We start from the raw sequence: 142411 nt of genomic DNA on the forward strand, positions 1-142411 counted from the left end.
AGAGTGTGTGTGTATGTGTGCGTGTGTGTGTGTGTGTGTGTACAATATGTGTGTGTTGTGGCATTCTCAAATGACAAAAGGATACCAGTTGTGCAGTTCAGGTGGGACGACACATGGAGGTGGTATGGAGACTCACCTGAGGGAGAGTCTGGGCTGCTGGGACCGGGGCTGTAATGGAGACCCAAAGTTGTGTATAGGGGCCGCAGGAGGCCACTGTGCCGTGGAGAAGGTTTGGGGGCTGGAGGAGAGGGGGCTGCTGTTGTGCAGTCTCCCCAGCGTGATGCATCTACCTTCAGGGTGGCAGCAGGCGTGGAGTGGGGTGCGATGGAGCGAACACGGGCTCAGTGGCGCGGTCACCTAGGGACGCTGAAGCTGCTGTAGCAGGACTGATAGTTATTCCTTGGGAGAATTGCAAGATGAGCCCCATTGTATTAGCAACCCCTCTTCTACTAGAATTGTATCAATGTTCTCAAACCTTTGAAGAATGAAGTCAGGGTGCAAAATATCTGACACTTAACGTTTTTTTCCGTTCACCAAAAGAAAACTTAATTCTTGGACAAACAAACAAAAAAAAAAATGTAGGACGCAGTAAACAGTTTCCCTCACAATCGGAGCCGTTTCATTGTGTATCAGAATGACTGCTGTCAGAGTTAAACTTCAGTAAATTCCTTTGGCAATGAGAAGCCGGTAAATTATTCCATACTGATTTGAAATTCTCACACATTAAGCTTTTTAATTTCCAAGCAGTACTTTTGTGTTGCAACAGTTTGAGTCGTATCTTTTAGAAATTCTCTGTGTCTAATATGGTCAGCACTCCCAATTATTCACTCCACTGACAAGTGAAACAAATGGGACCAACCAGTGCATTCTGTATTATCTACACCCCTTGGATTCCCTGACAATAATTAATACAATGGCAAGCTGCTGTTACCAGCCTTGACGACATGAGCTCAACAACATAAGCTCTCCCTTTCCAAGAGCTCTTGAAAAGAAATTACATCCAGCGGTGAGGTCATATATATATATCGTGGACACAAGCAGCCGGGAGGTTATGTCATGTTACTGTCTGGGACCCTAGATCAGATGGTACTGTTAACATCAGCAGGTCATTATTCACACCATTACACCATGAATGTAAGGTGCGTGGAATATGTCAGGAATATATGAATGTAGCCCTGAACATAGAGATATACACAGCCTTTAATAGCAAAGACTGTCCCATATGTCAGCGAAGTTCATTAACATGCCACATGATCTTACTGAGGCAGCAGTGCTGACCATCTCACTGGTGTGGTCACACACCATTATGTAGAGTTACTTCATTTGCTCATAATGCGGATAAACATGAGAAAAAAAAGCTCCTTAATATATACACAGCATAGAGTGAATCTAAGTAGTGTTAAGCAAACTGGTTCCATGATTTAAATGAAACCAAATAAAAGCAGATACAGTTTTGTTTTCTGTAATAGCCAACTGACCAATGTGTCCTTTTAAAGAGGTGTCATGCAATCATACTAACCCCTCTTATTTTAGCCTACGAGGATATTAACAGGTTTTTTAATTATAGAGGAGCACTTTGCCTCAACATCCATTAAAGGAATGCCGTGCTAATTTTAAATCCTCGCAGCAGGCATTTGCATCAACAGAAGAAAAGTGGATGAGTTTCTCTTTAACAGCTGTAATTTGTGTTTTCCAATCACCATGCTGATTTCTGCTCATTATACTCCGGTTTCACACCGGTAAGTGAGCAAAGTTTGGATTGATTGACTCTAATTAACTAAAAAATGTTCCAAGCCATGGATTTATTATCATGCTAGCTAGCCACAAATGTCAGAGACTTTCACAAATTATTATCCTCTTAAGATAAATATCTTTGAAATCAAATGAGTGTGGAAACGCGAGGAACATGTATTGTTATACTGATGAATTTGTTTGTCATGTTTTTCTGCTGAGCTCCACATTAAAGACTCACCTGGGCAATCACACTGTTCCAGTGTATTGTTAAGCGGTACTGTATGACTGAATGACAGATGCTGTAGTTACCTAAACTTTAAAGGAACACACACTCAAGACAGATGAATAAAAATCAGACAATTATATAGTAATATAAAAGAAAATCTTCCCAGATTACAGTTTTATCAGCACTGACCACATAAGGTGTGCCAGGGTGCACTTTCATGTTATACTACTGAAAACCTATTTCCTCTCGTGTGCTCCAAAACTTGGCAGCATCTCCCTCATTGATATTTTAGACACAGTAGCACCTTTCTCAACTCACATTCTTTCCTCGACTCCATCGGCTCCATGGCTCAACTCTCCACTTTCTCATGAACAAAGAGAGGACGGTTTGAGAGGACGCCTCAGTTTTCCTGGTTTTAAAAAGATCTCAGAGCAGAATTTTGGTTAGCTTAAGAAGACAGAACGTTGCTCTGATTCACTCGGCTTCACTCCAGTGATCAGAAGTGATTACTGAAGTGAATCCAAATGAAACGGGCCCATCGTCTGCACGGTGGCGCCAGGCAGAAATTGAGAATCATGCTGCCTGTAAATCAGATTTTCTCAACATGTCTCTTGCAAAATATGCCTTGATACAAAAGTACAAAAAATCTTCCAAACCAGCTTTGAGGTATCAGAGTATGCAACAGCACAGCGAGGCATGTGCTGTATGTTTTATCCTCATCATACTGAAACAAGCATGTAATGTCCCTCAGCTGTCAAGTACACCCCCCCATTAGTATTTCCACAGTCCATCCTCTTTAGAGTAGCAGCATTAAGGTGTGTGCACTTTGAGGCACGCCCGCAGATAGATGTGATGACATCTAGTTGTGGCTCACTTTCATTTATTTAAGGGATTGATTAGACGCAAGGAGAGCAGATAAATGTGCTGGAGAGGCACCTTCATTTGAGAAATTGCCGTATAGTCAGTACAGAATATGAGACGGACTGAACATTTTTCTCCTCAAGATGCTTTTAGGGAGCTAGTGGCGTCGTGGCTTTGCGAGCAGTCGACCAAGTTAGTGTCATGCTGAATGTTTGTTCTATAGTATACAGTTGGTCCAAAAACCTATGTAAAGAAACTTTACCAAATATCTGAAAAATCTTTTTTTTTCCCCACACAAGAGATAATGTGTCAGTTTGATTTAAATATATAATTTTTTCATTGTTTTATTTTGTTTTTTTCAAGCCGACTTAGTTTGAGATGTTATGTTTAGTGTTATAACATGATACTGAGCCATGTTTCAGTCAGTTATTTGCTAAGGTTGTTGTGTCCATACTGCCCCCTTCTGTCTCCTCTAGTATGGAAGGCATCTGGTGTTATCAACAAAACAACAGCATCTCTATCAACTCAGAAGGAAAGGGTAACATATTTTCCAAGGAGTAGTCTAACAGCATTAACCTTGACGCTACTAAAATTCTAATGAGCATAAACATAATTTGTACAATTTAGATTAATATATAAACAGTTTGGTTTTTTTCACCTCTTTTCATTCTCGTGGAAATTATAAATATCTACAGATTTCGCACTTTTTGCACTTTAGCTTTTATACAGAGCAGACTTTGTGTTGTTTACCACTAGTATGACATTGTTTAAACATGATGAAAGAAAAATCAATTTTCTACAAGTACTAAATGTGATTCAGTTAAGATTCCAAATTGAAAACAGTGTTTCCCCAGGGTTCTTTAGAAAGCCAGTGGATAGTGCACACACAACATCCTTTTGTGCACACTATTTACCCCTGGATTGCTCCAGGCTAATGTCTCAATAATTTTCACTCCTTTCTCAGGTCCTTCCCACAAAGGACTTAACTAATGATCCATGGACAAAATGAAGCATTTAAATTTATTCATTAATCATTCATCTCCAGCTCATTGAAAATGCTAAACTTCCACAAAATTAAGATTGAATATTGAAAAGTGATTGAGGGAGACAGCTTTCAGTGAGTGAAGAGAGCAGAAGAGTGTGGGCTGCAATAACAAAAAAACAGGTTCTTAGGAGAGACGACGGGCTTCGCATGGGCATGGTCAAGGTGGCCAAGGTGTACTAAGTGCTAGTTAAGGTCATGGGGTTTCACTAGTTGTAATTAGATCTTGGAATCTGGAGAAGCGTAGAATTTCTGTCAACACTGCCTGTAATTATTCTCTTTTCCAATTAATGGTGACATAGATTAATTATCTGATGAGGCAAAGCCAATTGCAATCATTCACCCAGCTAAAATTAGATCAGTCCTGACAGCAGCATGAAAGTCACCTGTTTCATTGTTATGGATTTGCTGCAAGTAAAGAGGGGGGAATAGTGAAGCGTGCTAGGGTAAGTAAGTTGTCTGGTACAGGTGAATGTCCAATTACACTGCTATTTGAACTGAAGGCATCTACTCAATGGATCCAGCGGCATCTGGATTGGCTTGTTTGTTCACCCCGTAGCATCATCAGTGGTAGTAGAGTCATCTGTCAAGGATTGTAGGAAGGCTGAGATAAGTTCACTTTCCTCTGACATCCCCTCCTGTTGAAATCAGGCACAAACAGAATAAATGAAAACAGGCTAATTAGGAAAATGCTGCTTTTGCAGAAAGGCACCAATAAAGCATCTTTGTTTCATGTGTCTCCTGCGCACACAGTTGACGTGTCTGCAGCTACGAGAGTAAAGTTACCGTCTTGTTCTTATTTTTCGTCAGGAAGGAGAACAAGAGGCTCCTGGTGAACCGCGTCCAGGTTCAGTGCTCTTCTGTTTTAAAAACCTCAGCATCCAGTTTTTCTATTAAACTGCCTGGCACTGTCAACCAGCTTGGGAATCTGAACCAGCCTAGCCATGCAGAAATTCTCTGACTAACAATTATATCAGAAACAGGATCTTGGATTACTGTCCCCTGGGACTGGGGCAGTGGGCGTCTGCTCCAATCATTACTGGCCATTCAACAAGGCTCTGCACTGCTCTCCGCTGTTAGCCATTGTCAATTATGCCATCCCCAGTGTAAACTCGCAGAACACAAAGCTGAACTGCCAGTTCTGGCAGGAGTGTAACAGGATGACAGCCCGCCACCCCACCCTCCCTACTCCTACAACACCCCCCTCCCCCACCCACTCCTACCCACCCACCCTAGGGTTCCTTGGCCTCCCTTCCCTCAAGCTACTTTTGAACAAACTGCCATTTGGCTTCTTATTCCAGCACTATAACTGTGAAAGCATTAACCTGACCTCTCTTATGTTCTGCTCGTGGGGTTAAGTGGACATGATGGATTAGCACAGGCCTCATCCAGGATTCAGCCTGGTTTCACTGCAGTTACAACCAGTGTCAGTTTTATTGATTCCTTTATTTCGATTAAACTGCCAGTTGATATTGATAAACTTTGACCTTGTCAGAAATACTAATTGTGTTATAGGAATTGTGAAGGCTTTAATATTTGGATAGGTGAAGTGATTATGCCTGCCCGTAATCTCATAAAGCATTTAAAGTTGAGCTCAAAAGGGCTTTTTTTTTGTTGTTTTGTTCCATGTGTACTTTTTGGAGGATAGAGCCTGAGCTGGACTCTTCATCAGGAGCCTGTTTAAAGTGAGTGCTGCCTGCTCTGATGGACCCTGTGCTGAGCTGTGACGGGTGACGGTGTGGTGCGCTTGAATACACCAGCTCTTTTGTCCTTCACACTCTGCAGCTCTCTGATAGCTCCTCCCCCTGTGCCCCACTCCTCCCTGCCTTGAGCTGTGATCTGCTGGGGCCTTTTGAGGCTGGGCCGCTGAGACATGGCTGCTTCCTGTAATGTCTGGACCAGAACCCATCGAAAAGAAAAAAAAATATGTCAAGCAGTCAGAGGAGGAGAAACTGAGAAGGAAACCACCTGATAGCACTTTACTAGGTACCCTCCTGGAAAGCCTCCAATCAAAATCAGAGCGTATTTTGCCTCCAGCGTGTCTGCTAAATTTGTTGTTGGATCAAATTAAGCAACAAAAACAAAATAAGAATTTTACACAAAAACAACAGCTTGCAACTGCCAAACGTGGCTGTCGAGGGATTTAGGATATCCTATCGCCTAGGTAAAAAGGAAGTGAAAAAGTGGAAGTAGTTCATACTATGGTTGCATGCCACCTGGCTCTGCAGTAATACTGGACAGGACATTTCATAAAGATTCATCACTGTCCCTCTGTCCGCTTTGACCTCATCGCACATCACAGCACAGATTAGACACCGATTATCCTCTAATTGAAGATCCTTACTTTTCAACCTTGCAGAATATGCTCCAACTCTTCTGCGAGACAGACAGAAGGTTATACTATTCACAAAAAAAGCTGTAAGGCATGGACATCTTCCATGTGTTGTAATGAACTCTGAATTAGATGCAAAGTGTAAAAAAAGAAAAAGAAAGAAAAACCAAAAACGGGCTCGAATCTTAATGCAATGTGACAACACATGTATACAGACAAAAAAGAGAGGCAGAGCTAGCCTTAGACACAGGGTCACCCAGAAGGCACCGTAGCACACGCACATCATCCATCACATCAGTCTGTGATCTGATAAGTAAATGTACAGACTGCATTGTAAGAGTGGTGTCTTAAACTCCACCATAGCAGTGACGCACAAAGCCTTGGTGGATGTTTGCCTGGCTGCTCTTGCTTGGCAAAGAAGACACAAGGCAACTGACTAGCCGGATGAGGCTCAAACAATGCCAAGCATAACATGGAGTTACTGTAGTATGCAAAAGAATATGCTGCCATCCGGTAGAATACCTAGACCGGGATGAAAGTTGAATAAAAGGATTTGCCATTTAAATGAATGGTGACAGTCGGTGCAGTTTTCCAGCCTGTTTTACATGTATATGTACAAATACCTGGGCTGTTTTTATTTTCCAGTCGGTCTCTTGAGAAAGAGCCTGGCACCGGTCCAGTTCAGCCTGGCTGTAGAGGCTGCGTTGTTTGAAGTATTTCACCAAAGCTTTGTGCATCCTCTTCTGCAACAAAGAGAGCTAGGGGGAGAGAAGGCAGAGAAAAGGAATTGGTAAGGCAGGAGAGGAAATTAATGGCAGTGTTCAAGAAGAATGATGGAGGGGAATAGAGAAAGCAGTCAATAGCCCATTCTGCAGTACACGGGCCTGACAGGAATTTCACAGTCTCTTGGTTTCTCTGCCCACTCGTGTGCACTCATCAGAATCCAGTCACATCTGGCTGCCAGGATGGGGGGTTAATTTTCTCTAAATGCTTCAGCAGTTTTGTTCTAGCCGAGGCAAACTCTGTGACTGCAAAGCTGATGAGTAAAATATTTCTACTTCACCCAGTTTAACTTTATACCAATCCCCTCAAGACATATTTTACACATACACACAGAGTCATGAACCCCCCACTGAAACCAGAAATTATTCCTAGTCTCTTGGAAAGACATGCTGCTTGCTTTATTATTTGAACACAGTTTCAAGCAAAGAGGTTTAAATTCTGATAGATGCCATTGCTTTTCTTCCCCCTCCATCTCTCTACTCTTCCTACAAAGCTTATCATTGCTTGGCAATGTGTTCCCCAGTGCATTGAAAACTAAAGCGAATTAGCTCAGTCATCAGCTCCTGAAGAAAAGACAATAACAAGAATGCTCTTTATGGTGTACCCTGTTAAAACCCAGGAGCTGAAAGCCTCTACATAAACAACGCTGTGCTTACATGTACAGTAGATTCAAAAGGATATTGATAAGAGATGCTGGCACATGCTATCAGATGTTAATTAATCATGTATGTTTTAATATACAAATGCAAATCAGGAATACTTGAATGTCTTCACACTTTTTCATGAGCATTCTAATGTAAATACATTTGACATGACGAAATTTCTGTCTTTAAAAGAAAAACTACCAACTAATATTAGATTAATTAAATGAGTCTTCATTAGTCAGTTAATAAATATAATTCACTTTTCATACCACATATGTGCTTTATTTTGTGTTGTGAGACTGACTGTAACTGTTAAAGTCTAGAATATTTGTGCATCTTACTGGTGTTAAAGCAATATGATTATTTAGCTCAGAAAGTTACACATTTATATGCCTAATAATTTCTCCAATTTAGGCTTTAACCTGTCTTGACTGGCAATGGTAATAAATTTGATGAATACAGACTCTTTTATTATTGTTATATTATTAATTCAATAATAAAAAAGAAAGAATCAACATTAAACTAAAAGAATGATGATCATTTAGTTAAGGAAAACAAATTCAATCCATAATTCATTACAAACAAAGGTCATGTATATCTCTTAAAAGTGCTCATCTAGGTAATGGCCCTGTAGTATTAAACAACTATAAATTATTAAGAATATATATATACATTTATACATATATATATATATAAAGTAGAATAAAATGGAATAGTAACTTATATTCTACTGTTGACTACTATTAAAGGCAGGTAGTTGTTACCATTTCATTCTATATACAGAAATAAGATTAACACTAAGTGCTCTGTCCAGTGAAATATAGTAAAAAACAGTTTATGAGCTTAATAATGGTTATAAACCTGCATTTTACCATGTTACTGTGGAGGGGGGAAAGTCAAAATTACAATATTTTGCATATTTTGCAACTTTCTTTGTTTTAGCTGTTTTTACATGTATGGCTTTGGATGGACAATGTCGTGGGGAATAACTTCATATTAGTGGTAATCGTTTATATTTGTCCGCATATCTCAGTATATTAAGACATTTTCTGCTATGTAGCAGCTGTCCTGAACACCAAGTGAAGATTGTTTTAGGTTTGCCACTTGAACTACATCAAATGATGCCTGCTGTCAGCATTATATTGCTAGATCCCAAAATGTTTGGATAGTGGCACAATTTTCACTATTTTGCCCAAATACACCACATCAGTAGACTAAAAATGACACAATAAAGCACAGACTCTAAGCTTTAATTCAAGTTCTACCTAAAAGCTGAGAAATGTCCTTTTTTTTATATAGTCCCATATTTTAAGGGCTTAATGTAATTTAACAAATCAACATAAATACATTTTGGTTTCAATAATTTTTATAACATTTATCTCCTTTGGTAGGAATTAACTGCCTGAACTCTGACTTTTTTCTTTTCTTTTTTTTTTTTTGCCAGGCTTCAACTTTTTACTTTGTTTTCAGGGAGTCACATGCAGCTCCACAAAGTAGAGGTTAGGTGAGTTACCTTCAGAAGATGCCGGGCTGCTTTCTTAGTATACTTTGGATCACTGTCTGTCTCTACTGTGAAGCACTGTAAAGCCAGCTCTGCAGTACTTGGCTAAATCTGAGGGGGATTTAGCTCTATCCACTTTAGAATGAATCCACATCCTTTTACTTTCAGTGACGTCATCAGTAAACACTGGTGACCCAGTGCTACTGGAAATCATGCATGCACATATGTCACACTGCCTCCAGTGATATTTTATGACTGGATCACAAACTATCCCAAGCCTTCCATTACAATATTCTGGTACAGGTTAATCTTGGTTTCATCTGTCCAGTGAATGTTGCTGCAGAACTGCTCTGGCTTTTATTTATTTATTTTGGCTAAGTATAATATGGCCTTTGTATTCTTGAGGCTGATTAATAGCTTTCACCTTGTGGTGAACAGTCTGTATTTGCCCTTGCCCTTCTCTTTATGGTAGACTTGGATAACTATATAACTACCTCCTGATGAATGTTCTTCTGTTGTTTTTCTTCGTTCATTCTTTCCTCAACGGTATTTTCTTTTCCTCAGAATTTACCAAACCGGTTTATCTGGCCAATCTCAGTGTTCTCAGTATCACTGTGATCAATTTATTTTGCAGCCTAAGAGTGGGCTGTTTTACTTGTACTCAGAGACAAAGAGACCTTTGACTGCATATTGTTGCTTCACAGGCTACCCAAAACCTTTACCTGCTTAATTTGTGAAGAAATAACAAAAGAATATTGCACATCTATTTAATTACTTTAAAAGTACTGAAAGCAGAAGCTTGGTATATAAAATACCTCCATGACAGTTAAAGTAGTATTTATGCTTAGGGTTAGGGTTTGAAGATGGTGAAAACTGTGTCACTGCCCACAGTTTCCATACCTAACTATATTTCAGTGATACCTTAGAGATGAGTTTCACTGTGCCCCTCAGTTAAATTTAATAAAAGAGATTATGGACTCTGCAAAACTCAAATGACTGGCATCTCACACACTTGCACTAATGTACTGATCTCTCAAATGATCCTGACAATGTTAAATGCATTTACCTTGTTGCCTCCAGTTATAAACAAATCAATTAAGAGCACTCACATTGTGTAACATATGTACTAACTGGGACACAATATGCAAGCATTATAAGGATAATTGGAAATTTAAAACAGGAAGGAAATGCATTTGAATGTGTCTGTATAAATCAGATTAAATGATTAAATGTGATAGGCTGACATCTACATTTCAGAAACATCGCTGATTATGAGCTTGTTATACCAAAATAAGAAAAACAACTAAATTTAGCCATAAAACACTAGCCGTGAGGCTGCTGTTGTACAAGTGTGGAGTTGAAACAAACAAAAATGGTGAAAGCTGAATCCGGAGTAAAAGAAAATCAGGCTTTGATCATGAGCGTGGAAAATCCTGTCCACAGGATTTTATTTTTGCATGCATTTTTCACTTGATAACATTCATGCAGTTAGATGAGGAATTGCTCAAGTAAAGGTATTAGTCATTTTTGGAACAAATAATATGTATTTTTCATTGCAGGAACAGTGTGGCTTCTTCCTGGTGTTATGCTTGTCATGTGTAATTCTATTCTAGTTAAATAGTGTCAAAATCTATAAAGATTAAACAGTAAAATGCTGCTGAGTTGTCTCCCTCAACTAGTCAGACCTCTAGTGCTATTTTAGCACTGTCTGATCCTGACCCGTGTTTGCTGCTGATCCCTCACCAATTACTGCGGTGAGCAGGGCAAATCTGTAACACGACGATGATAAGATTTTTCACCTCTGGCCACCTTACAAAACTATAATCAGGGAAATGTTGAAGTTATAGTATTTACATGTACCATCAACCTCTTGCTTTACTCCCCTTGGTGGAAAAACTACATAGCTATCATTACATTATGTCACATCCATCATCCTCCTCCACTCGAGTTATCTCATTATTAGACTGCTGCAGTAACCTCCTTACTGGTTGCCAAACTAAAACCTTCTTAAAATTACTGCCTATATGCAAAGAAGTGGTGTCTGGTGCAAAGTAGGATACCACCAAATAAAAAGGTCTTAGGTCATGAAACAACAATAACAGAAGGAGGGGAACAGATAGCAAATTCAACTCTAGGTTATATAAAATGTACCTGTGTGTAGTAATGAAAAGATTTATGTGCGCTGTTTTTCTCACTCAGTGCAGACACAGACTCCTGTTTGGCCTCCATGAGAATCTTCCTAAGGTCTTCATACTGGCTTGCCAGGTGTTTGTTCTTCTTTAGCGCAATTTTAAGTGCTTCCTGAAAGAGCATGAGCAAAAAAGTTCAGGATCAAATAGTAAGTGTTTACTGTAGCTATGAAATAGTTCCCCCCAAAATTAACATACAGTATACTGCAGACCTGTATTATAACTACTGTGACATACCTGCACTACATCGTCAACATTTTGCCATCTAAAACACTGATTCAGATGGAGTGTGTCAGTACTGGATACTTGCCCAATACTAGTTTCTTTGTTTGTTTGTTTTCTTTTCAAAGTAAATTAAGTCTGCATACCTTACTCCAGTGGGAGTCAGGAATTATTTGGATGTAACAACTTAACCACAGATTATAGTGAAACTAACCAATAAAACTTTAGCAGTGGGCGATACTTATACTGACTCATAAGGGTGGTATCAATACCGACACCAATATGGTGTTTCACCCCCAGCTGTTGACAGTAATTTACAAAAATCCAAAGAACATATATATATATATAGGTAGGGCTAATTCATCAGATTGCTTGTTGGAGAACTGGCAGCATCATTACATATACAAAATAGATACTGAATAATTACACTGATTCTTGTTTAAGAGACTCTACCAGCTCTACAGAAAAAAAGATTATATATAGATATAGTGAAACAAGATACGCAATATACAGCACTTTGAGTGCTGTACAGTAAGCCCCTACTGACCATTTAGAAGCTGCACCACTGACCTGCTTCGTGTGTGTGTGTTTATAGTACGATACGCAGTTTGTAATTGTGTTGTTAAATAAGGCGACATAAACAGTGGCCATACAGCGCCGTACGCTTTTCTGGGAAATCAAGCAAATAAATCACAGTGAGGATGCGTCTCTCTGCATGTCCCTTTTTCATTTGAACAATGTTTCCTGAGTACTGGATAAGGGTGTGAATATCTCAACTCTACCTGCAGACATAATGAAGTGTGTCTCTGCAGTAAAACAGAACAGCACTAAAGTGATGAGTTTAACCCAGCAGAAAGAGGGGCTGTAAACATGACAAATGCCTGCTATTGATTTCAGGTTTAATTACTCCATGCAGCACTGACAAAGCCCATCTGATGCTGTTGTGAAGTGTAAATGGAACAAATTACACTTCATTGCCCATAAGAAACTGATAGCGTCGGCAGTTTGCATTGTTTACTTTGTCCTCGACAGACGACAAGCCCTGATCAAATCAAAAAAATAGGTGCCTTCCATGTGTGTGCAGTGTGCTTTGAATAGAGATCACCACAGATTTCTAACCAGTTAACCTATTTCAGGTTGATGTACCCTGTGTGTGCAACAACCACATACTCAAAAACGACCACATATGCTTCCAGCAGCTTTTAGTTATACTAACCTGCATCGGTTTCTAAAGAACAGGGGGGATGGGGTCACATATTAAAAAAAAAAAAATCTCATTTATAAAGGTTTCTATCATTCTGCTTCATGCACTGTGATTTCTGAATGCACACGCTCCCCGTGATGTTTTGCCACTGTACACATTATGCGTGTTTCATATTGGTCCCAATGATTAGTGACCAATTTCCTTAGAACCTCAGTCTTGTCTCTGATCTTTTTATTTAGTGAGAAGTATTGTTGTTATATCATCTTATTTTGTCAAGTGAAAAAGACTAAACCCTTTTTTGCATGACTAACTTTTATCTGGCTAATGGGAGTTGTGTCTATGAGGAAGACTTCTAATTCTTAAATTGTCTCACGCCAACAACTTCTTTAAAGTTGCTGCACTTGGATGCATGGCGGCTTAAGCTCCATTGCCTTTTCTTGTTTTGAACTAATGCATTCTTGATCACCGTTTAATGAAACTATATACCACATGGCGATTTCACATTAGATAAGCCATGTGAAACCCCCATCAGCAAAGAGGCTCTGGCTGGGGCTGATAATCCTGCAGATGAAAACCTTACAATAAATAGGGGTTTCTCTTACAAAGGAGTGTTCAAATGCTTGCCATTTTGTGCACAGCAGAGTCACATTTTTACAAGGGGCTATTTTCAGACATAAATATAGCAAGGGCCAGATTATATGCTTATTTGATGTAGTGAACTGCGGGCTTACATTCAAACTGCTCTTGAAAATGTTGGCCAACAGGTAACAAAAAAGAACACCGCATCTCACCACGACATGCATCATCAAATTCGTCCAGACAAAAGACTATAACAACAGTGAGTTGTCATTTGCGGAAAAAGCACTTAAACGAGATTGACCGTGGCTTGTAATTTTAATTGCACACAGCTCTTTTCTCTGTATCTTAAGGGAAGTATTGTGACAAGCAATGTGCTGACACTAATCCATAAACAAATAAGCAATGAGATGTTTTCTACAGCTTGTCTCTGATTTCACAGTATTTGACACAAAAGTCATGTATTAACAGAGAGTTATTGAGAAAAACATTTTTCTTTTTTTTTTTACCTTGGTGTCTTCCATTTGCTTTTTTCTTGCTGTAACATGAGCGGTGTGTGTCTGCATGGATCGCTGTGTTCGTTGTTGGCAGTTATTAATGTCAGACTGCAAGGTGCTCATAATGAGAGCAGCTGATTTGTTTCTGAACTCCAGCACATCAAAAACACTCCTGGAAGGAGAAATCAAACACATCAAATCACATAAAGCTAAATAATTGCAATAATTATGATTTGTTTTTTTTAAAGGTTGCACAATTTTCGAACATTCAAGTCAAAGTACTAAAGAGGTTTTATATTAGCCTTTTTTCTTCCTTTCCTCACTCTAAGCTATTACACCTAGCACAACTTACTGAAGTTCTGCTATGACTTCTGGGATGTTTGCAGCTATTTTTTCCATTTTATCTGAAGCATCCCGGTATTCCTCACTTTTATTCATAAGGTCACTGATCCTTCCCACAGTGTCGTCGTATTTCTGTATAGCAGCGCTGTGTAAATCCTGTAAACAAAGAGGTGCATGAATTTACAAAAGTCTAAACCCTATCTCCAAAAGTTGAATCTGTTCATCTGGACGTAGCGTTTTGTGGGAGAAACGTTTCGTCACTCATCCAAGTGACTTCTTCAGTCTCAGCTGACTGCAGGTTTCCCCAAACCTTAAACGTTTCTCCCACAAAACGCTACGTCCAGATGAACAGATTCAACTTTTGGAGATTTACTTTCCTGGATGATTGAGAATGCATCAAGACGTCTAAACCCTATTTTGTTCAAAGAAAGAGATTATTTTGATAAATAGCCATGACTAGCTTTGGCCTCAATGAGCTTTACAGCGTAAACCTGACTTAGCAACCTGCTTCATGCACCCTTGTCCTTCTTACCTGAGCAGCTTTCAGATGATCGCACTGGAGGTCCTTCTCATTCTTAAGGTTGATTAATGTCTTCCTGTGTTCACATGAAATCCTTTCCAAAGTGTCTATCATTTTTTTAATTTCCTATTTTAAAAAAAGAATAGTTAGAAATGTAAGTGTCTTAAACTTTTGAAATGTTCCTCAACTATTATAAAGCTGTTCTGCTACCTCCATTTTTGTCTCCAGGGCTTTTGTCACTGAGGATGCATCTTCAAATTCTTTCTGAAGTTGCTGATTCGTCAACATTGATTTCCTTTGCTGTTGTTTAAGTTGTTCATTGAGATCTGCACACTGAGTCTGATGGAATAGAAACATGAAAGCCAGAATGTCATCACACTGACCTCAACAGGTGTAAACAACACCAGGAAATGGGAATACACAAAGTCGATCAAAGTGACTAAAGTTTACTTCTGAAACACCTCATAAATATACCTTAAGTTGTTCCAGGGTAGTCCTCTGTCCTGTCAGGTCTTTCCTCAGGTTTTCAATCGCTGTCTGTACAGCACAGAAAGAGCATACAAAGAGGATGGGCTCTCACATTTTACACTGTAACCCATGAGCATTATACATATGTTGCCACTGACCCTGGCCCTCTCTTTCTCCGTGAAGGTTAGCTGCTCTTGTACTTCGAGCTCAGCCTGAATGACACTGTGCCGGGATACAACTTGGGTCACTTCTTCCTCGGCCCTTTCCCACTTCTCGTCATTGTCACTGATTTTCTGGAGCATCTGTTTCCTCTCCTCACACATCTGCTTCACTGCTTTCTCGCTAACAAAAATCACCCAGTGAAGTAACGTCATACACACACGAGGACCACTGTACACAGTAATGAGATTTATGAAAAGGTGATGCATGTTCTGGCTTTTCCATGGTACCTCTCCAAAATGTTTGTCTTGTAGTTTTCCACACTCTGTTCATACTGCATGTTTTCTTTATGGAGAGCTGCAAAAGTTTTGCGTTTTGATTCGAGCTGTTTTTCTATGCGGGAGACTTCTGCTTCCCCATTCAGTTTCTGTGGATAACATGGAAAGACGAACTTCATGGACGAGTGTTAACACAAACTTATTTTATACTCATGTGTTTAAGTGAAATGTTCATGATATTTGTTTCAATTTCAGAGAAAAAAAGGAGCACACTACTCATTTTTAATGGCAGAGTACAAAGTGACAAAGATTCTGGAAGAGTTTGTCTGAATGTGTTAAAGGAAACTGCTTTTCCTGCTTTTCTACTGGGAATATATAAGACGTATCACTCTGTAACACTCATTGCTCATTGCACTGTCCATTTTCTTCCACTTGCACTGATTTCAGTTTTTAGATTCATTTTTATGCTAGGGTTTGGGGACAACGCAGATAATTCTGTGGCTAACACTGCATACAGTCTTACCATTGTGACAAACATAGGTAGCAATAGGGCCTCTTAAATGATGAGGAGATGTGCAGAGTATTTGTGACTTTGTAACATTTTTGTGGTTCTACTTACAGTTTTCGCAATATCTTCTTGCAGGGAAATTAGTTTTTCTTGTAACTTCTTATTCTTATGTATTTCACCCTCAATTTGAACATTTAACTGTGCAATCTATAAAAAAGGTTCAACAAACAACAGGGGGAAAAACATTAATATCATTACTCCTAAGTGCTAATAATTAGTATAAATATGGACTGTGTGACTTACTGTGTCGGTTTCAGTTTTCTCTAGCTCCATCATCTCAGGGATACGCTGAGTTATAAGTGCACACTTCTCTTCTGCAAGAGCAATGGTCTTTTCAGCATCCTTTATTTCATCATGTAGACCATCATCCATCATCTTCAACTGATTTAAACTTTCCCTGGAAAAAAATAAGACACAATTTTGTCTAGAAATATGCCCTCATTCAAAAAAATCTGTTATATGTTATTCTATATATTTGCATAAGTATTATAAAATTATTTTAGTGTATCAGGACATCTGAATCAATATTATTTTCCCATGAAAAGAATTTATATATGTACAAGACAAAGATGAACCTAGAATAACCACAAGGTTCAAAATATGTTTAGCTGTATGACATTAAGGCAAATGAAAAGAATATATCTGGATATGAAAAAATGTTTTAAACATGGCTAAAAATGAATGCATGAATAATATGTATGTCGTACCTGAAGAGTTTAAACTCAGTGTAAAGATATTTTAGCCTCAAACCGAAGGTATTTTTTAAATATTTATATATTATTTATAGTCATTTAAATATTTAGCTGGAAAGTTTGGTATCATCAGCAAATAGCCCTGGGAGAAAACATTTAGGACCAAACGGAACCCTGGGGTATCCCACATATTCTCAACTTCTCAGACAGACGCCCATAACAAACATACTTTGGTGACTTTGAAATGAAGACTTTTAATTGAAGATCTATTCTAATGTGTTTCTAGTGTGTTTCAGTGGATACTCACAGTTTTTTTGCCAGAGTATTCTTCAGTGCCAGTAGCTCTTGGTCTGCTGATATCTTCTCTTTTTTAGCAGCCAGCTCCATGTTTTTAAACCTATTCTGGGCTAACAGGAGATCACGCTGTATTTTTGAGCAAGCGTCATTAGCCTAAAGAAGAGGGTGAGTCATGGGATTAGTATTTTTCAGAAATATTTTTCATGATGAATTTCACACATTTATATACAATAAAAGAAAACATGAAACTGTTATGAAATCATACTGAGAGTCTTTTACCTACAGGATCCACTGCTAAAAGACTGACTGCACACTTAGAAGAGCTTTTACATATTGAAACTTTTTGTCATCCAATCATTTCATTTCTGCACAAAGTAAAAACACATCTGCACATAAGCACTAGGCTTTAAGCACAGATTAGGTTGAATTTGGTCGCACTGTTTAATTCGGTCATAAACTATAGAAAGTGGCAAGTGGAAAATGTAAATGAACACGATTCACTCTTTGAGGATCATGAATATCACTAACAAATTAAAAATTCATTTTATATAGAAAGTGGATAAATACATCAACAAGCATGCAACCCAGAGCGTTTCCCTATTTGTGAATCACAAATAGAAATACAGAAGAACTCACAGGCGACTGAAAGTGAGCTACAAAAGCTAGAAAAAAAAAATCATGGTGCAACTTTTTAGATTTTACATGAACACCCAGAATATGACAAGCGCTCTTATACTGTAGTAGTCAAAATGAATCAAAAAAAACTTTACCCTTCCACACCTGTAAACTACAGTTGCAAACCCAAGTTCCAGTGACTAAACATGATCAATAAAATCACCCAAAATGCAATTGAGTTGTTATTTTTCATTCTGAAGTGTAACATAAAAGAACATTAATCTTGCCTGGATTTTGTGCTTTCACATATTTGTGCTGTGTTAACAACACATTTGTAGAATTCTTGGGAAAATAACTACACGAATCTTAATCTTCCACCAATAATGCATATTGAAAAAGTGCAGATGTTTGTTTGAAAGTACAAATAAATCCTATTACAGCCTACCTCCACTTGTTTAGCGTTGATCTGGTTTACGAGGTCTTTCTGGAGGTCGATTTTGTCATTCACAATTGGAACTTGTTTTTTGGCAAAACTGATGTCCTTGTGTAGGCGCTGATTCAACCCCTCGGTGTGTGACAGTTTCTCTCGGGCTTGGTCAAGTTTCTCTCTTTCCACTTTCAGCTGCCACTTTAATTCAGTGATATCTCTAATGCAAGCCTCGTGTTCTAAAAGTGTAATAGTCAAAAATTAATTAAAAAGCTTACTCAGTGAGTTTAAGAAGAAAAAAAATCACAAGAAGCAGCAAGCAGTTCTATGAGGATGTGACACCTCATGGTCACTGACCTTTCTGCACAACATAAGCATGCTCTTTTTGCCTCCACAGTGAAATACTGTCCACTTTGCTCTCCAAAAACCTCTTCCTTTTTTTCTCTTTAAGCAGGGCTTCCTCTGCATGCTGCCGATCAGCCTCCAGCCGCTCAATCAGATACACAACCTCGCTGAGGACATCATTTATTTTCTTCAGTAGTGGAGATAATGGACAACTTTCTATGGGATAGAAAACTTATATTTCAACTCCATAAACAATACAACAATAAATATGTAAAGTCAGTTTTCCAAAGCTATCTCATCTACAGTATGATTTTATGTTATCTGCAAACAAAACACGTTCACCTCTTGCACAAATTGCAAAGCCTTCAACATACAAATCTGTAGACATCACGGAGTCAGAATCTGAGTCTCTGGATTGAAATCTGACAAAACAAGTTGACCTCATGTCATATTTCATAATGAACAAAACAAAATAAAGCAGGAAATCAAAATAATGAAATACTTTACCTTAAAGTTTTGCTGTATTTATGGTTATTCTGATCAGCCTGTGATTGATATCTTCCAGACTGACACACAATGAAAGGGAAAATGCATCTTTCAGTTTCTTTTAACACCTATCAGGATATTTGTGTTATAATCTCCCACCTGTCGGACCACTTGATGCCATTATTTTACCTGCTGACATCTGTTTTCCACTGTCATCTTCATCTCTTGGATATGGTAGATAATACTGTTAACCCATGGTGAAGGACTGTTGAGCAAAGCACAGGTGCGACGTCTACCAGAGCAAACAGCTTGAAGATCCACTTGATCTTGAGACAGATAAAACAGCATACGGTCAGTAAAAAACCAACCACACATACAATCCATACACTATAAATTAAATATTACATAGCTATAACACAGTTTATCTCTTTTTCTTTATGAATAGAGTCTGTTTATTTGAAGCAAACACTCGCTCAAATGAATTAATTAATTTTGGAAAAGCAATTAATAAAATGTATTTGGCTGTGAAAGCTGTTGTGTGCTTCTTTACTTGCACTTTGATTCTAGTTTTACAGACAGCAAAATACTGGGAGCATCAGTGAGAGAACAGAGAAGTCCTTTCAGTGTCTCAACACAAACCAAAGGGTGCAAATCTTGGTGGTGAAAGGACGCCATCTGGCTGTCACAAAGCGGTGCGGTTTACAAACCTGCACAAATATTAAAGACAGACTTTTGATAAGCTAGTTCAGATGAATAAAGACTAAAGTGATGCTGCCTCTGAACATACAGCATTACTACAAATTCATTGCAAATATACAGTAAATTCACTTGACTATACTATATGTAAAAATGTATCCTGGTGTCTGTTACAACAGCACAGTGATCTCTCAGGTAGCTTGAAGGCCAAAAGTTATATTGAAATGTTTCTGTGACGCTAGGACTTAGTTTTAATTAGGGATTAATTAGCGGTCACAGAAAAAGTTACACATTCATTCATTTTGTTATACTGTGCATAAGCGCAGCTAAGATTGAGTTGTATATGTTTATATTCTTATTTATATCTTATTTTCTCCTAGCTGAGTTCAGTGTATCAGCAGAAGGAATTAGAAGACCAAAGAGTCAGTAAGAAGCCAAACTTTAACATTATCAAGTTAGTCTAGGATTATATGAAGAGACAAAAGACAACAAGATGCCCTAAACTCAAAGAACTGTGGCACCGGCTCATCCCATTTTTAAAACAATATAACTGAAATAAAACAGTGACTGTGATGTCTGCTGCCTTGGTTTTCTGCACAGCCTTTTCCCTTTACTTTTGCTTTACATCTCCACAGAAGTCCAAATTCACTTCCAATTCCAGATTGTGGCAGTTTAGTTCACAATTATTTACTTATTTTTAAGCTGAAAAACATTTCAAAGAAATCTGCTTAAATAAAAGTGAACGTTTCTTTTCTTTTTTAAGCCTATGGAATCCACTATTCTTTCAGAGTCTGTGAGTATTTGTATTAAATAATCTTGATCTCAGTAAAGGCCAACTGTGTGCAACCTGTGTGTTGTATTAAAGGCAGTCATCCTATTTACTGCACTTTGAAGTGAAAAGTATTCATGGCATTTTTTGAAAGCACGCTCTCTTTGCTTTTAAAACCTAAAGCATTTTCTCAGTACAAAACATTTTTCATGACCACAACAACTGATTTACTGCCCAAGGCTCTTTGACTCTGTAATTATGCAACAATGAGCACATGTTATTCAGTCCAACTTTATTTATATAGCGCCAGTAAGAACTCACTTTTAACAGGATGAGACTTCAAGGATAACCATTCTCAGGAAGATGCTGTGACCAGCCAGTGAGTAAAGAGTGGAAAGAGAAGAGGGAAAAAAGGAGAGTACAGTGATGCCATGGACAAAAACTTACAGTGTCCCACTTTTGGGGAAGGAGTTAAAATCTCCACTGGTTGGTCTCATTCATTAGTTTGTATCACTTAGATCAAGTCTGAGCAGACCAAGACTGTTTCTGAGCTCTCCTTGATCTGAGAGAACCTGTTAGATCTTTTCTTCTTAGCCTTTAATTTTTTTAATGTTAGTAAAGATCAGACAGGAAAGTTGGGTTGAGAGCAAGGGGGAGTGGTGCAGGGCAGACTTAAACCCAGGCCCCTGCAGGCTTTCAGCATGTGGGTCACCCAGTCAAACAGGTGAGCTATAGCAGACCTTTTCTTGTTAACCTTTGGGGCACACAAGCACCAATGTAGACTGAAAATCATAGCTGAATTGTGGTTTCAGTCCTTTAGATGTGATAAACAGGTGAAGCCCATATGCAACAACAACTGCCCCCAGGGTTTTTCCTAAGTATAAAGACAAAATTGGCTCCAGTCAGTTGAATGGTGTAGAGAAGACATAAAAAGCATGATGTAAGACCCAGTGAAAAGGCAAACCTTCAATAGTAATCAAAAATAATGATAATAACAATAATAATAATAATAACCATGAGGAGTGAGGGGGAAAACAATAGAACAGAGAGCGAATAAACACATTACAAAAACAAGGGTCTAATCAAAACAGGAACCAAAATCTCAATAAATACTAAACAAGAATCCAAAGCTCAACAAAGCCAGGACCCTGACAGTATTAGCCATCCACCAGAGGAAATATATTTTTAATTGGGGTTTAATTTACTCAAGCATAAAATACATTTTTGTTATTAAAAGCCAAAAACAGCAAGAAAATCCAGACATCTATTAAGTAAGGTAACACGGACACTGACCAACCTTACCTATGCTTCACAGGAGAAAGTGTGTGCCCTTGAGGAGTTTGCAAACTCGTCTCAACAACAAAAAGACCGAGACAGTGACATCTGCAACCTTTTCCACGTGACTGAGACCAGTTATCTTATCATGATGCTTCCAGAACAGCTTCTGAGTGAAGTAGCTCAGACTAAGTAAAGAGACTGGGGGAAAAAAGGGAAAAACTAAAAGGAAGACCATCTGCTGCTGAACAGCTGAGATGAATAATACACTCTGAAGTTGGGTAGGAAGGTGCTAAGGCAATATGTCAGTGGTGGGCTGAATTAGCTCTAAATCATACTGGCAGGGTGTATTATAGCCACAGAGGAGGCCCATGTGAACCTCACTTGCAGTGCCATTTTTGCCAATGATGTTAGATAGTGACATTTCTTCAACATCATTAAATATCATTACATTTACTCAGCATTTTAATAGCTCTGTGTGGTGCAGATGCTTAAGCACTGCCTGGAAGCCTAACACATAACAAGCCTCTACATTTAAACAGGGTGTTAGCCTAAAAAAAAACATCCCTAAGGTTATTAATTTAGACTGCTTGTTGTAAAGTGTGTAGAGTTAAAGTGGATTTATTTGCAGGTGCATCGCTTCTCTTCTCACCTTGCTGACTTGGTCGTCCTTCCCTGGATGGGAATCTGAGGGGTTCAACGTCCGGCATTGCTGCAACTTCCCCAAAATGTATTAAAAAGAACACATCGCTGAATATAGAGCAACTTTTCAGCGCACTGTAAAAGCGGGAGAGACATCAGTTAACCTTCATTGTCTAAGCTCAACCTGGATCTTTAGCTCCAAAAAACAGAAAAATATAATTGGTAGCTAAATATTTCTGTCACTCGGGTTATAATAGATTTAATTCCTGTCGTTGAACTTTGGGTCAAAGTTGCGCTAACTGCAAGTTGATACCTTCACTCATCTCCGGATGCCGCTCTTTTAGCTAACGTTAAGTTAACGTTTAATTAACTGAGCTAATGACAAATTAATGAGCTGGGGGAGGTCGTTGTCATGGCACAAAGTGAAAGCGGAAAAATGAATGGCTATCAACTTACTTGTATTAATACGCTTCTGGCTGGCAGCCATCAGAGAACTGTCTTAAACTGTGATACTGCTCTTCTGAATTAAATACCTCACAGCTGACCAGCAACAAATACAAGTTGCCCCTTCTTTAAAGTTTTCTTCGAATGAATCAACTGAAGTTGCTGTCAATCTTCTTCGAAGGTTGCTTAGCAACAAGGGGGCCCTGTACGCTCGGGAAGGGCGAGTTACGTTCAAGAGCAGCAGCTGTTTTGCTGCACGGGGAGGTCTCCTACAGTCATGTGAAATTAGCTACTTTTTTATTTTTTAAAAACACATTATTTATCACAAAGGTGGGATTAATGTCAAATTCAACTTTTATTTTTTATATTTTTAGGCGATTATAGGTACAGCAATTCTACTTCAGTAACCTATTGTCCAAGAATCCCACAGAAAGCGTTAGTTTTAAACACCACTCAGCAGCCATCTTGGAACGCACTTTGGAGATTTATTTTGAAGTTTCATATAAAATATGTGACCATTAAAACATAAACCACTGAATTTATAAACTAACAGGCAAATCTAAAAGAAAGAAGATGATATCAAATCTGATAACGTTTGTTATGCCTGTGAAGCCATGTGAATGTCTGTATGTAATATTGTACTATATATAAAAGTAAAACTGAAACGCACTGAATTAGCATCACTGCTGCTATGCTGTTGCCATATCATCTCTCTCTTACAATGTGTTTGGTTATTTTAACGATGAATAAACATTTTAGGACTTTCTAAAACTCTACACTTATGTACAAAAATTTAATCTTAAACAGTGTAATATTTTATTGTTGTTTTTTTATCGTTTTTTTTTTTTTTTTAATTTTGTGTGTGTGTGTGTGTGTGTGTGTGTGTGGTAATGGCAGGGTAGTGTCTTTATTTAGGTTTGGTCCCGGGTTTTCCTTTTGTTAATATTTTTGTTTTGTTTGTTTTTTTGTTTAATGATGTTTTCGTTATGATTCACATAAGCTCTGCCCTGAATAGCTCACAATCTTCTTCCAGTTACATTTAAAGACGTAAATACAAATTTAACATAAAGAAACATTACATATAAACATGAAAAACTAGAGTGCGAGACTATCAGCACAATCGGAACTGAAAAGATAAACGCTAAAGTAAACAAGAAACAAATGATGAAAAGAGCGCATGTTACAAAACCACATTAAAAATAATAGTCAAAAAGTAATCAATGGTAGTCTACCTACAGATATATTATTGCACTTCGGTCACCATTAACGCAACTATTTGTCCACTCTTGTTTTTATTAGGTTTGCACTTGTTTCATCTGCATGACGTCATCTTCTTTAAGCCACATGATGCCGAAAAGCCGCAACTTGCAAACGACCTCATGTATGCGTGTATATAAGACCACGTTAATATGCGCCATAATCTGCTCCTTTATGTTTTTAGCATCTTTTTAAAATATTTTGTTGTATCAAACTTTAACATTTTTGCTGCCACGCTGACGCAAGTGAAGAGATTCCGCATTACGTCATCGCGGAGGCCACATATTGGAGGCAGAAGCTGCCTTGTTCCGATCAGCCAGTGTGCGCTGCCTGAAAAACATTTTCTTCCACAACACAAGCTTTTTTTTCGGAGGTGCCGGAGAGCGGCTCGGGCACGGCCGCTTACGTGCAGCGATGCAGCAGCCTACACCAAAGAAACCGTGATCGCGCCCCGGGACACGACGACGAATTCGCGGATGGAAAAACAGTGATGTTGCATGGCATGCCTCGAAATAAATTCTGGTAAGTGTTGTGCAAAGTGCTGCTGCTGCAGTCGCGGGAGGAGGGAGGCTGACGGGCAACGAGAGGAGCGAGCTTAACCCACTTTGCCCCTCCGGGTGAAATGAGTTTGGCAAGTTTTGGGTGATTTAAAACGGGAGATGTGCAGGTAGTGAAACGCGGATAATGGGAAGGAAGGGGTGGGGGTAGATGTTCCTACAATAGTGAGACCTTTTGTCTCATGTCCACACAGGTGTCTCGAGTATGACAGGTGATGCATGAGGGCTGAGCGTGTACCACAGGGTGCCTGTTGCCACCCCACCCCCCAATGTCCTGCTACCTTTCTTAGGATTTTAGTAATGCTGCCCTAACCTCCACAGGGCAACATCACTGAGTCCATACCCAGAGGTGCATCTCTCTTCAGTGCAAATCTGTGTTTCCATGTTGGCTTTCACATTGCATAGTTAGACAGGCAACCATGCAAACTTAATCCCCTTGTTTGTTTTCTTGTGACATTACAGAATTCAAGCTTCTTAATTCATGCAAAGAACTCACTGGGACACTTGCTACCCATAAATCAGTGTCTGCACTCTCTTTTAACGTCAGGGTCCCAAAGTTCTTCCCCTTTTTGCAGCTGAAACCATGGTGATCATCAGCAGGTGACAGAGAGCCCTCCCGGCAGACATCACCGGCTGGTACCAGGCATGAGGAGAACACCGTCTGACTACCTTTACTACACCACAGCAGAACAGTTGATTAACCTTTAGTCAGCAGTGCAGCTTTTCCCTCTTGGTTTTTTTTTTTTTTTTTTAAATTCCTGTCTGGAGATGGGATTTGGATGCCAGTGTAGTTCAGTCTCGTGATATAAAAATAACTCTGGCCAATCAGTGGTAACAGCTGCGATGTACTGTCCCAAGCCAGCGGCACAGATTGGACTGTAACTCTAGTAAGTGCTTGTGTTTGGAATTGTTGCATGTCAGCCTGGTCCAAGTACACGGAGGAGGACATAAATTAACAGCGCTCTCCTCAGGTTTTTTTTTTTTTTTTCTTAATCGCGCCGCTGCAGAAATAGAATCAAAATGTAAATAACTGACTAATAAGGCTTGTTTTGGTCTGATATTTGTCCAGCAGAAATGCTGTGCAGCGTAAAAAAGGAAAAGGGGGGGTGTGTGGGATAGAGAGTGGCAGGGCTAAACACGGCCAAGAGTCTTGCAGGAATGAGTCACGCTAACTCTCTCTCTGGACTGTTAGTGGTAAAAGATGATTTGCTCTTTTAAGGGCAGTTATTTTCTAATACTTCCAGTGTGGCAGTGCCACAGAGAGTGAGTAATGTTTGCCAGGGCCAGATGTCAGGCACGATGTTTTGTGGGGGTCTGCAACTAGAGAGCCGGCAAAGCTGTAGAAGAATGTGGCACCTTCTCATTTGTAGTTAAAGATAGTGACAGCACATGCTGTATCCTGGCTCACAGTTTCTAGTTTCAGATGTGTTCGGTTTGGCCCGTCCGCACGGGCCCGTTTTGTTTGAAAAGAGTTTGTGTCATGGACGGTTGTTTTAGGAGAAAGGTCGACCTGGCTTTGTAATAACTCTGCTCAGGAAAGGGGGGAAAGGAATACGAACATGGTGCTTTATGAAAGGTAAGGTTGATCATGTCGTTCCCTTCCCCGCACTGGTTTAATATCAGCTCTGGCAATAGATTGTATCAATCTCAGTTATTTCCAAGAATGAAAACAGACCGCAGAAGGTCACGTAGCTGGCACTCTGGATGTGTTTGCCTGTGATGTGGCAAAGGGTATCACTTTTAATCTAGACAATGCTGTATATTTGTACACTTTTATATTTGCTTAGTCTGGAAGTGATAAATGGGATTGAATATCCATTGCTTTCATGATGACATTGGACTTGTGGCTGCTGGCAGTGGCCTGACATTACATTGCATCTAAAAGCGCTGTGGTTGTATTCATCATTCCCTTTAAATTGATGGGATTTATTATTTGCGATATTAGAGGGCAGCGTTTGAATTCTTCTGTGGCCGTTTTGATCTGTGCTCTATTGTGAAGTAATTTACTGAAATACTGCACTTTATCCTATAATTCCAAGTTAACTTATTAGCTTAATCTCTCCCCTCTTGAAGTGGATTTCAAACATTCCTAGTGCTCCATAACGGACTGCCTGCACTGGCAAGAATCAGAGGAAGGCAAGCAGGAGGTGGGCCAGAAAACTGTGGTGTTGTTTGCATTTTAACACTAGGTGAATTCTAATTTCTGCACCACGCATCTCTGCAGCATAATATTTGGGTCTACCAATTACTGTCAGAGTAATTTGAAAAAGCATGCCTGAATGACTGTCTCACAGAAAAAGCGTTTTCAAGCCACTCGCCCAAGAAGTGTCACTGTGCGCTCAAGTATCAGCCCGCCGACCGTTATCTCATAAAAGATATTTACTGGTGAAAAACTTTTCTCTACAAACTTTGCTCGTCTGCAGTGGGAGGTGTTGTGTGTGTGTGTGTGTGTGTGTGTGTGTGTGTGTGTGTGTGTGTGTGTGTGTGTGTGTGTGTGTGTGTTTTAACGAGTGAAGCGGCTAGGATCTTTGCTGCCATAGCAACAAAACCACATGACTAGGTGTATTAGATTGCCTCGGACAGTGTGCAGCGAGGCATGGTGTGAGCATTCTCTCTCTGCAGCTCTGCCCCTTTCAAACTCCTCTCCTTGTCCAACTTAAACATATTCCGATAACCACCGCACTACGCTGCATTCAAGTTGCAGTTTACAAAATATGAATACTCTCAAATTTGGAGTATAGCATGATGTTATCACGGCCGGATTGTCCTGCAGTGGGATGATGGGGCACAATGAGCCGTGGGCCCCTTTTGGCTCCCTTTGATGTTTTTTGTTTTTTTTAAGAAGTTTACACACTGACAGCTCTTGTGATCATTTTTATCTGTTAATTTCTCTTTATGTAAGGAAATTAAAGAGCAGTGACCTTTTATTAGCCTTTCTGAACACAAAAAATGAGAGAACTGTGATAAAGTAGTTGAAGTAGTGTTGCTGGAGTTCCTGCATTGGGAACTGTGATAAATACATTAAACACTCTGTTACTGTTGGCATCTAAAGTGAATAACTGGCTAACCACGTTAATTTGATGAGTTAAAACTTCACCAGACTAAATATTAATAATATTAATATCCTCTACCAAATTTGGATGTTATCAACCTGTTGATGAGCTCCTGTCAGTTGCTTGATATACCAAAACAAAGTAGCCATCTTAATGCTGTTATTATCTGTGGCTCATTATATAGTACGCAGGAGGCACTTAGCAGTTTTATGGTGAAGTGCACGAGAAATCTTCTGCTGTAAATGTCATAGTAAGTTAGCAAACTCAGAATTATAACATGTGCTTAACCTTCATGTCACAGATGGAAGTTTAATTGTGTTACATCTCTGCCATCCTTCCAGCAATCTAAAGCAGACTTTTTGGGCTATTTTAAGCTAAAAAAAAAACACCTGACAGGATTGCATTTAAGAGGCAGAAACACTGATTTTTGCTACTGACCTTGGTGCATATGCATTTCTGGGAGCTTCTTTCACATGGTGCAAAATATCAGGAGGATAATGTTAAAATTGGGTGTGCAAACATTTATTAACATTTGGGACAGTTTTTTGCTAATTGCACTGATATTTAATGCTGAAACAAGTGCAAAAAATAAGACATGCTTGTTATCAAAATTAATGATATCAAGCAATCGCTTGCAATGAATTGCGCTCATGTGCTCATTTAGTAAGTCTGTCCCCTTGTCTGGAATAAGTCAGGTGAAAGGCTTTTAGCCAACTTTCAGCTGAATTATCAGGATATCCACAACTGATTAAACTTTAGATAACCAGAACAGAGAAGCTGCGTTTGTACCAAGTTTAGGAGTCATTGCTTTAAAAGTCAAGAGTTTAATCTACTGCCATTATCACTGAGTCATAACGATGTGTGTCTAATGTTGATGTTAAGCTTGAGGAAGAGCACCCTGAGGTTGCGACTGCTAATGCTGAGGCACTCGGGTTCTGACGCTGTTTTCTCTCCTCTTGATCAGAATGATTGAAGACTGCGGGCAGAGCGTTGACACCATGGCAGATAGAAGGCAACTGTTGGTGGAGATGAGTAAGTGCTCAGGGCCACAGCTCACTGTGATCTATGCTGGACTGTTTAACTCAATGACCGTAAAACTGGCAATTTCTTTCTCTCTCTCTCTCTCTCTCTCTCTCTTTCTCTCTCTGTAAGTTTCATGTACAGCAAATATCATAAAGATCAAGTGTCAACCACATTGATTTTTAAACACACAGGCCTGCAGTATGACCTCATGCTGTCTGTTCGCACAGTGTGAAGGCGCTAATTTAAATTTATTGGAATACAGCTTATTAATATAACACTGTTTCATATATAATATTTTCACAAAAAACATTTATTGTTCTAGTTTTTGATTAGTTCCATCCTTTCATGCGGTAAGTATTCCCATTCGTCGTGTTTAGAGCTGCTTTGTGGACACTGGATGAATGGTGGGGTTTATCTTGTCCTTAAAAGTGAAACTATCCACATTCGCAGCTCAAACCAGTTTAGAGTTGCCATTTAAACCCAGAACTTTCTCACTGTGAGACACACCGGACATAATAAAAAATAATCTGGCTCTTAGGTCTTGAAACTAGGTAAATGCAACATGAGATAAACTACATGATATATTACACAGTGTCATTATTTATTTAGCAAAAACGAAGCCAAAATGCAGAAGCAGAAAAACATCTTTACTGCTTTCATAGGAATTAAGAGGGTTGTAGAATTAAGTAGGAGCCAGGTGCTGCTAATCAAATGCGTTTGATTAATTGATCATCAGCAAATGTGAGCACCTCTATTAATCATAGGTTTTGGCAGTTTGTTGCGCTGGAGCATTCAGGTGTGTGTTACACAATGGCAAGGAGGGAAGACATCAGCAATGATGATATACAAGCAAATGTTGGTGCCCATCATTCGGGGAAGGGTTATAAGGCCTTTTCCAACCAGCTTTCAATCATTTCTACATTTTGAAATATTATTCAGAAGTGGAAAATATTCAAGACGGTGAACATCCTAACAAATTCACCCCCAAGGTCAGACAGCAGAGAATGCAAAGAACCCAAGAGCTACATCTCAACTCTGCAGGCCTCAGCATGTTAAATGCAATTAGAAAAAGCCAAGACCAAAGTGGGAATGTGTGGCCAGAATGCACAGAATCATATTTGGTAGAAACCAAACACAGCATACTAGCACAAACACCTCATACCTGCTGTCAGGTACGGTGTTGGAGGGGTGATTTGGGCTTGTTTTACACCCACAGGACACCTTGTAGTCACTGAGTCGACCATGAACTCCTCTGTATAAAGAGTCAAATGTAAGGCATCCGTCTTTGCCTAGACACCAAAATTCCTTCATAGCGATGTGAGAGACTGATAAAGCCATGCAGAAAACGATTGCTTCATGTTATTGCTGCTAAAGGTGGTTCATTTATACTTAAAATTAAGCTTTTAAGGACTACATCAATTTTATGATATCCTGATTGACAGAGAGTACTTTCCTTTTAGTCATATCTTGTTTTCTCAATGGCATATTTAAATATATTATTTAAATATATAATATTTAACCCTTTGTACTCCATTTTCAGTATTAACTCTCAAGTGACCAAGCTGTTTTAACAACTAAAATGACTGAACAAGCTTTCCTGTTCTTTTTCCCAGTTATAATTTATACAGGAATACTTTTTTAATGGCTCTGTTTGTGTCTATCATGCATGTACTCTTTCTTTTATTGATAAAATGTTCGAAGGTAATTATGGTGTTCAGTCATTTTCATGTAAAAAGGAGTTACCCTGACTCATCTCTATAACTTGAGCTGTTTTCATAGTCATTTTAGGCACTAAGTATCTAAGCTACGGTTCACTGCAGAATTTTAAAATGCAGTGATAAGAAGTGGGAAATTACAATAAAGCCTAAACCTGTAATGTAGTAAAAAAAAAAAAAATCTATATTTTGTTAGAAAACACTCTCACTATCACTTGTATCAGTGGCACATATTTGGTCATTTGAGGGCTAAAGAGTGATTTTCCTACAGGGGCTCAGGATTTGGATTCTATACGACTGTCGACGTACAGAACTGCCTGCAAACTCAGATTTGTGCAGAAGAAATGCAACTGTGCGTATGAATTTTTATTTATTTATTTATTTAGTCTGAAATGTTGCACATGGCCAAGCCAAAAAGGCTTATGTTGACGTCTTCCTGTTTTCAGTGCATTTGGTCGACATTTGGAACGTCATCGAGGCTTTCCGGGAGAACGGCCTCAACGCCATGGACCTCAACGCTGAGCTCTCCGTGGCTCGTCTAGAAGTGGTACTGTCCACTATCTTCTACCAGCTGAACAAGCGCATGCCCACCACGCACCAGATAAACGTGGAACAGTCCATCAGCCTGCTGCTTAACTTCCTGCTGGCAGCCTATGACCCGTGAGTAAACGCGTCACGTGACAAGCCGGCTGCTGGTTCTGTACTTTCACCTCGGAGGTTTTGACGTGAGCTGATGCGGTGTGAAATGTGACCGTGAAAATCCAGACTCTTTACCCTTCTAATGTCACAACACGCAGACGTAGAGCGGATAAGTTTGTAGGCTGACTCATGCTTTTTACAAACACAGCTGATTTCATGCGATTATAGCAGGAACACTACGCAGCCTACGTCTTCACAGCTCCTTTTAAAAGAATACATGAGTTTAATGTTTTCTTTTTTCTTTTTTTATTGTCTTTTAGGGAAGGCCACGGCAAGACATCTATCTTTGTTGTGAAAATGGCCCTCGCAACCATCTGTGGTGGGAAAATTCTGGATAAATTAAGATGTAAGAAACACAACAAATCTTTCTTACTTTTAATCGTGAAAAATGAAATTATAATTGCCTATGTTGCCAGTAATAAATCAGCGAATTCTTCCTATTCTAAGTAATGTAAAATTATTAGGAGCTGTTTTTTCTGCGTCTCCGTGTCTGCTCTGGTTTTAAAACAAGTAGCAGCAGCAGCACTAGCACTGCCCTGGCTCTTCATGGCCAGGAGCAGTCATTATTCATTACTGTATGTGAAGGATAGGGTTTATTACACAATGTACAAATCTGTGGGGGCAGCAGCTTGTAAAAAGAGGGGGGATAAAAAGGAGGGTTGGTGTATAGTTAGAATGGATCTGTATAACTGCTGTACTTTGATTTGTTTTCACAAATAAGTGGGATAATTGTATTGTGTAATGCTATAATTAGCCGACTGTGGTGGCAGCCAACAATTAGTTTGATTAATTTGTGTAATGCCTCTCTGCGTTGTTTCCAGATATTTTTTCACTCATATCAGATTCTGCTGGAATAATGGTGCACTCGCAGTTTGACCAGTTTCTGAGGGAGGTTCTTAAATTGCCCATGGCGGTTTTCGAGGGACCCTCGTTTGGTTACACCGAGCAAGCTGCGAGAACGTGCTTTGCGCAGCAGGTGAGGGTTTGACGCCCGCAGCATTTTGATGTCAGTAAGTGTGCGATTGCTTTAGCATTGACGGTGTGGGTGAATCTCACTCTTCTCTGCGCCGCACGTCAATAGAAAAAGGTCTCCCTCAACACATTCCTCGATACGTTGATGTCAGACCCGCCCCCTCAGTGTCTGGTGTGGCTGCCGCTCATGCATCGCCTCGCCAACGTGGAGAACGGTAAGGCGCGCTGGGGATGGGGAGGATGTAAAGTTCAGCTTTGCATCATGGTCTTTTAGTCACCGCGCACACCATCGCAGACACACCTCCAGTAAAGATGACCCACTGGGACCTTACACCCTGTGTATGAGTGTGCATATCTGTGATGCACTCATCATCACAAGCAGAAGAAAGACTAATATATGTGCACATATAGAGCTCGATGCTGTGCTGCTTTGTGTTTATTTGCTCAAAATGTGGGGGGGCAAGATATCCCAGCACATCTGTCCTTAAATTAATGAAAATTTATTATCAGCTCTCTACAATGTGCAAAATATCTGGATTTACAGTCACATCTGTTGGGGTGTGTGTGTGTGTGTGTGTGTGTGTGTGTGTGTGTGTGTGTGTGTGTGTGTGTGTGTGTGTGTGTGTGTGTGTGTGTGTGTGCTTATGCATCTGCCTTCGTGTGTGTGTGTCTGTGTCTGGCCCCTCCTCTCCTCCCTGCAGTGTTTCACCCGGTCGAGTGCTCCTACTGCCATACTGAGAGTATGATGGGCTTCCGCTACCGCTGCCAGCAATGTCATAATTACCAGCTCTGTCAGGACTGCTTCTGGAGGGGGCATGCCAGCGGTTCCCATAGCAACCAGCACCAAATGAAGGAGTATACGTCATGGGTAAGGAAGGGAGGAAAAGAGGGAGGAGGCAAGGGGTGGGCTAGGGGAGGTGTGTCTGCACCGGACCAGTCATTGTGGCTATTTTTGTTCTGCTTCGCTACAACATGAGGAATCTGAAGATTCAGTGCAGGTGACAGTGTTACCGTGGTGATTTACCGTGTGCTTTGAAAAAGAAATGAGCATCCTTGCGTCCTTACAACCGTCACCTTGCTTCTGTGTATCCCCCAGAAATCCCCCGCTAAGAAGTTATCCCACGCCCTCAGTAAGTCATTGAGCTGTGCATCCAGCAGAGAGCCTCTTCACCCCTTGTTTCCTGAAATGCCAGATAAACCTCTCAACCTAGCTCATATTGTGTAAGTTCATCTGCTCTCTCCCTCTCTCTCTTTTTCCTTTATAGCACTGAAACTGAGGATTTGTGCATTCAGTGCATTCAGTGCCAGTTTGAAACCTTGAAATGTTTTAAATTTATCCCTCAGCTGGTAATGATCCTGTAGCTGCTTCCTTGGTCTGAAGTGATTCCAGTCAATCTCTTAGGTCAACTGATCAATCAGGCTTAATTACAGCCTTGGGATTGTCTGTAATCTGCAGCGCTGCTGCTACTTTTTCCTTGATGTTTAGTGTTGTCGTGTAAATAATGAAACAAATATCAGGCATGAAAGCATAGACTTTTAAGCACTTTGCTGCTGCCTATTAGAGCCCATATTACAGACATAAAGTCACTTCTGGTGCTGAGAGCTAAACTACACACTGATTATTCCATTTTTATGATTCCTGCAATTAAAGTTAATTGTTATGTTAATTGTCCCAGTTTTATAGCCCGCAAATGACCCAAAATTTTCAGAATGATGCCGCCAACATATTTACAGAAAATCAGATGGGTAATAGATTTCAATGCTAGTTTAAGAGGTAAAGATAACATGAGACCCGAAAGTTTGGTTATTAATATATTTTAGAATTTAAAAAATAAATTCTTCCTGTCCCTTCCTTTCACAGTAAAAGCCTCCAAGATATACAGTGCGACTGCCATAAGGCGTTTAATCAACAGATTCTAGGATTAAAATATAATTTGATCTTTGATTTTGCTCGATATTAAATGGAAGATCATGTTTTTCTTTAGAAAAAACTGTTTTTTAATAGTTTTAGTTAGGAATATCTAATATAGCAAACTAGGTAATAGAAAATTGCATTTAACTTATCAGTCAAACTGTAATTTGGTAATAAATGTCGACCAAAAAAAGTTCATTACCGTCGTTTTAATGGTGCACATAAGTCACATCATGTCTAAAGAGACAATAGTTAATAATAGAGTACAGTTTTAATTCAGGCTCAGAAAAAGAAGGAAAAAAAGAAATCTACTTTAAGAGATCAGAGAAAATCTTTTTGATTTTACAACACTAATAATGACGTTAACATAAGGTGTGGGGGGGGGGGTTTGGTTTTTGGGTTTGTTTGTTTTGGTTTTTTTAATTTGTAGAGGTGACAGGAAGTGTACAGATTTTCGTGCATGCATAAAACAAAATGGGATTCTGTACATGGATGCAATTTCATGAGGCTAACCTGTAATCTAATCTACAAACCAGCAGGTTTATATGCATGCTGTACGTTGGCAGCACTACTTTCAGTTCTTTAAAAACTCACTTTTTCTTCACTTTCTTCACTTTACTGAATTATGCTATAAACTCAGTAGATTTGGGGCACTTTCTTTTGTGGCTGCCCAATTTTGTTTTCATTATTATTTTTTTCATTGTTTTTGATGTATTATAGTCTCTTCCTGTGCTTCTGTAATGTAATCAAGTATTTATCCCTTTCTTTGTTCTTTACATTCCTCAATAGAGATACGTGGTGAGTTTGCTTTGATTAATATGAATCATACATCATTGTTACTGTTACTGTAGATTGAATCCTTTGTATTGTGCTAATCGTGTACAGTCAGACTCATCCACTCACATTCCCCACTTGTGACGTGTCCCAAACACTGTTTTGTTTTGTTAATTCCCAGATTCATTCATTCATTCATTCTTGCATGTTCTCCTACATGATATCATACTTTGTTGTCTTAATTAGACACATGTATAAACCACTCAAGTGGAAATTCAGAGATTATAGAGTTGAATAAAATCCTCAAGACTGAAAGAATGAAAGACTAACTGGCGTTTTCTGTCTCTTTAGCTTTTCTCTCAGATCAAATTAAAAACTAATACGTGTTTCCTGTCCAGGCCACCAAGACCGGTGAACATCACCAATGACTACTCATTCTCCCACTCCATGCCTACATCAGGGAACCCTTACTCCACCAAAAAGTGAGTACATCCCCGCTGACAACGGGCGCCCTGGATTTCACAACAGATCTTTTCAATCTGTCGTGCTCCCCAAAGACCCCGTGCCCCGTGAACTCCATGACCCACGCTGTCTTTATTTTCCTTCCCTTTATTTTCTCAGTCTTTGTGTTGGTGTGGGTGCATGTGTGAAGATTTGTGCATCACCATTTAATGTGTTTTCTCGAGCTGAATGTAAATGGCTTGCCTTACAGCAAGAATAATGTTGTTGGGCAGAGAAAGCCCCTGACTGGGGCTGCTCCACATCTGCTGAAAGGGAGAGGGTAAGTGGCATAGGTGTGCATATGAGAATGCCTTTGTAGCGCGAATGCATGCGCGAACTAATATAGATAATAATCATACGCATTAACTAGAGTGCTTATCATCCTGAGGAAACTATTAGCAAGCCGGGTTTCTTATAGAAGGCTGTACACTGTTATTCTCTAGGGGCTGTTTCAAAGACGCTAGATGAAGCATGCATCATGAAGATCATTGGCGCTTCGTTTAGAGTGCCTATTATAATCTCTTCATTCACACAGATATGGGAAACACTAACTGCCATTTTCTTTGAATGTTACCATCAGTCAGCTCATATGCTATGCTATAAATTCCCAGGTTCATTGTTTACGGTGTATGTGAGCAGGTATATTCGTTTTAGACAAAGTGGGATTAAGGCGCTTCCTCGGTCGGTAATAATGTTGTTTTAGAAGAAGTAGTTTAGTTGATTTTTCTTGTGAGAGGAATTTGTGCACTTCTGCACCTGCACTTGAGAAACGAAAGCATTCCTCTTGGGCACACTGCTCCCTTTCATAACTGAGGCTTATAGAAAAACATACAGATGATGTGATGAGTGATTAGCATCGCTCGCGTTATTCTTCTTGTGCATCGCAGACTATCTGACATTGAAGTTGCCGTTGAACAGGGCCTGTTTAGAAGTTTGGTAGCTGACTACAACTAAAGACAGCAAGGATTATTGTTAATAAATTTATGACTTTAAAGTTTTAGAAGCATGGACAGTATACAGTAAAAGATCATAATAAATAATTCACTAGCAGGGACCACATCCTGAGGTAGATTTGACGATGGGAGATGTTGGGAGAAGAACAGATCTGAGACTGCGGTTGAGGACTGGCAGCGTCGGGCAGACCCCCATGTGTTAATGAGGGACGTGAGAAATTAGAAGGGGGGAGGGCACAAAAATGAGAACGATGCACCGGTAGTTCAGGGAGGCGTGTATATCGTTAAAGAGCAGGGAGGGGAGTGTATGAGGTGTCTCATTTCTGATCTCCAAAAAGGTTTTTTTGTTGCAGTACCATGCATGGCCACTGGGAACAATTGCCACCGAGGGTTGTGCTAATAAATTCTTAATATATCCATGCATATATCTGCAACTTCACTGGAGTGTTGTTGTATCTCATGGTTTTCTTTCTTTTGATACTTCACTAATTAACTATAAATTCCCCAATAAAGGCAATTTAAAAAATAAAATGATTTTATTTTTAACAATAAATTAATGGTGTTTCATTTAGATCATGACAGGTCTCCTAAACATTAACAGCTGATTTCCAGCACATACAGTATATCGTACGTCTGAGCTCGGTCGGGTCAGTATGTAGTACTGGCTAGTGAACATCCATGATAATTATGTGGTAGCCTTTGGTCTTGTTTTGTTTTGTTTTTTCATTTCAAGGGTGTCTGGGCTCTCTCTTAGCGATGGGGTGAAAGGCTCAATCATTCAGGAGGGACTCACAGTAGAGTCCATATTCCTCCACATTGAAAGGAGCCAGCTGTGGAGGTTCGGCAATATAAATAGGATGCCTTCTGGGTGCCTCCTAGGTGAGATGTGTCCTTAGAGGAGGAGGCTCCAGGGTAGACCCACTTGAGAGTTTACATCTCTCTGCTGGTTTTTGATGAGCTGAAGGAGAGGCTGGGCATTCCTGCTTACAATGCTGCCCTTGTAATCACTGCTTTCTTCTGACATTGTAACTTACATGTACGTGTAAATGCTAATAAAAGAAGCTGCTATTGAAAATATTGTTTGAGCCGCATGGTCGCTACATTCGAGGTGTTTGCAATCCTGGTGGATGGCCTCTATAAAGGGGCCATGTACACCTGACTTATCGTGAATGTTTAAGCAATAAATAGATGTTCGATAGTTTTACTATGATGACTAAGTGCCTGTAGAGTATTTATCTAATAGTTTTGTTTTGTTTTGTTTTTTTGTTTTTTGCTTGGCATGTCCTCAGTCTGCTCTTAGCCTTCATCGGCAGTGTCTCTCCCAAACATAATATGGCCTTGTTTCGCTCTAGTCACCCATGAATGGCTGCTTTTCAGCTGTTCTCCTCTTTTCTTTTGTTGTGTCCTCTCCCTGCCTCCCTCGCTCTTTTCCGTCCCCACTCAACCCCGTTGTCACCTGTGTAACGTAATGTCTTGTGTTTTGTGAAACCCTGCACTGTTCCAGGTTGAACTACAACCTCGATGTTGCCGATAGACTTGCTGACGAACATGTACTCATTGGCCTCTATGTGAACCTACTCCAAAACAACCCCAAAACATGGTTAGTGGGTGTGCCGCTGTGTTTGCCAAACACTAGTGGAAACTATGTGCTCCGCTGAACTGCTGCCTTTCCCCCTAACCTAGTCTGAGTGTGTTACAGTCCTAACGATGCATGCTGTCAGACTGTTTTAGAGGCTGGTTGCTTTGACCTTTGACCCTTTCTGCATTCTCCGGCAGTGTTTCTGACCGAGTTGTATCCAAAGTGGGTATCAGGGTCTATTCCTTCAAACATTATGACTCTATAACTCAAAGTTTAATACTTGTCTCAGCCATGCAGCGTACATGTGTTGTCTTTGAGTGAAATGTATCAAGTTAAAAGTGGCAGCTTTTTAATTTTGTGTAACTTCCAATACAGATTAGTTTAGTTAACTGGTATCAAATTGTTTATTAGTCTTTTGTTTGTTTGATCCTGTAAATCTTGTGACTTTTAATAATTTTTTTTACTGCAGGTGATTTGACATATTTTCTATTATTGTTGTGTGGCCTATGATAAAATGCCTATATGTGTGTTTTATTGGAGAGTGACTTCCAGATAACATGTTGTGTTATTGTAGCAGCTTTTGACCCTACTTGTACGCATGCGTGTGCATAAATGCGTAAATACAGGGCTGTATGGTTTCTTTGCTTTTTGTTTTTACTGTATTTGTAATTAGATAAGCTTTCAAATACAAAGCAATCGATTGCTTTGTATCTCCACTTTTTTACTTAACCCCTCTTAATTTATGCTTTTCGTTTCACGCGAATAGCTTAGCGTTACTTCCTGTCGAAGCTTTCATGTCATGAAAAGTGAAAGTTATTTGCTTTTTTAAAATTTCTAGTGCTCATGTTGCGTCCACATACATGTTTTATTTTTAATTGTGCCGTGTATTGTTTCTCTCTCTGTTTTCCTCTTGATCAGTTTGCTGGAGAGCAGTAACCATCAAGATGACGAGCACAGTCTCATTGCTCGCTATGCTGCTAGACTGGCTGCTGATGCTGCGGTGAGATAAAAGACATTCATTTCACACAAACATCTTTCATCGCTGTCCAGTTAAAAAAACAACATAAAAAAACTCGATTTGACATTAACTGCTACTCTACGTTAGAGGGTTTCATTCTTCTTTTTTTTATAGTCAAGAAGGTGATCATTCTCTGTTATCATTCTTAACAAGCATTCTTAACCAGTACAGGAGGGAAGTATACATTTCTACTAGAAATTTATACTCCGTACATTTTCCGAAAAGGCTCTTTACTTTAGGAATTTGAATTTGAAGAGAGTTATATATCATTTACAGCGCTATAGTCATGGGTTAAAGTTGGTCAGAATGATCCAGAACAGGTTTTTGGTGCTGTGCTTTGAACAGATCTATCCAAGATGGACTGCTGGAACATTGAAGTATGCTAATTTTGTGTTATGCAGAGTTTAGTGCTAAAGTGAGTACTCTGCTGTGGCAAAGTTTAGAGTAATGAACTGTGTTGGACTATTGTGGAGCAGCTGTGGCGTTCATGGTCAGTGTACCAGGGCAACAAACAATTTAAGTTTGAGCCAATGATGCTGATTAGATTCACTCACTGAATTCCACCTTTACACTGTCTAAGGGTTAGAAATCAGCTGTGATAGTTTATGTAACATCTGCTTATATCTAGTTAACTTCAGCTGGCTAAATCCACAAAGAGCAGCAGCACAGGTCAGGTGTTCGCAGCATGCGCACAAAATCTACTGGAGCTCACAGTAGAAATTATTGTGACTAATTTCTAAGTGATTCTCTTCTCTACACTCCACCACTACAACTGATCTGTTCCCACAGCAGCCAAACCCCACCGTAACCCCTGACTGGGCTCATTTTCCTGTTTAGATGTGGAGGCAGAGTCACCCATCTACAGCGTGGGCAACAGACGTTCAAGCTGAAAACTTTTATTAGAATTAGAAGTTAGGTTGAAATAGTTTGATTTCTCATGTACTCATTTTATTTTATTATTGTATTAACACGACAAGAATCAGTTAGTTTTGCACCAGTTATTATTGTGTTGTATTTTCTAATTACCTTTTGTTTTTATTTAATTTTGACATTTTAGTTTTTTAATTCAGTTTCATTTAGTTTCTTTTTCAGTTTAGTTTTTATTGTTGTAAAGTGATTTATTTAATTTTGATTTTAGACTTTTTAATTATTATTGTATGTAGGTCATTACCAAGAGTTAGGAAGGGCAATACAGCTATTACAATGAAAACATATAAGGCTCAGAGTCTTTTAGAGTCTCAAAAAAACATCCCCAGTTATAATAACTGGTTTTACCAGATTAACAAGTATTAAAACTACAGATATTACCTGTGTATGTTTATTGTATTTTATTCACAAACTTATTTCAGCTTTACTATTTTTCAGAAGTCTATTTTTTTTATTTTAGTTAACAACAATGGTTTTTAACATCTGGTTTTGTTTTTGTTAACTATAATAACCTTGCTTTGCACACACATAGCTGATGGAAATCTCCTGCTATGAGTACATTTCACAACCTGTACTTTTTCACTTTACTTGAGTAAATTGATCAAATCAGTATTTCAGCTTTTACCACAGTATTTTTAAACACTTTTTTTTTAAAATCTGTATTTCTACTAAAGAGAAGAATGTCTGTACGTTTGCCACCTGCGCTAACCAGAGCCGTGTGCCTGCTCATGCTCTTATCGGAGGTCTTGATGGATGGCTGGTGACTTAACTGCTTTGTTCCCTCCTGTGAGATATGTGATAAGCTGGTGGATGACATCACCTAGAGGTGAAGCCAGTTCACGTGATGTCTCTCGCTTGGTTTCACCAACAGGCTCAACAGCAGAGGGTCCCCACAGACCTCCCCTGCTCTCTGGATGCCAACAAACAGCAGAGACAGCTCATTGCCGAGCTCGAGAGCAAAAACAGGTTAGGCATGGCTGCATCGGAGAAACTGCTCGCCTCCTTTCTTTTGAAATTCACCTTTCAGAATGAAGGCATCTCTGAGCAGACCTCAAAAAGCATTCACTACTCCAGGCTGCCATTAAATACTAACTTAAATACTGCAACTGAAAGTCATTATTTAAGGAAATAAAACCTATTTAACCTCAGTTATATTATTCTTTTGAAGTGGTTTAAAATTGCAAATAAAAAGACATAAAATATGATTCTACAAAGAAGTAGCTGTGAAAAATTAATATTTATTAAAATTAGGGAAATTTATTTTGAGGTGGAGGCAAAGGTGAGTAAAAAATGTGAACCAGAAGGCTGTAATCAATAATTTTAGCTTGACCTTGGATCATATGACCTCAGAATTATTCTCCTTTTTCCCTGAGCTGATGTGTCTGCACCAAAGACATTTGGACTTATCAGCTTAAAAAAAAAAAAAAATATTAATGACTCTATTTATCTTCCTCCTATGGAAGCTTGTTTGAAGTTGGGGATTTAAAATTTATTTCAACCTGTGTAGTAATATTATATTTTTATTGTATTTATATGATTAGTTAGTTAGTTGAGTAAAATGTAACTAAACTAGGAAGCTCTAATCAGTATTTTTGATCTATGACTTCTTTTCTTGTTTCCACCACTGAAAAAAAATTACATTTTGCCATCCATATGTCAAAATTTCAGGGTTATTATCTCAAAATTTCAACTTTTTTTTTTTCTCAAAACTGAGAAAATAACTTGAAAATGAAGAAAGAACTTAAAATTTTGATTTCTTAAGTCAACATTTTGAGATAATTACCTGAACTTTTGACTAATGGATGACAAAAACTGTATTTTACATTGGTGGAAACAAGCTTCTGTATTCCTAAGTGTTAGGGTCCTGCAGGACTGGGTTAATGTGATAACGTAACACCTGTGCTCTTCCTAATCTGACAAGTCAGAAATCCTCCCTTGTTCTACGTTTACCACTTTCATACTGTGATATTTGGTTGCAGCAGAGAGCAGTTTGTATAATTTAAATTTTTTTAAAAACAAAACGCTAAAAACATAGTGCAAGTCACCGATACTCGACTTATGGCCCACTATAGGAAATCAACCAGCCTGTCAATCACTTCCTAATCAACAACAACTTCACTCAAGGATTTCCAGCTGTGTTTAATGTTGTATAAATTCTTTCAAATGTAATCAAAGCTTTTGCAGTTTCTTCTACTGAATGCAGGTCAAATCTAGTGTCAATCATTGGAAGTTAATGTCATTAATATAAACAAAAATTATTTTAAAAAAAAATGAATTATGAGCCTTAAACTGTTTATTCATTTTTTTCTAATAAATATTTATGTGTACTATTAACAGGATACTGGCCTGTGGACACTACAGTGGTGTATCAGTGTACCAGTATCTGTGCTGCACTTTACCTCTAGAGTACCAAAAGGTAGAGGGGTTTCGTATTGGAGCATTTAGCTGCCGAAGAGCCAGGTGTTTCCCATAGGAGTTGAAACCAAACAGCTGAGAGAAGGCGATAGGTGAACTGACATTACTGAGATAGTCACAAAATTATATTGTTCTGTGTCTGCTGGATGCTATAAATAACTGAGCTGATGAACAGCTTGTTTCTGCTGCCTCATAGTGGCCAGAAATGCCAGTTACTGCAGGTTTAGAACATCATGTTGACTTCCTGTCAGAAACACAGTTTGACGTGGCACTTGCACATGTTTGTACTCATCGCAGAGAAATCCTCCAGGAAATCCAGCGACTGCGCCTTCAGCATGAGGAAGCTTCCCAGCCGCCACCAGACAGGGGCCAGCAAAACCCCACCCTGCTCGCTGAGCTACGACTCCTCAGGTAGCTCCGCCTACTTCGAGTTACCAAATGCAAATGAGTTATAACAGACAGCTTTGCTTAGGCTGCTAAAGAACATGCGTAATGAATATTATGTTTTTCAGTCTGCAGATGTTCATTATGTTGTGGGGGGGGGGTTTAGCCACTGACGTGACATTATGGCTTCATTATGCTATGCAACTTGTTTCTTCTGTTAGGCAACGCAAAGATGAGCTTGAACAAAGAATGTCTACTCTGCAGGAGAGTCGCAGGGAACTCATGGTGCAGCTGGAGCAACTAATGATGCTTCTCAAGGTACTACAGATGTGCCTTTCATCTCTGAGCGCAGTGCAGTCAGATAGTGAATAGTTTAGTTTTATTCCTTCTGATCACTGAAGGAGCAGACGCTATGTTTCCTTTTTCCAGAGTTACTTGGACTGAATCATATCTGTCGCAGACTGTTTACATAGAAAACATGGACATGTGGGCTATAGTGAGCTATATATACATAATAATAATTATTATTACTATTTTACAGCAGGTGGTGACCAATATGCTCCGATAAGGGATTTTTCCTTGTGTTACTATTTCTCTTAGCTGTGAGGACTCATCATAGCTCAAGAATGTCAAACTGGCTCTTTCCCACAGTGTGTCTTTTATTCTGTCTCCCTCCCCTCACCCCTCACCAGTAATGGCAGATGGCCTACCTTCCCTGAGCCTGGTTCTGCAGAAGGTTTCTTCCTGTTAAAAGGGAGTTTTTCCTTCCCCCAGTTGCCAGTTTTTAGCTCAAAGGGAATTGTTTGATTGTTGGGGTTTTCTCTTTATTACTCTAGGGTCCTATAATATAAAGCACGTTAGATGACTGTTATTGTGATTTGGCGCTTTAAATAAATAAAAGTGAATTCAACTGCTGTAAAAGAGAACAGTGATAAAGGGGGGTCTTTATCACTAGGAAAAGCTGTAAAACTTATGAAAATACAGTTTAAAATCCAAAGTTTATGCCCTCCTTCATATTTTCCAATGCCATTCAGTGGTGCCGGATTGCAGACTTACATGGGATCTTAATTCAGAGGATGCTTTAGAAGACATGTCTGCCACCCTCTACTATGGGGGGTGAGTTTGATCTACAGTTGACATAATGCAAGTTTCTCAAAGCCTGCACAGCCTGCCTGCAGTACTGCCTTAAGTGGGGAAGATATTAATCTAATTAGCCCAATAGGATCAATGTTAATCCACTAAACTTGCACGAGGAAGCCGCGTGCTGACCAGGTCTTTGCGGAAGTCCGATTCGATTTTACAGACGTGGCTGCTGTTTCATGAGCCGTCAGACATTCTTTTTTCTTTTTCTTTTCTTTTTCTTTTTTTTTTTTTTAGCGGGAGGAGGAGCGGAAACAAGCTGTAAGTGTGAAAGAGAGGAAAAAGAGACCAGGATGCATGTTTGAAATGAAACCTTTGCTGTGGGTGTGTGGCATCTGCAAGAAATAAATACATTTGAGACCAGTGAGATGTCCCTTTTGGAAAAGTGTGTGTTTTTGTTGTAAATGCATTGTGTGTATATCTTTAGAACAACATGTCTTATACTCACAATAATGTGACCACAGTATCAGATGCAAACACTATACTGCCAAAAGTATTTGCTCATCTGACTTCACAGGCATATGAACTTGAGTGACATCCCATTCTTAATGCATAGGGTTTAATATGATGTCGGCCCACCCTTTGCAGCTATAATAGCTCGAACTCTTTTTCAAAGACCTTCCAACGCCAGTGTTTATGGGAATTTTGGACTATTTTTGAGGTCAGACATTGATGTTGGATGAGAAGGCCCAGCTCACGGTCTTCACTCAGATAAATCCCAAAGGTGTTCTGTCAGGTTGGGACTCAGGAATCAGGAATTCACTGAACTCCTAGGAGCGACCCATTCTTTCTTAAATGTTTGTTGAAGCAGTCTGCATGCCTAGGTGCTTGATTTTATACATCTTTGGTCACGGAAGTGATTGGAACACCTGAAGTCAATGATTTGGATGAGTGAGTGAATACTTCTGGCAATATAATGTATGACTGGTCACCATATATAAAACATAATTGTTTACTAATGGACATTTTTAATTTCTTTACATGCATTACAATGATGTTCTGGATTATTGAAACTTTGATAAATATTAATTCAGCATCTTGTGGTTTGTTCTCTGCAAATACTTGAAGTGGCTTTTAAGAACATGAATCTATTTGTAGCAGCATGTTACATTATACTGCATGGGAGTCGTTCAGATTTTCTTCTTACACAAAAATGTGTACGTCCTTTAGACTCAGGGTCCCGGCTCGCCGCGCTCTTCACCCAGCCACACCATCAACCGGCCAATTCCCACACCAATCCACTCGGATTCTGCCAGCACGACCCCGACTCACACACCTCAGGACTCCCTTATGGGCGTGGGCGGGGACGTTCAGGAGGCCTTCGCTCAGGGTAACACAGCGGCCTGAGTACTTGTTATTGGAAACTTTACAGGATCACACTTTAAAACTGTTTTTGTTTTTTTGCTTTTTTTTGTTGTTCCACCCCCCAAAGGTCCAAGGAGAAATCTGAGAAATGACCTGCTCATTGCTGCTGACTCCATCACTAATACAATGTCATCACTGGTTAAGGAGCTCAATTCAGGTAAAGACGAATGGAGGGAAAACAGTTGTAACAATCAGACTTATTATACATGAACTGTTTTTATTATCTTTCCTTTTTTTTTAAATAAACAGAGGGCGGAAGTGAAACGGAGAGCACTGTAGATTCGGATTTTGGACGTGAACTACTGGCCACAAACTCCTCAGATCCTTTCTACGCTTACAAACCAAGGTACCTTTAAGATACATAGAGCAGTGAAAGTCATGTTTAGACCCTGTACTCAAGCAAAAGCAGCCATATTATTAATAAAAGTATACACAAAGTCTTTTTTGTCAAGCCATACCATGAAGATATGAGAAAGAGATGTTGACGCTAGGTTAATAAGAGAGGTGACGAGCACTGAGCAGGAGTCATGCTGAGAAAGAGCACCACAGATGTGATGTTTGCTTTGAGAGTGTCGATGGAGAAGTATTGAGAAGGTCATAAGACGCTTCACTGCGTCTTTGCGGATCTAGAGAACACATATGATAGGGTGGTGAGAGAGAAACTGTGGTACTGCATGAGGAATTCACGAGTGAAAGTATGTAAAGGTGGTGCAGGACATGCAGGGCAGTGAGACACAGGCGGGATGTGCACCTGCAGTGACAGATGGGTTCAGGTGAGGGTGGGACTACATCAGGAATTGGCTCTGAGCGCCTTCCTGTTTGTCATGGTGATGGATTCGCTGACTGATGAGGTCAGACACGAGTCTCTGTGCATTATGATGTTACACACAACATTGTGATCTGTAGTGAGAGTAGGGAGCAGGTGGAGAAGAGTCTGGAGAGGTGGAGGGTTAAAGTCTGGTTAATTTTAGGCCCGTACAAACAGTTAGAAATTTCAGCTCAGTTGAAAAGATAAACAAGAAAGATTTTTTCAATCTTCTTTCTTCTATTAGTTTATTTCTGAACATTTTTGGGGGGCTTCAAGCCCTTCAGATTAAAGTATCTAAGAATTTTAAAGGACTCACACAGAGGTGTCTTCTGGCTTCTGGCGCCTCTGGGCTGCGACCGTGTGCATCGGGGCACAGTGGACGGTTTATCACGACCGTTTTTTTTTTTGTTTGTTTTTTTTGTGCCGTGGTCACAAACCTGTCACGAGCCGACTTAACCCACTCATGCAAAGAGTAAAGTTTGATCACACAATAGCAAAGGCAGCTTATAAATAGACCGTATGAACTTTTTTGTTTTGCCATGTTAAATTACTACTTTGGACATTATTTACATTTATAATATGTACCCATGCAAAAGCAGTATATACATGTGAGGGACTTAAACGTTGGGGGATTATCCCACCGAAAACAGATTTTCTTCTGTCTGTTTGGGGGAAAAAAAGTCATTGCTCAAGTTGTTCCAGACAGCTTTGATTGAACAGCGATAAGTGACAGCCTCTTCAGGCATCTTTATGTCATCCTAATCCTAAACAGTCCTTTGCAAAAATAGCCGTTCACCACGGCAGGTGCAGACGGGAAGGGTCAGATAGCCTTAGCTGTGGGAAAATGATGATTGAAATCCACAACAAGCACCTTTATCCTCCACAGGAGATGTCAGAGGGTGCAGCTAATATCTGTCTGAGCCTACTCTGGTAGCGCCGGCACTGCTGCTCCAACACTATCACCCAATGTCAAAGCTGCAGTTCTCCTGTGAGCTTCAGCTAGCAGCGTCACATGACCTGCCCCCCCCACCACACAGGAGGCAGAACTGAAGCACTCACACAGCTGCTGCTGACAGTTTATGCTTTGCTGACCTGCTGAGTGCGCCTTTCTCCCATAAACTGTTTATGCTTTCCTCACGTTAATGGATAGTTGATATTTAACCTACAGCTACAGCCTACGCCATTATGACATGATTTAATCTGATAATATATTAAACGTTCAAACACTTTCATACTATACTACTGTTTTTTGGGGGTTTTTTTTAAATCCTATTACTGCAGTTTTCATAATAATGATGCATGGATTGGAAAAAAAGCTTAAGACCCAGTGATAGCACTGGTTCCAGGGCTTGGGCGTGCACACCCTTTGCATCGCTCAGCTGTCTGTGGGACTGAGTACAGTTAGGGCAATGAGATTGTTTTACTTATTGAGAGGAAGCCCATGCAACTTCTTGTTATTTGTGATCATCTTGAACAAATGGCCTGTTATGCTTGAGTACAGGTTATAAAAATGTGGAATTCTGTCATGAATGCTGCTGATTTTCTCTTTGATTTGGCTAAAATGTCAGTGGAGTGGGCGCAAATTCAAGAACTTTAACAGCAAGTTGTATTTCGTGAAGCGTTCAGGCAGTTCACCGTTTTGCGTACACCAAGCACTTTATACGTAGGTCATATCTTAGACTTTTATAGAGAACCGTTCAGTCGCATCCATCCCTTTTTTTTCCCCGTTTTAAACTGCTTTGTTTTTTCATGACAGGCCTGCGAGCGCTGCCGATGAGGAGTGCTTTGAGAAGGATCTGGAGCGGCAGCTGGAGGATGAGCTCCAGTTGGATGAACTGAAAAAGCACAGGCAGGAAGCGGACAAAACGTGCATGGTGAGTTATAGCTTTCCAAGACTGAAATAGCAGGAGAAGGTGGCATATTGTGTGTTCTGAATTATTAAATTGCCCCTTGTCAGTACCTGCTCTGACCTGCTGTGCTGGTTTTAATTATGTGGCGCAGGTGACTCTGCAGCAGTGACCACGTAGGTCCAGGTGACTGGTAAGTTATTTCTACCTGTCAGCTGTGGATTTTTTTTTTGGATCTCTAGTTTCTAGTGCACATCATCATACCAATGTAAAATTCACCTAAGCATCTGGAGAAATGTCACGTAGCAACTGTTTATATTCTCTCTATTGGTCATTACACACATGCAACCAACAGCTAGTGTATCTTGTGCCTAGCTTGTGCCTTCTCCATGGTTGTACCAGCAGAGCAAGCTTCACTCACCGCAGGTGTGCAACACTAAGTACACGCATCATTTTCTGTAGCCTCTAGGGGCAATGGCGAGTCCATTGTTTCTCTAGCCATTAAGGGTATCACCAATCAGGATGTATAAGGCTCTGTGATAACAAAAGATGTTGTGGGTACAATAAATTAAAATTCATAATAAAATATGCAACAAAAGGGAAAAATACACTGAGGCCACCGCAAAAGGAAATTTACAGTGTCGCTAGTAATCAACGACAACATCGCGGGTTAATTCTGGTCAATTGCGAAAACAGTAACCGTAATTTATAACCATAATATTGCCTATAAAAATATGAGAAGTCTAAGTGAGACTAGGGTAACTGATGGCCTTAGGGCAGCAGTGGACAGGTAATTTCCCCCAGGGGCCACATGAGAAACTGAGACTGTTGTGCAGGTTCACCCCAATAGGCTGAACTCAGTTCTGTTCAATATTAATGCTGTCTCTGTATTGTTGGTGTGGCCCTCCACAACAGTCTCAGTTTCTCATGTGGCCTCTGGGGGAAATTAACTGCCTCTCTTTGACACCTTTGATTTTATCCTCACCCAATCAAGAGTAACAGTTTGAATACCTGACACTCTCAGGGTTGAATTACTTCCATGATGTTCTTCAGTGTAGTGCTTGGCCACAGGATAATTCAACAATGAATTGCATACCTACATAAAGTAGGTGTGCAATAGCCTGTCAGACGACTGTGTACTTCCTGGATGATGTCCTTAAGGGCTTACCATTGCCCCTAGAGGCAAAAGAAAATGATGCAAGTACTTGGTGCTGCACAGGTGTGGTGTCTGAGGCTTGCTCTGTTGATATCTTTGTATCTCTAAGCCCTAAAAAAGGCACAAGCCAGTATACACTGGTACATTTTTAAATCTCAAAATACCTACCAGTAAAATACAGGCATTTTATTACTTTTCTGAGCTGACCTTAAGTGCCAGGACTTGGATGTTTTATGATATGTTTTAGTTACAATCTTACCATTTTACTTGTTTCTTTGTTTCCTTTTTAATTTATAATCATCCAAGTACTGGACAGCTAGACTAAATGGACGTGAGTTTTAGCATTTAAGAAATGCGTTTGATCTGCAGAAAAGTGAAGGCAAAATTAAAAAAAGGTGTTTCTGTCGATCCTGAAATCCATGAAGCAGGTTGTCCAGGAGTTTTTTAGCAATCACAGAGCAGAGACTCATGCTGGGCTTGTGAATAACATGCTCGGTGACTGAAGGTGCACTTTTTACATTCTCGTCTTGACATTTTCCCCACCACATCAGGAACAATTTCAACAATTGCCTCAAACTCTTCTGAGCACGCTGACTTTGTTCTATTTTGAGGTAAACTGACAAAAATGTGCGTCTCTGGTTTTGTCTCCCAGTTTTCAGAATAAACGCTTTAAAACAATTTTGGTGGGAAATAGTTAAAATCGATATGAAGTGTCAAAACGTCGGTAATTTGTATCTCAAAAATAAAAACAGCATTTTCCTGTTTAGCCAAGTTGGATTTAGATGGACGAAGAACCGTTTCAGCTTCATAGCAACCTGTTAAATAAGCATTATAACTTAAATGTGGACTTGGGGCCCAAACCTCTCTCCATCTATGTAAAGTTTAAGGTCTTAAAGCAGCAGATTACGATGATACTGTGCTTTTACTCCCATAAAATTTAAATAAATCCACCTTAGTTTGAAAACTGTGTGTATGATTTAGGGAGCAAAACTTTGTCCTTTTCGATAAAGAGCTGGTCTGAAGTTCTTTTTTTCTACTTTTCTACAGATGTTGGTGTAATCATTGTGAATTCTTTTCACCAGTCATGTAGTGAAGCAGATGTTATATCAGGCTTATTTTAAGATATTTAAGTTGATCTCTAACATGAAATTTATGAATCGCTTACCCACATGGCAGACGTGCGTCAGAAACGTGGATGAAGCACAAACATGCTACAGTATTGATGTTACTATGGGAGTACCCAAACAGCCAGTCATCCTTCCATCAATCCAATTTGTTTAGCGCTTATCCAGCACACTTGTCAGAGCTGGGATTTGTCTGAATAATGCGCTCACACGCCTTCTAACGTTGTCCTTATTCTTCACAGGCGAGCAATATGAAAAGCAAAAACAGCTGAAGACACTGGACGAGACAACGTTGGGCCGACAGTATAGAGCACTGAGGACATGAATTTAAGTTACGCTAAATCCAACCATAAAATACATTTATGTAAAGATATATATTTTTAACCAAGCACATATTTAAGGTAATACTGTGAGCTTATGTAAAGAGATTAATTCCTGAGCTGTCTCTTATACCACAGGTGCCATAAGGAACAAAACAAAAAAAGGAAAGAACACAATTTTGGGAAATTATTTCTTAATTTTTGTTTTGGTTTTTTTCTATATATCAGTTGTTTAGCAAATGTACAACTGCACTGTTAGGACAGGGTGGACACCGTGATTCTTTGAAATCAAATTGTTGTCATCTTCTTTATAATTTGTGATAATGAGCCTGGGATTATGTTGGCGCTGATGATGATGATGATGATGTAAATGATCAAAGCTGAAGTCTTTTGTAAGCGTGTTGCCCTGGCCGGGTTACCATGAACAAATGTTAGTATATTTCTTACAGCTGCTGTTGAGATGCTTTGGCTTTTTCTTTTTCTTTTTTTTTTTTGAGCTGGCCAATCAGATGCATTTCTTTTATTTGATACATTAGTGTTAATAATAACTCACACTGCCTTAGCTGATTGGATGACCTCTCAATGGAGTTTGTTCAACCTGTCAGTGCAGCATGTAGCTTACAACAAAACCTGCAGCAATGCTGGAAGTCTTCACTGGACATGATAATACTGATACTAGTAGGGTTTGTTTGTCTGCAGAGGGAACTGGTCTGCAATCATGTATGCTGTCTATTAAATGTCAATTAAATATAAGATATAGATGACTGGTTCTGATGTCTGGAACTGTTTTTTTTGTTTTTTAAAGTGGAAGAAGAGATGACACAAATGGATCCAAATCACTCAAACGTAAAGATTTACAACCATGAGGGCATTGAAGAAACTGCATTTACTATCAGTGGTTTATGAATTAAGGTTAAATCATAGATAATCTGCCATTGTTCCCTTTGCTAGTCACACAAATCTTTGTGACTTGCATACAAACACACATATACACACACACTCGATGTATTTTCTGAGTGTGCACCAAACTTTACCCAGTCACTTTGGGAAAAGTGGCAAGCCAATCTAAAATCATAAATGTGTGAAATATCTAGTTTGATTTTTGAGCAAGTTCATAGCAGTGATTTTGCATGGTGGTGGTGCATAATAAAGTGTTGACACAATATCAAAATTTTCGCCTATGAACTCCTTTCTCTTTCTTTTTCCATTCCAGAACGGCACACTTCAATTGGCTTGGTTTGGCAGTGCACATTTATTATCTGTCATAAATGCACTGTTGACTGCCCTCAACCTATTGTCTATAATTCATCACAGAGACCCACCATCTGAGGTAACATAAAAGCAGCCATCCGGCACTGAATCTCATAGTCATGTGCATATTAGGAGGGAAATTTTTGCTCTTGGCTCAGGCGCCATCAAAAGCATATGAATTAACTGATTTTTAGGCTTTATTATTGTAATATGGGTTTGAGGTTTGTTTGTTTATTTGTTTTTTAAAACGCACAAACGAAGGCCAATCATTTCATCGTTTGAAGACCGCTTAAATAGATACACACTGAACATTCATCTCCAACTCTTTACAAACTACTAACCACTTTATGACAGCACAATATAGAGAATATATTCTGCCTTCATCTGCTCCATGATGTGTATACTCGGGTAAAATAGGTAACAAAAACTAACAATACAACAAAGAATATAGTCCTAGGCACTTTTGTCCATTCTCAAAAGTGCATCACTGCACCCTGGTGGTAAAAGAGGGAACTGCAGCTTCAACAGTGAATAAGAAACATTCACTTTTTGTGCCTCTGGTGAAAAACTAAAGATGCATTAGGGTCCATACGTTTTTGGACAATGATTTTTATTTTTTGTATTTTTGCTTCTGGACACCACCACAGTGGATTTTAATTCAATCAATGAAGATTTTATTTATAGAATAACCTGACAACAGCAGTCGCCGAAAGGTGTTTTATACAGAGAAAACTCCAACAATCAGGCAACCTCCCATGAGCAAGCACTTGGCAACAACGGGAAGGAAAATGTCCCATTTAACAGGTAGAAGCCTCTGGCAGAACCAGTCTTGGGAAGGGTTGGCCATCCGGGTTTGCCAACCGGTTGGGGGTGAGTGGAGGAAGACACTGAAGTGCAAAAGTTTCGCATGAACTGTTAAGGAATTACAGATGTTTTTATACAGAGTCATACATTTTCAGAAGTAATGGGACAAAATAACAATTTTAAATATAAGGATTGTTTTTAACACCTGGATGCAAATCCTTTGCAGTCAGTGACTGCCTGAAGATTAGAACCCATGGACATCACCAAATGCTGTGAGATGCTCTGCTAGGCCTTGACTGCAGCCGCCTTCAGTTGCTGCTCATTTGCTTTCCTGCATTCAGTAAGTGAAAAGCGTGCTCTGCTGGGTGGAGCTCAGGTGACTGACTTGTCCATTGAAGACTATGCCTTTTATTTACTTTTACTCTTGGGTTGCTTTTATAGTATGCTTTGGGCCATTATCCATCTGTGCTGTTAAGCTCAGTGTAATTGGTTTTGCAGCATTTGATTGAATCAGACCAGGAAGTACAGCCCTGTTAACCTTACAATTCATCCTACTACTTCTATCATCAGTAAATGCTGGTGACCCTGTTCCACTGGCAGCTATACATGCCCATACCATAACACTGCAACCACCATATTTGATAGATGATGTGGTATGCTCAAGATAATGAACTGTTTTTCAGCTTTAGGCTCTTTTAGATCTTCTATGATAAGTTCTTGAGTGTAACCAGTGGTTTGCACATTGCTGTAAATCATTTGTATTTCCATACTTGAGTGCATCCATTCATTGTGGTCATGCACAATACACCTGCCTCCACCGAGTGTGTTCTTGTCTTGCTTAGGTGTCGTGAAGCTGTTTTTCATGGAAATAATTCTGCCATCATCCCTTTTGGTTCTCTTTGTGTTTTTTGGTACATTTTGGTGTTACTGACAGTCAGTCAGTGCATTCCTTTTTTTAAGACATGTATCACATTTAGCCATTGCTACAGTTTTTGCCAACTGTGTGAAAGGTTTATTTGAATTCTTCACACAGATAAGGCCCCACCTGGTCATGAAACTGCTTGCTAGTCAGTTGCCTGCAAAATGTTTGTTAAGTACCTCAAATTAAAGCTGAAAGTCTGCACTTTAATCACATTCTGGGTCTTTTAATACACTAGTGTGTACAAGAGAAAAAAAATCTAACTGTATGTTTAACCTAATCTATGAATTATATATATGAATACTAGATAAGAGGCAATAATATGATTCAGTATTCATATAACATTATTTTCATTATGACAATATGATTACAAGATTATATTGTCACAAGATGATTATATTTATTAATCATTCCATATATGGAATTTAAAAATAATGGGCATAAATACAAAAAATGGCTTCAAATGTCTAACTTGCAACCTTTTTCAATAATATCATTTTAATTTTGAACAACAGCTCAGAATATGCAGATACTCAGTTTAAATAATTCAGCCAGTCTTCACATTCAACAGACAATATATGGAAATTTTGCTTGATTAAACCCCTGTAGTTATTATTTGGAAATTAGTTAATCAACCAAATGCATCCACTCTCTCATAACAGCAGCAACACCATTTTTTGTATTGCAAAAAAAAAAAAAGAAGAAGAAGAAGAGGAAAGAACCCCCTCCATCATTGTATCATTCAGTATGCCTGACTATATACACAAGTTTTTCAAGATTTAGACATAGACATAGACTTTATTAATCCCACACTAGGGACATTAATTTATTACAAGGGTCAGGAAGAAAAATAAATTAGAGTTATATTAGAAAAATAAAAATCGAAAAATAAATAACAAGAATAGTGTACATAGACGCCAAAACACTATGTCATATACAAATTGTCATTATACACAGTAAAACAACAACAACAAAAACACCGAGACGTATGTACCTAGAGTGCAGTAGGTGTGGTAATGTATACAGATAAATACATCTGTCAGCCAGTATTTATCCTGTGTGGGTGTTCATTCGTATTATTTGACATATTTGACATATTTATTTTATAAACGATGGTGTTCAGCTGAGTGCATCTTCAGATGGACGCTTTGCATTTTCCTGGAGTAAAAGTGAAGTGACACGAGGCGACAGGACAGAAAGCTGTCTGATTGTTCTGAACGATCAACGCATCACAACGCGATTGGTCAATATCATGACAGAGGTCGGCGACGCACCAATCAGCTGAAAGAGCGATGAGACTCTGTCCATTCAGCTCTCCGCTCGCAGTTCACCGTCTTACGAGAATGGGCGTTTGAGGGTGGGGTGACTCAGCCGGAAAACAGCCTTTTTTTTAACACCTTGTAACCTGCGGATCGGAGTTCACTGGTGAGTGAGATTTGCTTTTACTGAAAATTTTCACTGTGGAATTTGAATTGAAACGTGCAACGGCGAAAATCAATGCAGAAATATGAACGTATTTAAGCGGCATTTAAGCGGCGGTCGCTGTTTTGTACCGTGATGTTGCCCGGGGTCAGGACATACGTCGGCTGTCACAGCACTGTCAAAGTAATGGCAGGAGGAAATATTAGCCAACTGTAACTTGACGGTTAGCCGGAGAAGATGTAATACTGTATTTATGAGTCACGTCTACCTTCGTAAAAGTCTGTTTAATAGCATTAGCTTGCTTTTCCAGGCAGTCTGTCATTTCTAATACAAAGTTGAGTTAGCTTCATTTATGAGACTTAGTGCAGCAGCTAGCTGCTCGGTGGCGGTGGAGGCGCTTAAAAAAATCTCGGAAAAGAGGAGCACTGTTTGGTGTTTTCCCTCCTCAGCAACCACAGCTAAAAGAAGGGCAGACGAAAGGAAGAAGGGGTCACCATAGACGAGTGTCGCCTTTTGTCTTGGGTGCAGATAATGCCCTTTCTAAATGCCAAATGAAAACTTTCTTTCTAAAGTAGTGGGTTAACAGTCCCTCAGGTTTAAGGAAAAGACTGCTCGCAGTCTAACAGGGTTTTTCTCCCTTAAATATCATCCTAACCCGTTTTTCTGGACATCATAACCTCTAACCTCTACAACCTGCAGCTCGTATTAACGGGGGTGCATTTGGGATCCTCTACTAAAGGTTGGTTAGCTCTTAATGGGGAAAGGGCAAGCACAGCTCTGCCTGATACTTCACAGCCCAGTGTTGACTCATTGCAGGCTAACGTATAACAACACTTACTGTAAGAGCATCATCTTCCAGATGTGGGCTGAGATGCTACCCCACCCTTAGAAAACCCTCAGCAAGCAGGATTCACAGAAAAAACAGCTCTCAACTGGAATACTGCTCCCATACACTTAAAGACTTCTTATGTTTAAAAAACAAAACAAAACCATAACGTATTATTCACTTATTGCTCTAAATATGACATACTGAGTAGGAATGTGGGGAAACACAAGGCGAATAGTCTTTTTACTACTAAAAAAAAAGGCCATATGGATGGTAACAAACTATATCACTCATCAGTAAATCCATTATTTATTCAATTAAATACACAGAAATTCAGAGATTTAGTAGACTATAACATATTTTAAATGATGTACAAAGCATGCAATCCACAATTACAGCTTAATATCCAGAAGCTGTTTAAAATGAGGGATAACAAATAGAAATGACGATGTATTATGATGATTATCCAGTTTAGTGTGAAGATGCTTTAACTACTGAGAGTTCATCTGTAGCTGGATTTGACATGAGCGATTTATTTCTTTTTCTTATTTAGTTCTGATTCTTTTTAAAATGTTCCTTTTTTGCTGATTTTAGGTGTTCCAAAAGTGTTACCGTAAACCTATACCCTTTTGGATTTCTCGTTAATTTCTTGTCATATAAATGAACTGAATAAAGATAAGGAATTTGCAGCCTAAATGCATTTTTACTCATAGTCTTACTCAAGTCTGACTCAACTAACATATTATTAGTTTAGTAAAACTTACGAGTTAACTTATAGTTGTACTCATAAAATTACAATTACAATGAATGTTAAATGGTAACCATATTTCCACTCTCAGTATTCCTTGTCTTACCCCATTTAAAACTATATCAAGGGATTATATAAGATTGCTGTTTCTCAAGATTATGTTACATAACATGTAATTTGATTGATGTATATCCTTTCGTTTTAGTGTTAGGGTACATCCATACTAAAAACTATGCTTTAGTTTTTAAAACATGTAATTTTCCTAATCTGTCTTGCATCCACACAGCTTAAAGAGGCACTTTTGAAAAAAAGCTTCTGACACACTTTTAATTGGAAAACTCCAGCAATGGATATTTTAGTCCAAACATGCTGATGCTTTTTGTAAAGGGATAACTATGTTCACCCCGTGATTGGGATTTTTAAAATTAAGCCAAAAAAAATCTAGCAAAGCTCACAAACCTTTTATTTCTACCGTCCCTTTGCCATGACTTAATCAAGCAATGTCGCTGTTACTTATCCACAGTTTTGGTCAGTTTACATACACTCATCATGGGCATAAATATAATGGCAATTTGTCGCTTTTAATGATTTCTTTGAACTGTTCTTTTTCCAAGGTGGAATTATTGTACACCATACATCCTAATGACTTAAAAAAAAATAGGTGCACAAGTTTGAATTTATTTTAGATTTACTCTAATCCACACAGCCTCAAACATATATATGTACACCCACACTAATGATTTGTTTAAATGTCTCTTAGCAAGTTACATCTAAACCAGATGCTTTTGGTAACCATCAACAACCTTCTGGCATATTTCTAGGTGGATATTTGACCAATCGTCTTGGTAGAATTAGTAGAAATAAATTGGTTGGTTTGTAGAGCCTCCAGTACCACTTGCGAAAAGATTTGAGTGAGTGAATATTTGTGAGCCTGTATATATACTTTTGATCCTGTGTGAATTAGAGAAAATGTGGACTTTACTCTTCCCCGTTCCTGCTCCTTTTTTATTTTTATAACCTACCATACAGCGTTTTAGGCGTTCATGTTAATGGATCTACTCTACGCTTTATTTCAGTCAATAACTATAAGTGTGTTGTTATTTTTGTTTTTTTAATGTAGTGGTAAGCATCAGCTGCCTGCGTCAGATTGCGATGATACTGTACATTTCAAAATGTTGCTCAAATGGCACTCAGACATTTTGTGCTCTGCTGTTTCACTCTTTAAAAGAATTTCTGTTCTTTATTTCAATTTCTTTTTGTCAAGTGCAGCATGGAGGAGCATCCCTCTGCAGTTGAAGTACTGTAAGCAGTAATAGACCCGGAGGATGTGTGTGTTTATATTTCACTCTTAGGCCTTTGCAGCCTGACCATATATTTAGAAAAAGCTATGCATGCTCCACCTCTTCAGGCCCTTCAGATTGGGAAGTGATAAATTTATTCCTGTGACAGCCTAGAGTTAACATTAACCCACCCACCTTGCAGTGACACGGTATGGTGGGGATACAGTTTCTGGCCACAGGGATGAGCGCAGAATTTCCTGTTTTCATGCCTTCCCTGAAGTTTGACCATGACATGCTTTCACTGTGTGCTGCTGTCAGACACAAAGCAGGCCTCTGTGCTTGTGTTGTGCCCAGTGTGCTACGGTATGGCTGTCACTTGTCAGTCTGAAAGGGCTTCTAGCATTACCATAGTGGAAAAGTAGCACTGCATGCCTGTGGCTGTCAGTGGAAGTATCTGCAATTCAGTCATTAATGAGATTAGTCTTGGTTATGCCTTGTGTTCAGCTCTGTAGGAATTTGTGTAGACTACTACACAAAGACTACTTTTGACCCAGCAGAGCAGGGGTGTCAAATTCATTTCAGTTTTGCGGCTGCTTGCATTTCAGTTTGCTCTCAAATGGGCTGGGCCCAGTAAAACCAACTACTAGCATTGTGGGCTTAGTTCCTAATATCTGATTTTAAAAAAAATATTCAGTAAATTAACAAATAATGAAGTGCAGCTTCAGTCAGTATGAAAAATAAGAGCAACCTCAGCTTTCCACACTTAGTTTACTGCCATGACATAGTCATGAACTTTTTTGTGCTCTTTAATGACTAATTGAAAGTATTGATGACTTCTTTACATTTATTTCACGAATGTGTGCCCTGTGCTGGATGTTTGACACCCTTACAGAAGAAGAACAGGGAATGTCTTTCAGGGTGACCACACAAGCTTTCTAAGTTAAATTAGAGCTTAATATTATGCATACTGTTCACTGCCTTGATTTATTTCTGTTACCGCCATGTGAGTGATTCAAATGGAAAAAAATAAGACTCATAGTGTAAATTATGGGAGCAACTTCACAGTTAAATAATATAGGAATCTGCAGCTTCAGATTAAAGCTCTTTTGTATCGGTTTCCAAATGTTGAAGCCATATTATTACTGTTGTAAGTGTACAAAAAGTAATGCATGGAATTTAAATTCACCCCATTAGTACACAACCTAATTTTAAATCAGGGCCTAACCTAAGGCCCTGATTTATACTGATGTGGACATTTGTAAGGGGCTAAAACTGATCACAGAAGGAGAAAACAACATACACCTAAAGCAATAAAACTGTCAGGAGAAACTGCTGTAAGACCTACCTGTCCTGTCCTGTGTTCTGGACCAGAAATGTACACATCCTTCAGCAAGTGACATTTCTGTCATTTGTTTGGGAAGAGTTAGCGGGTGCTTTCCAAGCTAACAAACTGACTGCACCCCCTGGGTTGTACAGTCTTCAATGCCTCAGCTGCTTCTCCAACAGAGATGGATTTTTTTTTTTTTTTTTTACATATAAACAACTGTATTGGCTGTGTATGTCTGTAAAATACAAACTGGAAAAGTTAATGTCCACAGCCTTCAGCAGATGACATAAAAGAAAAAAGGATGTGAACCACAAACTGAAAACTGATTTGTTTTCTTTTTTGTTTGTTTTGGGGTTTTTTGATTGTATGAAAGTTGTTTGCTAGTGGAGCAAGAAAGATAGGTGTTATATTCAAAAGTGCTTTCAACTGACAATATAACGAAAAGAAGAACTGACGACATTTCAGATGATAGAGAACAGATGACTACTTTCTGCACATGTGTGCACAAGTGTTCTATTTGAACTTTGGCTTGCCCTTTGGTATCTTTTGGATACAAAAAATGTTAAAAATCCATTGTCCTGTATGATTTTATAACTAAGTTAATAAAGCTCTGTATATTCACTGGCCACTTGCACCATGCTAGTACAGAACTGGATCTCCTTTTGCTTCCAAAACTCTCTTAATTGAGTTTGAGCTTTGTGACATGGTATGTTATCCTGTTGGAAGCAGCCATCAGAAGATTGGTACATTGTGGTCATAAAGGGATGGACGGGGTCAGCAGCAGTACTGAGGCAGGCTGTGACATTTAAACAATGCTCAGTTGGTACTCAGGAGCCCAAAGTGTGCCACGACAGTATCCCAAAAACGGGTTGAACCACTGATGCAATGCAGGATGGCTCTATGGTTTTGTTTTTTTACACCAAACTCTGACCCTACCATCCAAATGTAACAACAGAAATTGAAACTCATCAGACCAGGCAACATTTTTCCAATCTTCTGTTGTCCCATTTTGGTGACTGAATTGTAACCTCAGTTTGCCTTTTTGAGTCTGACCATTCTCCTGTGATCTCTGGCATCAACGAGGCATTTTCAGACAATGAGCTTTTCTTTTTCTGACCATTTATTTAGTCTATAAACTCTAGAGACGGTTATGTGGGATCCCAGTAGATCAGCAGTTTCTGAAATACTCTGACCTGCCTGTCTGGTACCAGCAGCCATATTAAATTCAAAGTTGATTAAATTGCCTTTCCTTCCCATTCTCAACTTTTTGACCTTCAGCAGGTTGCCTTGACCCCGTCTGCATGCCTAAATGCATCGAGCTGCTGCTGTGTAATGATCTGATTAGAAATTTATGTTAATGAGTAGTAGGTGTACCTAATGTAGTGGCCTGTGAGTGTACATATGGGGCAATTAAAAAGGAAAGTCCTTATATTTATACTGAAAATTGTATCATCGAAAGACAAGAAGTGAATAAAACTGGACTATATATATCGTTTTCCCTTTTTAAAACATTCATCTACACAATTAGTGTGAAAATTCATAGATTTATAACTGTGACCTCAACTTTGGCCTGATGGTGGCACCAGAGTTCTATTTAAGAGTTTCAGCTGAGCACAAAGACTGTTGACTGTGAATTGTGAGTATTTGACATTAGTCTCCAAAAGTTGAATCTGTTCATCTGGACGTAGCGTTTTGTGGGAGAAACGTTTCGTCACTCATCCAAGTGACTTCTTCAGTCTCAGCTGACTGCAGGTTTCCCCAAACCTTATAAACAGTACATTTGCATAATGACTGAAACCAGCCCACTGAAGGAACAATGGGCTGGGAGGTCAGTTCCTTAATCATAATTATGCAAATTCCCATGACCATTGATCAACAATCAGTGACCAAAACCCACTGATCAAAGAACACTTTGATTAAGGAACTGACCTCACAGCCCATTGTTCCTTCAGTGGGCTGGTTTCAGTCATTATGCAAATGTACTGTTTATAAGGTTTGGGGAAACCTGCAGTCAGCTGAGACTGAAGAAGTCACTTGGATGAGTGACGAAACGTTTCTCCCACAAAACGCTATGTCCAGATGAACAGATTCAACTTTTGGAGATTTACTTACCTGGATGATTGAGAATGCATCAAGACGATATTTGACATTAGAAGCAGTATTGTTGATTTTGACAGAAAATTGTTGGCCCCTGTAGCAGAGTGAGTGTTGACTTGAGGATCAAATTCCACTAAATAAGCCCTGCTAATGTTTAACGGAAGTTGCTCCCTTGCATTCCAGGCCAAAAACATGCTGACATGAAAAAGTCCAGTCACCTCAGGTGTGAGTTTACCTTTGGACTGATGATGGTGGTGAATAGATCGTAGGATAGACCTCAAAATCTGTACCTGTATTTCTTGCACCATCATCGTTTAAGTTTATATGTAAACTGTAAAGGCCTGTCCTCAGACTCAAATAGCAATTAGATCCTCTAAATAAAGGAGTGGCAGAGAAAATATAAGAAACAGTAGGAAAGAAATCAAGGCAGTAAAACAGAATAGCAGAAATGCTTCATCTTTGTCCTTTGAACATAGTTTGTGCATAAAATTCCTGCATCTTTGCTTAGCTGTTTTCAGCAGGTAGCCTTTTCATCATCCCTGTTAAGTACCATGATGTGTACTATTGCATTCTTGATTACTAACCATAAAAGGCTGGACTGACTCTGCTATTTTGATATTATCAGATTAATATTGAGCTATTTGCACAAATCATTATTCTTATAGTGTGAAAAAGAAATTCATTTTTAAAATAAATACAAATGAGATATTTGTATTTGTATTAGTTACATTTATTTATTTAATGCTTTTTACAGACATAAAAGTCACAAAGCGCTGTACAACAACTAAAACCACACTAATACCAATAGAGAGTGCCTCACACTTGCGTTTAAATTATATAGAGCTTACTTTTTAGACCTTATTTCTGTGTCCCATTTCACTGTGGTTGCCCAGCAGTGATAAAAGCAACACAAAACAAAGCAGTTTAACACCAACACATTGGTAACACAAACAGAAGAGAGCTTAGCAACCACAGGACTGTTGTTGTGTTTAAACCACAGACCCGTGCATACTGATTTATGATGTTCATGTGGTTTATAATTACATCTATTACACACATTTTTATACATTTTAACGTATGTTACAGCTGAATTATAAACTGATTAATTGGTTTGCTGTTGAACAGAAAATTAATCTGTCAATGTTGAAATTAGGGATGGACCTATCCTCAAATTATGGTTGATGCTGATTTATCAGATTTGTATGTATAGTCTTGTTTGTTACTCATTTCCCCTTTTGTGTCAAGGAAATCAAATCAAAAATAATGCGAAATAACAGTTTTAAAGGCTTTACATCCTTTTTATTACACTGTCTTTAACTACTTAGACAGCTTAAAAATGCTGTGATACAGCTGCCAATGCCAAATGTCATCTTATTTCATTTTAGTAGTCAATAATATCGACTGATATGTTGATGCAAAGCTAGTAAAAGCTAGCAAAAGCTAAAATGGCAAAAGGAATGCTGTTTCCAAGTAGACATTAGAATATACTGCTGTTTGTCTTAGATTTGAAGACACCACTTGCATTTTGGGTAATGGTTATTATGCACTGATATATGAAGGCCAGTATTTGTCCTAGTGGTTTGTATCAGCATATCAATGATCGAGGCGGTCGGTTTATATTTTGTGTCACATCACTTTTTGATGGCTCAATGATTAAAAAAATGTACTAAAGAGCTAGAAAAGTATAAAACTACCTTTTTACTTTTTTAATAAGGCCTCAGAGCAAAGTTCCTGGTTCAAACCCACTGGTTGGGGTCTCTCTGGAGTTTCCCCAGTGCTTCCAAACACATGCATGTTAGGCTAATTAGTTTAGGGGAGCTAATGATTTTAAACTGTCCGTAGCTGTAGATACAACGATGAACAATTGCCTATCTGTGTATGTATGTGTACCCTGGCTTTCACTGTATGACCACTAGGGTAGACTCCAACCCCCCTGTGACCCCAAATTCGGTTAGCGGTTTAGAACATGGATGGATTGCTTTCTTTCTCTGGAACAAAGGGGGAAATGACTATCGTCAATAGCATCATTTTGATTTTCACATTAGCTTCACAATTGGTACATCCCAAATATCGAAGTGTTGTTTGTTTTGTTTTTTACTGATTGGACATTTTGTGATTAAAAAATAGATTCCTCGGTTCATTTAAAAAGTAAAATAAAATGTACTGATGATGATGCTGAGTAATTGATGTTGATTAGATCGATAGTTTGCATACACGCATCATGGTCATGAGGGTTATGCTAATTTGTAGCTTTTAAAGATTCATTTGAGCTGTTCTTTTTCCAGGGTGGAATTGTTGTAAACCATAAATCTTTAATGACTTTTAAAAAACTAAATTTTGTGAACAGGTTTGAACTTATTTTGGATTCACTCTAATCCGCACACCCTCAAAAATATTCATACACCCCCCACTAAAATTTGGTTATATGTCTCTTAGCAAGTTGCTCTTCAACCAGATGCTTTTGGTAGTCATCAACAAACTTCTGACATAACTCTGGCTGGATATTTGAACACTTCTTGCCAGAATTGGTAGAGTTGTTGGTTTCGTGGCACAGACCCAACTTTAAGCGTAGTCCATAAATTTTCAATGGCATTGAGGTTTGGGTTTTGGAAGTCTATTCGAGTCTATTTCAGGTGAAGTTGTACAATTTGGAGGTAGTCTTCCTTCATTATTCTGTCCACTTTGTGCAATATACCAGTACCTCTAGAGTTGATGCCCCAGAACATAATGCTACCACTACCATATTTTAAAAAAATGTATGCTGTACAATATTTCCACCCTGGAAAAAGAACAACTCAAAGAAATCATTAAAAGTTAACCTGATATTCATGCCCATGATGAGTGTGTGTAAACTTCTGACTGAAATTCAAGAGGTTTTGGTGTTCCAATAAAGTAAAATCCCCAGGAATGTTTATTGGGGTTTAATCAACTCAAAAAATGGTCAAAAACTGACAGGAAATGCATACACTTCTGTTAGTAAGGTAACAGACTCTTTGCTTTAACTGTATGCGCACAGTCCCCCTTCTCCACGGGCCCATTTTCAGCCAACAAAACAACCTCTGATTTTCATGGACATAATTTAATTGATTCAATCACGTGGTTAGTAATCAAAACAGCATTTTATCACACACCATGAATGGACATGATTTCATCACTACCACCGGGTATCGTTTGCGTACATCTGCTTTAATACCACTCAGCTATCTGATGATCTAAATCAAGGTGAAGTGGGTGTGCTGCGTCTTCCCTTTAATCCCATCTCTTCTTTTTAGCTGATTGGTTGTCGCCTCTGAGTTTTTTTGTTTTTTTCTTCTTTTAATAAATGGCCTCGCCGCACCTCAAAAAGCGACGAGCATCACACATCGATCTGACCTCCCCGGCGATACTTTTCAGCACTCAAGTAATCAATGAAATTTTGGTGTACTGAAATAGCCCACCATAGGGAAAACAGGCAGCCAACCCCGCGAGTCACGTGGTACAGGGAGCAGCAACGTCATTAGGGCAGAGATTTGTGAGGAATAAGCAGACAGAAGGAGAGAGAGCCCCGGAGGTGCGGTACTTTCTTAGCATTTTGCATCGTTCCTCTTGCTTTTTTTTCCTCTTCCCCCCTCGGCCAGAGAGAGAACAGAGTTTCTGTTCAACATTTTAGAGACCCAAATGCCCGGTCCCACCCAAGCCCTTTCCCCAAATGGAGAGAATAACAACGACATCGTCCAGGACAACGGAACCAACATCATTCCTTACAGGAAAAATACAGTGCGAGGAGAGCGCGCCTACAGGTAAACCAGTGAAATGTCGCATTTGGTTTGATGTCAGGAAAAGAAAATCACACCGCTGCAGACCAAAAAAAAAAAAAAAAAAAACCGCAATCCGGCCTCCTCCTCTTCTTCGGCGTTTTCCTCCCTGCACCCATCCGCTTTTTCCCCCCACTCACCAATCACACTCCCCTGTCATGTTAGCCCTCTGTGCCCGACACTGTGGCGTAAATCGCTCTTAAGTTAGCTTAAACCCTCCCCCTGCTTCTCCAGTAGCACCCAAGCCACTGCTGGGACTAGCATGTAACGCTGTCAACTGTTTTATTGTATTTGGTGGTGCGCAATGGCACAGGCACGTTTTTTGGAGGAGTGGGTCCAGCTTGTCAGATGACAGGACTACACAGACAGCTCCTCCTGTTCCTTCTGCTGCTGCTAGAATATTCCCATCGTGACTTGACACTCCGCAGCTACTGAATCCCCCCCACTGTCGCCATTAATATGTGTCTGGGTGATGTTGTACTGTGGGTGTCTGTAAGAGGGGGACCCTCTACTAAGACTTGCCGCACAAGCCCGGTTTCTTCTTATTGAATTGAAGCATCAAGCCCAGCCCTGGTGTCGGCAGGCTATCCCTGCAAGGCTAACAAAGCATGCTAAGCGGCGCATACATCCGCTTTGTTGACATGGAGAGGGGCTGGCCCAGTTTCCTTCCTAGAGCCGAGGCTCTGCTGCTGCTGCAGTAGTCTGATAACCCAACTTTAACGCTGAATGGTTGTGGTTATTATTATGCTGCATATCCTGGTGTCTGTTTTGAGGGGGATGATTTGGCACCATATTATGGCGTTTATACAACCACCAGATGGGTGTTTCTTTTAATGCAGCTGTTCCTGTCTGTGAAATGTAAAAATTAGAATCAGTATTGAGATCAGCTCGATTTCTTGCATTCGGGACTGTAGACCTGCGCACAGTCTTTGGAGAACTGAGATTGTGGGTTTTAGAGAAGGCCTCAAGGCAAAAACAGCAGTCAGTGAGAAAATAAATGCTTTATCTTGCTTTCGTTGCTGTTGGAAGCCAATATTGTAGTTGAATTTAGTTTTTTTTTTTTTTTATTCATTGCACAGCTTTGCTCCTTGCACAGGAAGATTATAAAGCTGCATTAATATGTGCAATGACATATTTGCATGTTTATATATTGCTGATTGTGTTTTAAAGAGCTCATTTCCATTATTATGATGCTCTGTTGCAATTCTCTGAATGATCATTTTGTCATATTTCAGATATTCTCAGGTGGGATGTCCACTCATGTGCAGACTTTCCTTCCAGTGTCTCACGCTAAGAGTTAACAAATGAATTAGGAAGAAATGACTGTTTTGTTGACTTCTTTTAAATGTGTAGCTTAAGGGTCAAAGTTTGAGTTTACTGATGTATCTTTGGCACATTGCATGCTTCAGTATGGAGGCCTGAATGCATACTGCAAGTAGAGCAGGTGCCCTGAGGCCTCCAAAGTCACAGTTTTGCAATCAGATCAAATCTAATCAGGCTTTGCAACAGCTTCTATCTGCTCCGCTGTGCAGGAAAAGTCCAATTAAAATATCCCTTTTTCATCCTGCAATGTATTATAAGTATCTACAGGAGATCATCACCTCACTCAGTCATTCATTTGGTTAAAAAAACCCAAAACTGCTCAGATATTTTAAGGAGCTTGGAAATAAAGGGACTGGACTGGAGTGTAAAGCAAAGAAATGTTTATGCTGAGATAATTGAATCTGCTTTGAGTTTGCAGACAAAGTTACCCCCACAAACCCAGGGTAATTTCTTGAATTTATTGCTGTGCTTTTGTCCCGTGTTCCACCGCTGTGTGGGTATTTTAATGTGACTTAACTTGTTAAGCAGATAGTCTTGCATACAGAGATCATTTTGCCCAAGATAACATTGATTCATGCCAGATTTCATTCTCCAAGCCCAAACTTGTATTTCCAAAATCAAACTGTGATCTTATCTGCCCCTCTACTGCTTTGTGTTATAGTTTGCCTGACAGTCTTTGACAGACTCTTAGAGAGGGCTCTGGACTCTGTGTGTCACACCTGAGGACGATAATGTGGACATTAGTACTGTTGACATGTAGCAGCCGGGGGTCGGGTGGCATTGGGGGGGTTCAGAGTATGTTTTATGCTGCTGGGCTTCTTTGCGGGTCAGTCTGGGCATGTGGAGAAATGCTAAAGATCATCTCATGTGCTATGTCTAGATGCAGCCTCACTGTTGTGGCTGAAGATTTTATTTAAGAGATTATAAAATTCAGTGTAGTTTAACTGATTGGACTAAACATGAGCAAAGCAGTTAGAATTTGTTTGGCCAGTGGTTGTCTAATTAAACTGTCCAACAGCTCTTTTTTTTGTGGCCTGTTTTAGATTTTAAAGTTTTGAGACATTATTTAAATGTATTTGATATTCATGTGAAAAGGAAATGTGATTTAGATATTCTCTTTGTGTTTTGAAATAATTTAAGCTGCGTCGTGTTATTGTATATTGAATAGTCAACTGAATTTGCTTTAGTATAAACAGTTTATTGATGTTTTTTTGTGTATTACTAATTCTTATTTCACTTTCATAGGGACTGCAGATAGCTGAGTCTCTGAGGAGACTTTTTTTTTTTAATACATCGTTTCGCAGTAAATAGCAGCTTCTTGTCACCATGTCTTAAAATCTTAACCTATTTGAAAAGTTGTCCCATTTTTGAAGACCAACAAACTGACTTGAGACAGAAAGAAATAGGACATCTATCACAGCAGCCTAGCTTTTGTTTTTCAGTGTTGTTTCCTTTCTATTGCAGTTGGGGGATGGCGGTCAACGTATATTCTACCTCAATAACCCAGGAGACTATGAGCAGGCATGACATTACTGCCTGGGTTAACGATATCCTCTGCCTAAACTACACGAAAGTGGAGCAGCTCTCCTCAGGTGAGAACAGACGGAGCTTTAAAAAGAAAGACAAAAAACTGCTCTTCTCTCTCGCTTCAGCTCATCCTCTTCCTTCCTCCTCCTGTGCCCGAGTCACTGTCTGAAATGGGGGGGCGTGTTTTTAGTGGTTGGTCTTCGCCTGAATAGCTTTCGGTGTAAGCTGGCGGTTAAAGCAACCTGTGGAAACATGTTCACCTCTCCCTGGAAGAGAGTTGTCTATAAATAAACTCGCAGCCCTGCCGTGTGCTCTCCTGCTGTGACCAAGTAATCCAATTTCAATCACCCTCTGCCTACACAAACACATGCACACCCACCCCCCTTTTCTCAGGGTGTGGTTTGGTTTAGATGGTTTCTCATGAGCTCCCTGGTTGGGTTCATGTGAGCTTTACCTAAGGTTGAGCTGGTGTCCTCTTTTCAAATGGATCGCTGAGCTTCAGTTAATGTGAGCCAAGTTAACGTGAAAGCTCATTAATATTTGTCTTTTTAAAGAAATGAGGTCAATGATCTGGACATGAAAAGCCTCACATGTGCAAAGGCAGGCATTAAAAATAAATCGTAGACTGTGTGCAATAACATAAGATGTACTTTATTTATCTCCAAACTTTGTGAATGCTTTATAGTATATAGATCAATAAGATAAAATGCGCTGTGACAAAACCGGTCATTCAGGAGGGAATCTGAGTACAGCTGCTACTCCTCTGAGCAAGTTGAGGTGGTTCACCTAGGATGACTCCTAGGGGAAGTGTTTTGTACATATCTTGCTAGCAGGACGGACCCAGGACACGCTGGAAAGATTAAATAATAAGTAGTAACATAATACAACAAAGTAAAATATCTCAAATTTAACCAAGAAAAGAAAAAAAAAAAGCTGGCTAAACGTAGTAACAACACAGTAAATATCAAATCACATTCAAGTGACTCAGTATAACAGTGCAGTGCAATAAAGTTGCTTATTGTACACAGTTTTAAGTGTTGTGACTGCAGAGTTTATTTAAGCTGTTAACATGGGAGAACAGATGATTCCCTCCCCGACAGACGTGTGTATTTTAAAGAGTTATTGCACAAGTAGAAAAGATTTCCTGTAACTGTGGCAGCACAATCAGTCTGTTAGAGAGTAAGTGCTGCAGAGGGTGGTCAGGATTATTCACAATATGTTTTTTCAGTGTTCTGCTCTCCATGATGGCTTCAAATGGGGCATTTGAAGCCCCCCCCTTATATAATTATTCTCGTGGTGCTTAACTATTTTTATTATTATTAATTCTTTAGGAGCTGCTTATTGCCAGTTCATGGATCTGCTCTTCCCTGGCTGCATCAGTCTTAAGAAGGTCAAGTTTCAAGCTAAGCTAGAACACGAGTACATTCACAATTTCAAACTGCTGCAGGCATCCTTCAAAAGGATGAACGTGGACAAGGTGAGTGTCCTGAATATCTTTGACCTTTTTTTTTTTTTTTTTTTTTTTTTTTTTTTAACCTCGCTTTACTGTTTGGGGGTTTTAACAGAGTATTATTTTTGTTCAGATTATTCCTGTGGAGAAACTGGTCAAAGGCAGATTTCAGGACAATCTTGATTTCATCCAGTGGTTTAAGAAATTCTTTGACGCCAATTACGACGGCAAAGATTACGACCCAGTTGCAGCCAGGCAGGGTCAGGATGCCATCCCCCCGCCTGATCCCGGTGAGCAAATCTTCAACCTGCCAAAGAAGTCTCACCATGCAGCCAGTTCTCCTACCGCAGGTAAGATTCAACTGATGAATAAAACAAAATGAAGGTTATAAATTATGCATGTATGCTTACTTTTATCTGCACATTATTTTTGACACCTTTGCACTAAATGTATATGGTATCAAATGGCTAGACTGTTACTTTTCCTGCTCATATATCACCTCCTGTGATTATCGGGTCTGATTTGTCAAGATTACACTCAGATATGGTGACAAGCGAACCTTTATTCATAAATATTTCTTCGCTGCAGGAGCATCTAGGTCAACCTCTACTACTCCTAAGTCTTCAACGCCAACATCCAGACCCTCGTCCGCCAAAAAGATCCCCGCATCCGTGTCAACTCCTGCCAAAGGAGAGAAAGAACTGGAAGCACAAGTCACACATCTTACTGAGCAGGTACGTCTGTGTAAAGCTCAATTGTGAGCTTTTCCACGTGGCTTGCATGCCTCCTTCTAGCACAATCTGTGGTCACAGCTGAACTGTAGTGGAGGCCTCTGTGAGTGTATATATATACCCACGCCCCATATTTGAATTATGCTTACAAAGGCTGATTCAGTGAACAGAAAAAGCAGCAGTGGAATGTAAATGTATCAAAATGTGTCCAGATGTGCTTTGTTCCCAAGTATTTTTTTGTTAATGCTTAAATTTATGCCAAATTGGTGTGTGTGTGGATGTGATCTAATGCAGGGGTGTTAAAGGTTTTTGTTGTTGTTGTTGTTGTTGTTTTTTTTTTTAAACCTTTCAGTTGTAAAGGGCTGATGGGGTATTGTCATAGCCCTAAGAGAATGAGGCAATGTAGGATTTTGAACATGATACCTATTAAAAATCTTGGATGAGTTTGAATCTCAGTGACCTCACCCTCAAGGTAAAGGTCAGAGGTCAAGTTTTCTGAAAATCTTTTGAATGCAATATCTAAATAGGAAGTCACCTAGCATTTTTAAAATTGTTACTCAATGTTATTGTGACTCAAATAACTGGATCCTGATTTATTAACATCATAGAATGATAGACTGTAGAATTTATTCTATGTTTATCTAAGGGCCAGTTCATGCTCACTGTTCTCACCAGATGACAGAAGTGACATCACTTGCACTAAGGCAAGCCGTGCTTTGGCGTTTGTTTGGTTTTTTTTGTTTCTGTTTGGTTGGTTGGTTTTTTTTCGGCCAGCCGTGCACCTTTTCAGTTTACGTAGCTTTGGATGTTTGCCATTGCAGCCTCAGCTATTTAAAAAATTGACAAGCTTGAGGCAAGGCTGTCTATATGGGCATATATGTGACACGTGGATGCAGGAGCACAGGGATTCCCATATGGTACAGAACTCATGTAAAGAGATTTCTGCAGCAGTGCTGGAGAAGATCGCAAAGAGACAAAAGCGCCACAGTGACGAGTAGAAATGGACGTAGCTGTGAAATATCCGCACATCGGTGTGAGAAGTGACCAATGCGGCGAACATAAATATGGTTTAAGACTCTGTCTCTGTCAGGTTGTCAGCCAGCTCCCCTGCACTGAATCTTCTCCCATATATTACTGCGGTGATCACTGTGTAAATCAGTCTGCATGAAGCTGCAGAGACACACAACCACTAATCAATGTGAGTTATATTTGTTGTGTCGTAATCAGTTGCACTAATGGAAAAGTGCCCGTCACAGTTGGCATCGTGTTGGAGTTGATGTGAAACTGAGTCTGAATTTACTATGTATATATTTTTGAATGGAACTAAATTTGAAAGACGGAGTCATTTCATGTTGAAGTACAGTCGTTAAGTGCAGGAGTTTTGACACATTTTTCACTCCAAATTGCCCAAATTTGTATTACTGGGTCTAATATCACAGATTGGTAAGTAAACTGTCTTACCTCTTTGATAAGATACAGTTTTATCTTCAGTTGTCTGCATGTTGTCCATCCAGGCTTTTAACCGTTTGGTCGTGGTTGTGGTCCAATGTAAAATTGGTTGGTTGGCCCACACTGAATCAGGTTGGTAATCAGTGTGGGCGAATGACAGAATAAAATTGCTGTTTTCTAGCTTCCTGGCATGGTCCTCACTGACACTGATTCGTGTTCCTCGGTCCACTGGATTAAAATGGAGGGTCGTCTCTTCATTTACTCGTTGCCATGGTGAATCTTGGTATTGGAGCTCCATTGATGATGGCTTTTCTTCTGCTTTACATAGACTGAGAGAGAACATACTCTTATTAATGGAAATCAGTTGAATTGACTCAGTTAATAACTAATAGCTGTGATCAACTTTTGTGGCACTCAAAACTCAAACTGAGTTTGTTAAACCTAATTTCTGGAACATGGCCAGAGTCGCCCCCTGCTGGCAATAACAAAGGGTGCAGGTTTAAGGCACTTGTACATTTCACTTTTCAGACCTGGAGCTACATCAGTCTTTTATATAAATCCACTTCTCACTCTGTGGCTAGACTAATGGTTCCTTAGAAAGCTGGTATAGCAATAGGCTGTGATTAATGTTACACTTGACACTTCATATTTGCAGATTCAAAGTACTATAGATTTAAAATCTTAGCAGACGTTCAACTTGTTTCCAAAAATTAAAAATAGTACTGAGGCATTTTAAAGGCACTGTATGTGGTTGGGTTACAAAAAAAAAAAAAAAGTGCATACAAAGCTGCTAAATGCTGTGTGTATATTGTGTAGTTGTTCCACTCTGAGATCCAAAATGTTGCTGGCTGCATTAAATTTGGTACAGTACATGTCAGATTCAAGCCAAGGATTAAACTAAGAAGAAGCAGGCTTGGAGCTCTTGTGCAGTGACCACAAGCCAGACAATGCTGCCAGGCAGCATTTGATTTTTTTTTTTTCATTTTTTTTTATATGTACATTTGTTAAGCAGCAACTGGTGAATAGAAGACAAAGGCTTAACTGATCAGTAGATCCTTTACTGATATAATGATTGCATTCAGTCATTCAGAGCTGCTCTAGTGCTCGAATCACGTGTAACTGAAGACAACTTGTATCAGTTAAACAGTTTATCTTGAGTCGCTTTCTTAGAAAGAATCATTCGGATCAGTTTTAATCAGCTTTGTGTTGCTCCTCTGCTTATCTTTTTACTTTGGGAGTCTAACCAAAGTTCGGAGTTTGTGTGTTTTGAAATGCTTTAACATTTATTTTTGCAGGTGAACACACTAAAATTGGCACTGGAAGGAGTGGAGAAGGAGCGGGACTACTACTTCAGCAAGCTGCGAGAGGTGGAGCTGCTCTGTCAGGAACAGGGGGAGGAAAACGCCCCGTTTGTCGATCGGCTAATGGAGATCCTGTACGCCTCCGATGAGCAGGTCTGTCCGGGCCTTTAGATTGATCCGAGCAGGATTCAGGGCTCCTCGTGCTCATTCTTTGTTGAGGAAATCATGTGGATTCAATTCAGTGTTTCTGTGCAGTCACATGCGCTTGCCTCAACTCTCTCTCTTTTCTTTTTTAGGAACGAGGGGAGCTAGCTGAGGGCGACGGACAGGAAGTGGACCAGCAAGCCCACGAGGAGGTGCCAGACGATCAGCAGGAGGAGCAGGATGAATACTGACTGCCATCATCCTTCACCGCAGTTACACCCCACTCTCTCTTTATTTTTTTAATTTAATTTTTTTTTTTTGACTATGTGAGAACTGTTAAAGGAATTTTTCCTCATTTTTATTTTTCATCCTCTCCAAGACTGAGCACATGAAGAAGCCTCCTGAATAGAAGCACCATCACAGGTTTTTGTTTGGTTTTTTTTTTGTACCCCTCTGCTCACTGTTCAATGTTTCTTGTGACTTTTGGTGAACTGCTGTGGCGGGTTTGTGGCGATAACCTCCACCAGCGGACAAGCTCAGACCATCAGAGGACTGTGTGGGCGCAAAGAATTCAAATCCTGCAGTAGATGTGATGAAATGCTGAAGTTTAGACAGGTAACCCCTACCTGTCAGTGCAAGTGTTAGACTCCCTGCTATTTTTTTTTTCTTTTTTTTTTTCATATCAACAATATTAATCATAAGAATGCAATAAGCAAAGCCCTGGAAGGGCTCGTAGTAGCTCTTATTTAACCTCCTTCCATATGTTGCACTGACATTTGACTTCGTATTGGACAATCTGTCCATAGACCCTCACCGTATTTATTATTGTTGTTGTTATTAAGCCTTAGGAATAGTGCAAGGATCTGAATTGCATCCTCGTGAAGGAGGATAATAAAATGTAGTTAAATCCCAACTGTATGACTGTGTCACAGCTGTCATTACAAATGACAAGATTTCAGATAATCAGTGTGCTCGACTTAGAGTTTGTTCCCACCACACAAGGTGGTTTTAGTGATAGAGATTTAAACCGTAAACATAGGGAAGGAAGAAACATCATTGTGGAGTAGTCTTATTATGAAGCAGCAGTTTTAAGTTGTAAACCTCCGCTGGAACTGTTGGGATATTTTTTATTATTATTATTTTTAATCACAGGTCTTAGGGAGATGTCAGTTCACTGAGCAATTTGTTACACTATATTCCAGTAAGTACATTGTATACCCTTTCTTAATATTGCATTTACTAATATTGAACTGGGCAGTGCACCACGATGCTTTAGTCATATATTATTGTGTAAATGAAAAAGAATGTAAACATGTACTGTCAATAATTAATGAATGGTAAATGTTTTGTTTTCTTTTTTTATGTCCCACTCATTATGCATTCCCCGACAAAAAATCGTGTTGCATGTTTGCATTTTATTTGTGAATAACTTGACCTGCTTTTTACATATTTAATAAAAAAAAAAAAAAAAACATGTTAAGTGAGCTTTTGTATGTTTAACCTGCTCTTTGAAAGATGTTGAGATTTGAATGGATTTGCTGTAATAAAAATCACCTTTTGAGTCCACGGGAGGTTGTTGTCCGTCCATCCATTTTCTTCCACTTACTCGGGGCCGGGTCGCAGGGCAGCCGTCTAAGCAAAGAAGCCCTGGCCTCCCTCTCCCCAGCCACATCTTCTGGCTTATACAGGGAAACACAGAGGTATTCCTAGGCCACCCAAGAGATGTAATCTTTCCAGTGTGTCCTAGGTCTGCCCCGGGGCCTCCTTCCAAAATCACCACCTTATTTTGGTGGTATTTGTTTGTCCCAGTTGTCCTAGAGGCAACGTTGTCATGGGGTCTTTTGTTGCTCCCTGGTAGTGTCTCCCAAGGTCACCTGGTCCTGGGTGGGGGCCAGATGAAGACCGATTCAGTCCCATGAAATAAAAAGAAACCAAATCAAAGGACTAGTCTACCCTGGCTGGGACAGTGTTACCCTACTCTGGAGCCAGTCCTGGGGGAGGGAGCTTAAAGGAGAGTGAAGAGATTACATGTGTCCACTGTCATGTAGCCCCACCGCCTGCAGGAGGTGCCGTAGGGGTCAGTTAAGTAAAATGTACTCAATCCTACTCACTATGCCAATTTTTTTTACTTGTTACATTAACCTGTATATGTCAGGTGAGAAAGAGGGGGTCGCACTAGAGACGAAACTATGAAACGGGAAGTAAGAACATAACTAAATGGGGAAATAGGAATCGGCTCACACGAGCCAACACTTAAGCGAACACTTAACTACAACAAGAACTAAAGATGCCAGTATGCTCAAGAATATATAAAGATCTATGAATGACAACCTAAAAAGCTTTAAAAAGTCCCAGTCGTATCCAGTATCATCACAGAATGACCCTAAATTAATTTAGCATGACCTGAGATTTAGTTTATTCTGTAGCTGATTTCAGACAGAAGGAATTACAAATTGAAATATCTTCATTTTCCAAATTATTTGGGGGCTTTAAAGGGATAGGTAGAAGGTATAGGACTTCTTTACATCTGTTAGGCTGGCACTGAGCTTTGTTCTTCAACTCTACCAGTTTCTTTTTGGAGGGTTTTCTGCCAGTTTTTGAGGCTTCAGCTGTTCTGGGAAGGGGTTTCCATAAGCTTTAGGAATGTTTATGGGAATTTTTGATCATTCTTCCAGAAGCAAATTTGTCAGATCAGATATTTCATGAGAAGGCCTTGCTCACAGTCTCTGCTCTAAATCATCCCAAAGCTGTACTATCAGGTTGTGGTCAGGACACTGTGCAGGCCAGTCAAGTTCTTCCACTCCCAGAATGCCAGAAGTGTGATTCATCCTTCCAGAGAACATGTCTCCAATGCTCTAGAGTCCAGTGGCGACGTGCTTTACACCACTGCATCCATCGCTTTGCATTGTGCTTGGTAACTAAGGCTTGGATGTAGCTGCTTGGTCATGGAAACCCATTTCATGAAGCTCTCTGCGCACTGTTCTTGAGCTAATCTGAAGGCCACATTAAGTTTGGAGGTCAGGAGTTATTGGCACTGCAGAAAGTTGGCGACTTGTGCCCACTATACCCCTCAGCATCCTCTGACCCTGTTCTGTGATTTTTACGCGGCCTATCACTTAATGGCTTAGTAGTGATTGTTCCTAATCGCTTCCACTTTGTTATATTACCACCAGCTGTTGACTGTGGAATATTTAGTACTGACGGATTTATACAACAGGACTTGTTGCACAGGTGGCATCTGATCATGGTACTACCCTGGAATTCACTGAGCTCTTGAGAACAACTCATTCTTTCACAGATGTTTGTAGAAGCAGTTTGCATGCCTAGGTGTGTGATTTTACACAGGAAGTGATTGGAACACAGTGATTTGGATGAGTGAGTGAATACTTTGGGCAATATAGTGTATCTAGTACAGCATTTATAGTTTGTTTTAACCAGCAACCAAAAAAAACTCTTTCTATATTATCGTTTATTAGATTTACTACAAACCATTTTTTCCCCTTTGCCTTCAACAAGTCAAATGTTCTTGAGAAAGTCACAAACATCCATTTATTTCATTTTCTGTTTAGTTTTATTTTCCAATTAAGAGGCAATTTATGTGAACAACTTAGAGTGTCCTATTGAGGTGCATGTCTTTTTATTGTGGGAGGCCACACAGAGCTACCATGTTGCTTTTACAACCCTCGTTCCAGTAAGACTCATTGAAATCAATCTATGGCGGACAGTCAGATTGCAAAAACTGTCTTTTGATCTGACTGTCAAAAGTGCAAGGTAAAGACCTCACAGTATTAGGGAGAAAACTGACAATCAGACAAATGTAATCTTTCCAGTGTGTCACCTAGGACCACCAAGGTGGGAACAGTGGGAAGGAAAAACTCCCTTTTACAGAAAGAAACCCCTGGCAGAACCAGGGTCAGTAAGGGGTGGTCATCTGCTGCAACCTATGCACTTGTATTTTGAAAAGAGGGTTGTAACTTCCCATGTAAATAAATATTTCCTTGTTTCTGTTATTCAGTGGTTATGCAGCAAGCGACTGTCTTCCTTAAACCACAAAACATGGAAGAGAAGATTCTTGGGTTGATTTTTAGAGCTGTGCTTTTAAGGCCTCCAAAATGCCTGGAACGACAATCACATCATTGTTTTCCATCACAGTCTGAAGCACATATTTCGATCCAAATTTGTGACACAGTTCTTTGTAGATTCGGATGTGCAAATTTTTTTACACTATTTGGTACAGGATAACTCAATTCTTCTACAATCCTCTCCTTCACATGAGTCACTATTTATGAAAAAATACGTTTGCAACTGATGTGTAGGTTTTGTTCGCAGTGTGACAGACTAATTTTGCAAGACACAAGGTTAGAAAGGTCTGGTCAACTCAACATTTAAGAAGCAGTGGAAGTGGATATGTAGTCGAACATCGCAAGGAATTAGCTCCCTCTGTTGTAGAGGTCTCTGCACAGTCCTTTTATTTTTTTTACTTCAGTGATGCGAAAATCAAGATTGTTGCCATGCAAAGTTTGGCAAGCCAAGACTCATGTCATTGCTGTCACAATTTTCAAGCTCATATGCAGCCCTGCATCCTATCACATTCTTATTGTGTGTGTTCCAGTCTGGTTTTAAAAAGCACCACAGCACTGAAACTGCTATTTTAAAGGGTTTTAATGACCTTTTAACTTTTACTGACTCCGGAGACCCTGCCATCCCTTTTCTCTGCTTCAGAGATTTCGAGAAAGCGATCCATGCCTTCATTTCATCTCGTCTCGACTTCTGTAATAGCCTCTATTCTGGTATTACCGCTACATTAATTGGCCGACTACAGCTAGTCCAAAACGCTGCAGCATGGCTCCTAACTGGGACGCGCAAGCGGGATCACATATCTCCCATACTTCCATCATTACATTGGCTACCAGTCAGCTTTCGAATTGATTTTAAAATTTTAACACTTGTTTTTAAGACGTTCCATGGCCAAGCACCTATATATCTTGCTGATCTCCTAACCCAATATTCTCCCCCAAGATCCTTGAGGTCTGCGGACCAAATGCTTTTGGTTGTCCCAAGGTCGAGGTTAAAACACAGAGGAGACCGGGCATTTGCCGTGACTGCTCCTAAATTATGGAACTCACTGCCCTTGCATATCAGGACCTCTCCAACACTGGAGACTTTCAAAACCCATCTAAAGACCCACTTTTACTCTCTGGCTTTTAAATCAAGATGAGTCTGTTTCTGTTGTTCTTTCCATGGTTCTATTTTCTCTTAATGTATATTCTATTTTATTTGGCATGCTTCTGCTTTGTCTATGTAAGTACAGTACTTTGGTCAACAACTGTTGTTTTTAAAAGTGCTATGTAAATGAATAAACTTGAACTTGAACTTATTGTGTAAAAAGAACCTTTCACACAATAAGGCATAGAATTTAAACCAAATTTTGTGATGGATAGTTAACTTGCAGAAAAAAAGTGATATATTTATAAGATATTTTACTTAGAATAAGATAAGATAAGATAAGATGGCCTTTATTAGTCCCACAGGTGGGAAATTTGTTTTGTTACAGCAAAAGTGCAAAGTTATGTAGCAGAAATTAGAAAACACTGGAATGCAATAAAATACAATGAAATAAAATAAAATACTATATACAATAGAATAAAATAGAATAGAATAATATATACAATAGAATAAAATAGAAATACAAATACTATATACAACTGAGTAGGAAAATACAAAAACACAACCGTCAGAAGAAGAACTGCACGTATAGCAGTCTTATTGCACATGTGTGGGTTTGTGTGTTTGATCAGCTGCAAAAGTCTTTATTGTAGAGTCTGACAGCAGTGGGGAGGAAAGACCTGCGAAATCTCTCCGTCCCACACCGTGGGTGCCGCAGTTTCCCACTGAAGGAGCTGCTCAGTGCCGTCACAGTCTCATGCATGGGGTGGGAGATGTTGTCCATCAGGGATGACAGCTTAGCCACCATTCTCCTGTCACTCACCACCTCCACTGGGTCCAGAGGGCATCCTAGAACAGAGCTGGCCCTTCGGATCAGCCTGTTCAGTCTCTTCCTGTCCCCAGCAGAGATGCTGCCCCCAGCAGACCACACCATAAAAGATGGCTGAGGCCACCACAGAGTCATAGAAGGTCTTCAGGAGAGGGCCCTCCACCCAAACGACCTGAGTCTCTGCAGCAGGTACAGCCTGCTCTGCCCTTTCCTGTAGAGGGCGTCTGAGTTATGAGTCCAGTCCAGTTTGTTGTTCAGATGAACACCAAGGTACCTGTAGCTGTCCACAGCCTCGATGTCCATACCTTGGATGTTCAGTGGTTGCAGTGGAGGATGCTTGTGCCTGCGGAAGTCTACCACCAGCTCCTTGGTTTTACTGGCATTGATCTGGAGGTAGTTCAGCTGGCACCAGTCCACAAAGTCTTGAGTCAGTCCTCTGTACTCCTTGTCGTCCCCATCAGTGATGAGGCCGACTATTGCAGAGTCATCAGAGAACTTCTGCAGGAAGCACTGGGTGGAGTTGTGGGAGAAGTCTGCAGTGTAGATGGTGAAGAGGAACGGAGCCAGAACCGTTCCCTGTGGGGCCCCCGTACTGCAGACGACCCTGTCCGACACACAGCCCTGAGTCCTCACATACTGTGGTCGGTCGGTGAGGTAGTCCAAAATCCAGGTAGTGAGGTGATGGTCCACTCCAGAGTTCTCCAGCTTGTCCTTCAGAACCGTGGGAAGAATAGTGTTAAAGGCACTGGAGAAATCAAAGAACGTGATTCTCACAGTGCTCCCAGCGGTTTCCAGGTGAGCGAGGGAACGATGTAGGAGGTGAATGATGGCATCATCCGCTCCAATGCCAGGCTGGTAGGCAAACTGAAGTGGGTCCAGTGATGAGCTCACAAGGCGCCGAAGCTGAGCCAGGACCAGCCGCTCCAGGGTCTTCATCAGGTGGGATGTCAGAGCCACCGGCCTGTAGCTGTTGAGGTCCTTGGGGCGTGAAGTCTTTGGCACTGGAACAACACAGGAAGTTTTCCTGATATCATATACCTGATGTCATTGGACAACAGTTACTGATTTATTGCTGTCTATGTCTTTTTCATGTTGCAGCTATTGATTATTTTAACTATTTATATGTTGCTTAGTAGCTCACAAGTTGCTTTCTGATGCATCCATCAGAGTGTAAATATGTGTGAATCTTACATAGAAAGCGCTTAAGTGTTTGTATGTATGTCTGGGCTACTCTTAAAGTCTTTGTATGAATGGGAGAATGAGGCTTTTTTGTATAAAGGGCATTGAATGCTTGGGTAGGTAAGAAAAGCTTAAAGACTTTTAAACAGTTATTGTTATTATTAAAAAGAAGGTCCCTTTGCTTCCCTGCAAAAAGGAGAAATGCTTTAAAGAGGCTTCCTCCATAGATCAATTCAAATTAATAATAATAATAATGATAATAATAATAATAACAGTGTGATATGAGTCTTTATAAAGAGTAGTAACTTGGCTTGTATATTTACTGTAGTACTGATTTTTGGACTTTTACCCGTACCAGTAGAATAATATACCCTTTGGTACGTATTTTCACTTGTGCAGTTCAGCTGAGTGCAGAAAAGCAAACTAAAGAAGAAAACTGTGGCATATTAAGAGTCTGAAGAAAAGTGAATCAATCTAATTTTTACAGGCATGCTTAACTTTGTTAACTTGACCGCTTTTTTGGAGTGATTGGGTGTGAGAATCTCACCCATATCCGCCTCCGGTCCACGCTGGTGAATTATGAAACGTACCCTCAGATTGGGTAAGCGGCACTAGTTTGTTCCTGCCCTTAGCAAACTAGTGAGGGAGGAAAACACCGGTAACTTCACAAAGATGGGTTCAAGAAATATTATATTGCTAATGACGCTTTGGGGACACGCACACAGACCACTTCAGTAACTCTGCATTGACTCTTTTTGTCTCAATGAGTTCCAGGAAGGTAAGAAGTCTGGCAACTAGCTAGCTAGTTAACGCTAATAAATAGAGTGTAGCTAGTTAGCTTTAGCAGCCCATGTTATCCGGCTTTGCCCGCCCACAGCGCAAAGGGGTTTACCAGCCAGGCATGTGTTACCAGAATCATATTTTAACTATTAATAACAGCAAAGATATCCATTATTATTTGTAATTCGGTTGTCAGAGTAAATCCAGGTGAAATTATTAAATCCTCCAGCAGGGTTATCTTAGTAAAAACCGTTAAACGCTTTAAAAAAAAAATTATTATTAAGCTAACCCCTTTTACTTCATTCATTTTCTGCAGCGTAAAAGGTACTCCAGGGACATAAAGTGTGTTTTCTTTCCCGATGATATCCAAAATGCTCTCCCGAAAGTGGGCAGGGAGCCCCCTTCGCTCTCTTCCCTCTCTTCCCTGTCATCCGCTAAGAGCTGGGAGAAGTGTGGAGACAGTTTTTTGGATAGCCCGGTGACAAAGGTGATAAAGATCAACAGCACTCCGTCCATCTCTTAGCATTATCACCCTGCTACTCCAACTGTGTTCATACTGTGGATTTCTGTTTTTTGTTGCAGATCATTCCGTCATCAGGAAGAAAACTATCTGCTCTAAAGAAGCTGAAACACTTGTCTGCTGCAGGTATCTTGTTCAGTTTGCTGGCCTTTCTTGCTGTGGTCTGTCTCAGACTTTTCTATCTTTTATCTAACCTCACAACTTTTAATACTCTGTAAGTACCTCATACTTAAGTGTACAGTACTGTTCACAAGTCAGGTGACGCTAATTTTTTATAAGTTTGTTAGGAAAATGGGAAATGGGTACAGCAAGTATAAAATAATTAGTCTGTGGCAACAGGTAGTTTCCTTATGACAGCTTTCCGAAGCTTTCCAGAGGAAAACAAATATCTAATGTATGAGGTTTCAGAGGGCTTTTACTTTGAAATGCACAATTAGACTGGGTGACACTGTGAGGGTGTATCTTATTACTCCAGGGCAGGGGTGCCCAATCCTAGTCCTCGAGAGCTACTGTCCTGCAGCTTTTAGATGCATCCCTACTCCAACACAGCTGAATCAAATGGTTTGATGACCTCTTCAGCATGCCATCAAGTTTGGCAAAGGCCTGATAACAAGACATTCATTTGATTCAGGTGTGTTGGAACAAGGATGAATCTAAAAGCTGCAGGACAGTAGCTCTCGAGGACTAGGATTGGGCACCCCTGCTCCAGGGCAATTACTAAGTAGAAACAGGAAGTTTCCTTATTATAGCTTTCTGAAGCTTTCCAGATGAAAAAGAGCTCATATATGCCATTTCTTTTACTTTGAAATACAAAATCATACTTATTTGTTATTGACTGAAAAACACTTTAGGGGTGTGTGCTCTTAATCTAAATTGAAATTAGTCTGTGGAAACGGTGAGTTTCTTGTACACGTCTTTTGAAATGTAAATGTTTAAAAAGGGTTATTAATATATTTGTCATATTAGCATATTTTTAGTTATCATTTGAAATTCCATCCATCCATCTTCATCCGCTTTATCTGAGGCCGGGTCGCGGGGGCAGCAGCCTAAGCAGAGAAGCCCAGACCTCCCTCTCCCCAGCCACCTCCTCCAGCTTATCCGGGGAACACCAAAGGCGTTCCCAGGCCAGCCGAGAGATATAATCTCTCCAGCGTGTCCTGGGTCTGCCCTGGGCCTCCTCCCGTGGGACATGCCCGAACACCTCACCCAGGAGGCGCCCAGGAGGCATCCTTGTCAGATGCCCGAACCACCTAACTGGCTCCTTTCGATGTGGAGGAGCAGCGGCTCTACTCTGAGCCCCTCCCGGATGGCCGAACTTCTCACCCTGTCTCTAAGGGAGAGGCCAGCCACCCTTCGGAGGAAGCTCATTTCTGCCGCTTGTATCCGCGATCTCGTTTTTTCGGTCACTACCCACAGCTCGTGGCCATAGGTGAGGGTAGGGACGAGATCGACCGGTAAATTGAGAGCTTCGCTTTTACACTCAGCTCCCTCTTCACCACGACGGACCGGTGCAGCGTCCGCATCACTGCAGCTGCAGCACCAATCCGTCTGTCGATCTCCGGCCCCATCACTCGCGAACAAGACCCAGAGATACTTGAACTCCTCCACTTGGGGCAGGAACTCATCCCGACCCGGAGTGGGCACTCCACCTTTTCCGGCTGAGAACCATGGCCTCAGATTTGGAGGTGCTGATCCTCATTTCCGCTGCTTCACACTCGGCTGCGAACCGCTCCAGTGCGAGCTGGAGGCCTCACCTGATGAAGCCAACAGAACCACATCATCCGCAAAAGCAGAGATGAGATTCTGAGGCCACCAAGTGAAAGCCCTCCGCCACTTGGCTGCGCCTAGAAATCCTGTCCATAAAATTATGAACAGAACCGGTGACAAAGGGCAGCCCTGGCGGAGCCCATCACCCACCGAACGAGTCCGACTTATTGCCGGCAATGCGAACCAAACTCTTGCAACGGTTGTATAGGGATCGAATGGCCCGTAGCAATGGGCCAGACACCCCATACTCCCGCAACACCTCCCACAGGACACCCTGAGGGACACGGTCGAATGCCTTCTCCAAGTCCACAAAACAGATGTAGACTGGTTGGGCAAACTCCCATGCACCCTCAAGTATCCTTGAGAGGATAAAGAGCTGGTCCAGTGTTCCGCGACCAGGACTAAAACTGCATTGTTCCTCCTGTATCCGAGGTTCGACTAACGGACGAACTCTCCTTTCCAGCACCCTGGCATAGACTTTCCCAGGGAGGCTGAGGAGTGTGATCCCCTGTAGTTGGAACACACCCTCCGGTCTCCCTTCTTAAAGATGGGGACCACCACCCCGGTCTGCCAGTCCAGGGTACTGCCCCTGATCTCCACGCAACATTGTAGAGGCGTGTCAACCAGGACAGCCCTACAACGTCCAGAGCCTTCAGGAACTCGGGCGGACCTCATCAACACCAGGGGCTCTGCCACCGAGGAGTTGTTTAACTGCCTCAGTGACCTCGACCCCAGAAACTGGCGGGTCATTCCCTCATCCCCAGACTCTGCTTCCTCCTCGGAAGACGTGTCAGTGGGATTAAGGAGGTCCTCAGTATTCCTTCCACCGCCTGACAATTTTCTCAGTCGACGTCAGCAGCGCTCCACCAGCACTATACACAGTGCAGGTAGAGCACCGCTTTCCCTCCTGAGACGCCTGACGGTTTGCCAGAATCTCTTCGAGGCAGTCCGAAAGTCTTTTTCCATGGCCTCTCGAACTCCTCCCACACCCGAAGTTTTTGCTTCAGCCACTGCCCGAGCCGCATTCCGCTTGGCCTGTCGATACCTGTCGGCTGCCTCCGGAGTCCCACAGGCTAACCAAGCCCGATAGGACTCCTTCTTCAGCTTGGTGGCTCCCTTCACCTCTGGTGTCCACCATTTGGTTCGGGGATTACCACCACGGCAGGCACCAACCACCTTGCGGCCGCAGCTCAATGCAGCAGCTTCGGCGATGGAGATGCTGAACATGGTCCATGGTCATTTGAAATTTACTTTTCATATTGATTTCTGTATCGTTGTTTATTTAATGAATCATTACATCATTAATGACAGATTAAATATATTGGTCAATCTTGAAATCACCTTCACCTGAAGATCACTTTTAATTGAGTTTCTCTTAACGTAATACCAAGTATATACGCACATAACACAAAACATGGGGCGTACAATTCTAACAAGCTAGAAAGTCAGTATTTATACGACCACCTTTATTCTTCAGCACAGCCACAACTCTTACAGGCAAGCTTTCTTGTAATTTCTTCAGTAGTCTTCAGAAGTAAGTCTCCAGTTTTAACAAGCACCTCATAGTGATTCAATTCTAACATTGCATTGTTCCCTTCTGTATGTGTTTCCCAGTTCAGAGCAGTTCCCCTCACCGTGATGAGGACCCAGTGAACATTGCGTGGAGCTCCAGTGACTCTGAGCAGCCTGATAATGAGACCCAGGAGCAGCATCCATCCAGAGTTACTGCACAGAGGCAGCAGCAGTGTAACAGTCGAGGGAGACCCACAGCTTCCACTCAGTCTTACAGCCGAGCACTGCTCATGCTCAGCACTGATAAAGGTATAAAATTAAGTTGTGACTTGCTGAGAGAGAAATTTTACATTTCAGGTTATTCTAACTGAAGTTCACCTTAAAAACAAAAGATCTCCCAAACATTTCTTTTTTTGTCAATTTTTTAATGACAAAACAAATAGTTTCTGAGCTTTAGAGATGCTTTATGGCCAAACTAGCTCCTTCTTTGTTTTAGTATTTATGACAAAAAAGCATATGTTGGTGTACTATCAGTCTTCTTCATTTACAGTTACTTTTTTTACAGTTTGCCATTTTTAGAAGCTCAAAATGAATTGGACAAACTAACATAACATTTAAATGTAAAAGTTGTTCTTAATATTTAGATAAAATCCTTTACAGTCAGTGACTTTGTGAGAACTAGAACCCATGGACTTTACTAAATGCTGTGTTTCCTCCCTTGAGATGTTCTGGTAGGCCTTTACTGCAGTCACCTTCAGTTGCTGCTCGTTTGTGGGTTTCTCTGCCTTCAGTTTTTTTATTTAATAACTGAAAAGCGTCCCTTATTCGGTAGAGATCAGGTGACAACCGTTTCTTTGCTCTTGGATTGCTATTGCAGTATGTTTTGGGTCATTATCAAGTCAAGTCAGGTGGCTTTATTGTCATTCCTACCATGTGCAGTGGTACAGCACACCGTGAAACGAGACAATGTTCCTCCAAAACCATGGTGCTACATATGACATATAACAGACAATCAACACAGGAATACATAAAGTGCAATGTGCAAAAATTCCCGAAAAACACAAAAAAAAACAGTGCAACACCAGGCAGAACAGAACGATACAGACACAACAGTGCAATTGAAATGTGCAAAAGAGTGAGTACCGTGCAAAAAGTGAAAGCACGTCTTTATTGTAAACTTTAACAATGATACACCTTACTCCTCGAGAAAGTTGTCTTCTGTTGTTTTTCAGCTCTGTTTGTGTTGCTGAGCTGATCAGTGCATTCCTGCTTTCCAAGAATGGGCTAGTTGGACTAAGTGTAGTATTGGCTATAATTCGTGACTAGTTAATGCACCACTTTCGTTAAACCCCTTAAATCAAAAGCTCAAAGTGTGGCCTTCAGTCAGATTTTCATTATTTGGCTTCAGCCTACTGTGCTGGTGTACAGAGGCAAATTTACAAAACAAATGCTCATTGTCTGTAACGCTGGGTAATAAAGTAAATTAACTAATTTCTTAGAAAGCTGAACTGTTCCTTTAACTCAGTCTACTCTGTGGTCCTTTTCCAGACTTTTCTTAGTAAAAGCAATTGACTTAAGGTTATAAATTCTGTTATATGTTAACAGCTCGGCTATCTCTATAGCCTGATAAACGCCATAAGATAAAATTTACAGCACTAGCACAGCTCTTTCTTTCATTCCTAGATGACCTTCCTGTTATTGACACAGACAGCGATCTGGGTGATGAGTCTCAGGAAGATGTTGAAAAGCACAGTGGGCAACAAATCTCAGACTGTGATTCCTCTGAAGAGAAGCCAAATGACTTTCCTTCTAAAACTGAAGATGTAAGTAAACATTAAACTATCTGTGCGTGAAAGTGTTTTTTTTTTTTTTTTTTAACACCTGCATAATGAGGCACACTGATCTGTAGAGGGGACAGAACAGGTGGACTTTGTGCTGTTTGCGTTAGGGGACACTAGGTGGGGCTATAAGCCTTTCTAAGGTCTTATTAACTCAGTCCAGTATATTACCAACTGTGTTTCTAATTACCAGCTGACTGCCAGTTGATGTATTTGTCTAAGATGTGCTCATGTGTGTGTTTTAACAACTTTGCTTGACTGCTAATCTGATGGCTTTGTTTGCAGCTGTAGCAGATGCTGCATGAAAGCCTGTGTTCTTGTAAGATACTATGTAGATATTATATTTTAGTGTTCATCTCAAAGTTGTTGGTTTTTTGTTTGTTTTTTTCAGTAATTTTTTGTTCAGTTTGTTGCAATTGAATGTTTAGTCTTGAAACCACTAGGTGGAGCATTGTCTCAACCATGTTTTGATATCCTAAGAAGGCCCCATAGGCTCAAACCAGAGTAGTTTCTAGATTCAGGTTATGTTCTGTCAAAGTTCAGAAGCTGAGCCAGCAGTAAAACACAGGTTTAATGTGAAGGGCAAAGTAGATCTGAACACTGGGGCTAATTTATGCATGACGGTGAAACTCTTTCTTAAAAGAAAAGCACTTGCCTCTCTTTAAGTACAATATGTAAAGAATTGCATAGTTTCCACTCGTGTTATTTATAGAAATCAAAACACTGTAGAGCTGCGACACAGAGAAAATGGAAATTATTGAGTAATATTTGAACCTTTCTGGTTTACAGATGTGCAGTTTGCACTCCTTTTTTGTACTTTGTCAAAGTAAATTCAATATTTTTGAAGTGTTTGGGTTTTTTTTTAAAGACAAAACAAACGGAGCCATCAGATTAATCGATATCGACAGTGTAATAAAACGATTTCACTGTGAGCGCCGAATTCTCTCACTGTTCGATCAGCGTTGTCATTATCACTGGTGCTGGTCTTTTGCAGACCCCCCCTCCCAGAGCTGGATCGACTGCTCCCATTGCTCACAAGCCATTCAGAGGCACTGTTTGTTGAAGGCAGGGCTGGCATGGTGAGAATGTACAAGGAGTGGTGACAGTGTTTAGCTCATAGACCACACACATGCAGTTTAGTTGTTAAAGCACATATTACAATTTAAAAAACAAAAAGATCAGCAGGTTGTGGCAAAGCTGAATGAATGCGGTTGACTAGATAGCGGTTTATGAGAACGCCGTTGAACACGAGGATGGGTCAGATTGAAGCCGGTGATCATTTGTCTCGGTATTGGTATAGCTTCTGCCTGCCGCTTACGCTCATTTATTGAGGCTGCAAAAAGCACTAACTCGATATATTGAGAGGAAGCCTGATGAGAGATTAACATCAGTCCCGCAGACCCCAGCTACTTCCTCTTGTCACACTTATAATTTGCTGTTATCAGCTTTTTGGGGTCAAAAAAATATAAGATCAACAAACAGGAGGCTTGTGGTCAGAGGGCCTCTAGAAAGAAGACTTTAGAGTCCTACTTTTATAGTTTAATATAGTCGCACTGAAATATGTGTACGGGGTAGTTTTGGCAGATCAAATACTGCATATTTAAAAGGAATAGTATGTAGCTTTCTTGCATCTGATTATCAGTATGATTCAATTTAGTATATGCAGAGTAAATATTGACTTAATTAGAATATCAGAATGTTCTGGTCTATTTGGACTTTTTATTTGCTGCCCGGAAAGCTCACTTACACATTTCCAATTGTAAATCAAACCGGATCTAACAGGATACAGGAGGGGGAGGGGGGAAGGATCCTAATCCTAGGCAAAATTTACTACTCCAGATAAACGCATGGCTGAGTCACTTGATGTGCCCCTGCCAGATTTCTGTGTTTTTGTACTAGCCGCTAAGAGAGGACAGGCGGAGCTGTATAGGCGACTCCGCACTTCAAGGCCAAAGGGGATGGCTGCTTCCCAGATGAAGTGTGTTGCTCGGTCCGACGCCCACCGACATCGGCACTTAAAGGGTCAACCACCCACACCACATTAGAGCTCGAGAAGGGCTATAAACAACTTTTTTACTACTGTTTGTTCAGGAGAACTTGAGTGAGTGGAAGAGGCTGCATAGAGCTGTGTACTTATAATGCTTTCAGCGCTGGGTGAAAACATTTTTGAGCCGGGGCCAGGAACATAGTGTTCCTTTTTCTCTGTAGCTGGTTGGAGTGTGACGTCTGCTGGCACGCTGCCTAGCAGGGTCAAGTTGATTCAAAGAAGAGAGCATATTGGCTGACAGGGCCTGGTATGCTGGTCTTGTCTGCACATGACAGGAACTCAGGTTTCTCGTGGATTTTTCCATGAGAACAGATTCCTTCAGGTGTAGCCAGCAATGATACAGCAAGAAAGATTGCTTAGTGCACTAATTTGACAATTAATCAGTCTGACTGCGTGTTGGTGTATCATCCTCTTGATTTTTGATATTGATTTTATTGTTTTTATTCATCATTAATTACTCATGAGTATGTTACAGATGGATGAACCATTTTAAAAGCGTTACTTTTTGTCTTTATATATAATATACACACACTTTTATAGGATGGGTGCTCATATTATTGAAATGAGTGTATGTGCATTCAATAAGCCTAGACTTCTGATTGCTTTAAACACTGTTTCAGACAGTTTTTCTGTTTCAGCTCTGTACAGGGAGAGGATATCCTGGTCATTAACGCAGCAGCCTCACTCACCTGCTGACAACTTCTGTTTACAAGGGTCAGCCAATCAGAAGAAAGGGGAAGGAATTTAACATTAGGGGGATCATTTTGACCCCAGTAACAACAGCAGTAATAGCAAAGGCATCATTTCTTGAAGAGGTTAGGTTGTTAATTTTCATCTAATTTTTATAATATTAAGGAAGATTTGACAAAACAAATATTTAAGATTCATTTTAAGGGATTTTATTAGTTTTATTAATGATTTAGAGCATTTTCTTACAGAATGTAAAATAAAAATACACATTAGAGTAAATGTAAATGAGATTGAACAGCTGATTGCCTACATTTTAAAACTGACCTCACAGGTAGCCACAAAAAACGTAAGAAACACATTTTAAATAATTATTGTGAAAGTAGAAAAGCAGTCAAAGTTTTCATCTCCTCCACATCTGCCTCCGATTACCAAACCTACAGCTTCACATTCAGCATCCATACTGCTCCGTCATGTTCGCACCTTCACTTCCTCAGCTCTTCTGCTCAGGGCAGAAGTCGTTTGGCTGCTGTGCTCTGGATTTACTTTGCTCGGATTAGTTCTCCACACTGGACTCTCTGTTCAGTTCAGCTACGGTTCCCCCGCTGCTCTGCACAGCCAGCAACCTGCCCTGTTCGGTCACACACTCCCAGCTCTGCTCCAGCTCATCATGTGCCCAGCAATAATTATTCATGGGTTATCTAACTACAGTCTCTCTCTATATGTATTTATCAGTCACATCTATCTAGCTGTAACTCGTTTTGTGGCAGGCTTTACACACAACCTCACAATGGTGTGTAAAACAATCATGTTTCTAAGCAACACGCTGTGCTGCAGTAGTGGTTTTACATTAATTTCTCTGGGGTCAAAATGACGCCCACAGCGACTTTGGTAAAAGTTGTCCGAATTCTTTTGATCGCACACACCCCAAAATTGAGTATTTGATGAATAAGCCAATTTTTGAAAATGGCAGAAAATATGAGATGATGGAGTTTTAATTTAACAAACCTACAGGATTTTTAAAATGGCAAGGGGCTCAAAATGAACCCCTTGGCATTTTCTAGTATGAAGTTTTTTGAGAGGTTGCACCAAGGCCCGCTATAAGATAAATAAGGGTTACTTTGAGATGTAAATCATTCAGAGCTCGTTTAGAGTCCTAGAATAGAAATGTGGAGCTGGATGTCCGCATATAACATACAGTTACATTTGACTGCAGCTGAACATTTTTAACGTTTTCATTCAAGAATGTCAAACTACAAAATTAGAACTGTTCTTCACATCAAATGCTCACTTTGTTCCCAGGTTAAAGAGCTTGAGATCTCAGGGTATGTGTCTGATGGAGGGGATATTGGCAGCCCAGTGACTTCAAGCAGACTGGATTCTGAGATCTTTCCTCTCCAAACTGGTGAGGGCAGCAATAAGTCAATCAGCAACTGGGTGAGATCTGCTCAGGCAATGCTGCAAACGCCCCAGAAACCAGTCAATAGACAACCCAAGACTCCAGAAGACTCTGCCAAAAAGAGAAGAAAGTTTCAAAGGTGTGAATTTTGTTCCTGTCTACTGTTTTTAAATGCCTAGTACCTCTGCTCATACACAGCATATGAGTGTATCATATTACTGCACCTAATTTAGTTTTATAGAAGTTTGATATCAGTCAAGTTACATAACATTAACCTCACACAGTTGAGCCTTCAAAATTATCATAAAGTTATATCAGAAACGCTCTTGAAACCGCACTGGTCTTTGCAGCCTTCATGGAGTTAGAGTTTCTGCAGGACGGTGTTAGTTTTAATAAAAATTGCACCTGAGCGTATAATATGTGTTATTGCATTGCTTGCATTGCTTCACAATACGAACAAACAAAGCAAGATGTATTGCTTGCAGCCAGGTGATAGACAGACTTTGGTGACAATGTTTCCACGGCAGAACTGATGATGAAAGGGACACCTGGTGGCACAATGTGGGTGCTAAATGTCGTTTGCAATCTCTAAGCCCACCAAATCTGACAGATGGCTTTCTGTAGTCTTTGACAGCTGGTTCTGTGCATCAGAAAATCTTTTACCTCACTTTGAAATAAACATTTCTGCTTGTGCGTTGGTTAGACTGCTTGCGCTCTGTGAGTTTATCACATTACATCATCTACCTCTGTGGGGGTGGGGGGGCATGCGTGTGTGTGTGTTTCGCAGTGGAGGTCTGGCAGAAAGGCTGAATCGACTTCAGTGCAGACAGAGGTCAGCTATCAGCTTCTGGAAGCACCAGTCCGTCTCTGATTCCTCGGCAGCAACAACCACAACAGGTGATCCACGTCACACGAGTCCTCTGCCAGATCACACCAGGATCATGCACACATAAACCTGTGAATCACCACTTAAAGTTTAACAGTGAACTTTGATTTGTGAGTGGGATGAAGCCTGGCAGAAAGGTGTGATATTTTTTTTTCTTTCTTTTTACCATACATGTGATTGTACTTAGGGGCCACGCTGAGGAAATGCTGGCTGAACTGTGAACTCGACATGTAGGTGACAGGAAGCTGCTTGCCTACCTTTTTTTTTTCTTTTTTCCTTTCCGCGGCGTACCAAACCACTTGCATTCTTTTTGTTAAGTATCTCCTCGTAATAGGACATGAGCATTGACTCAGAGGTGACAGTTGATTGTGGAAAATGAAAACGCCCACCTGATCTAACTTAGAGTTTGTGGTCAGTCGATGGTTTGACTAGCGTAACGAGCTACGAAGATGGGTTGAAATGTAGGAGTTTATTTTGACTTGACCTGGTTTCGAAGTCTAATCAATATTTGATCTTTCTTTTGTCTTTTTTGCACAAAGACTTTTGTTTGTTTAGTCTTTCAACCCATTAATGCCACATGGCTGACATCAGGATTTTTTTAAATATAAAAAAATATATCTTTTGGTGCAAAATGTTCTTTTTCCAGAACATTTTTCACAATTTTATCTACTACACTCAACCTGCAAACTCCAGGCCAAACAGTCCCCATGGAATCAATGGTTCAAATCACCAATTAAGTAGCATTAAAAGTCATGTTTTCGGCCTCATACAAAGGCAGTTTTGGCCTCTTTGAATAATTTCCTAAATTATAATATATATCAGAGTGAACTTCTTTCTGACTCATACATTTGGATATTGATACGGCTCAGAGTTCACAGAATGGCCAATTTGACTGACACGTGTGAAGACATGTGCAGAGGATCTCTGTCTCCTAGGCCTCTCTGCTAATTTGGACCTGGTTTGCACCTCTCCACCACGTTTGTGTAGTTGGTGCCTTTTGGAGCATTTTAATGGCATTTATCTGGTAAATGCTACGCTGTGTGGTAGAGTTCAGCCGAGGAGTTTGTGCTTCTGTTTTGTTGAGTGAAATTCTGGCATTTTAAGCAAGATTTAGCAGGTTATGGATGCAGTTTGCTAAAGCCTCAGTCACATAGGCCTAGACACTTGTCTGCGATGCCCTTGAAACTTCTGGTCAAAAGGAAAAAAATGTGTATTCCCGACTCACTGGCGAGTGTTTCTTGGAGGTTGCTGTCTGTTGCTAGGTGAACCTGGTCACAAAGACGGTACCGCATTAAAAAACCTTCTTGTGATTGCTTTTGTTGCCCATGCATGACACACATCGAATTTCTCTGCAGACAGTGCTAGCTAGCTGCTGAGCAATAGTGAAAACTGAAAAAGTGCGACGCAAACTGGAAATGGAGAATGTTCGTGAAACTAACACGTTTTAAAAGGTGCTACTTTCACTTTTAAGGCAAACAGTCTGTTCCCAGTTTGCGTCGCACTCTTTACAAATTTCACCGCCATTTGGTCAATAGTTGGCGAGGGTTTGGAGATAAGTTGGTGGCTTCCATACAAACTAGGGTTTCGACTGTGGAAATCAGCTTGTGAATAAAACATTAATATTGAGGCCTCAGAATGCGGTTAGACTTTAAGTTAGCAGTGTCACTAAAGTTGTTGTTGTTGTCCTTTTGCTGCCCCCTCAACCACACGCAGAAGATTGATGTCCTTCCCCGTGCCTGGTTCTCCTTTAGGTGCTTTCCTGTTGAAGAGGAGTTTTTCCTTCCCATTGTTGTTAAGTACTTGATCATAGATGGTTGTCCAATTATTGGGGTCTTCTCTCTATTATTGTAGAATCCTTACTTTACAGTGTAAAGTGCTTTGAGGCAACCGTTGTTGTGAATTGGTGCTAATTAAATAAAATTGAATTCCAGTAATTCGAAGGAACATGTCTGTCATTTGCTTAAGTCCAGTGAAGCCTGCCAGCCTTAACTGATAACCTAGGACTCCACATTTTCATCTGAATATGATAACGTTGAAACTTCAAACGCCAAGTCCAAAACCAGGCAGTGACTTGACAGTGGTTTTGTTCATATTTTGGTGATCACATAATTACCAATAACACTGATGCAGACTGGATCGTCCTGTTCCCTGACGTCTGATTGTGATGGTGTGTGACTTATCTACGGTTAATTTAATTCAGTTTTATTTATATAGAGCCAAATCACAATAACAGCCTCCTCAAGGTGCTTTATATTGTAAGATAAATACCCCACAATAAAACAAGTATGCAGATGTTGAGTTGTTTCCTAAAATATTGAATTTGCAGGTCAAGAGGAGGACTCGAGTACTCTCTCAGTTTTGGCGTGCTGCCTGGTGTTATTGTAATGATTTTGTTATTTGGGATCTCAATGCACAGAGCACAAATGAACCACTTAACATTCATGTTTGGACAAATGCTTGTTAAAACCTAATACCTCTCCAGCAGTCTCCTTGATCTGATTTATTCGTATCATATTAAAATTCCCCCTCTGGCCACTTACTTACACACACACAATGAGCTGCATTGACTTTGCCCCCTTCTCTTCTGCAATTTTAACAATTCAATGCAATCAAGTTTACACACTTCACTTTCATGATGCCAAGTCTCCCTCCTATCTCGCTTTGGTTTACAGCTGCAGGGCATCGTTGTGATTTGCTCTTCTTAAGTATCTCTGTGGACTTAATAGTTCATGCCAAGCAGTCAGCGTTGTGGTAAAATTCCAAATATTTGTGCAGTCATCCATTGGGATTTACTGCATCTCATATCCAGCTCAGGCTGAGTCAGTAACGGCTTTACAGATATGCAGTGCAAGTTGTTCTGATGCTAAAAAAGAATTTCATAATGCATAATGAGTCCCACAGAAAGCATGAGTACACTGTGTACACAGACACACACACAAGCATTAAACATCTGTGTTGTTGTTGTTGTTGCTCTGATCTCCAGTGGACAGGGCTGGCGTGCTGGTGCTCGAGGTGCTGGAGGTTCATGAGGAGTGCAGCATGCAGTTGGCGCACTGCGAGCACCACCAACCCCCCGGAGATGGCCACCAACACGTTCACCCGGTCTCTGAGGAGAGCGCTCGTATGTTGGTGTTATTCAACAGAGAGACAGCTGCACAGCTGATTCCTGCACCCAGTGACATCATCCACATATATCCACCATGGTGAGCAGATGGAGCACAGGGCACACTTTTAAAGCTGACCCTTTTCATTATTTTTGGTTACAAAGTTATGGTTACCTATTAAAAATGGCTTAAGTTTCAAAAGGTCAGTGTATATAAGAATAATTCCAGTGAGCCAAAACTTCGGACTGCAGGTGGCTCCAGTTTTTTCTACTTTTAGCTCTCTGTGATGTCACTGAGAGCAGATATTCCTACTATGGTGGTATCAGTCAGAAAACGAGCATAGAGAACTCTCTTAGCTGCTGTTCAAACATGAGGGACAGCCAATCAGAAGAAAGCTGGGCCTTACCCAGAACTAAACAGCTTATTTTATTTTTTAAGATAGGGCAGCACGGTGGCACGGTGGTTAGCACTGTTGCCGCACAGCAAGAAGGTCCTGAGTTCAATTCCACCATCAGGCCGGGGTCTTTCTGTGTGGATTTTCTTTTCTGTCTGGCTTCCTCCCACCGTCCAAAGACATGCAGTTTGAGGGGATAGGTTAATTGGATAATCCAAATTGTCACTAGGTGTGAATGTGTGAGTGAATGTGAGCGTGAATGGTTGTCTGTCCCTGTGTGTTGGCCCTGCGACAGACTGGCGACCTGTCCAGGGTGTACCCTGCCTCTCGCCCTGTGGCGGCTGGGATAGGCTCCAGCGCCCCCCGCGACCCTGGAAAGGATAAGCGGAAGCGAATGGATGGATGAAGATATTTAGTTTTGGGTTATTTGACAGTTCAGGAGTGAAGAAGTAGACAAAAAAAGAATGGGAGAAAATATGCAGCAAAGTGTCGCGGGTTGGACTCAAACCCAAGCTGCTACATTTCAACCTTAAGAAATATGGCCGCCTGTTCAACCAGGGAGCTAAACCAGTGCCCAAACAACTTGTTTTAAAAAGAAGACAAGCTGAGGCCCACTAACACACCAGAGTTCAGTATAAGATGAATAAGGTTTAATTTGAACTGTGAATAATGCAGAGTTTGTTTATTTATTTTGTCTGTGGTGTTAATAGTTCTGTGCTGTGAGCAGCTGTAAGCAGTGTTTTATTTTTCCACTGCACCACTTAAACTGATAGTGAAGATGTGCTCAGTCTGTGGTTAACACATCATAGTTACTTTAACTGTTCCACAAAAAAGCACCACATTTACCAGTGGAAAGCTTTTAGTGTTTACATCAGCTGTGACTTCTCTGATGCACCTGAAAATGCAGCGCTGAAGTGTGAAATATGGCTGATTTGTGACGGTACAAGCAAGGAGACCGAACTGAAACTAAACTTTAGACCACAAATATTCAAACAGAGCCGATTATTAAAAGCTTAAAACGGGCAGATAGTTTACATTGGTGAAGACAAGGAAGTAAACTGGTACAGTTGGCCTTGACCAGCCCTGCTATTTAGTGTCTTAGTACAGATAAAGGCAAGGTGTGTGGGAAAAAAACGTAAGACATGTACACTTGTGAATACAAGATGATCCTATTGTGTCAAAACCAGTTTGCAGCCATTGTTATGATGTGCAAAGGTCAAAATTACAGTGTGAAGAGAATTAACTCTGGACCAAATTTTGAGGAATTTTTTTTTTTTTTTTCAAAGTACATAATTTTATGTTATTTTATGATTTAACATAACAATGAATGGATTTTTAAATGTTTAATGTCCTAAATATATTTTTTAAATAAAATCTTATATTATTAGGCACATGTGGTTGAATTTGGGCATGTGGTGCAGGAGGGTACTTGGTTAAATTTAGAGGTCCCATGTAAATGTCGAAAAATACAGAGAAGAAGAAAATCCTCACACTGAGAACAGTTTTTTATGTTTTTTTTTATGTTTTTTTTAATGAAATAATGGATGAATTATATCTGCTGTAATAGGCACATAATTAAATTTTAGAATTGGAGCATGTTTTCTGTTAATGTCTAAAATAGCACTGGGGCTGGGTGACATATCTGGGGAGTTATATCGGTCAGTGAAACCATTTTTTCCCCCTATCTTTGGTTTTTCTTTCTAAATCATCTCTTGGCTGGCGCTCAAAACCTACAGAGAAAAATACACTGTTGCGGGCAATTACTCAATGCACGAGTGACACAGTACATGCAGGGCAAGGAGCTCAGAAGACATTGAATAGGAGGTTTGCTGGAAGTTGTACGCCTAAAATCTTTCAAGTTGTACAAATGTGTGTTTTTAAGTGTAAAAACTTGGTGTTCTCATTTTACAATAGTAAATACTCGAGAGCCAGATGTGAAGAGCAGTGCCTCACATGGGGGGGATTGTTTTTGGGATTGTTTGGGAGTTGGAGCGAGGTAGCGGTTGACTCCAGCTGTTGGGAGTTTGGGTTGATCTGGAATATCCAAGCTGGCGGAAGCGCAGGGGCCTCCTCAGCGCTCTGACGTCACAAACAGCTCCAGGGAATGCTTTGCATTCCTCTTCCTGGCAGTAGTTAGGTCATTTCCAGCAAGCCGGGGAAAAAACACAGTAGGATTATTTTCTGGAGCATTTGGGAGTAGAGAGTGGAGGGAGCCAGAGGCGTGAGATTGAAAACACATGGTGGTTTGAGAGGATCTCTGGCTTTAGCACCTCTCCTTCCCTGTTTTATTCTCTTCAGCCGCAACCGTTTACTCCTTCAAAGCATTATTTTTGCGTGTATCTTAAAATCTTTTTTTGTTTATGTGTGGGGTTGACAGTTTAAATCAATCAGTATTCTGCCTGCATAAAAGCACATCATAACAGCAAGAAATGGTGGATGTTCTCTGAGTCTAATGTTAACAGCTACAGGCCAGGCCAAAGTGGAAAAAAGCAGAAATTAGATGAGCAGCCTGTCTGGTAAAATTCCTCTTATCAGTTTCCTGTGTGACACTCGAGGGGTTAACCACCCCCATAATTCCTGCAACGAGTAGTTTGACTCCTCCCACCTCCCACGCCTTGTTTTAAGTGGGCCGAGGCCCAAGCGGAAATACCTGCAGGGATTATTCACGTACAAGCTGTGACGCAAGCAGTCAGTACCACTCCTTAACCTGGCTACCTGTCTGATGATGACAACTGCCCACTCACCTGTTCACAATGGATCATGCTTCCTGTAAGGGTGTTGTTCATGTGAATATGAACAGCACGTTCTGCTCTGCTAAGATTAGAGTACGGCTTTTACAGATTGTTGTTGTGATCTCTTGTCAGATAACGATCGCTGAGGCTTAATCGTTGCTTGTTTAGTTTTGGTTTTTTTTAAGGTTGGCAAAATTCAGCTGTGGTGGAAAAAAAAACTAATCTCCTCATCAGAGTCAGTAAACAAGGTACCGTCGCTCTAAAAATACCACACTTCAAGTCCTGCATTCAGAAGTTTTATTTGTGTAAAAGCACTGGCAAACATTATTTAAGGTATTTAGAGCATAGTGCAAATTTATTTAAAGTACACCAGAAATACTTACACTCATTCAAACCACACAGGAATTGGTTTAAGTGCTGCTATATTCAGATAACGATACTATTGTATTGATGCATTAAAATGTAAGTATTATTTTAATGTGTTAGCGCCAATAGTGTAGATCATATAACTTCTTTATTTTTGGTAACATTGCATCATGTACTATGTACTGACATTTCAGTTTAATTCAGGTCATAAAAAAAAATAGGCAGGGGGGACACAGTACGTCACAGGAAGTAAATAACAGTAGCAACATAGCTAGGGGTCCTTCAAGTTTGCAAGATACAACTCTAACTATCACAAAGGAAAGGGTTAAACTTGACCTTAAAAGTAGCAAGTGTCTGTTTCATGAATCCAAACTGGGAGCTGGTTCCACAGGATAGGATCCTGATAGCTATGAACTCTGTGAACCTGTCAGTCTACAGTCTGAGAGTAAAATGCTCTATTAAGATAAAATTACAATATAAGGTCTTTAAAATATCACAGAGATTTCATGGTAGTGGTTATTTTAAGTGGAGACCACCAGAACTCAATAATATCAATAACAATATCCTACAGTTTTGATTTAGCATTAAAAGCTGTAGACTGGGGGCCATTTTTGTTCATAAAGCAAGCATAGTGTGTCTTGTGTCATAATCTTACGCCACTATAAACTCATATGCTTGTGACACAGCACCTCTGTCTTCTCAGGTGCAACAAAGTGCCCTGCTGATAAGCATCTTGCTTTATTAGCCCACTACTTGGCTGGAAAGCAGACGAAATACTGGATTTCATCTGCACTGTCAAGTGATACTGAATCCGGACAAGTTGAGGCTGTGGTAGAAAATATTCTCCCCTGTGCAGGGTCTCTGGCCCCAAAAAGTCTACTATCCTTTTTTTTATGATATAGAACCACCAAGAAAAGAAAAACTTCTTTTCATATATGTGTACTTGATATATACCTGCCATTAAGAGGGTAGATTATTTTGCAGTGGATGAGTCACAGGTGTCTGCATCTGCACTGGTAAAAATCCATTACTGGATTTTCTCCATAGTCATGGTGTAGCTGGTAGTCTTGCATAACCAAAAATGCTCCAGGGTATGGAAACCATGCCAGTAACGGTATGTACAGTCCAGCGCAATCAGGGACAACACTGTGGCAGGAACTCATACCTGTGGTGTTTAGCTTTTTTCTTTTCTTCTTCTTCTTTTGCTGTCAAAGATTGACTTAGCTCTACTTTACAGCTACAGTCTGTTTAATAATGACATGAAAAGTGGAAAATACTAGAAACACTCATCAGTACTATACAGTAAGGACTATAAAAAAATAAAATAAAAGCCTCCAAACTGACCAGCAAATAAAGTAATTCCTGTAAATCCAGTGCTCTCAAAGTCTGAACTCTTTAAGGTCACATTAGACTCCCTTTCATTAAATGTGGATGCACATAAACCGTGTGAATCTAATAATTTGGCTCATAAATTCTTTCCCACGGTGTTTTCATTATATGTCTAAACAAATAGTTCCCCCCTCCACACTTATCTGCGTGTTTAAGTATCACCACACGTCTCGGGCGAGCTGCGACATGCACAGAGGTTCCAGTCACAGAGTGCATTTGGCTCTGACTCAGCGATAAGCCATCATCACGGTATTATCAATGTTACATGTGGAAAAAATTAAGTCGTAATTCATACTTACCAACAACACCGTGCTATATAATTATCTAGCTGTTATCCTACTTTTTTTTTTTTTTTAAAGCTGTCAGGCCTGGTGCCACTCAGATGGGCCGTATTTATGTCAGTGAGCCAAAGTACCAGACCTGAGGTGGGGTTTTTTTTTTTTTTTGAGGTTTTAAAGGAGTGGTTCAGCATCTCTGTGCCACTTACAGATGAGTGAAATCCAAGCTGATAACATTAAAAAATTAAAGCGAGATCAGCACGTCAGGTCACACATACACACACTTTGCGTTTGATTTTTCATCAGTTCACTCTCAGGCTCGTTGACTGTGACGACTGAAGTATTTTTCCACACATGACATCACATTTGGAAAGTATTCTCACCCGCATCCCCCAGATTGAACACTGCGACATGTAATTACTTGGAAATTTTGTCTTTCAGTAGGTAAAGTAAAAGAGGACGCATGCATCCGTTGCGTTCTTCTCTTGTCTTGGAGGAGGTTAGCGTATTTGAACTTGTACTTTGTGCTGGGTGGTACGCAGCAAACAGACCTGTGGAGGTGGCTGGTACCTTATCTGAGTTTGACATTCAAAAAGTTCTCGAGCTAGCAGCCCCCACCCCTCTACGTTTATGCAACAGCCTCTTCCATTTAATTCACAATCTGACTGTTTTCAAGTGTTATCAAGACAATCATAACATAAAGCTGTTTATCTTTGCCCATCAACTTTATAGATGTTTATTTCATGCTATATTAAAATACCCAAACTCTGTTCCCTGGTTCCTTTTATTAAGAACCAGCATAAGAAACGCTCAAACAGCTGCTATACTAGATTTGCCTTGAATCTAAACTTGATGAACTTTACTTGTTGCAGGCAGAGCCTTTCTGTTGAGGGCATCAGCTGTCCTATTATTCTCAACACACACTTCAGCAAGAAGGTCTTCTGTGCTTCCAAAGCGGCCAATGCGTCTATTCCTAGAGGCCCAGTCTTTGCAGAAAGGTGCATGGCGTATTATTTGGGAAAAACATTCGGAGTGCTGGATGCATGCAGGACCACAGAGGAGAGCAATGTGAAGCAGGTGTGTGTGTTTGTGTGTGTTTTATCGCCTTTACAGTCAAGTGTGTAACATTTTATTTTCAATTCAAAATGTAAAGTACTTGTTGACATAAAGAGGAAGGTGTTTAGGAGATTATACAAACCGTATTATGCCTCTAAAACTCCTGTCATCAGTTTAAGAAAATGACTGCACGTTATGATTATGTGTGCAGTAGGTTTCTACTGGCTGTAAGGTTTCTACTCAGGTTTAGTCAATATGTATCAACACAAAACACTCTGAGGCTTGCATCAGTGTTTTTATGACTTTATAATTATGAAATCAACACTGAAAAGAGTGTTGTTTTTTTCCCCAGGTTTAATCATGCCCACTTTATACAGATCTCAGATATAAACAATAAATGGTCTCAGTTGGATGCAGAATCACTCTATTCTGCTGCTGTAGCAATCAGAAGTGATTGATATATGTATATGTTTGATTCACTGAGTGAGTTTTAATAGCAGTACTTTCATGAAGTTTAGTTGATCAACTAAAAAAAGAATATTTAGCTGTTTTCTCTTTTATGGAGCTAAGAAAGGCAGAAATTGTAGTTCTCTTTTACTTGTGAAGGATCATACACTGTGCAATGCACAGGCAGACTGCATGGACAAAAGTATACAGGGGCGTATAAAGTCCATGCAGTCTGCCTTTACAAACATTGAAGCTCAGTGAATTCAAGGATGATACTGTAATAGGATGCCTTTGTTACAGTGAGTCAGTTTGTGAGATTTCCAAGATATTCCACAATCAGCTGTAAGTGGTATTGTTACAGAGTGGAAGTGTCTAAAAACCACATCAACTCAGCCAAGAAGTGCCAGACCACGTAACATTATAAAGTGGGGTTACCGAGTGCTGAGACATATGGTGTGTATAAAAAAAAAATAAATAAATAATGAAAAAGACCCACTATCTGCAGAGCTGCTTGCCTCCTCTGACATTAACATCAGCACCAAAAACTGTGTGCCAGGAGCTTTGCGGCACAGCATTTCCATTGGCCAACCACCGCCTGTGAAATGTGTAGGTGGCCCAGTACTTTTGCCCATATAGCTTTTATAGTCTTTTTTCATTTCTTTGTTTGAGTGTTTTAAGAGCAGTGTAAACTGGCCATGTTCGTCTGTGCATTTATGTATTGTTTATGCATTTGTCTTAAAAAAAAAAAGTCTTAATTATTTAAAAACACAAACAACCTTAAAGTCTAGGAGCTTATTGCACTCTCTTCCAACAAAAATGTATATTATACTCATATTTGAATGTATTGGTGAGTGTCATATACTGCATTTCTAATAATAAGACATGCCTGCATTTTTTAAAAATATCTCTAAATATCAAATAATCTATTGATTATCTTATCAGTGAATGAATTGTTTGCTTATCACTAACTTCCAGATTCAATACATGTATTGTTTTATCCAGTTAAAACCCCACTGAAAGACAGTTAACTTTGATTTTAAGCTCAATAAGAAATCCAGATGTTCATTCATTCATTCATTCATATCTGAGATGTTGAGACAAGTGACAGTTGACCATTTATGCCTACAAACTTATCAAAGTACTTATCAGCGTAATCTTCTACCAGTCAGCTAACTGATTAAATCACCTATTCAGCTCTGAGAAGTCACACTTTGGGGGGATGTGGTGTTATTTTCTTGTTTTTCTCTGTTACAGGTTGCTCAGTGCAGTTTGGGGCCTTCTGGAGTTTTAACAAGACACTGCGTCTCTCTCCTGGAAGCTATCGAAGGTCTCGGCCAGGCTGGCTCTGTGGAACAAGATGTAGAGGTGGTTGTGCAGAGAGTTTACTCCATCCCCATTGCTGACTGCTCTCCTGTGTCCATCCTCAAACCAAGACTTCCCCTCAGGTCCTCCATAGCTCCTCCTGCGGAGAAAGGCAAAACAAGGTATTGTTGGGCGAGCTCATAATTGGGATCCCAGGGAGGCCTTTTGGTTTGTCACTTGAAGCCAGAAACAGCTGGGGAAAAATGAATCGTATTTTATCTGCTGTGAGAGCTCTGCCACAATTGAGATTATTCTTTTTGTTCAAATTTCATGCTAGTTTCTTTGCTCTCGGGCTTTGCATGCTTCTCCTCGGTGGCACGATGTGTCTCAGCGGTCGAGCTATTGTTCACAGCACAGCAGGCCCCACAAAGTGCTCACGCTGTCTCCAGCCATATGGCATTGCTTGACAAAGGACACAAACATTTCTAATTGAATCCAGCCCCTCTGTGAATGGTTCTGGCCAATTCTCAGGAAAGACAGCATGATGTTTTCAGACTCTCGTGCACCAGCAAGTCTGAGTTGAATTGTTGCCCATTCTCACTCCTCTGGGTGGAGCAGCTTTGTAGCAGTTTTTTTTCTTACCTTGATAAGGGGAAACCAGAGTGTGTTTCCTTCACATGTTAAAACATAATTCCTCTTGGTAGTGCAGAAAATGCAAATGAGGCCGATTTGGTTTTGCTTCATTTAATCAGCAAATAATTGAAGAATCATTTTATCGATTTGTATTTTATAAAGAAAAAACATTAACTGTTACACCGTGTGTCGTCTGTCAGTCATTCAGAATCTGCTTATGGACTCTGCCGGAAGAAGAGTTGCACAGTATAACCCAGTTTGCCATGTTTCCCCCTAGGGAGGCATTCAAGCAACAACCTGGTCAGATACCTGCACCACGTTTTCTGGCGTTTTTTCACCAGAAAGGTGCAGGGATTCCTTTTCTGACTGGGGATTTTTCCTTCAGAAGGAAATCTATGTCCTATTATGTTGCAACCACAAACCCCACAAACCCATGTTTCTCTGACGTCCTGCACCCAAGAAATGTAATTACACATTGATCGATGCTGCCCGCGACTGTTGTGATGGGCCCCATTAGTATCATTGATTCCTCTTGTCCTGTATATTTCAGGCTCCTCTTTCAACACAGTTTTTAAATTTATCAGTGACAAAATAACAATCATGGCCTTAATAATAAGGAATCATAATTATAGCATCAATTTTAGGACTCACAAATGTCAGCAAATTCCTGGAGCGAATATCACATTGGACGTGAGGCAAGCTACAAATCACTAAAAAAACTTAAGCTCCGCCCCACTAAAAAATAACCCTAACAAAGAATGGGTACCCAGGATGGAAAAAGTTCCAGCATTTTATTTGTTTCTAAGTCATCGGGACACCACCACATAGTAAATAACCCATAATGCACAAGCACAAGCGTCAATGCCGACAAAGATGTTGGCAAATTGTGCGTGTTATGCCGTAGGCTCTACAAAGATTCCTCACTGTCTAAATCAGGCCTGAGTCCTGTGTGTGATCCCTTTAGTCACAAGCTCATGGCTGTGGGTAAGAGTAAGCCTCTGGATAGACTTTCCTTCATCACAATGACAGACTAGTACAACTGTAATCCGGCTGCCAAGCTCCAGGTCCTGTCTGCCCTCAGTGATAAATAAGACTGTGAGCCCTAAAACTACCAGAAAAATAAATAAATAATGCACCTAATTGGCTCAGGTGAGGAATTTCTTCTCCCTTGTAATTCACTCCCAAATGGCAGCGTTACTGACCCATCCTACCTGAAAATGCATATATCTGTCCTTACTTTTTTTTGTAGGTATATCATTTACAGGATATATCTTAATCATTGTGAAACTGTTTCTCTGGCAGATATTTGCTGTTTTTAGTCATTGTAATGCTACAGAAGGGTTGTATGTGGATCGTAAGGGCCCAGAACTTACAGTTTGTTCACATGTCTTTGTATTTCCACTTCCGAGTTGTTATTCTAATATTTGTGATCTGTGAAAACGATGGGAAACTGACAACCTTGGGCTCTTCTACTGTGAAGTGTATTTGAATGGCGGTTTGCCCTCCGGGGCTCTGCAGGGTCACACACCTATGACACTGTAGACAACTATTTTGCTGGCTAATAACCAGTTAGTTACACTTTTACATAAATCGAACAGATTTTTACATTCAGAGACTTGCTCGGTTTTGGGGGGTTTTTCACACTCTTAAGATATGACTACAAATATTTCACAATAAAAGCCAATTAACTGGACTGCTTTTAATTTGAAAAGTCTGTATTGAGTTTGTACTGTAATATACCAAGGGCACTTGTTGATGAAGTTTCAGCTTTGTGTTCTTGTGTTCAATGTAAACATTAGCCTTTTCTAACCTAATCAAGTAGTTTGATTGTCTAAACTCAATCAAAGAAAGAATTTGAGAAAAAAAAAAAAAGCAACTGAAGTGTTAAAGTAATTCCAAAGAAAGTATAAAAACGATCCATTCTGTGTGGGAGGTGAGCTGCGGTCTCTGGTATGAGAGGAGTAATTACTTACGTCACCCCGACCAGGCTCCAAAAATATGGACATATTTTGTCCTTTTAGACCTGGAACAGCATCACTTTGTGTAGCTGGATGTGAATGATTAGCTATGACACCAACAATAAAATAGTAAATGAAGAAAGGGAGAAATCAAGTTCCAGGAACATAAATCTGATTACGTTTTGTAAGTATTTCATGGTCTGGCTCGAGACTTTTTACATGTTTATGATCCTCTGACAGTGTGGATCATCTTTCCGTAGACTGAGTCATTTGCTCATTAAAGTTTATTTGGTGTAAACAGGATTATGGGAGCATAACACTTGTCCACTAAGGATGGGAAGTAGCTTTTCTTTCCCGTTTGATTCTGATTCATTCACCAAATTGTTCATTTCCACTTTGCTGAGCATCACCAGTAAGTCCTGTGAGCGAGGTACAGGTCTCTCCTTCAGCCATGACCAAGTGGTAGCCGCTCCGAGTCTCACGTCTACTAGCTTTTCTTTGTAGACGTGTTTGAAGCCACCCATAAAATTTAAAAAAAAAAAAAAAAAATCCTTCAAGCTTTGTTTTTGTTTCCAACAATGCCTGAGGTAAATATTTGTCTCCTCAGTTACCAAATGTCCTGCTTTGTATGTAGCGCTGCATACGAGTGCGGCAGCAAATGACGCAGATGAGAGCGCCGAGACTGAACCAAAACAGTGAAGTTGCAATGAAATGAAACATGCTCGAATGCTCAGTAGAGCTGTGGTTAACTACCAGGGATGAGTAATGAATCTGTGGATTTGCCACACATAAAATGCAGGTTTGTTTCCACTGCAGATACAAGAAGATTTGTTTTTTGTTGTTTCATATATGCTAAATTATCAAAAATCTTCCAGTCTTACTGAAATGATTTGTTTGTGTGGTCTTGTAGTAGTTAACAAATCAGTAAGTGCTACATTTGAAGTAAATCCAGTAAGTATGACCTTTAGTTGCCTTGGCCTTCCCCAGGCGTGTTGTTTTTGTCCTTTTGCTGAGTAATAAAAGCAGCGGTTTCTCCAAGCGGAGGGACCTGAGGGACCATCGGCGGTAAGGGGAGGAGACCCCCGGTCAGCTGACAGGCTAACTGACTACATGAGCTGCGGTTGTAACATGACACTCCTGCCATGCTGCTTCTGTGGCTGGTAAACAAATGAGCTGCCCTCTGACCGGAAACACTCTTACCCTTTCCTCAGTTTCTCTCTGGCTCGACCAGATTCAGCAGCCTCGGGTTTGTAGTGAAAGGATGAAGGTGGGGCCGAGGTTAGCAGTCGATCACAAGGGTTTAAGTTTAGAATATCAGGATGACTCAGCCGCCTTTATTGTGACAGATGTGAACATGGTACACAAAGTTTATTTTGTTGCCCAGCCATTCCTGAATTTAATTTATTGTTATTATTACTATTTATTTATTTTTGATAACATGGGCAAGCTTTGCATCACTTTGATCACTTGTATGTCTTTTTATGAGAGTCTTTGCTTTGCATTGCTGCTCAGAAATGACATCATGTGCTACAATCTGTTGCTTGTGTTACTTCTCCAGAATACATGGCTGCTTTGCGGAGAGCAGTGTAGTTTACTTCGCAGCCCACAGGGCTCATTCTGTGTAAACATGAGGACAGTTTGTACCTCTCATGTTGTGTCCCCGGCCTCTATGACTCACTCGCCTGGTCAGCGCGCTTATTTGATCCTTTTGTTGTTTAGCCACTGTGTTAAAACACGAGGGAGACGGGCCAGTATGATATTTATGCCTGAAGAAGATGTTAAGTTCCCGTAAATTTGGGATGGAATAAACAAGGAGATTAACTGTTTGCAGGAAGTGAAGAGAGACTGGTTGTTTTTTCTTTTTCTTTTTTTTCCTTCTTTTTTTCTTAGTTGAGCAGGAACACAATGTGCTGCAGGGATCCTGTTACAAACGTGTTTATCACTCTGCCTGCAGTGATTGGTGGACAGCGCATAGGAAGGAATCCCGCCTGTCCGCCCCCCGCCAATGAGGCCTCTCTGCTGTATTCTTAATGTGTGGGACTTTTACTTGGTGTTTTTCCAAGTAATGTGAATGTGCGCTGGCTTCCATGCGTTCGCAGTGTGACTGAAAGAGTTTATATGTGTGTAAGCACAGACCCAGTGGATTGCACTTCCTGGAAGAAAACCTGAGTTGCTGAGAATTCTGTGATCACTCACAAAAACAAATTCCTGAAAATGGCCTGTGACTAAAACTGGCCAGTGACTGAGGATATTTTTTCTTCTTTTTTTTTTTTTGTGGGAGTGAGGGGAGTGAGGAAGTAGGTCTTTGAACGGCTAAAAGGACTGACAGAGGGGGAAGGGGGTTGTTTATGACAAGCCAGCACCACAACAAGTCCCGTCACCCTTTTCTCTCCAGTCTGTCAGGTGTCCTATCAAGTTTCATGCTTCAAGACTGAACATGCTCCACGAAAAGTAAAAGTGTATTTACACCAAGCAAGACTACCAGCTGTATTTATATTTTAGGAAAGGTCAGATGTTGATTTGTTGATGTCTGGCTTGTTTTGATAAACTGCAGCTTTTTTTTAAATCACCCATGCTTTGTGCCGTTAGTAACTGTGGTTTTAAATGATTAATTTCCTTCTTTTTTAAAAATTAAAATATTAAAAACTGTGTTATAGATCTCCAAAACTATTAGTGAGTACATATTAATCACAACATTGCACTGGCCTCACATGTTCCCTAGCTGTGATTAGCATTTCTAATGTCTAATGTTCTATTGAGTATTTATCAGTAGCAAATATGCTGTAATAAATACTGAATAGAACATTAGAAATGTATATTAATGAACTAAAAGATCTTCAATGTGAACTTTATTTACTCCTGGTCTAGAAAATTGCAATTTCTGTCCTTTAAGAAAATAATCCCCCTCCATTTTTTTTTTTTTTTTTTTTTTGATTGATGAAATCATTTGGATCCTCAGTGAAATATGAACACCTCCAGCAGGAAATACCAGGCTTGGTCAGGTCTGGACAAACAGAAAAGCATTGTTACTTTTGCACTGTTCATGGGATTTGTCAACCAACCAACAAACAAACAAGCAAAAAATACAGCCAGTCTGTTTTCTTGAGATATTAAACACGTTTAAAGTTGAGCCAGTTGCATTACTAACATATGTAAATGATATAATCAAGCAAGCCATTTATTAGTTGTTAGAGAAAGAATTCCTAAGTGCTAATGAGATGTTTAACAGTCAAGTTTTTGTTTTATCATAAAAAACACTTCATCCCGTATTCAAGCGAATGACTGATAAGTCGTCCATTTATCTAAAATACCTTGCAGTTTGTGGTTTCACATACTTGAATAAGAAGATTTGCTGCTTTGCTCTGTTTTCTATGACTCTGATTCGAGGTTTAGTCTATTGGTTGATCAAAATACACAATATGTTAGGCACATATGAGACCACCTACACATTACACCTACAGGAGCTGCTTTGCCATGGAAACCCATGCCACAAAGTCCCCAGTGCAAAGTTTATGCTGATGTTATTGAGTCAGCAATAACTTTTACCTCCTTTATCACATGCTGACCGACTTCTGTTAGTCAGCACTGGAGAGCCTTCTGTCCTACTGCTGTATGGTGTGGTTCACTGAGAGGACCTGCAACAGGTGGTGAGGGAGGCAGAAAGTGTTATCAGTGGAACTCTACACTCCTTTGGTAATAGTCACACTAGGCCACTGCGACTGAAAGCCATTTGTATCATAATGGATCACACCCACCAAAGACATCACCTATTCTTCCCGTCGTCCTCTGGGACCATTCTGAATAATGAAGTCCAAAACCAACAAAGTAACAGTATTTTTTTTCCCACTAGCAGTAAGAAGCATAGCCCTTTTTCTCCTCTCTGATGGTGTTTTCAAACCTATGGTTCATTTTCTTTGGTTAGTTATTTTTTCCCCCGTGGTTTGGTTTGTTTTCACGCAGAGGAAAATCCAAGTGAACTCCAAGCGAACCAAAATGTGTCTCTACAAACTACATGAGAATGTTCAGTCCACTTATTGGCCAGATGTGTCTGGGGTGGGAGCATCAAAAGTATATACAGCACAAAGGTGCTGTGTTCTGGGTACTGTGTACTGGAGAATTTACCTTCATTTTACTGCTAGCTGCTTGCCCGTACAGACCTTTGCACATTTATAGTACCTTGCCGCATCCCGGAATATAAAGCATAGGTGTCTACGGGAAGGTTATTGGGTCAAACTTGCAACCAATTGGTAGTTGGTTTGCATAGAGGTCGGGTCCTGTTCACATCATAATCGAATCACTCTGGAGTTCATTTGGAACTACATCAAGACCACTTCCTCCAAAGTTGTTTCGGTGCAGTTGTTTTGGTCTGTACCAGAGTACAATTACCGTGTTCACATCTGCACAAACAAAGTGCATCAAGGGTATGATTTAAACTGACTGAACACCAGAGGTGTGAAAACACCCGAAGACTGGTATAAGCACTGGAAGTTCAGTTTTAAACATGCTACCCTCAGATCTTGCAGTGTCACATCCAACCACACCCCTAAGGGTTATAGTATCATTGGGCATGTCAGAGGTGAAGTTGCTCAGTAGGACAATGGAGTGACCGGAGATTGGGAAGGTCTAGGTCTACAGAACGGGTGGCCCCTGTGACCCGACCACCAGACACTCTCCTGCGTGCCTTTGTCCTGGGCCTGGCTCCTGGATTGGGCAAGGTACCACGATCCATTGTTTTGTTTCTTTTAACTCCATAAAATCACCTTGCCCGCCTATAACTTAAAACAGCAGGCATTTGGAGATCCTACCAGCTTGACCCTGGCAACATACCTCCTAGGATCACTAGGGCGCATAAAACGCTTCACTATAGTGGGGATTCATGTGGGAGTCTGTTCTATATTATGCACGTTGTAACTCTGCTCTGTGACTTTATGTGGTGTAACACTTTGTGGCTGACTTGCCTAAACGCTTCCACTTCACAATTTGAAAAGGTGCAAATGATTGCACTTTACAATAATATCAGTTATAGCTGAGGGTGGAGTATCTAGGAGGGAAGAAATATCACAAACAGACTTGCAGCACCACACTCAAATTTAGAGAGCTCTTTAAAACGACCCATTCTTCTACAAATGTTTGTAAAGGCAGACTGCATGGCTAAGTGCTGGATTTGATACACCTGTGGCAATAGGACTGAAAACAAGGTTCAGAAGAGGTGTGGCTGTATATCAAAAAAACAAAAGAAAACAGGTTAATCAAGTTATAGTGTTAGTAATGTAGTCCATGCTTCCTCCAGCTGTAGTCAATAAATATATATGTATATGTATATGTGTATATATATATATATATATGTATATATATATATATATATGTGTGTTTTTTAAACAAAAGGAATATTACTGTGTTTTGGAAGAATTTTAAAGTTTTGTATTTGACTTGCTGGCTGTTCCTTTCTCTGATAAACATCATGTATAAACTGGGCAGGGGTCCATTTACTGTGCTATACAGGATGAACTTCTGCACTCGTGTTTACAGCTTCGTAAGCAAAAGAAACCCAGCAAGGGCAGCATTTGTCTCGTTCTGGTGTGTCAAAAATAACTTGTTAATTTAACAAAGTGTTGTATATGTCTGATTTGGGATTTTAGATTAAGCAAACAACTGAAAATAATCTTGGTTAAATCTTTGGCTTATACCACCGAAAGTCATGTCTGGAATGATATTTAGATATCTATTTCCAGGTCCTTCAAAACAAACACAGACAGAACCCAAGTATAGCAACAGAAAACATTCGTAGGCCCAATCAGTCGGTTAAAAACAGTCTCAAAACTTTCCTCTGTCTGTTGTATGCACATGCATCCACATGCATTATGGACAGTCCTCCCTTTTCCCTTGTTTTTCTTCCTCCTCCTCCTCCTCCTTCTCTTCTTCTTCTCTGGCCGTTGCTTGTCTAACCAGGGGATATAAACTCTACTGTTTACTCTCAGGGCTGGTACAGGGCTGTGTCTGGGCTTGACTGGGAGAGATAGTGGAGCCTGTAGCAGTTCAAGCTCTTCACTCAATGGGAGCAGTAGAGTGCAGGCATACACAGCAGTTCACTGCCTCATAACTTTGTATGCCAAAGGTCATCTGTGTCAGCGGCAGCCTGTCAAACCAGCCACCAGCATTAACAGTCATAAATGTCAAGACTAAGCCTGAACTACATGGGTGTACTGTGTGACAGGAATGTTTCATTACTGCAAATAAAAATATTATTTCTTTGAAAGGGGAATAAGAAAATCATATTACACTTATACTGTATTTTCAACACAAACACTTGTGCTAAACCATTTATTTCGAAATTATTTATTGATCAGCTAATTTGCATTTACAATCAACCCAAAAATGAAAATGATCCTGTGATTGTGAAGGCTTACAGAATAACGAACCCTGACAAGTATTTGGTGGAAAATGCTTGTAATTATCTGCTTCTTTTGATAAATCCATCTTTATAACGTGTAAACATACATTAAAAGGATATTGCGTGAAGTTTTGAGGTGCAAAATAGCAATGCTGTTTAAGTGGGTTCTGGTTTTGTGTGTACTCTTCACCTTTTTAAAGACACATCTGAAATATAAATCTTAAATATATCTGGAGTTTGGAAGGTGGTGAACGGTGTCCCAAAAAAAACACACCAACATGCTGTGGAAAGCAGTTTAAATAAACGGCTTCTAGCACATATATCATGGCCATATAGTCTGTTTATAAATATTCTGGTCTGTTCACGCTAAATGCAGATGAAACTAAACTGTGGTGACATTCAAAGTCTGCAGAGACGCAAATTCATGCAAATTCATGGCAGGTATGTGTGATAAAATTTGTAAACTAGGCAGAAAAATTTGCTTCACACTGGGTCCCGAAGGCCTGTCAGTGATTCTCTTGATATCAGCAACAGTTAGAAATGGAGGAAAAACCTGTTGTAGGCATCTGTGGCCAGCTAGAGGTGAATGACTGAACTTAATGAAAACTGACTTCTTAGGAGGTCCTGAAATTATACCGTCATTTGATGTAAGCTGTCAGGTGTACTTCACTTCCTCCTCTCAGAGGGTGTTGTGAACAAATATTTATAGTTTTCTATAAATCTCTGAGCAATGACATGAGTCAAATGCACTTATCCTCCTTATACCACATTGTTTATGTATCTGTTACAATGGCACATGCTAATATTTAACATATCCAGTTTCAAATGAAAAAGTGAGGTCAGCATTTGTGAAATAAGCCCACAAGCGTAGGCTCCAGACTGCTCTGTTTTTTCTCCTCTTGGCCCTGTATGAAGTCACCTAAAGCAGACATCACCTAAATGTTCATCTCAGGACACAGCTCTGTTAGGACTCCCCTACAGTTCAAACCTTCTGTCTGTGGTGGTCAACCAATCAGAAGAAAGCAAGTTTAACGGGAGAGAAGCCAGAAGGGCTTGTTTAAGATAGAGGATGAACCTTGGATTTCTTTTTACTCTATTCAGTCAAAAAAGGAGTCTTAAAATAAGCTTAGCACTTACGAGGAAGGAAATGCATTAGGCATGTCTATTAAATACGTATCTTCACGGTTATAGAAGGAGATTCACAACTTTAAAAAAAAAAGTGATTTACTTAATATGTTAATAGTTAATGACTTAACTTTTCCCAGGTTGTGTGTGCTTGTCCAGGACAGCTACGGGATGTTCAGTGTGGTCCAGCTGCACCTCCTGCCCAGTGAGGATGACCTCAGCCGGTACTGCCAGATGTGGCAGGGCAAGACCTGCATGCTGAGAGGCATTAAAGTGATACAGCGGGTCACACGAGAAAGGTGAAGCCCACATCTTCCGCTTCTCTTTGTAATCTTGTAATATTATACAGTTCTAATCGCATAATCACGCTGCATTAAGAACTATGTAATCCAGAGTCTCCGTTCCCCTTTCTTCGCCCTCACCACCTGTGCTGTCATTCGGTTTTAACAGGATACACAATAATAGCGCATTTAAAAAGAGCACAAACGCACGCACAAAGTCCTCTTTGCCTTTTTATCGAAATTTCAGTTCCCAGAAATTGGGGGAAGTTCATGCTACAACTGATACCAATCTTGCTTCACAGGTTATCTTCTTAGTCTTTAGCCATCAGGGACAAACTGCCCTGGGTGGATGCTTGTGATAGACATGTCCTTTTAAGAACTGCTTGTGAAGTAGCCTGGGGACCTTATGTGCTGTAGAGTCATGGAGCCTCATGCTATGCCATCACACACAAATGAGCCTCAGTGACTCTCCAGTATGCTTATCTTTGAATGTCCTGATTTTTAAAAGCTTTAACGACCACATTTACAATACAGTGAGAACTGGCAGTGCTATGGCTATGAACCAGATTATGTTGTTCTGCCAGCAGTGTGACTGTGTTTACATGTAAAGTGATACTGAGGTGCGTACTCGCTTTTCCTCGTGAGTTTCCATAGTCAAGATCCCAGATTAGAAGCAGTTAGAAGAACTGACATGGGTACATTTAGACACCAACTGGGGGTATGTTTACATCCTTGGTATTTTCAGTGCCATCGCAGCCTATAATTTCCCCAGAGGGTGTCTGTGGCGAGACTCTGATGGATGGGCTATCTTCAGAGGTGCACTCTGACCATCTTATTAGCTCAAGTGGCAAAACACGTGGGGTTGAGTTAAATCAGGCATGTGTTTCAGAGAAATTGTGACTACTGGACTTCTAAGCATATCCTAGAAATCATACCGTAATGTGGACGTATTATGTGTTCCCTTATTATTTTTTGTCATTTGTTGCGATGGTGGCTGCTCATATTAATCGTGGTCAGAGTATGTACGAGTAATGAGGTGGATCAGACTCAGCTTCAGACAGTTTGTTTAACTCTTTGCTCTGTGTGATGTCAGTAAGGGTGGATATGCCTAATATGGTCTTCTCAGGAACACAGCTCTGCAGCCCCACCCAAATGCTGTTCAAACCTTCTGTTTGCGAGAAGCAGGCTTAAGCAGTTGGCTTAAAAACTGAGGGAAGGGAACTAAAACAGCATGTTTCAGATAGTGAATGACCTGAAGGTCTGCCCAAGACCCAGAATGAGATGAATAGGGATTGTTTTGAACTATGAATCATGGAGTGATACTTTTAGTGTATTAGATTCCCTAAAAAGGAATTTACAGTCTCTCACAACAAAACATGCTCTCCACCCATGTCTGTTCATAGTGCGTCTTAAAGATGTGAAAAGTTGAAGTGGGATTGATTTGGACACCCAGAACCAAAAGCCTAACATTCAGACAGACCATAAATCCACATTAAAGCAAACTAATTAACACCTCTGAGATAACAAGACTGCAAGAAGTCACTGCTGCTGAAAAATAGAGAACTATTTTTTTGTATTTGTATTTGAACCTAAACTCACACTCACTTGGTTATAGTTACTTCATAGTGTCATACACCAGTTATGTGGCAGATCTTGGTTTGATCGTTTTTTTGGCCAAACCAGAAATATCTGAATTTGATGGAGATCAGTTAAATCTGCAGCTCGCTTTTCAGCTAAAAAATCTTTTTTGCTGTCTTGCCAGTTGTTACACGAGACGTTTAACACAACTCTCGTGTCTGTAAGTTAAATATCAGCCTACATGTAGCTGTATGTCATCGTGTTTTAGGTGTCTTTTAGTTGTTTTAGGTTATCAGATTTCCTCCTGTCTTTATCATAGCCCAGGCTAACTTGATGTTATTTTAGAGACAGATATGTGAGTGTCAGTAAGTCCTTGTCACCGAACAATGGTTGAACTATTCTATTACAGTATCAGCCTGGCACGTGAGCTGTGTGGGTTGTCATTAAGGGAATGATTGATTGATCGTAGTTTTTTTTTTTTTTTTTTTTTTTTTTTTTTGAGGACATTTGCCAACAAAATGAAATAGAAACTGTGTAATGATTAGTCATCACCCACTAACAAAAGAGATTGAAGTATCACTAACCACAGACTGCGGTGGCCATTGCCACTCGTTGCATTCAGACGCGTGTGCTTAACTTTTGTTAAACTAAGTATTCAAAGGCAGCATTAAAATCACCGCGTCCTGAATGAGACCTGTTAGCTTGTCATTACTCATCCTTGAGCAGTCCTCACTGGACTCGACTGGGCTGCAGAACCAGTTCCACACAAAGAAACTCTGTGATTAGAGGCTGACTAACAGGTTGTTAACCACTGGGTGATATGACAGCTCACACATGAACAAGTTGGCAGCTCTCACCTGAGCAGAACTCAGAAGGGGCTTCTTAGAAGAGAGACAAAAGAGCGGGAGATTGACGCGATATGCTGGAGTTGCAACTTGCTGTTGTTCCCCCGTTTGTAATTATTGAGTCCTTACTTGGAGTTTGACGTCACTTAAACATCATAAAAGCACATCCAGTTTGATCCTGCTCCAGTCAGTCATTCGGGTGATTAAGACTGCGGTGAGAAATGGCAAATGTCAGTCATCAGGGCTTATAGTCACAGACAATTCATGTCACTTGTAATTGGTTTTCCAAACCTTGTTATTTTTGTGCCACAATGATATCATAATTTGCATAGGGTGTGAATGTTTCCCAGCCTTTAACCTGCCGGTAAGAAGCAGTTTCAGCGTAGTTCTCCTCTCTGCCAGCCCGAGCATGCTCACTGTTAATTCTAGGTACTGTTAGGACAAGCTCTGTTTTAGCAGAAAACCGTTTCAGTGGAAGTGAAACTGGCTGTGAAAGCTCTCCATCTCACTTATTCACTAGTTTCACCTCCTACCCCCCCTCCCCTCCCCCTCTGTGCCCCCCTTTTCACATTTTCTCTCTCCCAAAAAGTTGATTCCGTTCATCTGGTCTTAGTGTTCAGCAACCTTATAAACCCTTAAGAAACCTGCATTCAGCTGAGACCAAAGAAGTCACTTGGATGAGTGACAAAACATTTCTCCCACTGAAAACACAACATCCACATGAACAGAACCAACTTTTTGTTGATTACCTGGATGATTGAGCATGCATCTCTCTCTCTCTTTTGTCTCACTCCCAGGAGCTCCAGGCTTTTCAGCTTGATAGACAGCCTGTGGCCCCCAGCGATGCCTCTCAAGGATCATGGAGACTCACTTAGTATGCCAAGTGTAAGTCCTCACCGTAGAGATAATTCAGCTGAGGCCTATAACAGGAGCTGAAACCAGATTTAACCTGCTGATAGTTTTGTATTCAGCTGATCAGTTGTTAAGCCTGTAAAATGCCCCAAGGCAGCATTTAAAATTTGTGATTGAAATGTTTTTTATTATTATTATTTTTTATTCAGATCCCAAACAAAATCATTAGCACTGTAGTAAAATAATTTCTAAACCATTTTTTGTTTATTTTGCAATGTTTTATTTCCAAGTACAATCCTTTTTTTTTAAATTCGGTGATCAGAAATTACATGAAACATTTCCCTCCAATAAAGCAGAAACAACAGGATGTGGACTGACCGTGCTTACGTTTCGAGTCAAGTAAAACCACAAACTAATAATGAAGGAATTCAGCTACTGTTGCAGCCCTAATTAAATACACATATATTCAGTTTGCATTGTTATACAACACAAAAAGAAATCCCCGAAAACTGTGACAACTGAAACGCAACAGGAATTAAACTGCTTTTATATAAACTGAATTTAGTTGACATCCTGATAACCAAACTGAACTTTGAACTTTGCCTCTTTCCTCTTCATGCTCGCTCATTCAGAGATGCGATCAAGTCGGCAGCAAGCAGCTGATGTTTTCTTCCAGCATAGGTGAAACCTGCGGTAGAGATTTTGGTGAAAAGTTTGTCCCAACAAAACAAAAGAAAATAACAGAAAGACTTTTAAGAGTCACAGTTCTTTATTTCTTCGAATCAACAGCAACTTGTTTAACTGCATTTGTTTCATCCTTGCTCGAAGCACTTTTAGCACAGATAAAATCACCCTTCTTAACCCCACCCACTGACTAAACTCTGCTTGGTCATTATTGAACACACCACCTGACCTGCCTGAATCACATATCAAATTTGAGATGTGGGCGGTGGTTCACAGAGCTCTGGAACCACTTTGAGTTTGCAGTTGTCTCTCATTTCCAGCTTTTTCTTGCAATAAAACAGGAATGTAGCATTGCTGAAGAGTCAAACGGATCATTTTAACAGAGGGGAAGTCAGCGTAGAGCAGCTTAATTAAATTAGATGAAACCATGAAATGTTGAAAACGTCAAAAAGAGAAATCCACACTGCCAATTTCCGAAATGTGTTTTCATTCATCTCCTTTGGTCTCAGTGTGTAGAGCTCTCAGGGCCGTGTGAAGACAGTAGCCTGCTGAGAACGCTCTGTGACTTAGCCGTGTCCTGTGTCCACAGGAAAGCCGACCTTTGGCTCCAGCTCCGAGTTTCTGCTACCTGCTGTCAGGCCAGGAGAGCTCAGTGGAGCCCACCGAGGATCAGACCGCTTCCCTGCTTTACCTTCACCCTGCACAACGTACCTTACGAGACATACTGCAGGTGAACGGTTTCTCAGAGCACTCACGCAGAAATTTTCAGCAGATTGAGATAAGTTATCTTCAGCAGGTTGATTTGAACCTTTTCTTTTTCAGAGCGAGACAAAAACCTGCCGCTGCACTTTTATTGCCACCGTTTTATACAAGAGAATGCAGGTACTTGTATCTTTATTGTCATGCCACAAAAAGAGCGATTTAATTGAACCTCTGTTAAAGAACAGAGCAAACACTCTGCCCTCTGGAGCGCCGCAGTCTTCCTGTTGAGATCATTTGAACTAACATGCTGATAAGCTCTGACGTAGACAGCAGAGTTCATATCGCCCGGTCTATGACAGCCTGTGCGAGGCCTCGCTGTTCTTCACCATTGATTGGTGAGACCTTTAAACTTTGACCAAGATGAGATAACAGCTCAGATCAAAGTGGTGGACTTTGCCATGCACTCACACCACTGAAACACAGATATTTAACTTTTTAGTGTTCTTGCACTCCTTCAGCAGCATTGTTTGTTGATTGATTCCTCTTTTCATAGCTCTTTTCAGGCAATTCTTCTACAGAAGTGATGAATACCATCTGATTTCTGCTTTGTAAGCTCTTGTTGTGTCATGTTTCCTTTAATTGTCCTCTTTCTAGGTCATTTGGGTTTCCACGTAATTCCTTGCCTGTGTTCTTTATTGTCTTTGTCTCTGTTTCTTCTGCAGAACACTGATGTAGGCCAGGGTGAGGTTTGGTTGGTGCTCACCGACCCGAGTCTACAGGAGGAGCAGTCAGAGAGGCCGTGCAGGCGCACTGTGCCTCTGTGTGTGAACACTTCCTGTATGCTCACTTCCTCCGTCCTCAAAACACTAAATTCTCCCGCCGTCTGTCGCCTGTCGTTCAGAGATGCCATCAAAGAACACGGTAGAGCTTTATGTAAACCATTCGAGCATTAACAGTGGCCTCATGTGTGCAAAAGTCACTCTGACAGGGAGGGAAAGCAAAAGAGCTGCATTTAAAACTGTGTTCATGAAGAAATCAAAACTGGGATCATCAGCTTAATAAACTTAGAGTGTTGTAGCACTGGTAGGTATAAAGTAAAACATCTATGATGACTAATTTTCTGATATATTACACTGTTAAACTGCTGTATGACTGTTTGAGGTGGTGTTCAGTAGTTCCCAACAAAGGTCATACATCAAAGCAGTTGCTATACGAATATCTTTTTTAGGGCAGATGATGTTGATAACCTTTCATTTCAGACATGTAAAACAACAATATATACATATACACCTCTACACAGATGCCTGTATATACAAGTACACATACAGATGTATACACATGCACATATGTGCTCAAACAAAATCTAAATAACCAATCATCAAGTTTGAAATAGAAGAGGAAGAAGTATGTGCATGGTTATTAATCCCTGAGGTCTGAGAAAAATGGCAGGAGGCGGGGCTTAATATGCTAAGATTTTGATTTGGAGTGACCAGTGGATGGGAATAAAAATGACAACTCGGCTTAGAAAAAAGTTGTTTGGAGAAAAAGTTAGAGAAGCAGGGCTGAGATGGTTTGGACAGGTTTGTACAGATGGAAATATTGGATAAAGGATGTTGAGGATGGAGGTGCCAGGAAGGCAGTAGGTGGGGCAACCTATCTTCATAGGCTGCCCCACCTACTGCAGGGCACAGCCATCAGGCCTAACGACTGCAAACATGAGTTTGGTCTGAGGACCTGAGCGCTGTGATTAAAGCAGTGGATAAATAGAAGGGTTAAAGCAGGTGAGAAGTTTAAAGGTGAAATGTTTCTGGTGAAACTGATAACAGCACACAGACATTTGAAGCTTTAACTAGGAAAGTGTAAGTACCTCAAAATTGTAGTTTAAGGATTTTGTTTTAAATTTCAATCAGGCACAGTTCCCATCACTGTGGTTGTTGTAGCTCTGTACTTAGTTTTGCACTCTCCTTCTCTTGTGTGGGAAAAGTTGCACAAACAGTTGTATGCCGTTACAAAAAGTGTGAGCTTCCTGAATCTTTCCAGATGTTTTTATGATTTTTTTTTTTGTTATTTTTTTTTAATGTTTTTTTTATTGGACAACTTGTTGGCTGACTTAATGTCTATCAGTTCATCTGCACACACTGGTTTGTTTCCATGTGTGAGGCAGTGTTGTTGGAAACAGCTTAAAGTAACGGTCACACAAGCACACACCGCTTTTAACTGCAGAGATACTCGAGTAGAGCCCAAGAATAAAAATATGGAAATGATTCCTTACATACTAGTTGTCCTAGTGGCAGATTCACAGGATCAAAATACAGGTGAATTTCACACATTGTTGATCTCTCAACACCGGATGTGCACAAGCTCACCTTTCTGAAAGCATCTAGTGGTCACTCTGGGACAAACAGATACTCTGTGTTTATGTGCAATCAGACATAAAAAAAATACATTTTATTATTGTAAGAGTCACATTTGTTGGAAAGCTCCAGAGGGCTCAGACTAGTTGCTCCCAGAGGGAGTCCTCGTTTCCAGAATTTGGCCAAAGTCAGCATGATTCACAGCTGGTATGGGAAATGTGACGAGATGAGGCTGCCGGGGTTTGAGCTGCAAGAATTATACTAAAAAAAAGTGTTTTTCTTCATTTCTTTGCAGAAGTTAGTCACTAGTTTTCAGTGGTTTTACAGATATGTCCATAAGTTTCACACTGTGACACTTTTTTAAATTATTTTTTTTAATTTCACCTAATCAAGATGTGATCAAAGTGCAAACATTCGGCTTTAATTTAAGGGGATTTCCATAACTGTTTCAAAATTACAGTCATTTTTTTATTCATAGTACCCCATGTTCATAGCCTCAAAGTCAATTGTTACAAACTAGCACAATTTTAAATATCAGAGTTGTTTTAATACTTGGTTGAAAATCCTTTGTAGTGACTTCCTGAAGTCTAGAAACCATGGACCCATAGACCTTTGACTTTTGTGTTTCTTCATTTGCTCTATTAGGGGTTTAATGCAGCCGCCTTCAGTTGCTGCTCGTTTGTGGGTCTCTCTGCGTTCAGTTTTATAACTGAACAGCATATTTTATTGGGTTGAGATCAGGTGATGGCTTGAGAAACGCTTAGGGTTGCTTTTACAGTTTGCTCTGGGTCATTATCCTTCTATGAATCTGAGCAGAGAGTATAGTTGTGTAAACATCAGAGTTCATCCTGTTACTTCTATTATCAGTCACATCATCAAAACTCTTTTATCTGCTTGCATTTGTTGTGGAAAAATTAGAAAATGGGACTCACCTAATGTCAAAAATGCCACAAAACTGCTTGTCAACCAATAGTCTAATTAATTTTGAGACTTTAAGGGGGACGAAGTATAAAAATGGCTGCAATTCCTGACCAGTTATTCCAATGCATTTGGTTAACCCCTCGTATTAAAACTGAAAGGCTGCCCTTTAATTACATCACATTGCATTTAATTTAAAAGCCTTTTTGGTGGTGAACAGAGGAAAGGTTTAAAACTTATGAACCTAACTGTACTTGCAATACATTATAATTTGTTTTTTTGTACTTCTGCATGGCCAGCTGAAGCCCACCTGTAAAATCAGCCATCAGAAGCATGCAGTGCTTCCTGTTTTCCCTTGGCAGTTTCTACTTGTTAGTTTCTACATCTTTACCACAGTTGCAGTTTTAAGACTAGGACTCGTTCTTTCATGGTGATATTTCATTTTTGGCATTTGCACCTCCAGGTGTCCTTCTCTGCGCGGAGCAGTCAGTTGTTCAGGTGTGCTCCGATGGTTGCCTCGAGTCCACAAACAGGCCAGAATTACTTTTACAGTCGCTGCCTGAGCCCCAGGCGAAGACCCTGCCCCAGCCTGCGAGACTGGATCCACTGAGTCTGGAGACCACACCCAACTCCCTCTGCACTCTCACAGGTCTGCTTCTGCCTTTCACTCGATCCTGTGCTTTTCCATTTAGCTCGATTCCTGCAGAACATGTCAAGTGTGTGTTTACAGCGCAACAAGAGGCTTTGATGTGGATGCAGGGGATTGCACTCTGTTTGTTATTCACTGTCCTCAGGTTGCGATTGTAAAGGACTTTTTTGTAACCAAAAACATGAAAAATGACTGGATTCTTGTCCATTCCCATTTTTTCACTAAACCGCCTGCCTCCCCCGAAGCTTTAAACTTCTGGTGACGATGAGTTACAGTTTGAGGGAACATTGGCATTTTCCCTCAGTTGTTTTTTGTGCACACAAGCAGTCTTATTGCTTTTAGGGATTTATAATGTTTGCTAACACCAGTTATGATCGCCACCAGCTGCCACATCTGAAACATAAATCATAAACCACTCGTGTGAGTTCTAATTAAAGTGTATATCAACTAATTTAATTTACTGCCACCAACCTCACTTACTTTGGTTAAACATCTTTTCTTTGAAGCTTTCTTTGTTTGTTTTTCTCCAATTATGTAAATGTAGTGTATTATAGAGCTGCTTCAAGCAGATAATAATCTACATCTGCTGATTTCATGTCAGCATGGAGGGCAAATATCACACTGTGTTCTGGCCTCTGTTGCTCTACATGTTTGGTCAGATGGCTGAACCAAAATAAAACAAGCTTGTGTCTTGCACTCACACCTTCTGGAAATCACCAGTGGAAAAAAAAAAAAGAGGCCCAAAATGGAAAGTACAAGAAGTTATTATCAGGTTTGAATTCAGTATCCTGTGTAAGGATACAAAGTTGTGGGGCTGCAACTGTGGTTGTCAAGTGTGATGATGTTTAGGCAGGGAGTGCGTCTTTGCTGCATTTATCATGACAATCTCAGATAAAAATTGAAAGGGATGTGTTTATCTCTTACACCCTGTCACAAGCATGCACACATTTTCAAACTTGTGCGTCGAACATTTATCGCTGTTCCTTTGGCTAAAAATATCAAGAAATGAAAAAGAAACAGTTAAAAACAGAAACTAAAGTCTTGCAGAGCTGTGCAGCATGCACGAATGTCCCCCCCCCCCCCCGTCATTTCTAATGGTTTTGTTTCTGTCTGCAGGCGTGGTTGTCAGTGTGGATGAGAGCACGGCGTACTCGTGGCCTGCCTGTAATCTTTGTGGAAGTGACAACTTAGAGCTGTCAGCTGAAAGGCCGTAGGTCCTCACAATTTAGCAAACTAGCTTCATGTTTGTCATCCTGGCAGAAGTATCACATTATATTTGTGTTTTTCTGCAGTCAGAAGTTCCACTGTGTTTCTTGTAAGTCTGCCGTGGATAAGCCGCACACAAAGATCCAGCTGGAAGTCTTCCTGACTTCTTCTTCATTAAGTAACTGCACCATGAAGGTGAAGGTGAGAACAGCATTGCAGGCTTTCAAAAATTCAAGTGTTTCAGGGCTGTACTTAAGAGAATAGTGTAATATTTAAAAAATATATTGGTTATTACTACTTCACATATTAAGTTTCTGTGATGGTTAATCAACACAGCCTGATTAATTTTTTGACTTCTCAGAGAAGTCCACTGTGCCGGCTCCAAGTTTCTGACAGATTTCCAAAAACATTGGCGTTTTCTTGTTTTTGTGACAGGTGGTCTAATGAATTTGTTAAGCACTGTACTTCTTTGCCCCGTTCGATAAGAAGATCACTACCACTCATGCATGACAGAACAACCTGAAGACAGTTAGCTTAGCATCAGCCTGGCTCTGAACTAATGCTACAGTCACACAAGGGAAAACAGTGATAGGTGTGCAAGCACTCGCAGTCAGTTGCCTTCTTCTTCAAAGCAGTTTTTGTTCTTCAAGATGGTAATAAAACAACAATAAGACCGATTCAGTCTGCTGTGAGTTTGCAACTTAATATGATCAAGTTGGCCACTGCATGCACTTTCTTTGTGGTAATATGGCGATTAACCTCAAATGTTTCGATTCAGAGTTCAGCCAGAAGCTCATAACCAACTGCAAAATAATAAAGGTGCGTGGTAATCCTGCCATAAAAGGATATAACGAGAATACAACCAGTTGAGCTCACCAATGCATATTGCAATACCAGCAACCTTTCGACTGTGAGGCGATTGCACAGATGTCCTGGTGGGAGGCAACCTGTCTCAAAACAATCGCATTTTGACTCGCACTGACTGCAGTCACTCCCACACAGTTTGGGGAAGGTTTGCTAATAATTGGTAATAATTATAAACACTGACTGCCAGCATGTTGCAATAAATTTGAGTTGGTGCACATCAATGAACGCAATTTGTCTGCAACTCATCTTCTTTGCAGTTGGGGACTTGACTCAGCTGGTTGCCAACTGGTTGTACTCTGGTTTTCTTATTTTATAACAGGTTAACAAGCACTCATGTCATTTTACAGTCAGTTATTTGTAAATATTTAGTACTACTACTTAGTTTTAAGTAGTTAATGTGAGTTTCTGTGCACGTAGAGATCAACAGATTTGCATTTTTCAGTTGTTTATCGTAGTTAATGATCGCATTACCACAAATGAATTGCATGCAATGGCCAAGGAGTAGTTGGCTGCAACCACTTGAAATCGGTCTACAACAGGAAAAAAAAAAAAAGTAATACAGTCACCAGGCAACCATCAGTTCTCCCTAGTTTCAAGGAGGTTGAGCTGTAAGTGAATCCACTTACCAGGCCACTGATCTTGACAGATTGATGGTGTGTTCAGTCCACACAAACCTGAGATTTGAAAAAACAATTCAATATTTTACAGGGAATGATGTGCTACTGTTCTTTTGGGTTGGGACAGTAACTTTCTGGACAATATCTGTCATATAAGGTCTTTTATAAAGAAGAAATTTAGTCCCCCAACAGAAAAGTCCCTCAGCACCCAGTCAGCAGTTGTTGTTGCCCACCATAAGACAGCCACTTCCTCAAATTTTTGTCTGTTATATTGCTTTAATGCTATGAAAGCAACAGAGCTACAACAGCAGTCATATTAAATCTGATACTGAAAGCACTTCCTCATCCGATTGCCAGATTAGAAATTAGAAACATTTATGACCACTTATCGCAGAAACACTTTTTTTTTAAATGTGAAAATTGATGTCACTTTTTGTCCAATTCTGCCTAATGACACACGTAAGATTAAAATGGTAATGTAGATATCCTCTTTAGTGACTTCTCTTATTCTCTGAACAGCAGATCATCAGATATAAAGTCTTAATTAGTCTCCTGAACCAGGCCACAAACCGCAGCATTTGTAGCCCAAGCTACTTTGCAATGCCCACCCTTAACGGGACCTTCAAAGTACAGAAAAACTGAGCTACACGTGCACAAAATACAATCAGAAAGGTCCTTTGGACAGAGACAGGTAGCTATTTGCACTGCACAAACAAGTGAAAAGTTAATCTAGCCTAGCCTCATATTGACTACACAGGTGCGACAGCGATAAGAAGGTAAATGAGTGGATGTTTTAGGTGCTGAGCTGCTGCTTTAAGCAGAAAAGCCTTTTTAAAAAATTGTGTTTATTAAATAACAGAATTCAGAATAGATCAGGCGTCCGTCCTTGAGGACAGTGGATCATCCCGCGCTGCCTTGGCCTTCTTTTACAGCGAGACTCGTAAAGATAAAAACCACATTCTGCACATTTAAAGGCTGAGCACATCTGCATAAAGATATTTTATTGTGGAAAAGCTGGTGTGTGACTTTGCAATCAGAAAGCTAAGCGAGCCAAACTGATAAAGTTATCAGAGTTGTTCTTATCGAACGGCTGATACGTTAACCCTTGGGAGCTGTCACTAAGCAGAGGGCACAGTGCGCTGGTGCAGCATTGGTTTTGGATTTACTGCACTGAGGTGATGATTAAAAAGTCATTACTGCATCCACGTCTTCTTTTTTTTTTTAAATCAGCTGCAGCAGAGGACGATCATGACCATCCTGAATGCCGCAGAGCTGGAAGGGGGTGAGGTAGGTGTGCTTATCAAGCTGTTACATAACTCTGAGCTCATCTGAAGAGCGCATTGATCTTTTGTCAATATGTCATGAGTCAGCATTATTTAAGTTTTCTCTGCTGAGTCGAAAAAAACAAAACAAAAAAACGTGCTGTTCATTGATATGTTTGAAGGAATTAGTTTCCAAAATATTGGCACACTGTTTTTCCCGGCCTGATTATCTTTTTTTGTGTGCATTTTTTGGCTTTTACTAGCCTCAAGAACCCACTGGTGCTGTTGGAGCTATTTTTAACTAAGCAAATGCAGCATGTGCTTTCAGACTTAGATCACCAGAATTGCTGCTGACCCAGAGTGCAGAGGTCAGGGTGCTTAAGGATGCTTGCATATTCCTGTAAAACTTTTTTTTTTTTTTTTGATGTATGGGAGATATAGGAGGGAGCTATTTTAAGTGGTGATTGCTTTCTGAATGCTCTAACACTGCCAAGTGATTTAACCTCGCTGTTTCAGTTCCCAGGATACGATGTGGAGGCCGTGTTGGGAAAAGAGGTGGGCCCCATCCCCGTTTACGTCCGAGTCATCACTAGGAAGCCTGCCCTGTGGATGGGCCTGGAAGAAATCTGCCTCTGAGGCCGTCAGGGCGAGGAACTAATGAGATCAATCCTCAGGCTTCAGCTGGCTCCAAGGATCTGCACGCTGGGCCTCGGTCCGAGCCAGCTTATCCTCCTCCCTCCCTCTCTCCCTCTGAAGGCCTCCCCTGACAGCTTGAGGCTGTGCTGAAGGGAACGGGCTGTGAAGAGACAAGGTCCTGTTTGTGTTAATGATATGTGATCTAACCAGCCAGGGGTTGACAGCCCAAGGGTAGAGCAGTGGCATGCAGGCTGTCAAAAGGAGCCCACGTGGGTTCATTAACTTCAGATTTCTGGCTTTAAATGTTGTTTTTAAAAAACTTTTTCATCCTTTCTCTGTCTGTGTTTAAGATTAACTCACTTTGTGTCAATAAAAGGCTCATTTTTGCTGACCTTACTTTCTGTTTCCTGTTGCACTTCTTGTGTCAGTTTCCTCAAGCATAAATCATGACATGCAAAGATTACCCACAGACCAGGCAGTTCTGCAATTTTTCCAGCAATGTTTTTATTACAGATTACATAAAAACACACTTTTCAAGGTTTCATACAAACTATATAAAAGATCATGCTCTGGCTCTTATAGAAAGTTTGGAATTATAAAAAAAAAAAAAAAAGTACCATATCAGGTATAACAACACATAAATGCAGTGGTAAAATAATTTAATACAGAGGAAAAATCCCACAAAAATATGGCAGCATCATATTTTCCAGTGCCATTATGGTAAGCTTAATACATCTGGTACAGATGGTAAGAAAAACAAAAAAAAAAAACAAGTGTCTGTTGAGGTATGTCTCTTGAAAGTTCAGTTCAAAGCAGTTCCAGAATTTGTCACCGGCTCTCAACACTTGTGGACCCCGCAAAGCTGGAGCTGGGCATCTGCTTGAAGAACTCTCTGAGGCCGGTGAGTTCTCTGGTTAGCTGCTCGATGGTTTTGTGAAGCCTGTCGTTCTCGGCGCTCAGTTCAATCAGCTTCTGCTGCATCTCCATGTTGCGCCTTTTGGCTTTGTCCCTGCTTTTCCTCACTGCAATGTTATTCCTCTCTCGCCTCTGTCGGTACTCCATGCTGAACCTGTCCACCGACTTCTTCCCCTTTTCCCTGCCCAGCTTACGCGGCGAGGATTTGGCCGAGCTGACGGCGGAGACTGGCTCCGGGGTGGTCGGCGGGGTCGGTTGCCCCGTGGGGAGGCTGACGGAGGTCTGCGCGCAGGTCTCGATCTGGGAAGGCAGGGATGAAGACATGTCGCTGTCACTCCAGTCGGACTCTTGCTTGATGGGTGCGCTGAAGGTGCTCTTCCCCAGCGCGCCGTCCGTCTTCCTCTCTGCTGTGTAGGCGTTTGACAGCTGCTGCATGCCGCCGGGCAGACCGGAGCTTTGCATGTTGTAGAAATCCGCCTTCTCCTGCTTTACGGTGTTGAACAGGTCGAGGAAAAGCTCATCGTTGCACAGCTCCAAGTTTGGCACGGCTGTCATGGACTCGATGTACTGGCTGAAGTCGATGGCGCTCTCGTCGTCGTACATGGCGGGGGTGGTGCTCAGCTCCACCATGGTGCCGTCCTCCGCCGGGCCGTCGCTCCTGTTGCCCGGCTTGCAGACCCCCTGCTGCGGGCCCCCCAGCTTGGTGCTCTCGTAGAAGTTAGCAGGCTCCATGGACCAGCTCATGTTGCATTGTGGAGACACGCAGTGCGAGTCCAGGCTGTATATGTCACACATGAACCCTGCTGACTTGTCCCACGTGGGTTTTAGAGAGAAAATAAACTTTTTTTTCTTTTAGAGATATGCCTCAGGTGTGACAGCTCTGCAGCGCGATAATCCTGCTGCGGCTTCTCTTACTGCTCAGGCGCTTTTCTCCCTTTTTGCGATATTAAAAGACACTTTTTGGCTTTTTATCCCTGGGTGCTGACTGTCAGGCTCCCGTCCCCTTCAACCCTAACACACCTCTTGTCACTTCTCTGAAGCGGCTCTACTTTCGCGCAGTGTTTTGTATCGTCTGCACCAGCTGACGTCACACACGCCGCCCTTTCACGAGCCAGTCAAGTCCAGAAGGCTGTCACGTGGTGCACCTTAACTTCCCATTTGAGGAGCGAGGGGCGTGCTGCTCGTGCCACCCACTTCTTACTATGATCGTATGAATGGTGCAGAGTTGTTTACATAGTGAAGGCTCGGCTCTGGCTGTTTGGGACCAGCACTCATTTCACAGCAGGGATAAAAAGTGGCGCAGGAAGTGCTCAGACCATTACTGAAGTATAAGAAGCAAGGAAAATACTCCATAGGATGTTAAAAAATACTGCAAGTACCCGGACACTGTAATTAAAGTATTTAATGAAAGTAACAATACGTTATATCAATATTAATATCATGTATGATTGGATTCTTAATTGATGCTTTATTTTTATAGTAAAGTTCAGTTTAGCTACTATTTATAATGTTGGGTAGTTTAATAATAGGTAATAACAGTGTAAAAGTGGGAGAAAATTCGCTAAAACAAAAAATCTTACAGATATAAGTCATATTTTTCTCTAGTTAGCTTTAAACGAAGATCATAGACTTATAATAGTCATAATAGTTCAGATTCATAGTTCAGTTTTTATATCACGTCATTTCTAATGTGGGATTAAGTTTCGATTCTGGGATCAAGTTAACAAAAGGTGCTATAGAGGAGGGGAAACCAGCAGAAACCGAAGGTCACAGGCTGCCTTCCTTACGCCCATTCATCCTACAGACATTCATTCACAATCTGCAGTGGCAGTAGTTATATGCTGTTACATCATAAAGATGTGTGGCAACTCATGTACCAATTATTTGAAACTACAAGGGGGAGCACACGTCTCTAATTCCTTTTCAAAAGTTGAGTCAACTTTCTGACACAAACCAGTTCCCAGCAGCTCTCAGAGTCAGCGCTGGTTTGGAGCTAAACATGCTTCAAATAGTTTTACATCGTAAAGCACTCACTTAGCTCTTATAGTGAACGAGAAAGCCTCGAATTAGATGTGCCGAAACTTTTAACGCTTTTTTTTCACCTGTGTCTACATATATAGATATATTTTGAATATTATTCATAAATCAAATATCTACTGCGATACTTCTGGGAATTGTTCCAATGTTTTCCGCTTAGGAAGTTTGCAGTATTTGTCCTCTCTCATTGGCCTTTCTGAAATGGAAACAGTGCCACACGCTGGTCACCGTATGCACCTGCAGATACTTTTAAGTAACACTCACACACTCTTATTAGTCCCAGAAACAGTCCCTTCACGGTGCTTTATATTGTAAGATAAAGAACCCATAATAATACACAAGTAATCTGATGAGAAAGTACTTGGCAACAGTGGGAAGGAAAAACTCCCTTTTAATGGCAGGAGACAGGATAAAAAACATGCTGTAGAAGAGTGAAAGAGATTGTTAATAACTAATGAGTAAATGCAGAGTAGTGTGTAAACACATACTGAGTGAAAAAGGTGAGTGACGAAGGAACACTCAGCGCATTATGGGAAGCCCCCAGTGATCTAAACTCATTACAACATAACTAAGGGAGGATTCAGGATCACTTGATCCAGCCCTAACTATATGCTTTATCAAAGAAAATTTTTAAGCCTAATCTTAAAAGCAGAGAGGCCAAATCCAAACTGGGAGCTACTTCCATAGAAGAGGGGCCTGAAAGCGGAAGGCTCTGCCTCCCATTCTACTTTTGAATATCCTAGGAACCACAAGTGAGTCAGCAGTGTGAGAACACAGAGCTCTATTGGTGTTACAGTACCATGAGGTCTCTAAGATAAGATGGGCTCTGATTTTTAAAGAAGATGTATGTGAGGAGAAGGATTTTAAATTAGATTCTGGATTTAACAGGAATTGTGAAAAAGTATTGAGTCTCTCCTCACTTCTTCATAGTTTGCTAGGAAAATGGGAAATCACAGTTGTGGTAATTTACTGACACGTGCAAACATAAATGGGAATACAGCATATAAGAAAAAACAAAGTTTGTACAATTCTAACAGGCTTGAAAGTCGACGTTTGGTATCACCACCTTTATTCCTCAAGACAGCGTGAACTCCCTTGGCTGGCTTTCAGGTATAGTTCTCCAGGCTTCTTGGAGGACATTCAAAGCTCTTCTTTGGATGTTGGCTGCCTTCTGTTCTGTCCTCTCTCGAGATGATCCCACACTGCTTCAATGATGTTGAGGTCCAGGCTCTGGGAAGGCCAGTCCATGACTGATAGTGTTTCCTTGTGTGTTTTTCTATCAGCTACGCTTTTACCGCATTGGCAGTGTGTTTGGGATCATTAGGGTAGTGATGAAAATCAAGCTGTTGCTAATCAGGTGCTTGCCAGATGGTGTTGTATGGTGGATCAAAATCTGACAGAAGTTTTCTACGTTGATAATTCTGTCACTTTTCACAAGATTCCCAACACCAGTGACTGAAAGAGCCTCCACCGTGTTTTACAGATAACTGCAGAGACTCACTCTTGTAGCTCTCTGCTGACCTCTACTGATGATTTGAAACAAATCTTTAATATTTGCTAATTTTTGCTGCATCTATTTGCACAACCTGTCGCCTCTGATTTTCAGTCCAGTTCTTGTGTACTTTGGCATACCCCAGCCTTTTCTCCCTGTTTCCCTTCCTCAAGAATGGCTTCTTGACAGCCGCCCTTTCACTGAGACCGTTTCTGACGAGCCATCAGTGAACAGTAGATGGATCAACTGAAGAGCTGGATCTATCTCTCAGGTCCTGTGTCAGGTCTTTTTCTCTATTTCAGGACATAACTTTCAGATACTCTTCACCTGATATAAATATTCTTTAGACCTTCCATTTCTTCTTTTGTCCTCCACTCGTCCAGTTTCCTTAGATTTTTTGAAGGACACACTGCACACTGCAGGGTTTTCAGCTAATAGTTCTTTAGGAATCACATTATCAAGCTATGTTATTTTTCATAGATTAAATTAAACAAATGGGAAGAAATTATTTGTTTATTTGACAAGCTACTTGTAACAAAGTGCTTAAAGATACAACTGAAAATTGAATCTTCACTAAGTTGTCTGTTATATGTAGGCACGACACTCGTTCATCTCTTGAATTAGGGTTTTTTTTTTTTCCACGCATGAATGATTCATAGATCAGGCTTAACAAACAAACAAAAAGCATTCCTCTAAAAATGTTCAGGTACAAAGACCGGACTTAAATGATAAATGGGGTGGTACTTTTATAGCACCTTCCTACTCAGTTGAGCGATCAAAGCATTTTCAATTGCAACTCGCATTCACCCAACCACACCTACATTCATACAGCCTTTTTATCTATACCTGAGCTTTTCCAACATTCACAAACACACTCATACTGGATGGTTTGTGAATGTTGGAAAATGTGAATGTTGTTGGAGGCAGCTTGAGGTTCAGTATCTGCAGGATGGAGGAGGCAGGGATTGATTTACCAGCCTTCTGAGAGGTAAATGACCCATTCTAGCACCTGAGCCAGAGCCACCTGTGTTGTTTTAGAAAACGAATACCACAGAAGGCGAGGAGATGTGTTGGTCTGTCCTATTCTGCTCTGCCTTATTTTTGGGCTTGTTAATGGGTTTCCCACCCAGGAGGAAGGCACTGCAAAGCAGTGGCCAACTCCAACAGCTGGTACAACTACAGGCGCCGACCGGTGCTTACCATCCCTACCAGACTGTCCACAGGAATGGCATCTCCAATGAGCAAACTGTGGTCATGATGTACGATAACTTGACTCAAAATGAGGTGAACCTCAAACCCCGGATTACTGAGAATAAGTGAAAAAGTAGCCGAAATACAAAAAAAACTTTCACTGACTTTCAGAAAGCCTGGAGAAATGTTGCTCCAGACCACTTTAAAAATGTTTGGATCCTTGGAGGGGAAAAAAAGATTGAGAGATGACTTGAGAGGTTTACACAGTATTGTAGGTGGCAAATTCATTCTTGAAGTTGGACTAACATTTGGTCCTCTTACTTTTCAAATATCTCTGTTCAGGATTCTTTTGAAAGGGGGAAGAGTGGGGTTCAAAACTCTGAAATTGTGAGTGAAAGTTTGTTTCATTCAGGTGATTGTGGAGTAAAATCCTCAACTTTACACTTTAGTGTGCAAGTATTCTCGTAGAGTTTGAGGTGTTTCTGGGGTCGTTATTTTGCTGCATGTTGTGCAAACCAGAGGGTGGGGCATGTCTCTGAAGAATGGAGTTCTGCTTCTCCTTGGTCAGGGTGGAGCTGACTCAGTGCAGAGTACACCACCTGTTTCACTGTGAGTGAAGCAGATCAAAGCTACATGAATGCATCTGAATCTGTGCTTCATGGAGAGGATACAGGTGAAAGTGCTAACATGATCAAAGCCATAAACTTGCTTAACCAGCACAAAAAGTGCAGATGCTCTGTAGTTGTTAGCTTTATATGACATAACTTATTGTATTAAACTCATGTAAAATTATTCAAATTATTTTTAGGCTTTCTTCTTTTAGCTGTTCCCTTTAGGGGTCACCACAGTGAATCATCAGCCTCCATCTCACCCTGTCCCTAGCATCTTCCTCTGTCACGCCAAACCTCTGCATGTCCTCCTTCTCTACATCTGTAGTCAGAAGTTTGCATATGCTCATCATGGGCATTGATGTCATGGTGAATTTGGGGTTTTTAATGATTTCTGAGTTGTTCATTTTCCAGGGTCAAATGTATACATACAGACTCAGATATACTATACAGCCCTACTAATATTTGGTCAAATGTCAAGTTGCATCTCACCCAGATGCTTTTGGTAGCCATCAATGATTCTCCGTTGGTCAGCATTGTCTCTGATACTGATGTAAAAATCTCTTCACTGTGGGCAGTAATGCTGGCAGGCTTGAGGTTTAGTGGTTTCTGGGTTGTTCCTGAAAATCTTAACCAATTTCCTCTCATCTGGGGGTGACAATTAAGGTTTTTCTTCTAGACCTTGATGAACTGACACTTCTGAATAACCTATACTTATTTACAATAGTTTGAACTGATGATCTTGGAATCTGCAGTTGTTTAGAAATGGCTCCAAGAAGCCTTCACAACTTGTGCAAATCTGCAAATCTCATTCTTGGACTTTCACTGAGTTCCTTGGACTTTCCCATTGTTCTGAGTATTGGTCAATCCAAAGAGTGCTGTTAAATAAATCAATTTAATGCTGGGAGAGATGAACTACTTATAGTCGATCATAATCAACAATGGGAAATTAATAGGCCCTTTCCTTGTTGAGTTAAAAGACACTGCAGAACCTTCAGTACCAGTTATAAAAAGATTTAAGTGAGTGCATGTGGAGCCATTAAAGATTTATGCTGTACAATCATTCAACACAGGGGAAAAAATCAGTTAAAGAAATCATTAAAAACCCCAAATCATCATGACAGTCATGGGCACAATGAGTGTACACAAACTTCTGTGCATTACTGTGAACACAAAAATGTGGGATGCGCTGGACCTCATCATACTGAGAGCTGTTTCTTCTCACCCACTGGCCTACATGAGTACCTCTGACTGTAGTGAAAACCAGTACAACCACCGCTGTAACATAACCGGGTGAACATACATCCTGCATGTAGACTAGGAAAAGAGGGTGAATAGTATTTCCCGCTTAGCTTCTGCTGTTGTATTAATTCAAATGCTACATCTTTACATCCGTAGCCTGTCACGGATTTGCTGTCATTTTGTATTTGGGAGGCGGTTTCACACTTGCGTGTTGTTTGGATTGTTACAATAAAGATTAGGGCAGGGGCAAAAAAAAGTCCCTTACTGCTGAGCCAAACCAAATCGATTGAGGGTTTGAAGGAGCACATGAGCGCACAGGAAACGCAGATCTCATTTGACATATCAAAATTAAAAAATAAAAGTTCATTTATTTATTTATTTCCTATTTAATCCGTTTGTTTATTGAGTCTACAAGATGCTAAACTGAAGCCGGATAAATAAACGCTGAACAGGAACCCCCCTTTTTCGGTGAAGGGATCGACCGGAAAGAAAAGAAAGACAATCCCAGCCTCTCATTGGCCCAAAGTTCCCCGCGAAAATAACGTCACCCGCAGTTTCGCGCCACATCTTCTCCGCTCGGACGTATACACAAGAAGAGGTAAGAAGAGACATATATAATGATAGTTTTTAGGTTATTACATCGGTAGTTTTGGTGGTTTCGTGAAAGCGTGACACGCGAATCAGGTTGACTTAAACGTGCACGAAGGTGTTTTGTTGTTTTACGCTGACGTTTAATGTTAATCGAAGTTAAAACATCGCAGTCGAGGATCAGCTTATTGTGTGCTCTGCAGCCACATGTCAAATGGAGGTCGAGGGTTTAATGCAGTTAGTGCTTTAGTGAAAATAAGACACTTCAAAACTTCTAAAAAAGACACGCAGGGTAGCATATCAGCGTGCCGGAAGTGTTATTTATATAGTTAAGTGAACTTTTCTTGCTGTTTGACTGATATCTGGAAGCGATTCAAGCACACACTCATAACATGGATCCATGTACCAAATGTAAGGAAAAACAGTTGGTTTGTTTCATGTCCCAACCTTGGATATTAAAGACTAATTGTTACAAGGTTATTTGTGCTACATCAAATATTACCTCTTTGCATGTAAATGTAACCGGGCTGTTAACGAGGCAGCGAAAAGCAGGCTGCCCACAGTTTATATCCATCTCATGTCATTTTCTCCACAAAGCTGAAAAAAATCTAATAAAACAAAAAGGAAATAAAGTTTTTCAGCCAGCCACATCTGTGAATGTCAGTTTTCCAAATGGTCAGTCAAACTTGAAGCCATCACCATCAGTGATGTCCCACAGCCAGAGCGACAGTATGTAACAAGTGTTATTACATTTCCTTCACTGAGTGTCACCTTTTGTTGATTTCCCAGCAGCAATGTCTTCTCCAGCTTCAACCCCTGGTGGCCGTAAGCGTGGAAGGAACACCAATCCACCCACACGTAAGTTCCCCACCTGCTCCAACCTTTTGCATATGGACCTCCTGTGATTGTATGATGACCGTTGCCTACTTTTCTTCGTGTCTGTGCGACTTTAGCCAGCAGCGAGGACCCCACCTCGCCTCCCTCTCAGCGGCGCAGAGGTCAGGACTCCTCCACCGGGGACCTGATGCCGATGCCCACCTCCCCAGCCACGGACATTCTCAGTCCTGCAGCACCCCAAGACACGTCTCTGCTCTCCAGCCCCCGACCTTCAGGTATGACGTGTTTGAGTTGTTGTGGTCTTGTGGACTCAAATTTTGGATTCTTGGATTATTTTATAAATCTGCCTCCTTTTAACAGTGCCCCCTAACGAGGTGGACATGAGCTCTCCCTTGATGTACGGGACTCCCAGCTCCAGGATTGAGGGAACCCCACGGAGCGGAGTGCGGGGCACACCAGCCAGGCAGCGTCCTGATCTGGGATCGGTCAGGAAGGCTCCCCAAGTCGATCTTCATTCTGAGCCGGTCAGTAATCTTGTGTTTGTCATGTATTGAGCTCACATGAAGCCCAAACCCTCAGAAGTTAACTATTCACTGTCTTCTCTCAGCCGAGCACAGATGGTGCCGTGGCCAGCGAGTCGAACGCCGGGCAGAGGCTGGTGATCTGGGGGACTGATGTGAATGTCGGCACCTGCAAGGAAAAGTTTCAGGTATTGAGCCGAGTCAGCTAAATCCCATAATAAATCTCATGTAGGCAGTCCATGAGTTAACATTGGCATGCTTTGCGTTCCGCTGCTTCCAGAGGTTTCTCCAGAGGTTTGTTGACCCGACCTCCACTGAAGATGAGAACGCTGGTCTGGACCTGAACGAGCCGTTATACATGCAGAAGCTGGAGGAGGTGCAATTTTTATTGTTTGTGTTGCTCCAAACGTGTTTAAGTCAGACTCGCACTGCATGATGGTGTTTCTGAATGATGAACAATAGCCAGGAAATTAGAGAATACAGGAGGAGGCGGTTGCGCGGGATTGTATTCAAAGACGTAATATCACACAACGTGCTTCTCTTCTCGTCCCACAGATCAGCGTCGTCGGCGATCCTGTGATGAACGTGAACTGCCGCCACGTGCAGTCCTTTGATGCAGATCTTTACAGACAGCTCATCTGCTACCCACAGGTAAAGCTCGCTTCATCTGCCATCATCTGTTTATTTTTTTTCTTTACCATTGTTTTCATTCCCTCATTCGGTGTATTTGTGAGTACGGATTAAACGGAGGATGAAAACTTGAGCCCTTGATGAGTGAAATGGCGGCCTTCTGATTTTTATAATGAAGTAATGCGATACAGCAATGTCTTGAATAAATTGATGAATAAATAAAAATAAAATAAGTGGATGCAAATGCAAAGGGAGAAATGGTGTACAATGTAACACAAACAAGATTATATAGAAAACAAATGGATAGGTGAATGAATCCAAAGACAAATGCAGAAGCAAATTGTAACGAATGTCATTTTGTTTTTTGTTCTGTGAAGGATTTATTTTATTTTTTATTGTTATATCTATAATATCTATCTATAATATTATTAGTCACTTTATCCACAGGACCAGTGGCATCTGCACTTTGTTAAAGATTAAATCGTTCTGTTTCCGTGGAAGAAATTCTATGGAATTTGGCTGCGTATTAATGGAGTTAACTGTGTCGTTTTCAGGAAGTCATCCCAACTTTTGACATGGCGGTCAATGAGCTTTTCTTCGAGCGTTTCCCCGACTCTTTCCTTGAGTATCAGATCCAAGTACGCCCCTACAACGCCCTGAAAACCAAAAGCATGAGGAGCCTGAACCCAGAAGGTTGGAACTGAAGTCACGCTTGTTACGGGAACCATGTTGTCTTTTGTTTTTTGTGAACAGTGAGATGTCAGCTTCTGCGTGCTTCTGTGTTTCTTCCACAGACATCGATCAGCTGATCACCATCAGTGGCATGGTGATCCGCACCTCGCAGCTCATCCCTGAGATGCAGGAGGCGTTCTTCCAGTGCCAGGTGTGCGCCTACAGCACCCGCGTGGAGGTGGATCGCGGGCGCATCGCCGAGCCGGCTGTGTGTCGCCACTGCAACACCACCCACAGCCTGGCGTTGATTCACAATCGCTCCGTCTTCTCAGACAAACAGATGGTGAGAGTTTGCTCATAGTCAGCGACACCTTATCTCGGAATACACGGGTGGTAATCGCCGATGTGTTGCTGAGGAGGTCATGGCATCTGTTCGTTTACCGTTTTTCCTTTTGCAACAGATAAAAATTCAGGAATCTCCCGAAGACATGCCGGCCGGTCAGACGCCTCACACGACTATCGTTTACGCTCACAACGATCTAGTTGACAAAGTGCAGCCAGGAGACAGAGTGAACATCACTGGTGAGATTTTCTTTAATATCTTGATAATAATAATTTCATGATGACCTGTGTGAAGAGTAAAAGATGGGGCTGAAAATGGAAGCAAGAGCTGAGCTACAATATTTCTAATGACCAGCAGGGGGCAACTCCTGGCTGCAGAAAGTCTTCAGGTGGATTTAAAGTGTTTGGCATGAAATTAAAGCATTTTTAAAAAAATTTTGCAAGGAGGTCGTTGAAGGTCACGTTGTGGTTGGATCACTAACAGCCTTCGTTGTCTGTGCAGGTATCTACAGAGCCGTCCCAATGCGCGTTAACCCACGCCAGAGCAACGTGAAGTCTGTTTACAAGACTCACATAGATGCAATCCACTTCCGCAAGACGGACGAAAAGCGCCTGCATGGTTTGGACGAAGAGGCCGAGCAGAAGCTCTTCACCGAAGACCGCGTGCAGACCCTGAAGGAGCTTGCAGCCAAGCCGGACGTCTACGAACGCCTCTCCTCTGCCCTCGCACCGAGCATCTACGAACATGAAGACATCAAAAAGGTAAGACCAAAGGCTACGTGTTAAGGTGGAAACGCCCACAGCAGCCAAGCCCTCTTTCCTGCATATCAGTCACTCTGCTGCAGCTTTTAAAAAAACGAAAATTTTAAGCAGAGGTGAAATACCTTAATAAATAAAAGTTTTGGTTCAAGATGAATTTAGATTAAAGTTGTGATTTGATTGTGTCTCTTTCTCCGTCTCCTGGTACCAGGGCATCTTGCTGCAGCTGTTTGGGGGCACTCGAAAGGACTTCAGTCAGACCGGCCGCGGAAACTTCCGTGCTGAGGTGAACATCCTGCTCTGCGGAGACCCCGGTACCAGCAAGTCCCAGCTGCTGCAGTACGTCTACAACCTGGTGCCTCGCGGCCAGTACACATCAGGAAAGGGCTCCAGCGCCGTGGGTCTGACCGCCTATGTGATGAAGGACCCAGAGACCAGGCAGCTGGTGCTGCAGACCGGTGCGCTGGTCCTGAGCGACAACGGCATCTGCTGCATCGACGAGTTCGACAAGATGAGCGACAACACGCGCTCCGTGCTGCACGAGGTCATGGAGCAGCAGACCCTCTCCATTGCAAAGGTATATGTCACCACATTTAATGCGTAATCGTTTGGAAGTACGCAAACGGAAGGAGCTTTCGGTCTCACTGTGTTTGTGTTTTTCTTCGTCCCCTCAGGCTGGAATCATCTGCCAGCTGAACGCCCGCACCGCCGTGCTGGCTGCTGCCAACCCAGTGGAATCGCAGTGGAACCCCAAAAAGACCACAATCGAGAACATCCAGCTGCCTCACACTCTCCTGTCCAGGTGAACATCACTCCATTGAAACTCCTGATACACACGCCTCTGTTTGATCACGCTAAAGCAGCAGCGAGCGGCTCAGACGTAACAGATCCACTTGTTACTGTGTTGCAAACTAAACTTAACTTTGTTTGTTGCGCCGTCAGATTCGACCTCATCTTCCTGATGCTGGATCCCCAGGATGAGGCTTACGACCGCAGGCTGGCTCACCACCTGGTGTCTCTCTACTACCAGACCGAGGAGCAGATGGAGGAAGAGTTCCTGGACATGGCCGTGCTGAAGGACTATATCGCGTACGCGCGAACGTACATCAGCCCAAGACTGAGCGAGGAAGCCAGCCAGGCCCTCATTGAGGTCTGTGGAAACTCTCAGTGGCTTAATTTAACCCTTTTAGTAAACATTTCAGTCGATTCTTAGAGTTCTATGCAGCTGACCTTGTTTACGTTCATCCGCAGGCCTACGTTGACATGAGAAAGATAGGCAGTGGCCGCGGGATGGTGTCCGCTTACCCCAGACAGCTGGAGTCCCTGATCCGCTTGGCAGAGGCCCACGCCAAGGTACGCTTCTCCGAGAAAGTGGAGACCATCGACGTGGAGGAGGCCAAGCGGCTGCACCGAGAGGCCCTCAAACAGTCGGCCACAGATCCCAGAACAGGATTTGTAGACATCTCTATTCTGACAACAGGTACGGAAGACAATGAAAGTATTTCTAAAGGTGCTGACATGAAAAATTAAAGATGCACTTTATGAGGTGTCAGGCTCATTTTACAATGGCCTTGCTTTGAAACACTAGTTCCATTTTCTCCATTGTAAAGATGCTACTTGGGCTTTTCTGGCCTCTGTATAGGACAACTTTTGAACCCCAGATTAATAATGCAAATAATCTTTAGGTTCAGTCCTGCAGTTGCATTTCAATGCATTGTTCTTTGCTCGATTACAGGCATGAGCGCCACAGCACGCAAGCGCAAGGAGGAGGTAGCCCAGGCCCTGAAGAAGCTGATCCAGGCCAAAGGGAAGACGCCAGCCATGAAATACCAGCAGCTGCTCGATGACCTCAGAGGACAGTCTGAAACTGTGAGTGTTTTTAAATCTTTATTTTCATTAAGCCAGCATGAAGTCAAAGCTCAAATATCAGTTTGATTTCAGCTCTTCAGATGGCGATTGCTATGACCGTAGCGTGGCACTCGTTCCTCATTAGACTGAGCAAAAGCCAAGCTCTATCATTTCTGTCTGTATCCTCTGAAATATCACAAAATTCAGCCAGAGTAGCCGTCGACACGTTTGCACTCTGAGTATTTGCTGCTCTCTTTCATCACTTCCTCTCTAATGACTTCCTCCTCTCTTGCCCCGTTTGCAGGCGATTACTAAGGAGCTGTTCGACGAGGCGTTGCGAGCTCTGGCTGACGAGGATTACTTGACAGTCACTGGAAAGACTGTTCGTCTCCTTGCTTAAGGCACACCCTGCAATTATGTACAGTCCTTAATTTTAACTCCTATCCCATGTCGACTTCTTTACTCGTGCTGTAAAAAAACCTATTTGTATAACTGAACCAGCATGTGCTGAATATCTGGGTGTATTAGACCCCCGATTGGTGATTCAGAAGGACCCCATGACTCATTAAACGCTGGTTTCCTGTTGCAGTTTTTATAGGAACGTGTAAAAACTGCATCCAGTGTTGACTTAAAGAGCTCATATTTGAAAGTACTTATTTTCTTTGTTAACGTGTTGTTTTGTGCTGTGATGAAAAAGCTCTTTGGATAACTTGTACATTATAATCACAGACTTTGTCTTTCGGAAACTGTTAAAGCAAGCTTGAACTTATTTTGTGTTTTTTCTTTTGGATTGAGTAGCTCATGTTGACTATTTGTTTATAGAGAATAAATAAAATGTTCACTTAAAATGCTTGCAAAGGTTTCTTACTTCTGACCTGCATATTTCACCAGTTTCTCTATGTTCAGTTGTTTGCTACCTGTTTCATATATGCAGAAGAGCCTACTGCTGACTTTACTGGGTGAATTTTGGTAGTAGATGGACTGGTATTTGTTCCAGTTTCCAGTATCCTGGCCAAGGATGCTTCTGACGTGCAGGTGAGCCAGTGATCAATCATTGAAACGAGGCAGGGTGGATCCAAGCTTTCGTGTTTACACTGATACTGACCCAATCATCCAAGTGACACGACAGAAACTGACTTATTAGATGTTTTTCCAATTTTCTTTATTTATTTTACCTGATGTGGTCTTCTGCTATAGCCCATGGGTCTGGAGATGCTCTTCTGCATACCTCAGTTGTAAGGAGTGATCATTTAAGTTCTTGTTGCCTTCCTGTTAGCTGAAAGCTGTCTCCTCCGGCATCAATGAGGTATTTTTACCCAGAGAACTGCATATTTTCTCTTCTGGACCATTCTCTGTACGCTCTACAGATGGCTGTGTGGGAAAATCCTAGTAATCAGCAGTTTTTGAAACAGTATTAACAACCACACAACATTACAAGTCACTTGAGGCATCTCTCTTCCTTATTCTGATGCTCAGTTCTCATCAGCGTGTGGCCAATTTACACTGTAATGCAGTTTTCCTCCATTATGTAACAAGTGATAAAAGTCTATACAGAAAGACTTATTATGAACCATTAAATAATGACATGTAGACACGTTGGTTTCATCATGTGTCTACTTGTCTATGAATGTCTCCACTACCAAACCTGTTTTATCATTTAACAATGTAGGGCTCCAGCAGAGGAAATGCAAATGTTAAATGCATTTCACTGGTGCATGAATAATTGAATATGCTTTAAAAACATTTCAAAAATATACTCTCCGAGCATTTCTGAGTTTCCCAGACATAGAAGGTCAAGGTCCAAGGTCAGAATTGAGGTCAAAATCATAATTTCATTTTAATTTGACTTTCATACTTTGATCATTCAGAAGAGTCCAATTTAATCAAAACTAGATGGCTTGTTCAGAAAGAGTGGCTATTTTAGGTCATTTTTGCCAAAGTTCAAAGGTCAAAATGTATGATAGTCATCTCTGCTTTCGGTTAAGAACTTTTGGTCTTGGTAGCATTGTGCCATATCGTGAAAACTAGAATCAACCAACCATTTTTCCATTTATCTTGACCCAAACTTAGTCAGAATAAACGTAGTCAGACTTGACGATCTGTCCCAGTGTGCAGTGCACTGTTGCTTTTGTGCTCCCTGGCACTTTGGTGCAGTCCTTCGCTCACACCGGTTTAGCTCAATATCTGTCATCACAAGCGTGAAGCAATCGGAGCCATGAATAAAAAAAAAACGTTGGTTTGACCTGCTCAGCAGTTCAGCAGGGGGGTGCGGGGTTTGAAGTGGTAAAACATGAGCGTGAGAGCCTGCTGTCGCATAAAATCATGCTTAAACGGACGTGCCGAGCGGCTCTTTTATGTGGCTTTATCTCAGATTACAGCGGAGACCCTGGAGTTTGTACACCTGCAGCTGGAGCCAGAATGATGCGTTGCTATAGCAACTACAGCTACATGGCAGCAATCAGAGTCAGCGATGAGAGTCAGTGACTTGACCAGCTACATCCACCATTTTGTCTTATCTGTGACCACACTTCATCTGATTCCCAAATGCTTCTGCTGCACGTCCTCTATCAGTTTATCTCTGCCGTCAATTTACTGGCCTGATTATACATGTGTAAAGTATGTTTTTTGCTATTGTATTTTTATTGTAGTCCAATTTTATCAGGTCTGACATTAGTCAAATAAATGGATAGGATATTGGAGGGAGAAAAACTTTTAATCCAGATCTGTAAGCTTAAATTATCCAATAACCTGACCACTGAGGAGATGC

At 40.6% G+C, this 142411-nt stretch overlaps 7 protein-coding genes across 26 annotated transcripts in view; 4 read left to right on the forward strand and 3 right to left on the reverse strand.

Moving 5' to 3' along the window:
* Window positions 1–1301, reverse strand: part of klhl14 (kelch-like family member 14) — a 21976-nt gene extending 20675 nt beyond the window's left edge. Inside the window, exon 1 of one of the 3 annotated variants that reach the window (XM_039602798.1) lies at window positions 137–1301. In XM_039602798.1, the coding sequence (XP_039458732.1) occupies window positions 137–286 (150 nt within the window). In that variant the 5' untranslated portion in view covers window positions 287–1301. The remainder of the gene's footprint in view (window positions 1–136) is intronic. The other 2 variants (XM_039602797.1, XM_031737846.2) reach the window with 2 other exon arrangements.
* Window positions 1302–3621: 2320 nt separating this feature from the next.
* On the reverse strand, window positions 3622–22998 carry LOC116318711 (coiled-coil domain-containing protein 178). 5 transcript variants are annotated; one of them, XM_031737816.2, is made up of 21 exons: window positions 22847–22998; window positions 22401–22525; window positions 19198–19334; window positions 19030–19088; window positions 18865–18944; window positions 18535–18738; window positions 18196–18416; window positions 17146–17288; window positions 16390–16543; window positions 16198–16293; window positions 15591–15727; window positions 15300–15483; window positions 15148–15210; window positions 14884–15012; window positions 14686–14799; window positions 14164–14309; window positions 13824–13983; window positions 11275–11424; window positions 6819–6953; window positions 5498–5756; window positions 4433–4501 (listed from the first exon to the last, which is right to left on the reverse strand). In XM_031737816.2, the coding sequence occupies exons 2-20, from the start codon at window positions 22456–22458 to the stop codon at window positions 5544–5546; spliced, it is 2583 nt and encodes an 860-aa protein (XP_031593676.2). In that variant the 5' UTR covers window positions 22459–22525; window positions 22847–22998; the 3' UTR covers window positions 4433–4501; window positions 5498–5543. The 5 variants fall into 5 exon arrangements, 3 of the variants coding, with proteins under 3 accessions (XP_031593677.2, XP_039458729.1, XP_031593676.2); XR_004199338.2 differs by lacking the exon at window positions 5498–5756 and having other exon boundaries at window positions 3622–4501; window positions 11319–11424; XM_031737817.2 differs by lacking the exon at window positions 5498–5756 and having other exon boundaries at window positions 3631–4501.
* Window positions 22999–24297: 1299 nt separating this feature from the next.
* Window positions 24298–51094, forward strand: dtna (dystrobrevin, alpha). 8 transcript variants are annotated; one of them, XM_039602765.1, is made up of 23 exons: window positions 26202–26224; window positions 28666–28733; window positions 30711–30791; window positions 30886–31099; window positions 31399–31484; window positions 31960–32114; window positions 32220–32325; window positions 32812–32978; window positions 33207–33331; window positions 34812–34820; window positions 35195–35278; window positions 35509–35577; window positions 37755–37850; window positions 38748–38829; window positions 40646–40740; window positions 42487–42600; window positions 42795–42891; window positions 44884–45043; window positions 45146–45235; window positions 45328–45424; window positions 47643–47760; window positions 47888–47926; window positions 50256–51094. In XM_039602765.1, exons 1-22 carry the CDS (start codon window positions 26208–26210, stop codon window positions 47903–47905), a joined length of 2148 nt encoding a protein of 715 aa, XP_039458699.1. In that variant the 5' UTR covers window positions 26202–26207; the 3' UTR covers window positions 47906–47926; window positions 50256–51094. The 8 variants fall into 8 exon arrangements, with proteins under 8 accessions (XP_039458700.1, XP_039458699.1, XP_031593683.2 ...); XM_039602766.1 differs by lacking the exons at window positions 26202–26224; window positions 47888–47926 and adding an exon at window positions 24298–24613; XM_031737823.2 differs by lacking the exon at window positions 47888–47926.
* A 3555-nt stretch (window positions 51095–54649) lies between these two features.
* On the forward strand, window positions 54650–74297 carry mapre2 (microtubule-associated protein, RP/EB family, member 2). Of its 2 annotated transcripts, none has more exons than XM_031737785.2 (7): window positions 54650–54732; window positions 67589–67716; window positions 68983–69128; window positions 69235–69451; window positions 69690–69835; window positions 72577–72735; window positions 72879–74297. In XM_031737785.2, exons 2-7 carry the CDS (start codon window positions 67596–67598, stop codon window positions 72975–72977), a joined length of 888 nt encoding a protein of 295 aa, XP_031593645.1. In that variant the 5' UTR covers window positions 54650–54732; window positions 67589–67595; the 3' UTR covers window positions 72978–74297. The 2 variants fall into 2 exon arrangements, with proteins under 2 accessions (XP_031593645.1, XP_031593644.1); XM_031737784.2 differs by lacking the exon at window positions 54650–54732 and adding an exon at window positions 64495–64786.
* A 6179-nt stretch (window positions 74298–80476) lies between these two features.
* spidr (scaffold protein involved in DNA repair) lies at window positions 80477–126358 on the forward strand. Of its 3 annotated transcripts, XM_031737746.2 has the most exons (20): window positions 80478–80678; window positions 80997–81167; window positions 81263–81326; window positions 84582–84788; window positions 86163–86302; window positions 90354–90589; window positions 91238–91347; window positions 94320–94539; window positions 100472–100676; window positions 102357–102586; window positions 112652–112810; window positions 116013–116100; window positions 117341–117481; window positions 117574–117633; window positions 118176–118374; window positions 121189–121374; window positions 122491–122584; window positions 122667–122781; window positions 125295–125351; window positions 125843–126358. In XM_031737746.2, the coding sequence occupies exons 1-20, from the start codon at window positions 80664–80666 to the stop codon at window positions 125960–125962; spliced, it is 2817 nt and encodes a 938-aa protein (XP_031593606.2). In that variant the 5' UTR covers window positions 80478–80663; the 3' UTR covers window positions 125963–126358. The 3 variants fall into 3 exon arrangements, 2 of the variants coding, with proteins under 2 accessions (XP_031593606.2, XP_031593607.2); XM_031737747.2 differs by lacking the exon at window positions 112652–112810; XR_004199337.2 differs by lacking the exons at window positions 122491–122584; window positions 122667–122781; window positions 125295–125351; window positions 125843–126358 and adding an exon at window positions 121025–121096 and having other exon boundaries at window positions 80477–80678; window positions 121189–121328.
* Window positions 126359–126444: 86 nt separating this feature from the next.
* On the reverse strand, window positions 126445–127922 carry cebpd (CCAAT enhancer binding protein delta). The gene has a single exon (XM_031737799.2). It carries the CDS (start codon window positions 127670–127672, stop codon window positions 126791–126793), a length of 882 nt encoding a protein of 293 aa, XP_031593659.2. The 5' UTR covers window positions 127673–127922; the 3' UTR covers window positions 126445–126790.
* Window positions 127923–133930: 6008 nt separating this feature from the next.
* Window positions 133931–140492, forward strand: mcm4 (minichromosome maintenance complex component 4). Of its 4 annotated transcripts, none has more exons than XM_031737802.2 (17): window positions 133931–134045; window positions 134825–134893; window positions 134989–135147; window positions 135233–135396; window positions 135480–135581; window positions 135674–135769; window positions 135949–136044; window positions 136578–136716; window positions 136818–137038; window positions 137157–137277; window positions 137540–137799; window positions 138008–138373; window positions 138471–138598; window positions 138739–138946; window positions 139048–139276; window positions 139532–139665; window positions 139949–140492. In XM_031737802.2, the coding sequence occupies exons 2-17, from the start codon at window positions 134830–134832 to the stop codon at window positions 140042–140044; spliced, it is 2583 nt and encodes an 860-aa protein (XP_031593662.2). In that variant the 5' UTR covers window positions 133931–134045; window positions 134825–134829; the 3' UTR covers window positions 140045–140492. The 4 variants fall into 4 exon arrangements, with proteins under 4 accessions (XP_031593662.2, XP_031593663.2, XP_039458742.1 ...); XM_031737803.2 differs by having other exon boundaries at window positions 133957–134045; window positions 134828–134893; XM_039602808.1 differs by lacking the exon at window positions 133931–134045 and adding an exon at window positions 134143–134446.
* Window positions 140493–142411: the final 1919 nt, after the last annotated feature.

Source organism: Oreochromis aureus, linkage group 18, assembly GCF_013358895.1.
Source record: "Oreochromis aureus strain Israel breed Guangdong linkage group 18, ZZ_aureus, whole genome shotgun sequence".
Taxonomy (NCBI): Eukaryota; Metazoa; Chordata; class Actinopteri; order Cichliformes; family Cichlidae; genus Oreochromis; species Oreochromis aureus.

Coding starts and splice junctions, on each gene's coding strand:
- LOC116318711 (XM_031737816.2), bottom strand. CDS start 22,458: ATGCCGGACGTTGAACCCCTCAGATTCCCATCCAGGGAAGGACGACCA. Junction 17,289..18,195: donor TCAACGCTAAACAAGTGGAG/GTAGGCTGTAAT, acceptor CCTCTTCTTTAG/GCTAATGACGCTTGCTCAAA. Junction 13,984..14,163: donor GAAGTCATAGCAGAACTTCA/GTAAGTTGTGCT, acceptor TTCTCCTTCCAG/GAGTGTTTTTGATGTGCTGG.
- dtna (XM_031737823.2), top strand. Junction 32,326..32,811: donor CCTCGCCAACGTGGAGAACG/GTAAGGCGCGCT, acceptor TCCTCCCTGCAG/TGTTTCACCCGGTCGAGTGC. Junction 45,425..47,642: donor TTCTACGCTTACAAACCAAG/GTACCTTTAAGA, acceptor TTTTCATGACAG/GCCTGCGAGCGCTGCCGATG.
- mapre2 (XM_031737784.2), top strand. CDS start 64,665: ATGCCCGGTCCCACCCAAGCCCTTTCCCCAAATGGAGAGAATAACAAC. Junction 69,452..69,689: donor AGCCAGTTCTCCTACCGCAG/GTAAGATTCAAC, acceptor TCTTCGCTGCAG/GAGCATCTAGGTCAACCTCT. Junction 69,836..72,576: donor TCACACATCTTACTGAGCAG/GTACGTCTGTGT, acceptor TTATTTTTGCAG/GTGAACACACTAAAATTGGC.
- spidr (XM_031737746.2), top strand. Junction 91,348..94,319: donor GGCAGCAACAACCACAACAG/GTGATCCACGTC, acceptor TCTGATCTCCAG/TGGACAGGGCTGGCGTGCTG. Junction 112,811..116,012: donor CAGCGGGTCACACGAGAAAG/GTGAAGCCCACA, acceptor TCTCACTCCCAG/GAGCTCCAGGCTTTTCAGCT.
- cebpd (XM_031737799.2), bottom strand. CDS start 127,672: ATGTGTGACATATACAGCCTGGACTCGCACTGCGTGTCTCCACAATGC.
- mcm4 (XM_039602808.1), top strand. Junction 135,770..135,948: donor ACATGCAGAAGCTGGAGGAG/GTGCAATTTTTA, acceptor CTCGTCCCACAG/ATCAGCGTCGTCGGCGATCC. Junction 138,374..138,470: donor AGACCCTCTCCATTGCAAAG/GTATATGTCACC, acceptor TCGTCCCCTCAG/GCTGGAATCATCTGCCAGCT.